We start from the raw sequence: 144,179 nt of genomic DNA, 5'->3' as shown, positions 1-144,179 counted from the left end.
TCTTCAGGGAAAAACAAGTTTAAGCAGATCGCACCCTTAAGATCCCTCCCCCTGTGCAGAAAAATAAAATCAAAAAAACAATTGAGCAATTGTTGTGGGATTATTCATACCAAAATAGAATGGAACAAAGTAGCTAGTCCAATTCCTTCGAGATAACCAAAAAACCAAGTGAGGCATATAAGGTTATCTAGATACTGCATAGCAGGTTGAGGATTGTTGTCCGGGCACTGTGTCAAAACTTGGCAAAAGTAGTAAAAAAGATGGGGTCTTATCTGTAATGTAAAACAGAGCGCAATCTCTAAAAGTGCTAAAACACCAAAATGCCCAGAAGAGACTGCACTAACTGAACAGAAAAGTGACAGAGATGTGTAAGGATCTGAAATATGAAGCCCCTTACCAAATGTAGGACATTAGCCAACACATATCAGGGAACAAAGTAACACACACATTGCAGCCACTAGAAGTCAGGCTACTTGAACACAACAAAGGGAAAAGGGGTGGTAGAACTATACCTCACAAATGCAGTGTATTTATGGGGGAAGCATAATCCCAAGAGTGCAGCTCGTGCCACCACAAACATGATGTTGAGTGAAAAAGTTGGTTAAAAGTGAACCCTGGCAGATCGTCAAAAAATATTAATAATAGAAAGCAGACACAGACAATGCGGTGTGTAAGGCAGTTTTGCATTGACCACCTATGCAGTCAAAGGACAAATCACACAATTACGGGAACACAAGGCATGGTTATAGGTGGACCTTAAGAGATCGTCTGACTGTTGTCAATAATGGAACATGCAAAAACAGACAGTGCTGTATATAGGGCAGTTTTAAATTGCACACTGAAGCAGTCAAACGACAGATCACACAGTTATGGGAACACATTGCATAAATACACAATTATGGCACCTAATTACCACTTAAATGTGGCCGTAATAGGAGCCAGCATGTTGGCCACACAGGGATAGCTCCAACCCAAACTAATAGAGAGGCCCATCCAGGAGTAACACACAGGGACTTGGTGATTTCCAAGAGGACCAATTGGTTATAATGATAAGAGAAAATTAAATAATATCTACCGGAATTTTCTTTTCCTGGCCATCCTCCCCGTCAACATGGAAATTCTATACTTATGGGTATCTCCTGCTGCTTCCCAGCCTGGACAGAAGAAATGGTTAATTTCACCACCCCATAAAGCCCAACCCTTCCTATTCCTCCTCAGTCTGATTATAAAGTCACAATAGGGTGGGCATGTTGACGGGGAGGATGGCCAGGAAAAGAAAATTCCGGTAGGTATTATTTAATTTTCTCTTTTCCTGGCCATCCCCCGTCAACATGGAAATTCTATACTTATGGGATATACCCAAGCAATCAATACAAGGGCGGGATTAATGCTGATCAATTTATTATACAGAAGTAGCTGAAAGAAGGATAGATTGCCTAAACTGGGCCTGAGAAAAAGACATCACATCCAATCTGTAATGCCTAATGAATGTATTGGGCGTGACCCAGGTCGCTGCTCTACAAATGTCTTCAGAGGATACTCCTGCTTCCGCTGCCCAAGAAGCTGCCACACCACGGGCCGAATGTGCTCTAACTCCCTTGGGAAGAGAGTTGCCCTGCTCTTTATATGATCTCGATATAGCCTTGACTATCCAGGAACTTAGAGTAGACTTAGCGGCTTGCTCCCCTTTTCTTTTCCCAGCGGGAATAACAAAGAGCATTCTTGATTTTCTGAAACTTTCTGTTCTTCTGATGTAGATTTCCAAACATCTTTTGACATCCAGCGACAGATCTTTCTCTTGGGAAGCTGTAAGATTCTCAAATGAAGGCAAAACAATCGGCTCATTAATATGAAATTTTGATACCACCTTAGGAAGAAAATTAAGAACTGGCCTAAGGTGCACCTTCTTCTCATGAAAGATTGTATAAGGTGGATCCACAGAAAGAGCTTGGAGCTCAGAGATTCTGCGAGCTGACGTGATAGCTACTAGAAAGAAAGTCTTCAAGGTTAGTAACCAAAGCGATATTTGTTCCAGAGGCTCAAAAGGTTCAGCCGATAAGGCCCTTAAGACAAGCGGAAGATCCCAGGAAGGAAAAAGAGGCCTAGTCGGAGGCCGGATTCTTTTCACTCCCTGAAAGAATCTCTCTATTAGGGGTTCCTTGGACCATCTCTTTCCCAGAACTGCTGACAAAGCTGAAATTTGACCCTTTAAAGTACTAAGGCTCAGCCCCTTTTGAAGACCTTCCTGGAGAAACTCCAATATAACTGCTACCGAAGGTGTCAAAGGATCCAGGAGTTTACTCATAGCCCAAGAACTAAAGGTCCTCCAAACCTTATGGTACTTAGAATTGGTGTTACTCTTCCTAGCCCTAACCAAGGTCTCAATGACTGAGTCAGAACAACCATATTCTCTCAGGATCCTCCTCTCAATCTCCAAGCCGCTAGCTTGAAACTCACTGGATTGGGATGTTTCCGAGAACCCTGAAGTAGGAGGTCCCTGGAGTGTGGGATTGGCAACGGATCCGCAATTGATAGGCGTCTCAAGAGCGGATACCAAGGCCTCCTGGGCCAGTCGGGAAGAATTGCTATCACTTCCATTCTCGTATTCATAATTTTCTGTAATACTCTTAGTATTACCGGTATTGGAGGAAACACATAGGCAAATAGATCCTTCCAATTCTGGGAGAAGGCATCCAGTGCTGCTGCTCCTGGACAAGGGGCTCTGGAAAAGAAGACCGGAAGCTTGGCATTCCGATCTGTTGCCATCAGATCTATCTGCGGGCAGCCCCAAATAGATGTTATCCAGAGAAAAACCTTCTGCTTCAGCTCCCATTCCCCCTTCGGTAAATGGTGACGGCTCAGGCAATCCGCCCATGAATTCTGAACACCCGGAATGTGTTGAGCAGTCAGGTCTTGAAGATGAGTTTGAGCCCACTGCATGATTGGTGTTATCTCTCTGAGAAGGGTCTTGCTCCTCGTTCCTCCCTGGCCCTTGACATATGCCACAGCTGAGACATTGTCTGTCCTGATCTTCACTGAGGAACCGAGGATGACTTTCTCGAATGCCCGAAGTGCTTGTGAGATCGCCCTGATCTCCAGGACATTGGATGGGGTCTCGGATAGATTCTCTTCCCAAGCTCCCTGAGCATAGTGATCTAGTAGGTGAGCTCCCCAACCTACACCAGAAGCGTCCGTAAATATCTCCATCCAAACTGGTTCTTTGAGAGGGAATCCCCTCCGAAGGTTGCTCGGAACCGTCCACCAAACAAGACATTGTCGGCATTCTCTGGTGATCTGGATTAACCGAGACCAATCCTGGACAACTGGATTCCACTGCCTGAGAAACGAAAGTTGAACCGGTCTCATCCTCCATTTGGCCCATCTCACCAGACCTATCGTTGAAGTGAGGAGACCTAAAAGACTCATGAATGTCCTCGCTGAGGTGTAGGACCTCCCCCGCAACTGATCGACCTGAAGTACAATATGACGGATCTTCCGCAATGGAAGAGATACCATGCCCAGGACTGTATCCAACTGAGCGCCCAGGTAGATCATCCTCTGAACTGGTATAAGCTGACTCTTGGCCGTATTTATGATCCACCCAAACTTCTCCAGAGTGTCCCTGGTCGTTTGAAGGTTGGCAGATAAGCTCTCTGGATCTCTGGCTACAAGCAGCAAGTCGTCCAGATAATGGTAGACTTTGATTTTCTCCCGTCTCAACTTGGCTATTATTACCACAAGAATCTTGGTAAAGGTCCTGGGCGAGGTTGCTAGACCAAACGGGAGACAGCGGAATTGGTAGTGCCGACCCTGAAGACAAAACCGCAGAAATTTCTGATGCTCCAAAGCAATGGGCACGTGAAGGTAGGCATCCTTCAGATCCAAGGATGCCAGCCAATCCCCTGGATGAATAACCCTCTTTATGGTCGCCAATGTCTCCATTTTGAAGGGTTGATACTTTAGAAATTTGTTTATTCTTCGGAGATCCAAAATTGGACGAAAGTCCCCTGTTGCCTTGACAACTAGAAAAAGAGGAGAATAGAATCCTGTTCCTTCTTCTTGGAAAGGAACTTCCGTAACTGCTTGTTTCATCAGCAGCTGCTGAACATAATGAAAAAGGACTTTTCTTCTTTCTGGATCTATTGGTATGTTTGAAACCACTAAATGGTCTAACGTAGGCTTTAAAGAAAATTCTAATTGGTAGCCTCTTTGAATTGTAGTGACTACCCATGTGTCTGTAAACTCCTTGGCCCATACTCCTTGAAAGGCCAAAAGTCTTGCCCCTACAGGAGGATGGGTAGAGAGACCGTCATTGAGCCTTTGAAGAGGACTTGGGGGACCTTGGAGGTCTAGCTCTGGCCCTAAAAGATGTTTGGCCTGCACGCCAATTCGAGGTTCTAAAATCTCTTCCGAATCTGAATCCTCTAGTATCATCTCTTCTTCGAAAGGAACTTTCTGGCCGCCTCCTGAAGCTATCAGGAAATCTTCTACTTTGCGGCAAAAAAGTACTCTTGCCCCCAGAAGATTTTGATATAATGTCATCCAAGGCCTTGCCAAATAATTTCTTGCCCTCAAAAGGCATCTTGCAAAGCGAATTTTTGGAAGCGGTATCCGCAAACCAAGATCTTACCCAAAGAGCTCTACGGGCTGCTACAGCAAAGGACATTGAGCGAGCAGACAATTGCACTAAATCCAAGGATGCTTGCAGGCAAAAATTAGAGGCCAACCTGAAATCTTCAAGACCTTCCAGAATCTTCTCTCTGGGCATTCGATCTTTAACGGCCTGCTCTAAGTTTTCTGCCCAAAGCGAAAGTGCCTTGGTAACTGACACCAATGCAATAGAAGGCTTACAGGCTGCTCCTGCTGAAATGTAGCATTTTTTCAGCTCAGTTTCCATGCGGCGATCCATGGGATTTTTTAAAGCAGATATATCATCTATCGGCAACGCCGTCTTCCTCGACAATCTTGCCACTGGAGCATCCACCGAAGGAGGTTTATTCAAAGTATCTTGAATATCATCAGAGAAAGGATATAATTTCTCAATCCTTCTTTCCGCTGGAATTCTCCTGGAAATCTTCTCCCATTCCAAACGGATTAAATCCTGTACTTCCTTATGAATAGGAAAAGCCATCTTCGCTTTTTTAGAAAATAGAAGGGAGGTAGAAGGCTGTCTTGCATCCTCCAGATTCAAGGTGCGCCTAATAGCCCTAATGAGGGGAGTAAGATGTTTCTGATCGAATACTGAAATTTCATCACTAGGCAATTCCTCATCAGATGAAGAGCTGTCATCCGAAGAATCCTCCTGAATAGAAGGATTTCTATTAAATACAGACAAATCTTAGAGAGAACTGTCTCTTTAAGAGATTGAGATACTGCAGTTTTAATCCATGACATCAGAGACTGCTGATCAGGCAAAGTGGCAGATGTTGAAGGAATAGGCAAATCCTGAGGAGAATCCCTGGCCACAGAGGGGTTAATCTGCCTAGACAGATAATCATCAAAGCAGTCCTGGCAAAATTTCTTATCTCTCATAGCCATATTAACACATGCTCGGCATCTCTTCTCAGCATCTTGCTTATCTCTCTTTTTAGTAGGCTCTTCAGCAGAGGCACTATAAAAAATAAGGGCATACATAAGCCACTATATAGGGGAGATTTCTTTTCGTAACATCAGTAGATTGGAGTACTCACACTATCACCTTGGAAGCAGTCCTCTTCGGGGCAGCTGGATCCATTTTGCACAGGCAGAATAAACGCCAACATCCAAGGCAGCGCTGCGACTTAGCGCCAAACTTTTAAATTTTCAGCCGTCGCCGAGTGATGACGTCATCGCGCACACTGGAGCGCACCTTGAACCGCAAATGCGGCAACAACATCCAGCCCCGCCGAAATCCCCCTCCAGACAACGCAGTTGCCACATAGGATAGGGGCTTCGGGCAAAGAGAATCTCCCTAAGAACTGTGCCCGGTAATCTTAAGTGTGAGTATAAATTTCACCTGAAGTACAGAGGGAACAATCTCCTACTGCATCCAGGCTGGGACAGAAGAAAAGACTGAGGAGGAATAGGAAGGGGTGGGCTTTATGGGGTGGTGAAATTAACCATTTCTTCTGTCCAGGCTGGGAAGCAGCAGGAGATACCCATAAGTATAGAATTTCCATGTTGACGGGGGATGGCCAGGAAAGTAGATACAATTAGAGACCCAGAGGGAAAAAATAAAACTTAAGAGAAAGAAGAAAAGAAAGGTGGAGAAAAAAGACTGAACCACCACATGAGAAACCTGGATTGAAGATACAGTTTGTTAGGGGACCCGAAAACATGTAAAATAGATAGAACTACAAGCTGCAAGTAAAATGATCAACATTGGAACCCAGATACCGTATATCATCCGAAGGAAAGAATACAAACACATGAATTGTGGGAGAATAGTCAAAGGCATGACTACCAAACAAAAATCAATGGCCTACTAGAGGACAAATCTGTTTTTTATGCAGTATTAAGTCACATGTTGAAAAAAAAATTTTAATTTCTAAATTTTAAAAAATGAAAGTCTAAAAAACGAATATACATCTATAGTATAGGAGCAAACATGCCAGTTCATAAGCACAACTTTAAAGAAGTCCAAAAAAACAGTACCCTACCATTTGTAGCAGGGCAAAAACTGTTTAATCCCACAACAATTGCTCAATCTAAATGACTTTCCATAGCTTGCCATATCTACAGTTAACACTTGATTTCATTTTATTTTATTACATTTTATTAGGTTTTTCCTTACTTCTGGTTTTTATGATAAATAATGGGATCCCTGTTTTTGGTGACATTTTCTGCACAGAGGGAGGGTTATTAAGGGTTTGCACTGCTTACACTCAAAATGTTGGAATTTCTTTTGTTTGTTTATTAAATTCAGCAACTTTAACTGACCTTGTTGTGTGCTGTACTTTTTTGTTGCTTTGTACACTTTTTCCCTGCACCCGGTCATGCTGTGTTTTTGTTTAGTGAGTGCTCCTTCATGTTCAATTGTTAAAAAGAATCTTTACTTTCCCTTTATTTTGTTGTATGTTTTGCCATTTTTAGATGTACCAAGTCTCATCTTATGTATTTATGGGATTTGTGTCCATTAGAAGTTTATATACTGTATAGCATATATATATATATATATATATATATATATATATATATATATATATATATATATATATATATATATATATATATATATATATATATATATATATATATATATATATATATATATATCTATCAAAAAGGAATGGTGAGCACAACTTTTCCTTGTTTGTTATAGTTTATACAGGAGCAGTGACCAGCTCCATGTTGTAGCTCCCACCCTTCCCAGCTATAGTCAGGTGATCCCACTGGTGTCCAATAAAAGGGCAGTTTTACTGAAAGCAGCTAGTAAGTTGCAGGTAAAACTTAGTCCCTTTGTAAAATGTATAATTAAGCAATAGAATTCTTAATGAATCAGATGAAAATTGAGCGTAGGACTGGCCAGATATGGGATGACTGTATCTGAGTTGATTTTAGTGATCAATCATTATTTTACCATGAATTTAAATAACTACAGATTTGTTTAACCAGTGCAAAAGCTTCTTCTTACAACCCATCATTTCCCTGAATGACACACTGAAAAATGACTGGGGCTTTTTTTAATGATATTTGTACACTTGGTATAAGTAAATAGCTTTTGTGGTCAACTGGTAAATTCTTTAGCCTTTATATATGCACATGTCTATCCCGCAAGACTGGAAAAGTCTTGCCTGGGAATTCTTAAACAACACCATTTTCTTAACTGTTATGGTGACTAAATTGGAAATATATGTGGATAAGGATCTAACTCCACACTGGAGTTCTCCTGGGGGTGCAGGTAAAGAGATTGCAGAGGTCGAAATACACACAATAATACTAATTTCAAAAGAAAAAAGTCGTTGAGAACTTTGAGAACCTAGAAATAAATGTTAACAGATGGCTCCTGATAAAACTGACCATATTGCATGTGACTATTGTAGGGATGTTAGAGTTTAAGCTCCACTGGGGCAGGGACTAATGAAAAAGATGCATAATTTCTGTAAGGTGCTGCAGAATATGTTAGCACTATATAAATAAAGTAGTATTAAAGCAGTGGTTCCCAAACTGTAGGGTAGAAATGTTGTAGATTATGTTTTGGGCTTCTGTACAAGCCAAAGGCAAAGACAACCCATTAGTAGCAAAGATCTGTGTCTCCTAAGATGCCCCAGTAGCTCCCCATCTTCTTTTCTATTGATTCACTGCACATGCTCTGTGCTGCTGTCACTTACTGAGCTTAGGGACCCACTCACAATATACTGTATATCCAAAATAGAAATGTCACAATATAAAGATTAGTAGTACTTAATACAGATAATTACTACATGTCCTCTCAGAAACTAGTGCAACTAGCAGCAGAATTTAATAATCAGCCCTGTAGCATCAGCTTATATTACAGACAAACCTTATTTTCTGCTAATGTAAATTTGCAATAACCCTAAGCTTAGCTTCTCAACAGCTGCTCAAAGCCCACTTAATATGTGAATGTTGCAGACACTTTCGAAGATAGTGACCTCCTGTGACAAGTCCTGGTCCATTGCTGCTATTGAGATGCTGAAACTTTAGACTGGAACAAGTTCTGTATGTAAAATATGGCATTTTTCACCACATTAATATTTAGGGTTTAGTTCTCCTTTAATTGCGGTTGCAATTTTCAATGAACTGGACTAATTGCAGCATAAAATCTAGATCATTAAAACATTTTCATGGTCACAAATTCTTTTGCTGTGATTTATAAAATCATATTAGTACTTTCCACCTAAAACCTGCATAAATGCTACAGAAATAAAAAATAATAACTTATTTTTATTCACAAACATGATTTTTTTTCTCAGCTCTGATGGTAGCTGTTAATAATAAGCCATTTTTTTTCATGATAATATGATAATATGCAATGGAAAAAAACGTAATCACATGACAAAAAAATCTTAATCGTACTTTTTTTTTGTGATCGCACAAATATAAATAAATCTGCCCTCTATGGTGAGATTTAGGTAATTCACTTGTTTGATGCAATTAACAACTTTTCAGATAACAAAGTTTCAGATAACAAAGTGTTTTTGTATATTTGTAACCAAGTCTAGCCTGAGAATCAAAATTGGACCTGACATCCAGGTACACAGAGGCCCAAACAGCAGCCCCTCTGGCATATGATTGCCAATCCCGGTCTGTTTGCAGCCTTTTTTTATCAAGTAAGTCCTTGAAAAATGTGGAGAATAAAAAAACCCTAAAAACTGTATTAGAGAAAATAATCTGGTTCATTTCAGCACTATGATACAGTCATTAGCATTGCTGCATTGCAGTGCTGGTTTGATTCCAACGGGGTACTATTTGTTGGCTTTTTAATGTTCTATCCATGTTCACATGGGTTTTCTTTCGGTGATCTAGAATCCTTGCACAGTAAAAAAGCTTTGACATTTTATTTAGGTGTGACTGCAACAGTGAAATTAGACTGTAAGTAGGCCTAATGTAAGTGTTTGGACACACTTAAGTGCTGCTGAATATGTTGGCTCTATATAAATAAATTGCAATAATAAGTTGGTAGTGGATTTGTTAAATGTGTGATTAATAATGCAATGTACAAGTAGTATGTTTGATAAAAAAAATATGCCAATAGTGTGTGATGTAATTATTTAGGAGTTTACAACTAGGTCAGAATTAGTTTTGGCATCACAGAGCACACTACAGTATGAGATCTCACAGCATTCTTTTCACATCCTTGAATACACCACATTATGCTCTAGTCATGCTCAGTTACACCCTAACCAGGTCCTTGTTCCACCCACTATCAAGCGGGGTGACTCCCACATATTCTAGATGAGTTGACATTTCTGAGAATTCAATCTTCAATTTAATCTTCCATTTTCTTCATTGCACCCTCTGGCATAAAAGAGATTACAGAAGAAACATTTCTCCCATTGCTTCTTCATTCTCATATTGATTTGCTGTACTACAAAAAATAAAACGTATATCAATGTTTTTGCCCTTTAAAACTTTTGTTCCAATATATTGAGATTTCTAGATGAACCATGGGCAAGTTTTACTCTTCCCCTTTTGTAAACGAAGTGCCTTCTTAAAGAATTGCTTTGTACTCTTTTGATCTAAACAGTACTGGTGTATATATATGGCATCTCTCATTATTAGAAAATCTAGGTAGTTCTCTAGCTTTGGATGAAGATGGTATCAGCCTGCTAGGTCACAACTCCTTCAGGGGTCTTGTAATGTAATTATAAACACAACAGGAGCCCTGTAAGAGGCGATAAGGAGCTCGACAGCGGGAAAATTACTGCTTAGGAAAGGCTAAAACTGCAGGCTGAGCCAGCAATACTTTTACAAAAGCTTGGGGAAAGGAATACGCATTCAGCTCTCAATGGCTCCTTAATTAAAAGCATTGTGGAACCAAAAAATGACGGTACAGTAATTCTTCAAAATGGCCCATTGGACGTCATCAGTGACATAATGCACAATTGCAACCTGGTATTAAATGGATTATTGTCTATACACCAGACAATGTATCAGTGCATGTACATTAATTTGTATCAGCAATTGCTGTATAATATTTATCATACTAATTTTGGAAAATTGTGGGGGGTTTCAAAAATGGCTTGAAAATGTAATCTTTAAACTCTTAAAACTTGTATATTACATTATGATCACAAACGATATTACTTGAAGTACAGTTTTACTATTGGTGACCACATGAGCAGTATTTCCAAAGAACAGTCTGCTGTTTGAGCCTTTTCAATGACATGTTCATGACTGTTGTTACTGAATTCATGTAACTTGCTAGTCAGCTCTTCATATATTCCCTTCAATTTTTCCCTACAATAAGACAGTTTTGATATGATCACTTGTGCTTCAAGTGCAAGGCCAGCTTGATCTAGTCAAAGATTCATTTGTGTGTTTTCCTTGCCATGCACGATATTCTCAAGAGTCTTGGTCATCAAACCTTTATAACTATAACTTTGTCTCTATAATGTCAAAGTGTGAAAAACTATTTGTCACTTATGGTTTCCCAAAACCCAGAACAGACACCAAGGTTCTGATCACGGCTGACGCTTCTGCTTATAACAACTGACTTCTGCTTCTGGGGGGAGCCCTCTGATACTCGGATGCCGCTAGCTCTTAAAGTTTGAGAACCAAGGCTAAAGTTCTGGGCAGTCAAGGGAACCGAAATGTGTGACAGAAGGAACAGGGTTAGAGCAAAGCATGGCCGGGGTGAAAACGCAGTCAGTGCAGTACAGAGTCAAGATCTGGAAGTCAGTAACAGGCAAAGGTCAGTTCAGGCAGGGATACAGTGGTGGTCAAGGACAGGCATGGGTCAAGGAACAAAGAACCCAGACTAGAAGCGCACCCAGGAACTATGTACAATAGATCTATGTTGGGCGATGGGAAGTAAGACGTGGCACCTTTAAATATTTGAATCTGCCCCAAGTGTGATTATGTCATGCATGCTGCGAAAAGAAACAATGCATGCTGCGCAAAGAAAAGACGCGTTCGTCAAACCCGAAAATGACACATGCCCAGAAGAACTGTATGCGTCTACTATGAAGATCAATTTTTTCGCCTGATTGCATTCAATCAGGTTTTTTACATTCAGGTTTTTTCATAAACAAACAACAAACATTTGAGTTGTGAGTTTATTGAGGTAGAAAAAACAAACTCGACCTTTGATAAATAATCCCCTAGAAGTTTACAATCCTCTACATATCCCTGTTCTATTCTACGCAGAGCAACTTCAGAAGACTTTCCTTTTCTTCTTCTTCTTCTTCTTCTTGTGAAGTTTTCTCCAAACTGTCAGGCAGATCAACAAATCGGACCAGCAGATTGCACTGTTGTTTCAATTCAATTACATTATTTACCCGTGTAAAAAACTGCTAATATCTTACAAACCAGAAGAATAATGTAAATTACAGTATGTAGAGAGTGATATTCTGAGACAATTTGCAATTGGGTTTCATTCTTTATTATTTGTGGTTTTTGAGTTATTTAGATTTTTTTTTTTCAGCTGTTCTCCAGTTTGCAATTTCAGCAATTCGGTTGTTAGGGTCCAAATTATCCTAGCAACCATACATTGATTTAAAGAGACTGAAATTTCAATAGGAGAGGACCTGAATAGAAAGCTGAGTAATAAGAAGTAGAATAACTATAAGGGGCCCATTCATTAAGTTCGAGTGAAGGAATAGAAGAAAAAAAACTTCGAATTTCGAAGTGTTTTTTTGGCTACTTCGACCATCGAATGGGCTACTTCGACCTTCGACTACGACTTTGATTCGAAGCATTCGAACTAAAAATCGTTCGACTATTCGACCATTCGATAGTCGAAGTACTGTCTCTTTAAGAAAAAACTTCGACCCCCTAGTTGGCCACCTAAAAGCTACCGAGCTCAATGTTAGCCTATGGGGAAGGTCCCCATAGGCTTGCCTAACTTTTTTTGGTCGAAGGATAATCCTTGATCGTTGGATTAAAATCCTTCGAAACGTTCGATTCGAAGGATTTAATCGTTCGATCAAAGTATTTGCGCAAAATCCTTCGACTTCGATATTTGAAGTCGAAGGATTTTCATTCCCCATTCGAATATCGAGGGTTAATTAACCCTCGATATTCGACCCTTGATGAATTTGCCCCTAAATGCCTTACAGAGCATTTGTAATGAAGGCCAAGTGAAGTTGAAGTTGTTTAGAATTAACCATTCTATAACATACTAAAGGTCAACTTAAGGGTGAACCACCCCTTTAATATTGTGCAATGTTTTCTAAAGATTTGCTCATTTCAATAAAACATTACTTACAAAAAAAGCCTTTTATCTGTAGCCCTTTACCAATATCCATGTTCTCCCCAACTCATGTCAAGTGTGTATCTTCCCACATTCCTGCTTTACATTATACACTTCCATTAACCCTATTTTACAAAACCAATTAAATTCCAAATTAAGGTCATCTCTATGGAGTGATACTGGCCGAAGCACTACCCTGGCATAATTATAAAAATGTATCTTTGTAATTTTGTTCTTATATTCAATGCATAAGCACTCTCGTCCAGAATTGGCATGCATTCACCAAGATAATATATGTGTTATTAAAAATGTTTAAAAAAATAAATCAACGGAAAGGTTGTTAAGTAAGCTGCTGGATGCATGCCATTAGTATGAACACTCACCCACAAGAGATAAAAGAGCTTTATTAACCTAATCTTTAAATAAGTTGCTATTATAAATTACAGGGACAGTGATTAACGAATGGTTTCTTTCAACTGTTTTAGAACCTCAGGCTGCATTTATAATCAATTTTGTGCAGTGTGTCTTTTATAATACAGTACAAATTCATGCTGAATTAATTTGATTTTGTTGGTATGACTCGCCATCTTGTGGCAGCCTGAAAAACTCCATAAAGGAGGCTGTTTAGGAATCCAAAATAGTTGGATCTTCTTCGTGCTGCCGTTTTTTCTTGTTAGGAAGTAGAATAGGAGTGGCAGGGTCTATCAAGGATTGGTGAAGAGTCTTTGGCATGATCAGTGATAAACCTCCCATGAGACATGGTTCCATGTAGCAGTGGTACTCTTGCATTCCTTCTCACAAACACTGCAGTTTGCTGCAGTCCCTACTACATCTCAATTTCTATCCTCTTGATTACTTTGGCATGACCTGCTGTCTAGATTCAGATTTCAATGTCTGCCACTTACAGCCTGTATTATGGGTGGTCCTGGTTGATGCCTGCCTAATAATGTCTATGATTAAGGGAGTGCTTCCCGAAACACATAAGGTGATGCTGTTGCAATAAACTTCTTCTAATTTTATCCAGAGTGCCGCCTGATTTGCTCATTGGATCTATCATGTAGACTACTTGTATTTGAAAAAGGATGGCTTTCAAGGCTGATATCCAGGGCATATATTTTTATTGTCAGCAAATCATTTGTTTATGACAAATACATCTAGTGATAATTATTATGCATAATAACATAATACAATTCCATAATAAAATATACTCTAAATAACTATGCAACTAAAGGGTAATAAAGAATTGTAAATGTTATTTTTCAAAGGCCTCACATAAAAATTCCAATCACATATTTTCCTATCCTTGGTATTCTCTACCACACGTTCAAATGCTGGTTGAACGTACTGTATTTCTGTTCTAGCAGTTTTGATAAGGCCCTGTTAACTCTTCCGACACTGTAAAGTTGATACTCTGGTTATATACAGATAACAATAAAAAAAGCATAAGTCCAGGTAATGCTTATATGAAAAGACACGAACCCCTGCTTATTTGGCACTGCAAAATCTAACACTGAAATTGTAGGTATCTATATAACAGACAAATACTCAATAGATTAGATCAACAATCATCTAACTATAAAATACTCCCAAAATAACGATCCTTTAGAATTGTATCTATAAGCTGGAAGAGCTATCACTGCTGCCTCCTATGACTGGGGTCCTGGGTTAGATACCAGCCAAGGCATTATCTGCAAGGTTTTTTTTTATTTTGGCCTCCATGCTTGCGTGGATTTTCTCCATGTACTGCAGTTTCCTCCATACACGCCGGAAACATACTTGCAGGTTCATAAACTCCTGCTGAAATTGGCCCTAGTGATTGTGAAGGAGCCTTACATTGTAAACTCCACTGGGGCAATTTGAATTATTTATAAGCTTTGTGGAATATGCTGGCACTATATAAATAAACATGAGGAAGATGTGACCATTCATACCAACAGACAACATATAGATTAGTGGCCCATTTGACTACATACATACAAACTCAGATCAAGTTTTTTGCAGTTGGCTGAAAGATAATGTGAAAAAACGAGTCGCCCTATTCAGCCATACATACATGAAGATAGGATGCAACAATTATCTCTGTGGCTTGATCCATCCTGAGAAATTTTTATTTCAAAATCTGCCATTTTGCTGCAGACACATGGGCATCTTAATGTATGGTTGGTTAGTATGTTTAAATTTGGGGAGATTTTTCTCATTTTTATTTCACTTTTTTCTATGTATGGGCAATATCCTCATACTTTGTGTTCAAACTTTTTATTTATTATTATTTAATAATGAGGTTAGCACCACATGCATCCCAAAATGACAAGCCATAGAGGACAACAAGTGAAAGAACCAGAAAATGAGATGAGATACAGTAGGGATCCTCAGAAAGTAAAAAAAAAAAAGTGGGTCAATTAGAATCCCACTAACTGCAGCAGGGTAATATTAGATATATTTATATATTTATATATTTATATCGTCTGTTGTGATGGAATATACAAATTGGCAACTCTGATACTCAAACACATTCCAGATATGGTTCTCCTTTAATTACTGTGTCCTACCATATAATGTCTTAGAATCGACTCTCGATGTTCTCAAATACATTGTATTCACATATATAGTTTTGTTGCTTTAGTATCTCAGTGCTAAATTGCTCTCTTGCACTTTATTTGCATTTGTTTTTGTATATTATTTATATTTGTTCTTCTATTTCAACTTTTTCAATTTTTCTTCAATTTGCTGTGTAAATGATATTTACGCTAGATCTCATAGTTGTATGGTTATTATGTTGTGTTTGTGTGTACATACCAGCAGATATTTCAATACTTATTTAATTTGGATTTATGGGTGTATGGTGCATTTCTATTGGTCACAGCCCCTTTAAAAGTAATTGTACAGGGGTATGTGCGCTAGCCAATGAGTAAGTGTCAGGCAATACGTCCTAAGGAAATATATAAAAGAGTTTAGCGGAATATTAGTACTTAACCCAGATTGCTAGTGAATGGGCTAGAAAAAGATCGGTAACGTCAGAGCAGTGGGAAAATGCATACAATAAAAGCGAACAAAGGAAATTTCGGCTACATAGCTACATATTTGGGGGGGAGTGATGGCATGCAGGTGGATGAGAGGAACCAATTGGGCTAGAAATATAACAGTTTTGAAGATATGGAACATTTAGGGCATTTTAATATTTGGGCTCCCCCATTGTAAGCAACCATCTAACCATTGGGACTTGTTAGTAGATACTACTTCTGGTTGTAACTAATGCCCTGCCTGTATCTAAAACTATCAAGGAAAGGAACATGTTGAAACATCTGTGAAGTCATTTTATATTGTAACATTTTGAAGTGTTTGGGGAGTCTGTTTGAGATCCACCAAATAAACAGTTGAAGGGCCACAGGTGCCCAAGATATATCAATGTGGTTAAGCCTTCACCCAAACTACATCAAGGACCTTCAGAGAGGAAACACTCTACTTGCAGTTCAGAGAGTTGTAACTTATCAGGTTCAAAATAGGGTAAGAAAAGGAAATGTCCTTAATACCAAAGAGTGGTACAGCTCTAAAACAGCATTACATGTGGAAGCCCTCCCACAGTTCAACTGAGGAAAAATAAATCTCCCTGTGACAGCACATACTGCAACAGAGACAGCATTGATGATCTTCAGGCTTTAAATGTCACTAGTTTTCAGTTTGCATTTTGTAATCTACTAGTAAGTCAATAAAAGTTACCACTTCCTATATAGATGTATTTGTTGCAAGCAACAGTGAACAGCTAACTGCAGAAGGTAAGGAACAGCATTATTTTAAAGGCACATTTATATAAGGTTACTGCGACCTTGTACAGTGAAAAGTGCGGCAGGGAACGCCGGATTGTTCGTGATCGGCATGAGAGGTGAAGGGAAAGATGTAATTTTGGAGCTGCATTTTATTTGGTCCCATGTCTTCAGAGTGTTTTTAAGTAGTGGGTGTGAGGGGTGCAATATCCTCCGATATATCTTATCAATCCAGGGTAAGTGCAGAAGGTGTGTGCCCGTAGATTGTTGTTCGATTTCAACCCACCCCTTGTTGTCCACATGGTGGGACCAATCTAGTATCCTGTTGAGTATAGACGCCCTAAGATAACGTGTGCAGTCTGGGAGGGCCAGGCCGCCCTCTATTTTTTTCCTGTGTAGGAGAGCAGATTTGATTCTTGGGGGTTTGTTATTCCATACAAATTTAATAATAGAGGATTGAAAGGTCCTCAACCATTTGCCAGGGTAGAGAAGCGGGACACATTGAAACAGATAGAGCAAGCGAGGCATGACATTCATCTTGACGACATTAATTCGGCCCACCCAGGACAGAGGTTGCTTAGACCAAGTTCGGAAATCTTTAGCAAATGTGTTGTGTAGTTTCTTACAATTGATCTCCACCCAATCATCATAATCTTTTGTAATCGTAATGCCTAAATAAGTAAGCTGTTGGTGTGCCCAGCTGTACGGGAAATTCTGAGAAAGTCCCTGAATCGTTTGAGGGTGGATAGAAATATTTAGTGCTACGGACTTGGAGAAGTTTATCTTGAAATTGCTTAACTTACTATACATGTCCAGTAGATCATTTAAATTGGGGATTGATATTATAGGATTTGTTATAAAGAAAAGCAGGTCGTCCGCATAGGCTGCTATTTTATGTTGTTTACCCCTAATCGCAACACCAGAAATGTCTAAGTGAGACCTAACATGTATGAGAAGAGGTTCCAATGCGAGGGCGAATAGAGTGGGCGAAAGAGGGCATCCCTGTCTGGTGCCATTCTTAATGTGTATAAAATCGGAAAGCACTCCATTTACTCTGACTCTGGCTACAGGACCATCATATAGAGACTGTATCCATTTGTTAATGCGTTCACCCAGGCCAAACTTTGTAAGGCACCTAAACATGTATGTCCAGTTGACCCTATCAAAGGCCTTTTCGGCATCGGTGGACAGAAGCATGAGGGGGGTATTGGTATGCTTTGCGTAATGAAGTATATTAATTACTTTGTTGGTGTTGTCTCTGGATTCTCTACCAGGGATAAAGCCAGTTTGGTCAAGACCAATCAGTGGGTTTAGTACTTTTTGTATTCTGAGAGCGACTATTTTTGCTAGGAGCTTGACATCGACATTTATCAGGGAGATGGGCCTGTAGCTGCCAGGGTCTTCCGGATTTTTGTTAGATTTCAATAATAGTGAAATGTGTGCTTCTAGAGAAGTATAGGAAAGATGAGCGTCAGTTTGCAGGGCGTTAAATGCTTTAGTCAGATGGGGGATAAGGAAATCCGAGCAAGTTTTATAATAACTAATAGTGTAACCATCCGGGCCCGGGCTTTTGCCTGACAGGGATGATTTAATCGCTTGGGAAACTTCATCAGCCGTGATATCTGCGTCTAGAGCTGATTGCTGAGCTGAATTTAGGCTGGGGAGAGGAACTGAATCAAGAAATGTATCTATGGCGTCAGTGTGGGGGATTCCATCAACTACTGTTGAGGATTTAAGCTGATATAAATCAGAATAGTACCTATGGAATTCCTGAGCTATAAGAGGGCTATGATGTAAAGCACAACCCGTCTTGGGTTGAATGCTGTGGATATAATTCCTGGAGACTTGCGAACGCAGGAGGCGTGCAAGTAATCTGCCACATTTGTCCCCGTGTTCATAAAAGCGATGCCTCATTCTCGTTATAACTTTTTCTGTAAAAAGGTCATGATGGTTTGTCAATTCTGTGCGTAGCTCTACTAATTTTGTCAGAGTTGCTACATCAGAGGTACTCTTATGGGCAGTTTCCAATTTCCGAATTTCAAGTAACAATTTCTCATGTTTGGCCTTATGTGCCTGTTTCCTCCTAGAGCCTAATTGGATAAGAATGCCCCTGATATAGCATTTATATGCCTCCCAGATCGTGATAGGGTTGACATCGTCTGTCACATTCTCCGTAAAGTAATTTGTAAGAGCTGCCTTAAGTTCGTCTAGGAACGCCTTGTCTTTTAGCCCAGATTCGTTCACCCTCCAAGTGCCATCCCTAGAGAAATCCGTGTTCAAAGAGACCGTCACGGACAGAGGAGCATGGTCAGACCATGTGCGTGTGTAAATTTCAGCATCGCCCAAAGCACCAAGATGGTGATGGGACAGGAGCAAATAATCAATTCTAGTATAAAGGTTGTTTCTGGCAGAATAAAAGGTATAGTCCTTTCCTGTGGGTTTGACAAGACGCCATGAGTCAACTACCTGCAGACGGTGTAACTCTTTAACAATATTACGAGTGATGCTCACAGGTACGCTGGATTTGCCTGAGGAACAATCTACGAGTGGAGCAAGAGGAACATTCAGATCCCCGCCCAAGATTAAAAGGCCTTCCGTGAAGCCCAGTAGGACCTCTGAGATGTTGTGGAATGCCACGTCTTGATGGTAATTAGGCAGGTAAACGTTGGCAAAGGTGATTTTCTGTGTACCTAGGGTACCTTTAACAAAAACAAACCTTCCATTGGGGTCCTTTTTCGTGGATAGGACCTTAAAGTTTAAGTTCCTGCCAAAGAGGATAGCCACCCCCTTAGTTTTATTTTTTTGGGGAACACTACTATATATCTCCGGAAAGTATTTGTTGGACCAACGGGGGGCCGAAGCCAATTTGAAATGGGTTTCTTGTATAAAAGCTACCTGAGTTTTTAACCGTCGTAGTTCTGCACTAAGCAGGATATGTTTTTTGGGAGAATTGAGACCGTTCGCATTTATGCTGACCACTTTTACCTGAGAATTACCTAATTTAGCTACTGGCTGCTGTCGTGTCTGCATTATATTAAGTACTGTTGGTAGACCCAAGAAAAAATGTGGAAAGCAGAAAGGAGGAGGGAGAGAGAGATATAGGAACAGGGGAGGGAAGCAAAGAAACGAGAAGAAAAAAAAAAGGGGGAGGAGGGGAGGAGTAAGAAGGGAGGGTAGAAAAAGGTAAGTGAGAGGTAGGAGAGAAAGTGTTTACAGTAAAGTGGAAGGGTAGATGAAGAGGAGAAGGAAGTATGAAAAAAAAAAAAAAATCAAGAAAAATATATAGATGAGAAGAGGGAAAAAGTTTCCCCCTAAAAGGGTTATACGCTCTTACTAGCAGGGGTACTGCAAACTGTTACCCCCGGGTAGTTATGGAAAACTATGGAGCGTGGAAGGGGGGAGTGTCTAAGAGCAAACCGACCAACGTGTTGCTCCGACACAATGTAACTGCCAACATTTATTCCTTATCCAATTCTAGAGAAGAGGAAAAGACAAAACAGAGAGATGAAAGAATACATAGGTTTACTGGGGCCTTATACGCCATGGTAACCTGGCAAATGAGGAACCTCTAATTCGCCCGTAAAACTGAGCAAAGTGATAGAGAATTAACATTACATAACATTACCTGGCATTTCCTAGCAGGCATAACAAATGATTATACATAGAAAACATAGAATCAGAAAGGCATTGCGTATGACCTCAGAAGCAGGCATAGTGAGACTGCTCAGAGATATTACCTGTGGAATATAACGCAAAAGAGAGCAGAAAGAGCATAAAACTGTTAAGGCAGTCCTTATGATCACATCTATATGTATAACCAGAGTATTCTGCACCTAGTGCGAAAGCTCCAGCCAGGCAAAGAAAACCCTTAGGTATGCGGTAGATATTGCACTATACACATAAAAGGTCCAAATCACTGCTGAGACCGGGTTTAAAGCAACGGCTTGCAAATGGAATGTCGACCGTTAAATTATTTTCTCTCCAGACGTAAGGGAGACACAGGGACTGTGGGATAAAGGGTCCCGCCCATCAGGAGGACACTGATGACATCAGAGCTGACAGCCCTCCCACTCTCCCTTTATCCCCTGTCATGCCCAGAGGGCGTCAGTTTGTAACCAAGAACAAACACAGGAACGTAACTGCAGAACAAACTCTCACAATGGAGAAAACATAAGAACAAGAGTTCAGGGGGGGAAGCCCTGTGTCCCCCTTACGACTGGAGAGAAAAGAATTTAACGGTAAGTACATAAATTTCCTTTTCTCTCACGTCTAGGGGGACACAGGGACCATGACACAGGGACCATGGGGACGTAACAAAGCACACCCAACGTAACAAAGCACACCCACAGTAGGGAGGGAGAACTCTGAAAGTCTAGGAAACTACTGCCTGGAGAACCTTCCTTCCGAAGGCTGCCTCTGCAGACATGTAGGTATTGAATTGATAAAATTTTGTGAATGTATGTAGGGAGGACCATGTAGCTGCCCTACACACTTGCTCAGCTGAAGCCGAATTTCTGAAAGCCCAAGAGGTTCCGAGGGCTCTGGTGGAGTGAGTTCTAAGCTTAATGGGAGGCGTCCTCTTCCACGCCAGGTAGGATCGTCTCACTGTCTCTTTGATCCAACGTGCAATGGTGGTTTTGGAGGCCGGGAGGCCCTTTCGAGGCCCCGAAGGAACAATGAAGAGAGAGTCTGTCTTCCGAATGGCCTTTGTACGGGAGACGTAGGATTTGAGAGCTCTGACCACATCCAAGCGATGCAGGTGTGCTTCCTTGTCGTTGGTTGGTTTGCTACAGTACGAAGGCAGAATGATCTCTGAGTTGATGTGGAAGGCAGAGACTACCTTGGGAAGAAAACTTGGAACAGTGCGAAGAACTGCTTTATCTTCGTGGAAAATTAGGAACAGTTCCACACAGGATAGTGCCCCCAGCTCCAATACTCGCCTGGCTGAAGAGATTGCCACAAGGAATGCTGTCTTCCATGTGAGAATTTCCAAACCCACATCGGTAAGTGGCTCGAAGGGAGGATCAAGAAGAGCCGACAGTACTAAATTCAGGTCCCATGGTGGTATTGGATGTCTGAATGGAGGCGAAACACGGGCTACGCCCTGAAGGAATGTCCGAACATCTTCCTCTAGAGCTATCCTCTGCTGGAAAAGGATGGATAGAGCCGATATTTGAGCTTTTAGGGAGCCGAGGCTGAGGCCTTTTTCTAGCCCTGCTTGAAGAAACTTCAGAATCCAGGGAAGTCTGAAATCCCCAAGGTAACCTCCTCCGAGCTACACTCTGTGGTAAACTTTGGATCGAGGAGAGCGGAGTACCATGACCTCCTGGGCCACAGAGGTGCCACGAGAATCACTGTGACTGGTTCTCTGGCGATTTTTCTTAGCACCCGAGGTAGCATTAGAAGTGGAGGGAATACATACGCCAGTCGAAAGTGCCAGGGCATGGTCATGGCATCTATGCCCGCCGCCAGAGGGTCTCTGCTCCGTGCGAAGAATGTGGGCACCTTCAGATTTCCCCCGGTTGCCATGAGGTCGATCTGTGGCTGTCCCCACTTGGCTACTAGTATCTGAAATGCGTCCTGGTGCAGTTCCCATTCTCCTGGGTCTAGTTGGTGACGGCTGAAAAAGTCGGCTTCCACGTTGTCCACTCCTGGAATGTGGATTGCGGATATCTGGGTGGTCGTTCTTTCTGCCCACTCCAGAATGAGGGCCACCTCTTGATTTGCTAGTGAGCTTCTTGTGCCTCCCTGACGGTTGATATATGCAACAACCGTGGCATTGTCCGATTGTGGTCCCATACGAGAAGTACTTTGAGGATGGCTTGCAGTTTGAGAATGTTTATCGGTAGACTTGTCTCGCTTGGTGACCAGCGGCCTTGGGAGGATAGGCCCTGGGACGTTGCCCCCCAGCCTGTGAGGCTTGCGTCTGTGGTGACTATCTGCCAAGACGGTTCCTGAAAGTTTTTCCCCTGGTTGAGACGGCCTGGGGCTAACCACCAGTTCAAGGATTTCCTCGTTGTTGTCGGGAGGGTTATCCTCTGGTGAAGGGATGTCCTGTTCCATCTCTTCAGTACGGCTGTCTGAAGTGGCAGGAGTCGAAACTGGGCAAAGGGCACCGCCTCCATGGAGGAAACCATCAGTCCTAGGACTCTCATGCACGCCCGGTCTGTCGGAAACGTGGAGGACCGCAGAGACCTGACAGCTTCCTGGATCTTGGTCTGTTAGTCGGGAGGCAGGAATATCTGTTGCCGGGCTGTGTCGAATTGCAGACCCAGGAAGAGCAGGGACTGGCTGGGCGTTGGAGATAACTTTTCGAAGTTGATTGTCCATCCGAACCTCTGCAGACTCCGTATGGTCAATTGAATGTTGTGTTCCGCTATGTCTGTGGATCTGGCCTTGAGAAGAAGGTCGTCCAAGTAGGGCATCATGAACACCCCCCTCACTCGTAGGAAGGCAGCCATGTCAGCCATTATCTTCATGAATATCCTCAGAGCAGAGGACAGCCCAAAGGGCAGGGCCACAAACTGAAAGTGAAGGTTTCTGTAAGCGAACCTCAGGAACTTTTGATGTTGGGGGAATATCGGAACGTGCAGATAGGTGTCTCAGATGTCAAGAGATGCTAGGAAGTCTCCTTGCTCCAGTGCCCTGATGATTCCATCTTGAATTTGTGGTATATTACCCACTTGTTCAGCTGTTTGAGGTTGAGGATGGGTCGAAAGGAGCCATCTTTCTTTGGTACAATAAAGATGTTCGAATAAAACCCTTGAAATCTTTGATGAGGAGGAACAGGGACTATGACCCCGGTTAGAGAGTCTATGATGGATAGGAGGCTCGCCTTTTTGTGTCTTGTACTGGCACTCTGGACATGAAAAAATTACGTGGGGGAAGCTGATGAAACTCCAGTCGGTAACCGGAGGAGACAGTCTGAGTGACCCAGGGGTCGTCTATTAGATGAACCCAGGTATCTGCAAAAAACTGAAGTCTTCCCCCTATTCTTCCTACATCTGGAGGATTCGTGGGGACATAGTCAAGATGAGGAATGCTTGTCTCCTGACGTCTTGGGCTGAGGTTTACGATGTTGCCAAGATGATTTCCCCTTGTTGGGAAAACGACTCTTGAAGGAGGAGTGTGAGTTTGCCGGTGGATTGGCCTTGTTGTGGCGAAAACTTTGGTTCCGAAAGGACTGTCCCTTCCTGAAGGAGAAGGCTGACTTGGCTCTTTGTTTAGGCAGGAGTGTGCTCTTGCCCCCAGTTGCTTGAGATATTATTTTGTCCCCAAACAATTTGAAGCCCTGAAAGGGGATAGAAATTAGCGACTTCTTGGAACTGAGGTCCGCAGACCACAGTTTTAGCCATAGAGCTCTGCGGGCCGCTACTGAGAGAGATGATGCTCTGGCGATGACTCTTGCTGCGTCAAGTGAAGCGTCCGCTAGGAATTGGTTGGCCTCTTGGATGTAGGAGGCTAGATGTACAATCTGGTCCCTTGGACCCCCTTCCTGTGCAATCTGTAGTAAGGAATTGGACCAGGTCTCGAACGATCAGGTCACCCAGACGGAAGCTAGGACAGGTCGAAGTGCCGAATCCACCGAAATGAAGTTGACTTTGAGTATGCCCTCCAGTTTCTTGTCGGTGGGGTCCTTAAAGGCAGAGACATCCAGCACAGGCAGGGTAGTGGCCTTGGAAAGGCACAAGACAGGCGCATCCACCACTGGTGGTGTGCTCCACTTCCCGGTACATTCCTTGGGAAAGGGGTACTGTTTGGTGAAGTGTTTGGTAACTTGGAACTTTCTGTCTGGATTTTGCCACTTTTCCTGGACTATGGCCTGTAGCTGCTTGTGTGCAGGAAAACACACAGATATCTTGTGTTTTCTTTTAAAGAGAGTCGATTTCTGAGCTGTATCCTCTTCTTTCCTTATGAGGCCTTCAACAGCAGGGGCTGCTTCAGCCGCGTTGACTTCTCCGGAGTCAGACGCATCTGAAGAGGAAAGAATTTCCCCCTCACTGGCCTCCTCATTGGAGGAAGGGAGTGTAGGGGACCCCCTAAGTGCATCCTTCAGGTTGTGCGATCGCTTGCGCTTGGTATCGGTCGTTGGTTTGGCCTTCATTTGTGCCAGCATTTTGTCAATAGAAGTGGCTAGTTGGGGAATGCATTGCAGGCTGGAGAGTGACTGAGATAGTGAAACATCCCACCCTGGTGCGTCAGAGGTGCCTAGGGAAGCAGAGTCCCCTCTATGTGAAGGGCCAGGATCTGAGGTCGCTGGGACTGTGAGGTCAGAGGCTGTAAAATTAGAAGCCTGTGCCTGGAGGTTGCTGCAGAGCATAGGGGATCTACTTGGCCCTCCCGGGAACTTTGTGAGGCATTTAGAGCATGCAAAAAACATGACTGACTGGTTAGAGAACGCCCCCCCTAGAAGAAAGTTCCCCCCTGCCTTCTGCCATGTGGAGAGAGTTTTCAGCAAAACACGCGTGATTCCCCAGGTACCTGAAGCCTAAGAGGCTGAGGGAGACAGGAAGGGCTGTGGTCTGAACCTCCTGAGCTGCTTATGCTGCCAAGCGACGCTGAGCACTTGTCAGTGAGGCGGGAATAAAACCGCGCGAAGAGAGCTGCACAGAGGGGAGGTGCGCGCCGTGATGTCACAAGGGAGCAAAGCTTTGACTGAGGCTGCTCCTCCCCCCGCATTGTCGGCTCGCGAGAAAGGGGAGTGCGCCGGGTTTAGTTTGGCAGAAGGCAGTTGGGACTCTATGGGGGGCATCTGGGTGCCTCATCTGTCCGGTAGGGAGAGCGCTGATGCTGCGCATTCGGCTCTCCCTGGGAGCTTGTTGCCCGTGCGCCCGGCCGTCTCCTGTTCCTAGGATCTTGCCGAGCTGTCACCGGTCTGCGTTGGGGGCTAGCACAAGTGAACAGGCTGGGCCTGACACGGCATCACCCCTGGTGCTGATGCTAATCATCAGCCAATGAGTCCTATCGTTGGGCCTTCCTAAGGCCGGTCCAACCTCCTGAGGAGGACACTGAAAAACTGACGCCCTCTGGGCATGACAGGGGATAAAAAGAGAGTGGGAGGGTTGTCAGCTCTGATGTCAACAGTGTCCTCCTCCTCATGGGCGGGACCCTTTACCCCACGGTCCCTGTGTCCCCCTAGACGTGAGAGAAATCTTACCAACTTATTCTTCAGGAGTAATCAATGAGCATGATGTATTCTGCTGAATTTTCAGAGACTTGCATAATGTTTTAAGTTTAGTCTAGACCTGATAAAATAGATTCTTATTGCTTAATTAGCAATACCAAAAACTTATCATCCTATTTTTTCTGATACACCACTGATCCTTATTCTCTCATTAGAAGGGAATGTATTTACTGTATTATCTGTGCATATTTTAGAAAACAGTCACAGTACTAATAAACATTATGTATCGTCCATGCATATTAATAATAAATAGCCAAAATATTCATGTCTTATTTTACTAATGTTCAAAATAGTAAGATACTTTAAAAATAATAGTCTGTAAATGTGAAAATAAAAATTTATAGATTTGCAAATCATGTGAGGAATATAATTACTTGGTATATGAGCAAGAGCTTATGAATAAAACATAATTTAACTTAATTAACTGCACAAAAGAGGGAACGAAGCTGATTTAATTAAATGATTCCCATTAGGTTATATAATGTACAATGAAGTTTCTTTCCAATCATACTATTAAATTATATCTTCAACATATTGTCCAATTAGATTCCAATATATCTTTACAATGATGAAAAAGAGGAGCTATTGAAAAAAAAATTATATTTATATATATATAGTTTTGAATTTGATGGCAGAAACATTTCAAAAACATTGGGACAGGGGAAAGTTTCTCACTGTTTTGCTTCACATGTTCTTTTAACAACTTTGTAACCATTTCAGAACTAATTGTTATGTTATTAAGTAAGAAGTTTCCCCATTCTTGCTTGATATGGGATTTCAGCTGCTCAACAGTTCAGGGTCACCTTGGATGCATTTTTTTATTCATAACCTGCCAAATATTTTCATTGGGTGAAAGGTCAGGACCGCAGGAAGGCCCAGAGCATGTGTTGTCCATGATTTCCGAAGTTTGATTTGTCAGTCCACAGGACAGTTTTCCACTTTTTTTTTTTAATTTTAATCTTTTTTGATTCTTCACCCTTGGTGCTATTTTAATAATATACCAATAAAGGTTAAGTTTTACCTTGTGTTCATGGGATTCTTGGAATAATAAATGGGAAGGTGCAATTTAGGGGTCATTCTTTACTCTCTATTAATTGTTCAGTTTTCCACTTCTCCTCAGTCCATCTTAAATGAGCCAAGCTTGGGATGAGAGAAGGCGGCAGTGTTTCTGGATCATTTTTATATTTGCAGTTCCACTGAAAGGCGCAAAGATCATGGTCATCTAATAATGGCTTTTGGACTGGTCCCTTGCGGACAGAGATTTATTATCTCAAATAATTTGCAAATCCTTGCATTCTGTTTTATTTATATTTTACACAGAGAGCCACTAGAAATGGGCTTTGTCTATCACTGAATAAGGTACTTTCTAAACATAATCAATTAAAAATCCCCCACAGATTGTGAAATAATCAAATTCATCTTTGGTATGCCAATTCAGCTGCAGGGGTTAGCTCCCTTTGTATAAGAGGCATCAGTATTCCAACATAACATCACCAAGTTCTGCAAGTGTTATGTAGTTTATTTGTAGTCTTCTGCTTTGTTCTGGCGGTCAGATGGGGTCACTGACTAAATAAGCCAAATAACTATTATTCTTTGAGGCTACAAAAGTTTATTGCTAACTTTTATTATTTAACTTACTATTCAGGTTCTCTGCTATTCATATTTCAGTCTATCATTTAATCACTGCCCGGATGCTAGAGTTGGACCCGAACAACCAGATAGCTGCTGGAATTCTAATTTGGGCAGTGTGTGAACTCTAATCCTTTTTTCTCATTACTTTAGTACTTCACCCCTGGGGTGCTAACTTCTGACCGTTCCCTAAAAATTATCTGATCCATGGGGAGGCCTTAGGTGAAGGGGACAGAGAATACATTTTGGGATTAAGGTAAAAATCAGTTAGTACTTGAGGAATTATTACAACCCCATTTTTCCCACCATATCATAAAATCTCTTACGGTGAGTTTTCCCCCATTTAAACAAAACATTATATATTTTTATATTTTCATAATCATTACAACTTTTCTTAGTTGTTACTTAGGAATCTAAAAATATTTTTACCTAGCAATAGCAGGACTGCAACCATTGAAAGAGGCACCAAAATGATATACACCAAAGCCTCAAAAGTATACCCTGTCTTACATACCACTACCTGTAGAACTAAAAATTATAGTAATTGTAACATTTAAAAAATTAAAGTGTTTAAAGTAATAAAAATACAATGCAGTGTTGTCCTGCACTGGTAAAACTGCTGAGTTTGCTTCAGAAACACTACTATTGTTTATATAAATATGCTGCTGTGTAGCAATGGGAGTAGCCATTCAAAGGAGAAAAGGCTCAGCTTACACAGCAGATAAACTCTGTAGAACATAATGGTGTTATCTGTTATCCACTATCTATCCTGCGCCATATAGACTTTCTTCAATTTCCACCATGGCTATTCAGCAGCTTGTTTAGATGAAGTAAACAGGTCAGTTTTACCAGTGCAGGGCAACAGTACATGATATTTTCATTACTTTAAAACACTTTCATTTTTTAGTGTTACTGTTACTTTAACCAGTGATGTATTGTGATATAATGTGGCATTGATCCAGGGAAATCACAATGTTGCAGGAAATCGCAATAACCAAAACAATCCTTTCATCATAAAGCAAAAAGATATCAAGGATAACTTTTTATACCACTTTACTCATTACATAAGATTTTCAGCCACATATACATGTTTTTCTTGTGTGCTGAATCCCTTTACTTTAGGTTTGTTTTCTGACAGATGGGTGAAGCAGAAGGATTTAAGTATTAGCATATCTACGAGCTTTGATCTTTTGTGTGTTCATTTTAACACATACCTCACATATGATAAAAGATTATTGCAATCCAGCTGTAGAAATACATATCCAAGATGTTCAGGCAAATTACAGAAGCCATATAAAAATAGGTGGAACAATGCAACGGCTGCGTTCTGCCGCCAATTATGTATACATAAGAAATAATCACACCATATCGGACAGTCGAGGAAAGTTGCATGAAAACATTTTACTCCAAACATTTTTTATCCACAGTTGTTGCTAGTCTGTTGTATTTTCATGCTGCAGATATTCTGTTGGATTCACTGGAGACCATACAAGAAATATATAAAATACAATTATCTATAAAACAATATATAGGGTTGTTTAAAAGACAATTTAAACATGCAAGAGGCTTCCCACATAAGGATCAAAGGATCTACTCATTGGATAGCAACACTCAAGGCATGAGTCACTTTGCTAAAGTATACAAAACCTGATAAGTCAGCATATAGTTGGCAGGCCACAGTCAGGTATGGAGACAGCCTGGAGTGGTCCAGGAGCAAAGATTTTTTTATTCAATGAAGCAAAACAATACCATATAAAACTCCATAAAATTTACAAATTTAACATCCCATCCACTGATATTAACAGTTCTTCAAACACTTATTTTAAAAGCTGCTGTTTGTTTCATGCTTATAGGTGTTTCCTTAGTTACTGGTGTAAATCCCTTCTCATCAGCTATGTTGCGCAGAATATATTCATTACATACTAAAAAGTACAACGTTTGCCTTCAGTGGTTGTGTGTGCAGACTCATTTTGCACTCACATGAATTCAGGAGCAAAGAACCAAGCAAATATATTATTGTGGGAATTTCCAATGCTTCAGTGAGAAAAAAATCTAAATCAGTCCTCAAACCACTTGCTCCTTTTAACTGGGGCAGCACCTACAGGCTTGCCCATGATTTTTCGCTTGTACTGTTCTACCAGTTGGCTGAACCGTGCTTCTTCACGGCTTTTTTGGGCCAGCTTTTTCTTTCCCAGAACCTGCAATAGGAAAGATAAATAAACTGAAAAATTAGATGTCCCCAAAAAATATAACAAACCTAATGCAACAAGGAATATTGAGGATGTATAAACATTATTTGAACTATGCTACTTATAAGAAGTATAGTAATAGTCCTTAAAGGAGAAATAAAGCTTAACTAAACCATTGCATTTTGTTTTGGGTTTCTGTACCAGCCCAAGGCAACCACAGCCGTTTAGCAGCGAAGATCTGTGCCCCCAAAGATGCCCCAGTAGTTCCCCATCTTCTTTTCTGCAATTCACTGCACATGCTCTGTGCTGCGGTAACTTACTGAGCTTAGGGACCCACTCACAATACAGTACACACAGAATATAAATGTCACAATATAAGGCTGATTAGTTAATTAATACAGAAATAATTACTACATGTCAGAGCAGAAACCAGTGCAAATAGCATCAGAATTTAATAATCAGCCTTGTAGCATCAGCTTATATTACAGACAAACCTCATTTTCTGCTTGATAATTTGCAACAACCTAAGTTTAGCTTCTCAACAGCTGCTCAGAGCCACTGAACATGTGAGTGTCACAGACACTTTCCAAGATGGTGACCCCCTGTGACAAATTTGAAGTTCTGGATCATTGCTTCTATTGACAAGCTGAAACTTTAGGATGGCAAAATAAGTTCTGTGTATAATATGGCATTTTTATCCACATTCATTTTTAGGGTTTAGTTCTCCTTTAAGATGAGTGATTAAATAGATGTCTGTTACAAACGGTATGCAGATTCCAAAACAAAGGTATTGAGTTGAGTAATGCAGACTCTAAACTATTAAATTCATATTCAAAATGAACAAATAGGTTATGACTGAATCACTGAAACTTTTAGTGATAACTAGTTTACAAAGTACAAAATATCTGTCACCGATTGTCATTACCTGTTTAGTAATCACATTTTGCTGCTTCTCTTTCTGGATCTTTGTCTGCATTTTGGGTTTCTTTGGGGGAAGCTGCTGAACCTTTCCTTTGTCCCGTGCCCTAAGGTACAGATGGACAGATTATAGCAAAATTAGAACAAAAAGTTGTTGTAAAAGACCTTACAGGAGATTTATGGAAAGGAGAACTCAACAGGTCATATACTGGTACACGTGTATATATAAACAAACAGGAATTAAATAACAACCAACATTAATATGCAACGCAGAATCAAGTCCGCAAAATATTATGCTAATTTTGTCTCTGAATTACCGACTATAAAAGAGTAAGTGCTTTGTGTCACTTCTCAAGTATTGTGACTGACTGAACAAATTTCTTTATGTCATTCAGAATAACTGCTGGATTTATTAAAAAAAAAGAATATATAGCCCTTGACATGAAAGCTAATTTTCATTCCTTTTATTGACCTGGAAAATGGAATATGGTGCAATTTCAGGAGCTTAGCTTCTCTGCAGCCTAGAAAAACAGCTAGACATGACTGTGCTTCTCCGATACATGTTATTGCTTATGTTGTCATTTTTTACCATAATAAAAGTCAAGCTTATCTGAAGCATGCCAAAAAACATAACGTGCACCATTTTATTGCATAAAATGGATCAGTATACAGTACATCATAGAAAACCTGACGGGCAAACATGCCGTGTTTAACAACTAAATAATCTTTAACTGGATTTATATATTTTGTCAAATTCTAAAAAGAATAAATAATTGTATATAATAAAATGCCTCTACAGCAGCCATACAGATCACTTAACACTTGATATATAAAAAGGTGGATATAAAGGGCTCTTATATATCAATGATTGTAGGAAGTTTTTTCATGCTCAAATTCGCAACATCAAATTAAAGCCCCTTATTGCTGTCACTGAATTCTCCGACTGACTTGCACAAGCACATTTTTAAGTAAAAATAATCTGAAAGGTTTAGTGGACTGCTACACATGCTGGGAAACAATCAGGGCAAGTGAAGACAAAATGCAGCAGGGAAAAACAAATGTAGGTGATTTTCGAACTTTGCCCTTCTCTGTTGTAAGTGTCCGTGTGTGCAGGGCCTTATTTTTTGCACCCATCGATGTGATTTTGTGCATCTTAGCATTACTGAACTTCTGTCTGGGGCAGATTTAAATCTATTGTGTCATGACGGGAAGTGAGGTCTCTGAGGAAGTGTTCTATCATGAAACATGTCAGACCTCAGACGCTCTGTTTGATTAATACTATGTTGAAATAATGTGTATGATTTTACTTCTGGTCTGGAGACGAGCGATTTTTTCGGACACCCAGGAGTGCGCTGCCTTCACATTACAGTTTGGCTGTCAGCGTTCCCCCTAGTGACTGACTCGGCCGGCTGCACCCGGGTCACAACGTTTGTAGGGTAAGATACCACTTTTCTTTACCTTGTTTTAATGTGGAGGAATGTTATGGAAGTCCTTTGGTAAAAGCTTAAGAGCAGGGTCCGGGGCAGTGGGTGAGTGAGACATGACTCGTAACAATCAATGATTGGTATCAGAACACGCAAAACTTTTTATTTCTAAAAGAGGCTTAAGTCGGTAAGTGCCGAAGCTCTTTTTTTTTTTTTTTTTTTTGCATTAATAAATGATCCAAATAATCAGTTGTCTGCAAATCAATATTAATGAATTAAACATGGCAAACAATGGACATGTTGATTACCCACTAAGAGCAAAAACATCCTGTCTCTCCTTGTTCCAAACACTGATCTAATCTTGCTGCACAAAGACCAAAATGGAACCCGGAATTGTATAGCCAATGGTATTTTTAAATCGGCACAACAGATTTTACATTTGCTGGGGATTAATGGGACAACAGACAAGATGTTATTGTGAAATCTCAACCGAACCTTAGGATAGCTGAGCATGAAACCAAAAATGTTGTATCTGTTCCTAATTTTATATATATATGTACCACTTCCTACTTCTCCTCACCTGATTTTGGGGCCTTTATGAGAAGGCAAAGGTAGGACCTTCCTCCTCTTTTTTCCATCAGGAAGTTCCTGTTGTTCTACTTCCTCTTTGGTAATGAACCCAGACCATGGAGTAGATGCTGTGGAAGTCTTTCCTTTTGTTGCCGTGTCATTATCAGCAGTACTAGGTTGTGTTCCCTCTGGAGATTTTCGTTTGTTTGTGGTAGTTGGCTTAACAACTGTGGTGCCTTTGGGTTTGAATTCCGCTTTGGTTCCGCCTTTCACACCAAGATTTTGGGGAGTTTTTGACCATGCAGAAGGCTGTGGAGGGACAGAGTGGGCTTCATCTTTTCTTGATTTCTGCTTCTTAGGATTTCCCTGAACTTGCGGTGCCTCACAAAAAGCTTGGGCTTTTGCTTGTTTCTGCCTTAACACCTCCTAGAAAAAAAATGGAGGTTATTATGCAGATTAATCTTAAAATATCAACAGTGATACTGGACAGAAAATCAGTCTCTACAGTGCAAACACATTTGACAAAAACCAAAGCCATTCAGAACCAAGTACTATAAGGAACAATAAAACTTCCATACTTTTATTTGTCATATATGGTCTGTTACTAGAACACAACTTATGTTGTTCTTTGCTTACCAGGCTGCGCTGTGCCCTTCTCTCTTTAAGCTTCAATTTATTCAGATCTTCCAGGGAGAACTCGACAATTGGCCTCTGTGCAAGAAAATAAATACAAGCACAGCTTTATCCGACAGTCAAGAGATATTTTGTAGTCCAGAGTCAGAGTAGAAGACATATTTAAGTGAACCCTATAAAAATCATTGTTATATGAACCAATCTCATGGCAGTAATAGTATGCAAATCCAAAATCCCAAGAAGTGCATTCCCATATAAAGAAATCTCTCACCTTTTTTGGACCAAAGATGTCTGGATTGTTGTTGACATTTCTCAGGGCCGCCAGTGCATGTTCATGCTCTAGAAATTCAACAAAGGCATACCCGAGAGACTGACCTTTATGCTTTCCACCCATACCTTTTAAGTCCCGCATGACACGGCACTGCAATATAGCAAAAAGATAATGGGATATAAAACATTGCATATTTTGATTGACAAAAATAAATCTGTGCAAATATAACAGCCACAAAAATGAAATATGGATAGGCCCACTGAAACTAAAATAAAATTGTAATTACAACCATAACAGAAGATAGACTGTCACTCCAGGTGACCTTATCTCTGTATTTACTCTTGCCCTTGGCTTATATTAAATATTTTGTGTTCACAGAAACAGTCATTTAAGATGTGAATAAAAACACACTCATTCACAATCAATAGTTTAGATAGATAATTGCTTATGTTTTGCGCCTTTCTCAAAACCACATATACAAAACTGTTATTTGTTGGACTTCTGTAGAAAGCAATGTGCATCCTAGGCTCAGAGTTCTTTTATGACAGATGATATAGAAATCGATGTGAGGAAAGGAAAAGAAAGAGGACTCAAAAGGTTGAATCCGCAGCGAATGACAAAAAAACATCTTAGAAGAACAACTTTATTAGTTAAAATTCATACAACTGTGAACAGCAACACCAGTTTGTAAACAGGAATAAGTACCATGAAAACATGAAACTGTTATGTTGCCAATAAATAATGACCAAGGTGTAACTTATGAACATGTAGTTGTGATTACCTCTTTGATCCGGACACTGTGCCCTCCTCCAGATGACGTAAGGAATAGCTGACGCAGTTTCTGGTCATCTACAGATTTAGGGATGTTGTGAACACAGAGACGGGTTTTGGAAACAAAGATATTCTGACTTTTTAACTTCTGGCGCTTAATCTCCTCAAACTGATGGAGCAAGAAATTCAAAATGTCAGATGCCAATTTAAATTAATTAGCTCAGTGATAGCTAGTACAGATATTGGAGTGTCTCTGAGGTAGTCCAGGTGTGCATTTATATATATATCTCTCTATCTCTCTATCTCTCTATCTCTCTATCTATATATATAATTTCCCCCCCCCACAACGAATACACTTCTGTGGAATTATATGTATTACCAACATGAAAAGGACAGATTGTAAATCTCTAAAGCACTAAAGCACCTACCCGAGCTCTTTTTGCCAGATCTTCAGCACTCAGCCCCTCTGCAGCTTTCGTCCCTTCTCGGATAACTAAAAATAAATACATTGGTAAATCAATTAACCTAAAGAACCATGAAAATATTGAATTTCCCGGCTTAATTTTACAGATATCTTTTTAAAGAACGACAAAAATAATTTCTTGTCAAGTACGTTTCCTTTACAAAACAACATAACTATTAATATTTTTATAACAGCTAAAGATAACAGCAGTTGTAAAGTGTGGGTCTTTTCGGTTTTATATGCATAGCTTCATTATGTCTTATTTGAAGCATGATCACACCTCCCAACATTTTGGAAATAAAAAAAAGCAGGACAAAAAAAATTTGCAATGCGAAGAGCAGTGAGATTTTTTTGACCACGTGCATTTCAGTGGCCACACCTTCAAATTACCATGTTAATTTTACAAAACTTGGCAGGTTATGAAAGTCTGAGCATATTTCTGTGTTTTTTTTTCAGTTATTACAGTTTTGCCAATGAAGGTGAATTGGCTTTTAAGCGGTGAGTCTAACTTTTCTCAGGGGAACTCCTTATCTAAATTGATACAATTAATTATTTGCTTACGTGGCGAACAAACACTCTAAACAATGTCAGTCAGTGGCCACAGTATTAAAGAGAAAAAAATACTACCATATATAAAAAGGGCATTAACCTGAGGGATGAACTTGTAACTTTGCCTCTTCAAAGATCCCTGGTAAGGCATCACCTTGAGTATAAAGTGCAGTTTTGGGCTCCAGCACTTCTAAATGTTATTAATTCTTGAAAGTTTGCAGACACTAAACTGGTAATGGGAATGGGACAATTAAACTGAAGAAACACCATCAAGGTTGGGATTGTTTTCTCTGGAAAAAAGCTGTGTGTGTAAGGGGCCACAAGTACTTTAGATGACCTTATAGACAGATAGTGGGGCATCTTTTTTACATATAAAACAACAAAGAACAAGAGGCTACCCCTTTAGATTTGAGGAACTGAACTTTAATTTGAAGCAGTTAAAGGGGACCAGTCACCCAAAAAAAATATTCAAAATCTTATTTTATCACTTTAGTCAAGCAAAATGAACTTTAATTACACTATATAAATTATTTGAATCTTTTTTCCTTCAGTCTGGGAATTCATAATTATAGCGAGCAGGCAGGAGCCATTTTGTGGACACTGTTATTAAGACAAGCCTTGTATCATCTCAGAATGTTGTTTGTGCACCAGAATGGAGGACCCAATGTCCATCCCCATGCCCTGGCTACACATTTAAACAGTGAAGAGAACGAGGGAATGTGTGGAGAGCTGTGACATCTAGGAAGTGCTGAGTGAAAGTAATTGTCTGCCCTGTCTCTATGCCTAAAAACAAGATTTTTGTTACTCAACATTAAATCGGTTTCGCTGTAGTCGAAAGGGGGACACAGGGACTTTAGGGGTTAAGATCCATCCTCCAGGACACTTATAAAATTATTCAAAGAGAGGCGTGTCTGGATCTCCAGCTTAATCCCACACACATCCTTATTCCATCAATTTGTACCAAAGATACTGCTATAACAATAAACAGTGGCAGAAGAATAAAACAGAAGGTATCTTCCCACATAGACCAACGTGGTCAACAATTTCTTAAAGGGGGGGGAAGCCCTGTGTCCCACTATCAACTACAGAGAAACAGATTACCTTAGGCTCAGGGCATAATGTTGGGACTACAATTTCCTGATTGACGTGAAACGGAGATACCACCTTAGGTAGGAAGGATGGTAATGTACGTAGAACAGCTTTGCCCTTGTGAAAGATGAGAAATGGTGCCTCACATGATAGTGCACTCAACTCGGACACTCTTCTGGCCGAGGAAATTGCCATTAAGAATACCACCTTTCTAGTGAGTAGTAACTCTGAAACTGATCCCATGGGTTCAAATGGTGCATAGAGTAAGGCATCGAGTACTAGGTTTAGGTCCCAGCCTAGTAATGGAGAGCGGAAAGGAGGCAGTAAGTGTTGAACTCCCTGCATGAATGTCCGTATGGAATCATATAAGGCCAGTCTGAAATAATTCGGATAGAGCTGAAATTTGCACTTTTAGCGAGCTAAGTTTAAGATTCAACTGTAAAGATATTTAAACTGTCTAATTTGATATTTTACTAAGATACATGCATTTGCACAAGGTGTTTGAATTATGGACATTTTTTGGACAATGGTTCATGGATAAATTGGAGCGCATTAGATCGTGTGATCTACAAATGTTTTACAAATGTGGATATATTTTAACCAATTCTTATTGGATGTTTTTCCTAATCTCTCCCACTGTTTTACCACACCACTCCCCTTAGTCTATTTAACACAACACTTTGAATGTAAGTTCAGGCTTGAGAAAGGGCCCGAAACGTTGCCATGTTTTGAAGTCTGCAATGAGCCAATATGTGTCACTTTTTTCATTACTAAAACGGATCTGTGTGCTACAGCTATTTTGGACTTTGTTTTAACTGTGCTGGCTCTTCGTATGCTGTTTAGCACCAGACACCTGAAAAGGTCTATGGAGTAAAAGGTGAGTGCTCTAACTTTTGTGTAAGATTCAACTGTAGTCCCCTCTGGAGAAAAGATAGAATCCTAGGGATGTTGAGGTCTATGAAGGATAACCCATCTTCATCACACTAGTTGTAATAGGCATTCCATATTCTGTGGTATGATCTAGAAGATGACTGTTTTTGGGCTTTCAGCATGGTGGTAATGACCTCTTCTGATAGACCCTGTTTTCACCAGATGGCGGTTTCAATAGCCACCCCGTCAAAAGGAATAGGCCTGGGTTGTGCTGAACAATTGGCCCTTGGATTATAAGGTCTGGCCTGGGAGTTAGACGTATAGGATGATCTATGGACATGTCCTGTAGATCTGAGAACCATATTCTCTGTGGACATTATGGTGCCACCACAATTACTATGAGTTGCGATTGTCTGATCTTCTTTAGTACCCGTGGTAACATTGGAAGATGTGGGAAGACATAAGCTAGGTTAAAGCACCAATTCTGCGTCATTGCATCTGTTCCCGATGCTGTCGTGTCCCGTGTGAAATAATTTTGCGACCTTTTTGGTTCGAGACGCCATCAGATCTATCTGTGGTTGTCCCCAGTGATGCACTAGTTCCGCAAACACTTCCGGGTGTAATTCCCATACTCCTGCAACTTCGACTGAGGTAATCCGCCTTTGAGTTGGATACCCCTGGGATGTGAATGGCTGATACTCATTTTGTTGTCTTCCGCCCAGGCTAGAATTTGTTGTGCCTCTGTAAGGGCAGCTTTGCTGCATGTTACTCCCTGCCAATTTATGTACGCTACCGTGGTGGCGTTGTCCCTTTGCACACATACTGTTTTTTTCCGGAGCAGTTGTGAACACTGTTTGAGAGCCAGTTTACGGCTCTTAGTTATAGTATGTTTATTGGGAGCTTTGCCTCCTCTAATGACCATGGCCCTTGTCCTGATAGGTTGTTCCATGTCGCTATCCATCCCCGAAGGCTGGCATCCATGGCTATGACATTCCAAATTGGTGTCGCCCATGACTGGCCCTTGTTCAGGTTGTCGGGTTTCAACAACTAGAAGAGAGAGTTCCTTGTCGGTTGTGAAAGGGAAAAGGATCGGGATAGGGGTCCCCCTTTCCAAACCGCTAATATATTCGCCTGTAGGGGGCGTTGATGCATCTTTGCAAATGGTATCACCTCTACGGCTGCCACCATCGTCCCTAGTACGCTCATTGCCATGTGGATCGTGATCTTCTAATTGCAAAGAAGTTGTCTGACCTGTTCCCTGATTCTCCTCGGTTTGTCTTTGAGGGAGACAGACTAGCTGCAAGATTGTGTTGAAGTCCATTCCCAGAAAGGTCATCTGGGGTTTAAGTTGGACTTGGACCAGTTTATGGTCCATCCGAAATCCTGCAGCATTTTAATTAACTTAAAATTAACTACCATCAGTATGAATTTATTGAAAAGCACTTACGTCCTTCCCTGGCCAGGTAGAGATTCCTAGTTCCTGTGGGTTTTTTGACCTTGTTTTCCCGTAGTTTTACAGCTTCCTCCCTGCTCACTGCTGGATTTATCAGCAGCTTCCTGCCATCAAGTTTCAGACCACCATTCTAAGAGAAGCAAAATCGCTTTCAATTATATTATTTATTAGAAAGGGGATGTCTAATAGGCACTGCAAGATCACACATGATGTGTCATATGCAATTTAAATGTATAATTAAAGCTGGAGCATGCACTTTAAAAGAAAACTAAATTTTTATTGGTTTCTTTAACATTATAACAAAAAAACCAAAAGCTTCCCTTCTCCCACTCGGGCCTAAGCAAAATAACAGTGGGTGAAAAATCAAAAGAGCATTTCATGCTACAAAACAAGTGCATCAATGATAAATATTGGTAGTAATCAAGGGAAGGACCAAGGCATTTACCTTTTAGTTAAGTCGTCAAGCCTCTGGCCATGTGTTTCATATTGTAATTTTGCAAAGTGGCCCCTTGCTACATACATCAACTTAATCAGTGGTATGGCCTTATCTATAACGGTTAACCAAGACTGAATAGTTGGTACATTTGGGCTCAGTAGAAAGAATTATTTTCATATTGCATTCATATGCAGTGTGAAAACAATTTTCTGTTGTGCTCACAGGTTATCAGCTTATCTGCACAAGCTGTAAATTCCTTAACCAAGCTTCTTGTATTGAAGACTGAGAACAGAGCCTTATTACGGTTAACTTTGAAGTGAGAACTGAGAAGTGTATAAGAAAAATAACAGTACCTCAGATTCGTCATTAGCAGCTGCCAGACACTTCTCGGCTGCTTCTTTTTCCACAAACTGAACAAATGCACAACCTAAATTACAAGGATGCATGAAAGAGAAAAGGGCATAACAAATCCTTGCCTGGAAGAAAGAGTATAAGTCATGGAGATTTATTTTAAGCGCATATGATTTTAATTTCTTCCCTGTCCCAAAGTTAATCAGGACCATCGTAGTAATACATCTTAAATATTTGCATTCCATTTAGTGGATTCTTTTTAAGCACTAAAACTAGACTAATTTACATAGAGGAACAGCCTACGTTATATATTAGAATGTATAGTTAAATATGGATTGCTGAGAATTCGCAATATAGATGGTTCAAGGTCCAAGCCTTAAAAAATTCTTGAATTTATAATGGAGAGGAGAGATACAGAATCAGCAGGGGGAGCTTTAAAAGAGGAAAAGTAAGTAAGATGCATCTGTCAATTGGTAAAATATTAGACAGACACTTTAGTAAAAGAAAAAGGCAGCTTGGAGAGTTCAAATAGACACTAAGGACTAATCACAGGGACCCTCAAAAAAGCAAGTAATTCTTTTTTATTCAGCATTCTAGAAACTGACCTTTGGAATGTTCCGTGACTGGGTGCAACACTATCCGGACATATTTAATGTTACCAAATCTTAACAACATCTCCTCTAGGTCTTCTTCTTCAGAGTTAAATGACAGGTTCCTTGAGTGTAGAATACAAAAAGTTTAGAACGTGCCTAAAAGGTTTCTATCAGAGAGAGGCAGTATTAAAATGCTTTATGCAAAATGCTCTTTTACCAGCCAGTAGTCACTACTGCAAGAGCCAAATCAGAAAACTGCAGCAGTCATTAGAACAGGTGTGGGACCTTTTATCCAGAAGGCTCGGAACCTGGAGTTTCCGGATAACGGACCTCTCCATAATTTTAATCTTAAGTCTACCAGAAAATCATATAAATATTAAATAAACCCAACGAGCTGGCTTTACTTACAATAAGGATTAATTATATCTTAGTTTGGATCAAGTACAATGTACTTTTTTATTATTAGAGAAAACTTTATTAAATTTTAATTATTTGGATAAAATGGAGTCTATGGAAAACAGCTTTCCGTGATTTTCTGGATAATGGGTTTCCGGGTAACCGATCCCATACCTGTAACACTATTGCTCAATTGCTAGGTAAATGCTACACTCCATAATAATTGCAACCAGTTACCAATGCAGCAAAAGCAACGCGTCATTTCACTACGTTGCAGGGCTATCAATCTCTCATGTGAAAAGCATCAGACTACAGAACAGCTTAGTGGCATGGCCTAGCTAACAGGAAAATTGTCTGATGTAATTGGTGTCATGTTTAAAAATGTAAAACACGTGAAAAATGTCATATCAATATTACATAGAAAATCAGATCTGCATAAAAAGCATGTTATTTGTTGAAAGCTTTGCAGATGTGCAGGAAATGTGCAGGCATTTGACAAATGTTTAGTGAAATATCTGCAAATATTTATACAAATATAACCCACCTGATGAACAAAGTTCTACCCTCATTAACATCAGATGGCAGCTGAATGTTGTTCTTTTTTTCTTTACTTTTACCTGCAATAAAATACCACATTGAAGAATGTAGGAGAACTTATGTGCAGCCTGCCTAACTCTTAGACCCCCCCAAATTTGGTGGAATAACCATGACAAATAGACATTGAGGTGATCTAAGCTTCTATCAAGTATTACTCATATATGAATATATAAATTAGTGGCATTAAATATTCATTATACCTTTCTTCTGCGTTCCTGTTTCAGAGTCTTCGGAATCCATATCATCTTCCATGTCACTACCCTCTTGAGAGTCTGTAGACATATCCTCCTCGTCATTATCATCATCGTCATCATCATCATCATCATCTGTTTCATTTCGATCATCCTCCTCTTCCTCATCATCATCTTCCTCACTGCTGGACACCTTAGATGTCTTCACAGGCCTAAAATTTTAGAAAGTTTGTAATGTTTACAGCACCAATGATAGTTTTAAGTTGTCATGGACAAGGCAAAATACTAACAACTTTTCATGTGAGCCTACCAACACCAGTATACAGTCACATCATATCTGTATTATTGGTTTAAATACAACCAGTTTGTCTTTGAAAAAGTCAAACAACATATATGGGGTATATTTATCCCCTAAAACAGAGATTTTCAAACATATTTTACCCAGGCCACAATAATGTACTATAGTCAACAGCTGGGCAACATCTATTTGAAACATTATTACGGAAACGTGTTTAATATACACACGCTTTTAATGCACAGCACTACAGAATTTGTTGGTGCCTTTAAAAATTTTAACAAATATAACTTGAAAGCAAATGTAGAAGAAAGTGACATACTTGTAAGCAAGTAACGGAGGCCTCTAAATACTGTTCTACTAAAATTGACTTCTTAACACTTATTTACTCACATACCTGGGTAGTCAACCAGAAAAAAACGTTTAGCAACATTTTTTTCTGTCCCAAAAACATATATATATACTGCTCAGGCAACACTTTCTCATGGACAGTCATTAAAACATTTGTACACAAATATATTTCAATTACTGTTCAAAACAATATTTGTACAGAATGCTATACATAACACAACTTCTCCATAGCTTCTTCCACATCAGAGCATTTTGAAGGAAATAACACTGAGAAATTTACATAACTACATATTCAACAGAAATTGCTAATTTATAAAAACTCTAACCTTCAAGCCTAAAGAAAAATATTCAATATGGATTCTTCCCAATAACAGAGAAAGATTAGGGGGCAGATTTACAAAGCTCGAGTGAAGGATTCGAATTAAAAAAAACTTTGAATTTCGAAGTGTTTTTTGGGCTACTTCGACCTTCGACTACTACTTCGAATCGAACGATTCGAACTAAAAATCGTTCGACTATTCGACCATTCGATAGTCGAAGTACTGTCTCTTTAAGAAAAACTTCGACCCCCTACTTCGGCAGCTAAAAGCTACCGAAGTCAATGTTAGCCTATGGGGAAGGTCCCCATAGGCTTGCCTGTGATTTTTTGATCGAAGGATATTCCTTCGATCGTTGTATTAAAATCCTTCGAATCGTTCGATCGAACGAATAATCCTTCGATCGTAGGATTTGCGCTAAATCGTTCGACTTCGATATTCGAAGTCGAACGATTTTAGTTCCTGGTCGAATATCGAGGGTTAATTAACCCTCGATATTCGACCCTTCTTAAATCTGCCCCTAGTAGTCTTCCAAAAGACACTCACATTTTTTGGTTTTTAGGTTGCTTCCGCTCTGATTTCTGCTCTGATTCCTCATCAGTTTCCATGTCATCCTCTTGCTCCTTGTCCTCTTCATCTTCTTTATGTTCAGCCTCTAGTACCTTGCTATTTTCATTTGTAACTGACGAATAACATGAGCAGTAATTACACACAAAGGTATGTCAATTTAAGATAAAACCAGAATCTTTTGGAGTTTTGCAATAATAGGAGCATGTGTCCCAGCCCATAAACGGACAGTAACTTTCTGTGAGTCACTTTGATTCTAGAACTATACACACGTATGTGTTTCCATATTTTGTGTATTTCTTTACCAGTTTATGCACATAGCCCTAGGATGGGTAATTTAAAAAGGACAGTGCATTTGCACCAGATTTTAAATATTAAAATACTTATTAAATGCATAATAAATAGAGAGAAAAGCATTTTACCTGCTGAAGCTGCCTCCTGTGTTGCTGTATATTTATCCTTGGCAACTGCCCAATCCACGGCAACTGTCCGACCTAAATAAAAAAAAAAAAACGTATTCACTAACTCAAAAAAGGTGATTTTGTGTTATTAGCTTGCGTATAAAAATATATGTAATAAAACAGCAATGTAAGTAGTAAAGTGTAACATTTTTAGCCTCTCACTCTAAACTTGCACTCTATTATAACATTTATTAATGGTGTAAAGTTACAACAAACCCTTATGTTTACACCCACATAAATGTCAAGCAGTCAAACATCATAAATGTGTGTATATATATATATATATATATATATATATATATATATATATATATATATATATATATATATATATATATATATATCTCTATCTATCTATCTATCTATCTATATCTATCTATCTAGATAAATGGTAATGATATCTTGGGAATGTAGTTATGGCAACTATCTTCCTTAAAACCTTGCATTTTGTTCACCTTTAATACTCTTCATGTTTGTGCCTTTCAGAGCTTTACTGGCTTCCAACATGTTCTTCAACTGTACAAAAGCAAAACCGCGCATCTTGCCATCTGCAACAAGAGAAGAAGAGGATAAACTCAGTGTCTTGTAAAAAAATTGAATAAGTAATGTCTGAGTTGTTTAATATAAATAAAAATGTTTCTCAGTTACCTCTGTACGGATGCACTGTTTATACTAGTTATTCAATAACAGTTACATTGTTGCACTTCCAATTACATCTAGCTGCATACAACTGGAGAACACTATATTTTATGTGGGGTTCAAGGCAAGACAGCTGTACCTGGTTTTTTAGGTATGTTGACCTCCAACACAGATCCAAAATTAGAAAAATGTTTTTTAAGATCGTCTTCTGAGCACTGGTGAATAAAAAAAATAGCAGGAAAATGTAATATTTTATAGGACACATTGACAAAATATATATCAAGTCTTTAGTTTAACAATTCGTTTAGCACCTGAAAGCTTAGGTTTCTGATAATAAGCCTGGCCTTTTTGTATGCACCTCTTGCATCTTTGGGCTTCTTAACTTCTTTAGTAGTTTCACTGGACTCTAACAAAAAAAAAAAAAGAAATAAAGACAAATGTTCTGATGCCACAGTTATTAAACACAAGGATCATAGGACCCAAAATATAAGCTAAAAACTAAAACAGAGATCAGAAAAAGCCACCAGCCACAGTGGAAAATCAGCCAAATTAAATGAAATGCTCTTGTTAAAAACACCTAAAACATACGTTTTTATAAATTAACAGAACAGTGCATTGTATTGTCACTAGCAGATTTTGAGTATAATTACTGATATAACTGGTAACCTGAGATATATAACTTCAATATCTCACCTTCACATTTTGTCTTTTTGTTCTTCTCCACTTGCTTTTTTTTAGCCACTTGTACCTCAATTTTTCTCCCCTCATACTCCTTTATTTCCTTCATTGCTCGCTGTGCGTCCTCCACCATGGAGAAAGTGACATAGCCAAAGCCACGGCATTTTTCTGCACCTGTAAAAAAAAAACAGAAAAGATTCAGACGTAATATGATCTCCGTTGCTTATAAAAGCAAAAGCCTATGAGTTTTCTGAACATGATTTGGTCAGGCTAAGCAGTAGAAGGAAAATGTGCATAAATTAGCATGCATTAACACAGTATAAAGAAGGCAGCTGAACCTTGTCACTGTAGGGTCTAGCATTTGTTTATTATACTTGTAAATCAGGAACAAGGACCCCTGTACTTTATACCTGCTGTTGAGTATGTTACGCAGACAAAAACGCAACTTTAGTCCATATCATCGAACTGATTAAATTTAGCGGCACATAAAAAGTCACTGGTGCATGAAAATTGCTGTATATTGGCAAATACCTGGTGGCTTGGATGGATTTTTTTTATGCTCATGCCACATTGCCTATTGTTAATAAATGAGGCAAATATTTTTAGGAATAGTACTTTGAAAATTTTGGCTGATAGCATAGAGGTGTTTCTATGAGCTTGCACCCCAAAGAAATTCCATTTTTACTATCTGTTTTCACTTTGTACCCTATAGATTCGAGTTAGAGACTATAGATTAGAGACTTACAGTACAAGATCATAATAATAATAATAGAAACAAGATCAAATTATTGAGTAGATGAAGCAGATGATCATTCTTGGTGCATAATTGTCCTGTGGGCCATGATTATAGTTGGCACAATTTCTTTAAAAAGATATATATCAGCCTTCCTATATTTTTCACTTTGCTCCCTATTAATAAAATTGGCATCAAGCATCATTTTCACCAGGCAAGCAGCAAAGCTTGCCACGATCTAAACTTAAGGTAGGGTTGCCACATGGCTGCTAAAAAAGCTATATAGGCCAATGTTATCAATACATAAGTATATACCGTGGCAGAAAAGGTGGCACTGAAAATGATTTGTACACTTCCCAGAATCCTCTGCCAGCCTGTGCAGAAGGCGACAGAAGTAAAACAGCAGTAACTAGAGAGAAAATGGTAGCAAAATCCATGGCCATGCATGCTCACCTTTCTCGCGTACTACAAAGCTTTGTCTGACCGGGCCGCTCTCACTAAAAATCTGTTCCAAGCGCTCATTGCTGGCGTTCTCTGGAAGTCCGCGGACGAACAGCGTGAGCCCAGCCATGATTAAGAAGCGTTATAGATCGAACTCTCTACACTAGTCACCACGCCGCTCTCTGGCCGCCGCCATATTGGTCTACCCGGAAGTTCTCCCTCAAGCGCCTCTGACAACAAACTTACACCGGAAAAACTTAAAGGAATAAAAACAAAAGGCAAAATTGCAGCAAACGGGAAGATATTTGCGACTGAATATTTACATTAAATGTGTTTGCTTTCCAGTCCAGAACATATGCAGCGCTGTATGCTCGAACACAATGGATACAAAAATATAACATTAATAACAAGAAACTAAATATATTATCATGTTCGTAGTTTGCAGAAAGCTTGTGTAATAAAAATAGGGGTGCATTATATCTATACAATATATTTTTAGTTGTGGAGTGTTTTTAATTAACAGTGTTTTTAATTTGCTGCCTCTTTCACATCTCCAAATAACAGTGGCGAATAGCTGCTGGTGCACAAGGACCAAAAGGCAAATGGGGCACAGGGTTAATAACTAACAGGACTTCATAGATCATCTAATAAGTATGAAGTGTATTGATACAATTATTTCTCCCTGATACAGGGACACCTTCACAATTATCAATGAGCTTACAGTGTGTTTTTGGCAAAGCTACCATGCAACTAATTCCTTGATGCAACAAAGTGGATTGTTTTCCCACAGGTTAAAGAATACATTGTACTGGAAGTCAGCTCCATTTCACAGTGGGTTTGCGGATAATTACTCATGTATAGTGATGGGCGGATGTAACCCAATTTGCTTCTCCGAAAATTTGCAAAACTGAGAAAATTCGCCAAAATGCATTGAAGTCAATAGGCAATCATTTTTTCAACCACTGGATTCTATGGGTGTCATTTTTGCTGCGAAACGCTACGAAAAATATTCGCTCATCAATACACATGTACTTACTTTGTTAAGGGTTACTTGATCATAAAAACATCTGTAACAAATGTAAAAACTCTGTATAATGAAGGGCTCAAGTGCTCTGCCCTGAGCCCACAGCAAAGGATTCATGTGCTATTATTTTCTAAATAAATACTTGCTGTATCAGACTTTAGAGTGATATTTTGAGATCCTGTCATGTTTTCTACCTTCCATCCATGGTGAATTCCCAAAATTTTAAATCGCAAATGCTCATTGGTATCAGAAGACAAAGACATGCAGGGGTTATTTCACCAAGAAACAGGAACAGAGAACATACAAAATTATTCATTAAGGACTTTAAGATTAAAGTTGTAGGTGTGGGCCTTCTTTCTCCTACATGCAACTTCAATTTTGATACTTGGTAAAGTTGGTGGGGTGATTCAGTTTGTGAAAAAAAAATGTAAAAAGAGTAAAAATTAAGAAATTTGCTGCTATGAAGAATCTAATAGATAGAAGACTCCAAGAAAAAAGAAAATAATACAGCAAGTCCAGTTGATTTGACTTATTACTATAGATATACAAGACTCCACTGATACAAAAACTCTTGTGCATTAAAGACAACTGGTTCATCCGTTTTAAAAACAAGTTGACAAGAGATAGGGGGCTTCCAGAGGGAGGCAGAAATTAAAATATTGAAGCCCTACAGATAACCTTTCAAGGAAGAAAGAACACTTAAGTCAATCGTAAATTCTGGTACATACTGTATTAATAAGGCACAGATATGTTCTTAAATACTGAGATACTGAGACCAGAAATGTAACCTTTTTTTACATCTGATCTACCATAAAATTGACTTTGTATGGTTCTTATAACTTTGCTATAAAGTACTTGCCCAATGCTTTTACATTACCAATCTGACTCCCTGTGATCGCCTATGAGGGGGCTGCCATATTTATGCAGCAGGAGTTCATTAGCATTAGAAACTTTAACTGACAGGCTGAGATGGGACAATCAGGTTGGCAAAATAGTCAGGTTTAGGAACTTCAAATAACCATTACTTACATAAACCTCTCAGCAAAAAATCAGCATGACCTATAAGTAACTTTTTTTTACTCAGAATTTTTTTTATTAGTTTTACAAAAAGAAAAGAAAACAAAATAAAATAATGCACAAATACATAGTGGACATTGCTGCACATAAAGCCACGTGAACATTGTATGCAATAAACCTATAAGTAACTTTTAATGCACATTCCAATTTTAAAAAAGTAGTTTTTCAGCGTCAGTATCAGTATCACTTCAGTATCGAAGTCGAAGTATTTAGCGCTTATCCATCGATCAAAGGATTTTCCTTCGATCAGAAAATGTTTGGAAGCCTATGGGGACCTTCCCCATAGGCTAACATTGGCCTCGGTAGGTTTTAGGTGGTGAACTAGGGGGTCGAAGTATTTTTTAAAGAGACAGTACTTTGACTATCGAATGGTCGAATAGTCGAACGATTTGTAGTTCGAATGATTCGAAGTCGTAGTCGAAGGTCGAAGTAGCCCATTCGATGGTTGAAGTAGCCATATTCGACCATTCGAAATTCAAAGTATTTTTTCTTCTATTCCTTCACTCGAGCTAAGTAAATGGGCCCCTCAGTTATGCCGATGAAAAATTTAATGTATTAATTGAAGAATTAATGGAAAAAAGAATTTCAGGAATATTAAAGGTGCAGCTTTAGCTATTGGAGTCCTGTCTTATTGTAATGAATTTAAATGATTTATCCTTTGTTTGTATCGCAACTAAAATCATATTTATGGATAAGATACTGAACACTCAACCTACAAGGTTGTGGCCACTTTATGTACTAGAAGCAATGTAGTAGTAATCAGAGGCATCCTCGAGGGACCGTTCTTTTATGAAGTTCCAGCCAAGGTGATACCTCACACTAGCCTTTTGAAAAATAGATTTCTTGAGAGGATTAACCCCTGGTGATATTAACATAGCATCTTTAGGAAAATAATCTGTATTGAATCCTAAATAGAGACATCAGACAAAAACCTGTTTAGAGAAAACCTTTGTTTATTAACTCATAGTTCACAGTTTCAAATGAGAATTAAAGGCTATTCCTTGAAGTGCAGCCAACAATATATTGGCTGCACATCAAGATTCAGCGAGCATCTTATCATGGATCATTTAGTACAAATTAAAAACATTAGGTTAAGAATAAAAAAAAATCGACTAGCAATGTTGCCAAGTGCAATAATAATGATGATTACTTTTCACTGTAAGTTAAACATGCTGCAGCTCTCCGATCTTTTGAAAAAGTGTTTTTTGTGCCAATAAACCAGGCCTCATTTGTTGACACAAAACTAGGGATGCACCGAATCCAGGATTCGGTTCGGGATTCGGCCAGGATTCTGCCTTTTTCAGCAGGATTCGGATTCGGCCGAATCCTTCTGCCCGGCCGAACCGAATCCGAATCCTAATTTGCATATGCAAATTAGGGGCAGGGACGGAAATTGCGTGACTTTTTGTCAGAAAACAAGGAAGTAAAAAATGTTTTCCCCTTCCCACCCCTAATTTGCATATGCAAATTAGGGTTTGGATTCGGTTCGGTATTCGGCCGAATCCTTCGTGAAGGATTCGGGGGTTCGGCCAAATCCAAAAAAGTGGATTCGGTGCATCCCTACACAAAACACTTTCACCAAATTTAAAGTGCTGCAGCAGTTATACCTCCCAACTGGTGATGGACGAATAAATTTGCGAATTTGCGAATTTGCTGTGAATCATTACTCCCAACTGTCCTGTTTTCTGCTGGACAGTCCCAATTTTGACAGCTTAGCCCACAGTACCAGATTGTTACTGAAATGTCACAAGTTTCTCTTTGATCTCCTGCACTGAACAGCCAGAAAAAGATGCAAAATTTCAAAAACTTAATTGACAGAAAGCCCAGAATACGTGGCAGGTGCATTTAGATACTTTTGTAACAATTTAAGATAAGCAAAGAAACAATTGTAACTATTTAAGATAAACAGTTCTCTTGGGGAATTTGTAATTTGCAGCTGAAAGGGCAATTCACCTTCATTTGCAAAACTGACTAATATAAAAACCACAGACATTTCTGTAAATTTTGTAAAATGAACATGGTAATTAGGAGGTGTGGTCAAACATTTTCGCCACACAGTCTTTTTGTCCCTTTTTCTATTTCCAAAATGGTGTGAGGTATGTTGTATTGTCCCACAAAGCCAGATAATATTATATATATCTGTGAACTTTAAGTTCCGACATGTCTTGCAAACTGTAGCTATATGCTTGAGAAAACTGGCTCATTGCTCCATTCTTATCAATGGGAATCATAATCAGTCTGCATGGCATTGTTCCCCATTTGTTCTATTGTGAGATTATGCAGTACTGTGAATACCAGCAGCACTATATCAATACATACACATAGTCATACATAGAGAAAAAGTACTGTGAATACCAGCAGCACTATATCAATACATACACATAGTCATACATAGAGAAAAAGGGTCAGCTTGGCCCTCAGAGCAGACACTAAAGTCACCAGGCTCTCTTGAATGGCAAAATTCTGATTTGTCATTGAAGATTGTAGAAGAAAAATAACAATCAATATCTCATTATAGTACCTTTTGTTGAAGCATAAGTAACATCAAATTTTTTTTAAAAAAATTTTTTTTTAGTATACTTTAAAATCGCAAAGTGTTTGTTTAGAAATAACTTATCGAAACTCCGCTTGCGCTCCTCTTCTTTTTTCAATTTCTGCCATTGCTACACAGCAGCTTGTGAAGCAAACAGATCAGTTTTACCAGTGCAGGGCAACAGTACATGATATTTTCATTACTTTAAAACACTTTAATTTTTTGGTGTTACTGTTCCTTTAACTTTTAACCCAGATTTCAAAGCTCTAAATTTGTTGTCTATTGCTAAGAGATCTTGTTTACTTTAGTTAATGCATACATCACAATCCCACCACATCATTTCATTCAGTTTTCAAAGCTCTTACAATTTTTTTATGTTTTCTGCAGGGAAAGATTCCAATTCCATGCCTCTATAAACAATCTAAATCTCCTTCTTTGAGAATGATTCTGACACAGTAAGGCTAGGGACACACCATACAGATCTTGGCCTGCGAAGAAACTTAGGCAGAGAATCGGCTCCCCCGCTGCTCCTCTTCTGCTGCACTGGCTGCAACTGGAAACATTACCTCTGCTTGGGTGCAGGCAGACATGGCGGATTTCGGCACTAAATGCAAAATCCGAGCTGAAATCTACCTGTACTTTACTTGCTGTTCATGAACCTGGCCAGTCTGAGAGACGGTATCAATAGTGAAAAGTATGCCTGTATATATCACTCTGACAAATACAAGCATATGCATATTTAAATAAATGATACATTTATTTAGATATGGATATGCTTGTATTTGTCACAGTGATATATACAGGCATATTTTTCACTTGCTTTGACGCTGCTCTCCGGTGGATATTTCTGTTGTGCTATTCATCACGAAATAAATGTAAACTCACTTGCACTGATGCAGGATTTTTTTGCTTTTATGATAATTATTTTGGGGGTGGCTACTCCCAAACACTGTTCAGAAGAGCCAACTACACTATAATTTTCAGCAGTCCCCGAGGATTCTTGTGAACTAACACTGCAAGGAATTTGTATGTTCTCCTTGTGCCTGTGTGGGTATTATAATTGATGTAGTATGCTTGTGCAAGTACAGCTAAAGAAACATATGAGAAAACATTTAATTAAAACCTCCACTAGGGGGAGCCTATAAGCAAGGCAACTCAACTTTTGAAGTAATACAGTAATACTGAAAGAATAATGAAGACAGAATAAAGCAGTTAGTGAGATGCCCAAAAGCTATAGGGGTCTGCAAAGTCTGAAGTTGGGTTGGTTATTAGGAAGGGGTGGGGGGGTCAAACCATCATGTCTAAATTCTTTACTGATATCAGTAAAAAGACCACTGTAGTGTTGGATATGAACACAAAACCTTAGGATTTTAGAGGGCAAGGGGGGGGGGGGGAATCAGGGACAGTGCTACACAGACATAGACATTTATAGTGCCATAAAGCTACATGTGCTGGTATTTGAATTGGAAAATTATTTGAACCACTGTACCACTGCACTGTAGTGGTTTCACACTTATTGTTAGAAGTATCTTCTAGAGCAGTGGTGTCTGTGTAGCAGGGAATATGAGTTGAGATTGACTAAACAGAAGGCATGCAAGCTGATGGAATTTATCACCCCCATAGGCTAGTATTCATATTTTTGGTATATTAGTCCTTCCTGACAGGACTTTTTCTGTTTCTTGTGGATTATTTTAACTAGGTATGTGCATTAGGGACCTGGAATCAAACTTGTTCCGCACATCTAACTGCAGCTAGCCACAAACCAGAAACAGGCAGCGCTGACACTTTGGACCTGGTCACTTTTGGGCTCTGTTGCTCTCCAAGTCAAAAAATGTGAAAGCTGGCCTATTCAAGCCGATTATAGTTCTGCTCTGTGTATCTGCACTCAGGCTGAAGCAGTGCCTGTCAATGCAGCTACATGGAGCCATGGAAGAGAGAGGATCCACTTCCCTCTGCTTGCCTAAAAAACACCAGTGCAAAGTCAATGCTCTGTATAACCAGGCCCTTATAGCTAATGCCTACTACTAAATGACAACCATTAAAAGGAAAAACAGAAAACTAATGTAAAATGGGTAGGGAGGCCTTGATCATTGCTGCAACTTCTGTTTACAAAAGATAATGTTAAAAAATGTTTTAATATACACAGGTTTTGGATTATATTATCCAGATACCCATTACCAGAACAAATTCTCTTTAATAATAAGACAATAGCTTGTACTATGGGACTTCTTTATGCAAAACACAAAAAAAGAAGTGCCAACTTTAGACATATGTCAGACCAGGCACTCCCACCTAAAACTGCCCCACAGGACTGATATCCACCTGCAGTCACCAGGTGGTTACAGGTATGGGACCTGTCATCCAGAATGCTCAGGACCTGGGTTTTTCTGGATAACGGATCTTAGATCTTCATACGTTGTCTACTAGAAAATCATGTAAATATTTAATAAACCCAATAGGCGGGTTTTGCTTCCAATAAGGATTAATTATATCTTAGTTTGGATCAAGTACAAGGAACTGTTTTATTATTACAGAGAAAAAGGAAATTAGTTGGATAAAATGGAGTCTATGGGAGATGGCCTTAATTTGGAGCTTTCTGGATAACGGGTTTCAGGATAACTGATCCAATACCTGAACCAAGGTCCCAAGAGATCTGAGAGGGTGATCTGATTAAGTTACCTATGAAACTACCTGTATCAGGGGGGCCCAGGACGTAAAGGGGCCCCAAGAGGCACTAATTCATATACAATTTCAATAAAGTAACATCTAGTTACACCACTGACTATAGCCATTTCTTATATATAATCTTTATTGTGCTCGCCCAAAGATCTTCACAATTCTTAGGTTCAGGACCCTCTTTTGAGCAAAACATTTAGTTGGGCCTGCCTTAGGTTACAGATATGTAAATGCATGGCCATCATAGACGTTCTCCTACAGTTGCAGGGAAATCCAACATAGCAAATAAAAATTCCATGGCAGGAAATATGCATATTGTATCTGTGGCTTTAACAAAAAACTTTCGTACCAAGTAGGCATATAACAGTTTAATTTACTCCAGGTTTATTTATGCCAATGAATTAGGTTACTGAAATTATTAACAATGTTATCAGAATGAAACACATTGAAAACATGTAGCTTTTCTGTTGTCTGACTAATTCTCTGAGGGGGAGGTGAATACTGGGAGAAAATAAGCAAGTGGTGGGAGACCAAGAATGCGGAATGGCTGCATAATTAGAAAGGGAAGAAAATCCTCAGAATAGAGCTTTGTATTATAGGAAATCTGTCACTTGCCAAATATTTAAAGGAACAGTAACATCAATAAATAAAAGTGTTTTAAAGTAATAAAAATATAATGCAGTGTTGCCCTGCACTGGTAAAACTGCTGTGTTTGCTTCACAAACACTACTATTGTTTATATAAATAAGCTGCTGTGTAGAAATGGGGGCAGCCATTCAAAGGAGAAAAGGCTCAGGTTACAAAGCAGATAGCAAATAAGCTCTGTCTGTCTAATGGTGTTATCTGTTATCCATTAGTTAACCTGTGCCACATAGCCAATTTCTGCCATTGCTCCACAGCAGCTTGTTTATATGAACTATAGTAGTGTTTCTGAAGCAAACAGATCAGTTTTACAAGTGCAGGGCAACACTACATGATATTTTCATTACTTTAAAACACTTACATTTTTTGTTGTTGCTGTTCCTTTAAGCAACTCATCATGAAAAAACAAAATTAATCATTGTAAAGAGAGCAGATATGTAAACCGTAGCCCTGCAGCTGTTAGTGTACTACAACTCCCAGACATGAGTTTTAAGGGATGCTGGAAGCTGTGATTAAGCAACTATAGTGCCTGAAGATGGATCCAGTTTTATAATCTGGATTATATTCCCATTCTAAGATTAAGCAATTGAGGCACAAAATATGTGTCCTGGTGTAGGCCCAAAGGAACAGAATAGGAAGGTGGCCACTTGTAGGGTATCAATATGTTCGACCTGCGGGCTGATCAGTTGGATACTGACCAATTTAACACTTTTCTTGTGTATGAGTTTTGCAACTTTGCCACCTAGGTACCCATCTTAATTTGCTGAAACTAATGAAGGCTCATGCAGTGTTACCCCTTTCCCTGTTGGAATAGGGGATGCAAGCTCATTGATAAAAGCATCCAATAGATTCAAGTGAACAGTTCTCTTCCTTTCCTTTATGAAAAGTTCTTGTAATTTTGAACACGACTTAGTGCTGTTCCTTTGGATTGCATATTAGTCCTATTGTTTGATGCAGTCATACATAGCTATAGCCAAATACTTCTTTCAGACCAACAGCCTAAGCGATCCGATATATTGGTAGATCAACTGCTATCTAATCACAGGATCTGTGAAAGTTGTATAATCTGCCCAATGATATCTTACTAAGTATGGTGAGCTAGCATCATTTTTTTCCAATGATATTTTGAATAAGCCAACCTATGGGGTTTTATAATTACCAGGTTTTACCTGTATGGTGCAATTATTATTCTTAGCACTTAGTAAACCAGAGACTAAAACATAAACAATACATCTAAGTCAGACATACACAGTTTAAAAAGCGTGCTTATGCCAGTTTTGGTCGGCTTAATGCAAAGCATGCAGAGCTGTTGCCACATTTAGTGCATGTGCCCCAAGGACACATTCCTCCCACCCCTCCTAGCACTTACACACAAGGCCACACTTCTCTGAAGTCTCAGGACACAGACATCAAGCGCACATACCTCTCATCACCTCAGGCAAGGAGATCAGATTCAACTTCCTAGTACTTACCAGACGTCTCAGCTACTGGGACAGAAAACTAAAGCTTGGAGTGACCGGCATTTCTTCTATGCTTTATTGGGCCAAGATATATTGTAATGCCTGTATTTATGTCACATTTACCTATTAAGGTGCTCATAGATATGCAGTATCTATATTTCAGATAATACAGAGTTCCAGGGAGCTCTGGAACTCTGTTTACAGATGTATTGTTGTTGCTAACAGGTATTATAGTCCAAGTTTCAACAGCTCTCCAGTTTGGAATTTCAGCAGTGATTGTGTTGCTGAGGTCCAAATTACTCTAGCAACCAAGCAGTGGTGTGAGTGAGAGATCAGAATGGGCCTGAATAGAAAGATACAACTAGTAGCTAAATCTAACAATAATAATAAATAGCAATAGAGAGTGATATTGTGAGACAATTTGCAACTGGTCTTACATTTTCATTCAAGTTTGTATTTTAATTATTTAGCATTTTTTTCAGCAGCTATTGTGTTGCTAAGGTCCAAATTACCCTAGCAGCCAAGCAGTGGTGTGAGTGAGAGATCGGAATGGGCCTCAATAGAAAGATACAGTAAGTAGCTAAATCTAACAATAATAATAAATAATAATAGATTTTTGGCTTCAGTGACCCCCATTGGAAAAAAGTCACAAGAAAAATGCAAGTTATTTTAAAAACTATAAATTAAAATGAAGACGAATGTAAAAGTTGCTTAGAAATGCTAATTTTATAAAATACTAAAAGTAAACTTAAAGGTGAACTACCCCTTTAAAACTGTTGTGGGATTGCCTTGCTGATTTGTCCCAAGTCAATCCTTCAGTCACGTTAAAGGCTATGGCACATACAGCATTTTGATAATCTCTCTTTATGCCAGTGATAATAATGTGGCTACCTACTCTGTGCTTCCTATTCACAGTGCCTGGCATTGGCTGCCCTTAGAATTCCTCCATCCTGTATATATGATGTTCCTGGGGGTATTAACCCAGCACAACTGATAAAGTATAGCTGAACTTGAACTTGACATGACAAACATTGTGAATAGATAGTGTCTAACTGGTTCTAATGAAATGAAACCCTCCCTGTGTGTTTTCACACTCTTATCCCCCTACTAATACATCTTTTCACTCAGCCATATGACCTCATCCCAGTAGTATCTCTAAAAAAGAGGATGTGATGATTTTGCAAAATGGGTGTGCATTTTAGGCAGGGTAAGCAGGGAGGGGGAGAGGTGATGTCATTCCCCTCCCTTGTCATATTTGCTCACTGGTTTCTCAGGGCCTGTAACCCAGCCTTATTTTAATTTATGAATAAAATGTTCATTGAGGTGTGACCGCAGCCTTATTGTTATCCAGCAGGGAGCAGAGATCTGTGTGAAATTTAGGAGGGGCTGAAAAGGGTGGAGGAGGTGGTAGGGGGGTTGGAAAATGAGGCTTGGACAATTGTCTTTATGTTAACCCTTTCAGGAGAGCCCTCACTCTGAATTATAGTTGCCCTATAAATTAGCTCATGAAGCACAACTATCGACCTTCAGAAAATTACATTTTCTTCTTAAGTGGCACATAATGTCCCATAATCATTATGTTTTGTAAAGAGACTTGACAGGAAACATACTTGAATTTGCAGGAAAAGGAAAACCAGTTCAAATGAGGCCATTTTTGTACTGCGTCCCAATTATTTTCATGCATCTGTAAGAACCTGGCAGATGCAACACTAACATACTGCAGCTACTACTTGACAAGATTGTGTAAGCAGTGCACCACCCATATGCTTAACTTCGTCCAGTTCTTATTTTGTCCAGCCTTTATGGGGGCCACACACAAAGGCTAATACAATCCTGTCAGAATGAAAATTCATAATTCTGTGAATTGTGCCAGATTTTAGGATAAATAAAGCGTACATTGCAGATAATGTAGCATCCTGACAGTAACATACAGGACACTGTCTTATAACACAATAAATCAAACATTTTGTAACTTAGTTATTTAAACTAGACAAAGGTACAAGGGCTGAAACATAGTGTATTTTGTTGTTCAGCTCTTCAATAAATCATGGAAACCACTCCCCACTGGTGAATTGCATCCTGGCACTACATTTGATTTATTGCAAATATAGATATTGTAGATACAACTGGAGTATTCTCTTATAAATTTAACAGCAGCTGTACAGAGAGGGATATAGACAACAAAACTATGCCTATCTGTGGGTTCTGGCAAATGTCAGAGGCGCTGCTGAAACTTGCCACATACAATCACTATTTATTGTGCTGGTGGGGGCTGTTTGGGCCTCTGTGTACCTTTAATGCCAGGACCAATTTTTGAATCTCAGTCCAGACTTTTCTTAAGCTAGCCATACATTAGAAGATCTGCAGATATGCCAGATCTTGGGTCACCAATATGCGCATCTTGAGGTGAATATAGGAGTGACATAATTGTTTGGCTCTTGGGGCAATGATTGGACCATAATTGCTGCTATGGCAGCAGTCGGATCAAGGACTGAATCAATACGCAGAAAATCAAACCTGCCCAATGACATCTGCCTGATTTTCGGTTAGATATCAGTTTGGTAGGCCCATCAGAAAATCTGAAATCTGCACCCAGGCTGATGCACTACCTCTGCGTGCACAAACAGGAGAGCTTGGATGCAAACGGAGGGGCTTTCTCTCAGCCTGCACTTATACACAGGGTGACAAAACAGTCCAGCGTGGCACTAGCTAAAAGTAACACATATACAGGCTGATATAAGCTGACAAGTTGACCCATGTATTGGGCCTTTTTTTTTTGTTTGTTAGATAAGAACCACATCCAATTGCTGGCCGATTTGGTCCAGCATGTGGGTGGCCACATCAATTAAACAGATTTTGCCAAACAAGTGTATGCCCAGTGTAAGGCCCCCTTGCTGATTGGTACAGAATATTCTATACATGCACCAATCAAGAAGACAGGGGTGCACCCTACCGCCTTGGTTTCATTTTCCCGGTTTAGTTGAAAGTACCCAGACATGGGTGACTATATAGAAATACAGTTTGGCGTTTTCTATACTTTAGTAAGGGCAGCAGTGAGATTTGATTTTTGTTCAATTACTGCTTTTTCTGCTTGAGCACTGTGGTTGTCAAAAAACTCTTTGTATCGCAGGACATTCGTTAGTTTCTACATATATCCCAAGACAAAGACAACGATAGCCAGTGACAAAATAGAGAGAAAAAGTACAATACACTATAGACAAATCAGCGAGGGAGAGACTGCCTTTTAGCTCTTTTCATATCTCTGTTCCTTTAGATGGGGGGAAAAGAACCAATCCCCATAGAATACTTTAATGGCTTTTGCTGCCTACAGGCAATACAGATGTTGTACAACAAAGCCGCATTCAGTAACTGCAGGGAGTTATTGCAAATGAAAAAATGTATTTGAAAGGATAAGAGCCTCCAAGGTTTTCACTTTACAATAATTACAGTATAGAATTAAATTTTAAACATTTATAATCTGGTTATAATATTTTCAGTTATTTAACCCCTCCTCTGTTTACTAAAGCCAAAGCACTTGTGCATTGAAGGGGCAGGAAATTAACAAAGCAGTGGTTTAAGGGAAAGCCTGGAGGAATAGGCAGACATAGAAACTTATACCTGTATGATAAAAATTCAATTCAATGTCAGTTTCATAATGCCAATTACCCAGGAAACCAGAAAGCATTTAAAACTACACACAAATGTGCCTGATCAGCACAAATAAATCTATTGTGTGCCTTTGCCTACTTTAACTTCATTAATACACATTCAGATACTCTTATATACAGATGAAACCACCATCTTATACATATCCAAATGAGTAACATAGTACTATATATATATATATTTTTTTTTTTTCTTTTAGCGAAAATCATAGATAGCAGGTATCTGAGTACCATATACACAAGGGCATGAGGGCAGCATTGTATATATGACTTTCTGCACAGCTGCTCACTGTTTAATCTGTACTACATGGAATTTCTATATTTATAAACATTTTATAAACCGGTATCATTTGGTGCCCTGTTTGTTTTATTGCAGTTACACCTTTTCTCAGGAAAAGAGACCTTTATTTACTAATTCAACTACAGTTGAAGCATTGGGACCCATTTTAGTTTACTAGCCCATGGTGCAGTAAAAACAACACAGGACATGATATTTAGTGACAGGATAACATCAAAACATTAGTGTTCAGAAAGCAGAGAAATGTAAGAGTACAGGGTGCTATAAAAAAAAACTAGACAGACAGATGTGAGAAGTTAACACATTGTTTATACAATAATGATATAATGATATATATACAGTATTGAGTGAGTCCTAACAGACACTCTGGGCCTAGTGTAGCAGGCAGATAATGTATTTGGGATCTTCTTGGCCATACAACTTATTTCTTATATTCAGATATGGGCATGAGTGCACAATTAATATATATAAAATGAATTGGGAATATAAGGAATCCAAATGAGAATAGAATAAAGATTGTAATTTGTTTGTTTTACATGAAAAAAATAATGGAGATTGGGAAAAAATGTGCACAAAGTACACAATAAAAGATCCCTATACTATGTTTCAGGCTAGATATTTAAAAACTGCTAATTAACAACAAAATATGCAGGCAGTCAAGACAGTGAAGGACTTAATCATTCCAAATTACAAATGGAACAGAAGCAGGCACTTCAGATCTAAGCAAAATTGCATTCCTTAGGGCCCATGTGCACTGGATTAAAAGTCCACTGCAGGTAACAGATTCCAGCATAACCAGGCACAAGGTAGCCATGTAAAAGTTTATGTATATGGTATACAAGCTTAAGTAGGTGGGCCTTTTTGCATTTTGATTAATGATGCAAGGGAGCCCTGCATTTACACCTGCTCAGAGCAAACAAAAAGGGGTGCTTCCAGGCCCGGCTTTGTGGAAAGGCCACCTAGGCCCGGGCCTAGGGCGGCAGGATTTTAGGGGGGCGGCATGCTGCCCAACCACACCCACATTTGTTCAAAAACACTGGGGATGCGCTGGAGAGACAATCATTTTTTTAATTTCCCGTGGGCCAATCCCCATTGCTCCTGTCACCCTGGAGGCGACAAGGGTGACAAACGGTAGTGGGCCTAGGGGCGCCCACTATGTATATCCGGCCCTGGGTGCTTCACCTTTAAGATAACTTTTAGTATGTTAAAGAATGGCTAATTCTAAGCAACGTTTCAATTGACCTTCATTTTTTCATTTTTATAGTTTTCAAATGATTTGCCTTTTTCTTCTGACTCTTTACAGCATTCAAATGGGGGTCACTGACACCATCTAAAAACAATTGCTGTAAGGCTACAAATGTATTGTTATTGCTACTTTTTATTAATCATCTTTCTGCTTAGGCCCTCTCCTATTCATAACTAGAGAGCTGCTGAATAAAAAGCTAAAAAGCTTAGTGCATGAGATTCTATATTTTTTCAAATCCCTCAGCAGTTTTTGCACCCCTACACATCTTCTCTCTGCCTTGCGCTATAAGTAAACCTGGGCTTCGGTGTGACTTAGGGTATCAATCAGTAATTTTATCCATGTGAGAGTGACATATTTATATTATTTATTAAGAATGTGGCAGTATCACTTTAAGTTAAAATCTAACTGTACAAGAACCACACACCTTAGGTTTCACTCTACTGTAGTATAATTCTTGACTAATTTTATTGCTGAGTGAAAAGCTTCTTTTCCATTATCTGGCTGAGTAACCGTGGGCAGATATGGTCCTCAGCTGAGTTTTCTACCTGGTAATATAGGATTAATAATAGCAAACAGCAAAGAAGGAAAGGAAATTCAGTCATCCAAGTCCCATTTATTGGATGACCGACTGACAAATGAAGAAAGATCTAATCAGCAGCATCTATGTTTTCAGGTATGACTCCTTGATTCAGATACTCCTGTATAGTTGGTCAGTTTTAAAACCTTTGCAAGGTCCTGGAAGCAGAAATTGAAGTGAGTGATTTTCTTGGAAATGAAAGACAGTTACAAAGACAAGAAGCATTACAAATAAATCGAAAGAATAACACAGTGGTAACCAAAGGTAAGTGAAATTTATGCTTGCTGCAGCCCACAACATACAGCCCATATAGACTGCACTTGTATACTAGAAAAATTATTCTTGGTGTGCAGCCTGCTACCACTGTACAGCAATTATTAAAGGAACAGTAACATCAAAAAATGAAAATGTGTTTTTAAGTAATAAAAATATAATGCAGTGTTGCCCTGCATTGGCAAAACTGCTGTGTTTGCTTCAGAAACACTACTATTGTTTATATAAATAAGCTGCTGTGTAGCAATGGGGGCAGCCATTCAAGGGATAAAAGGCTCAGGTTGTACAGTAGATAGCAAATAAGCTCTGTAGAACATAATGTTATCTGTTTAATACTATTAACCTGTGCCATACAGCCTTTTTTCAATTTCCGCCATTGCTCCACAGCAGCTTGTTTATATGAGCTATAGTAGTGTTTCTGAAGCAAACAGATCAGTTTTATCAGTGCAGGGCAACAGTTCATGCTACTTTAATTACTTTAAAACATTCATTTTTTTGGTGTTACTGTTGCTTTAAATACGAGTGCACTGCATATACAGTATATATAGAGTATACAAAATACATCATTCACACATGGTACTTGGCACAGACTAAATAGTAATAGGGGGTTTGTTATACTGGTTTTATGGTATGGAAATCGAACATTTCCATAGCATGAGCATGAAGCCAGCATAACAACCCCCTTTAGCTCACATGATACATAGATACTTGATCCCCTTTCCTTTTCATCCAGCAACATCTGTAGCCAGATGGGAAAGGCGGAGAAAGTCTCACATATGCTGCACAGACACTACCACATCAAAAGAGGTAGAGTATAGCAGCAGCTATTCTGTATTGCGCCATTATTGCAGCAGCACATCCACCATAAGCCCAAGCCCATAGACGCGCCATCACAATCATCAACAGCAGCAGCCTCTGTCTTCCTGCAGCACAAGCGCCTCACACAAGCCAGACACACAGAGAGTACTGCAAGGGGACAGGCCGGGAGAGAGCCAGGCACAGGGAGGGAGGCGGAGGGCAGACAGTGACAGACAGGAGGAGGAGGGGATTCAGGGTTACTATGGGGGGAGGGAGATGCACTGTGCTCGCTCTGCTTTAGTAATAGAAATCATCTCTCTGGAGCGTAGAGGATATCGAGCTGAGTAGGCTGCGAACACCATGGATCTGGAAGGGTGAGCTGTACGCTTTTCATTCATATTTTAGTGTAACGCATCCTGCATGTTTGTATTTGGTATCTTCTGCACTGTTCTGCTTGTGACCCACCGCTCTCTCACACACACAAACCCTCTGCAGCATATTCCACATACACTGACTGCTGTACATGCTAGTCACCCTGCTATACATGCTAGCCACCCTGCTGTACATGCTAGCCACCCTGCTGTACATGCTAGCCACCCTGCTGTACATGCTAGCCACCCTGCTGTACATGCTAGTCGCCCTGCTGTACATGCTAGTCGCCCTGCTGTACATGCTAGTCACCCTGCTGCACATGCCGGTTAACCCACTGTACATGCTAGTCACCCTGCTGCACATGTTAGTCAACCTGTTGTACATGCTAGTGACAGATTCCTCACTCAGGGTTCGCGCTACTCACTGCTCTGCATTTTGCAGTTTATGTTACTGCTCTGCATCTTATTGATGCTCTCAGCTCAGAATGATAGCATTGCTCAACAACTTACAATCAATGTCGCGTTCATAAAACACAGCTCTGAAAAAGACTTACTGTGCTCTTTGTATTAGCATCTAATGTGCAGGATGTCAATTATGTATTTGTGGTTACAGTTGCAGCACAAAAACCTCTGCATTATATAGTGCTCCATATGTTCCATTTAGATTGTACAGACAGGTAGCTCAGCCTCAATCTGTGAATTTCACTTAGGGGCTCATTTACTTAGCTCTAGTGAAGAATTAGAATAAAAAATACTTCGAATTTCGAAGTTTTTTTGGCTACTTCGACCTTCGACTCGACGATTCAAACTAAAAATCGTTTGACCATTCGATAGTCTACCTACTTCGCCACCTAAAACCCGTAGGCTTTCTAGGCAATTTCTGATCGAAGGAAAATCGTTCGATGTATTAAAATCCTTCGAATTGCGGTAAATCCTTCGACTTCGAATATCGAAGTCGAAGGATTTAACTAAGATGGTCGAATATCGAGGGTTAATATTCGACCCTTAGTAAATGTGCCCCTTAATATACATACTACAGAATCATTCTGCACTGCTTCCTTGCCTCACTGCACTGAATAACACCAAAGGTACTACATGGCACATCATTGTATAATCTGCTTCGAACCATTTGTACATTCTACTGCACGGAAAGGAAAGTTTCAGTACCAGTCATATAGGCAACTCTAAACTCCTTCATGTGAAAAACATCAAGCTGGTCTGTTCTGATCATACTTCTCTGCACAATACACACTGAAAATGCTCAGCAAGTTATAAATGCAGACTGGTTTAATAAATATATAGTGCACTCTGCTGTATATATAGTCCAAGCTGCTTCATGCTGTTTATCTCTTCACTGCTACTTGTATTAGCATTTAAACCTTAATACACCTTAACACTATGCAAGAGTAAGGATTTAGATTTAGGAATATATTTTTGGAGATGTAAAGTACCCCCATGGCAAAGTTTGCGTCATTGCAAGTGTACTGGACTGAAAAAGCATTGCACAGAATTTCATCAGTGTATTGTTCAATTGGCTAAAATGATCACAGACACAGGAAAATAGCGTTGTATCAGGAATGAGCTCACTAGTGATGTGTGGGTCGGCTATTTACCGATCTGCGTCCAACACTAACCCGCCTGCTCCCAGCCTGAACCCTTCCCAACCTGCTGCACCGTCATTATTTATTTGCCCACTTCTGACCTGCCCACCCCTGATATCACCAGAGGGGGTGGGGCAGGCAGACACAAATGGCTGGTGGCCAGCAGGTCATTTTGTAGGGCAGAAACATTATGGGCAGTTTGGCCGTGGGTAGAGTTTGGCCCACAACATGGCAAAGATGTGTTGAGCCAAACTGAACCTGCCCGGGCATATATAGGCAATGACACATTGATGAGCACCAAAAGCTCTCTTCAGAGCTAATTTTGACATCTCTACCTACAACTCGCCTTTGCCCTACAGTTTTATCTTGTGTCATTTTTTCCTTATACTTCAAGGTTTCATGAATTTATTGAGATATTTTTCTGCCTTAGAAATTCACATGCTGCCTGTATAAATCACACTGCACTGGGGACATCATTGTGTACAACGCATAGGGCTGTCACATTACACTGCAGAAATATGCATATGCAGTACAGTTGTCACATGGAACAAAAATATTATATTGGTGTTAGATATAAAAAATGAATGAATACAAGCACAGAGGCAAGAAAACGTTGTTGTGGGAGCACTCCAAAGCTAAATTTAAAAAAAGTAAAGTACAACAGAAGTGTGACTGCTCTGGTTGTTTTTTCTACAAAAATACTAAAGAGGGGATTAATCATTGTACAGGGGTTTCCTAAAATTGCCAACTAACTTCAAATGGCCAAGATACCATGAGACCAGAGGACAGATAAGGAAAGTCAAGCATAGAATATCAGTGTTAAGACAATGCAGAAAAGATCTTTTTTTGTCAACATGGACTAAGGTTGCAATATTTGTACATTAAACAAAGTCTGGCTGCCAACTGGACCTAGGTAGTCTGTAGGACTGTTTATGGGCCCAGATTGTTTGTCTTTCAAATAAATGGGAATAGATAAAGAGAGAAGTAGTCTGGCCTAACTCTGATAGGAAATTTGAATCAAAATATCCCATTTGCCAGTTACCTGTTGTTTTCCTGAAAATGCTAATTTATAAAAAATGCTAGCAGTTAGGGATGTACGATTGGATAGATATAGCTATCTGAACCTGCTTCTGTATATATCAAACAATGTTTGCATAGATAAGGATCTGTGAATACGTTATAGTATTTATCTGCATGTCTACGAATTTGCAAGGCAGATAAAATATCTATCTATATAATTTCTGTAATACCAGTGAAAAGACTGGAGTTGTATTAGCCTCACATAATAGTATCTTTAATACCAAACAAAAACAATGCAGATTGAAGAAAATCAAAATGATTGTTTTACAGTATCAGTCATTTACATTAAGTTTGATAGTGAGCAAGGATTGTTGTATATTTCAGTACTCAAATAACTAATTAGTCAAAAATGTATAAAACCAGAATATGTGTGGGTTAGAGTATACACATTCTATATTGATCAATATGGAATAGTAGTTTTTCAAGGTTTTCCTGTAGCAAAATGTCTGGGGTTTCAGTAGGGAAAACTCTATGGACCATTTGTCATGTTTATCCCTTATGCTGACCAATACAAACACAGATTTTTTTATTTTATTTCTGATCAAACAGCAAATATCTATAGCATGTGCATGTGTGACTTCTATAATTGATTTTTGACAGTTGACCTCTAGGGCATTTCTTTTTTGGTTGATTTTAAGGATTTTAATACAAAATATTTATTGCAGGTGGCAGTCTCAGAGCAGTTAACAAGTGAGATGGTGGAAAACAACTCACAGCATGGGTTGCAAGTAGGACTGGTCGCATGATTTTCAGTAAATATCCTCTGTTTTGATGAATGTGTGTTCTGCTCACAATAGTGGTCTATGCGTTTGCATATGAATAGAAAAGGTGTAAAGAAATTGACACGGGCTTGTGAATAAAAACTCACACATACACAGAGAAAAGCACTGAATTGTAGATAATTCCCATCACTCCCAGCCCTGAGGGGATTCAGTGTTTGTTCAGACAGGTATCCATCCCCACCTCCTGTAACACATTGACCTGGTCAATCTCCCTTTTAGGGCTAGTCCACACGGGGAGATAGCGACGCGTTTGCGGTCGCGGCGACAAAGCGCCGCGACAGTCGCCGCGACCGGCGCAGGCGACAGTTTTGTATGGGCGCCTATGTAAAAACGCCTGTGCTAACCACACGAGGCGATGCGCTTTTCAACAGTCGCCTGAAAAAGCCTGGCGAGGCATTTTCAGGCGACTGTTGAAAAAGCGCATCGCCTCGTGTGGTTAGCACAGGCGTTTTTACATAGGCGCCCATACAAAACTGTCGCCTGCGCCGGTCGCGGCGACTGTCGCGGCGCTTTGTCGCCGCGACCGCAAACGCGTCGCTATCTCCCCGTGTGGAATAGCCCTTAAGATAAGACTGGAATGCTTCTTAACTCAGTGAGGGCCATTGACTGAAACTACATCTTGCTGTCTTACAAATTCAAACAGTGTAAGATTATAAAATATGCAGTCCCACACAACTGATACAAAGCTGGCCACACATAGTAACTATCACCTTGCAAGCACTGGCACAAGTACCTTTGTGGAGCTATCACCTCAGTTCATTTATTTGTGATAGATGCTCACATGTGTGCTGAAAGCCCAGCACTGTCCATTATCTAATATTAGAAATCGTTTTCAACATCTGATAATTTGTTTCCAATTTTTCCCAGATACAATATATCAACAGATATCAGGCCTTTGCATACATTTTGCAACTTATAGTAGACTGATCAAAGCTAATCATACATTGTAGCTATTGGGTCATTGTAAAAAAGCCTCATGTGCGCATTTGTCATAAGTATTTTGTATCTTAGTATGGACAGCCCAGTTTCAACTTATTCTTAGCTTTAAACTTTCTGTGTACTTTGTTTCATAGATTATGCAGTACTTATGGTTTTTCTCATTTCAGTTTTTCCTGGCAGAGAATGATCATGCAATGACAGACCTTTAAGTGATACACATTATTCAAAGAAGACTGATCATGGGCTCATCTCACTGGACACTGACAGAGATCCTCTTGCTAGTAGTTCTACACCTAAACTGCCACGAGGCAGCCCAGGACAAATACCTCACAGGACAAAATCCAAATGCTGTTTTGCACACGCCTTCTGTGGACTTTTTCAGTGTAGAGGGCACCTCCACACTGGCACCTTTGTGGCTGCAGAGCAGTGCTCCAACCTTTGCTGAATACCAGAAAGATGGACATGTATCACAAAGTCCAGCTGCAGGTGAGAATATTACGGACTCCAAACAGCTGTTAAAAGAAAGCACCAAAGCAGATGATGTCTCTTTGCAGACCCCATATAGTATCCTTACACCAGCAACTCAAACAACACATTCAGCTGGAAGTTCTGATGTAGGGGTTCAAACTGTGCCTCAGTTACCAACTTCTCAATCGTCAACACCAGAGTTGGTTCAAACAGCATCTCAGTTTTCATATACTGTTTCCCTGTACACCTTAGCAACAGACGAGGAATCAGAGTTGAACTCAAACACACCTTCTTCTACCATTCCAGTTAAGGGGAGTAACCCTTCTATGGTCACTGATGGATTAAACAATGTATCTCCATCAGATGTTGTTACATTTCCTCTTCCAGTATTTTGGGCCTCAACAAGACAGACAGAAAATGATACCGAACTGCTTGAGGAAAAAAACGAACTGATATCGTTTGCATTGCCAACACCAGCAGAAAACTTAGAAGAAATGTTTGTAACTGAACCTCTATATGTAACATCGGCCACTACTCAGTCAAATAGTATGGAATCCTTGGAAGCTTCCACAGAGGCAGACAGGAAGCCATTGGATCCACTGAGTGAGGAACCACCCAAGTTTCCATTTCCAACGAAAGGAAACACTGACCCACCCGGTAAGACCAAATGCATGAGAAACAGATGTGATTTTGCAATATCATTTTCCTTTGCTGCTATGAAAGTTCTCTGACACCACTAGCAGCAGTTTTAGATGCGTTTAAGGTGTCACAGTTGTCAGATCAGACAGTGGGGCTCATTTAATAACAGTTGAGAAAATGGCACCTGATAGTAACCTATGGTAACTAAATTTTTGCTTTCATTGTTCTACCTACATCTGCAAAGCAGCTAATTAATGATTGGTTGCTGTAAATGAGTGATTGCAAATACAGAACAGAAGAGGGCCTAACCAATAATTAGTTAATAACATATTTAATTAGTATATCCAGCCTATAGCCACTGACTTTGGCAACCAGGAAACATGCAAAATTCTTTATTTCCGTAAGATTACTTTTATATAGAAACAGAATAAGCAGGTTATGCTGATAAAGGGGAAATAATTATTCTGGCATTTCCAGTATGCTGCTAAACAAAGGTAAATTCTGAAATGCTTGCTACTGTTCTGTTTCAAGCAGTCTTATTAGGGGGGTGTCTTACAAACCCACTGATTTTTATGCAACCGCTTACTATAATATATTATTTTACTAGTTATGATTTTTAAAATTCCAGATAGGTATATCTAAAGCGACCAGACATGCCACAATTTCATTGGGCAGTTTGGCCAATTTGAACCATAATACCCATACAAGTTTGTATCCAATTTCATATGAGAAAAGCTTTCATTCTATTGTTTCATACAAAGACATGAATAAAATATGACACCAATTTGTCTTCCTGTAGCCCAGTTTCAATGGTTGCCCTCATAGTTACACAGAAGCTTATGTATATAAATTCTGTAGCATTGCTTTATAGACATACACCATTTTAGCATATATGCCATATAGGCATGTATTTCACTCAGAGGTCAGACCATCCTGCAATCCTTATGGGATCACAGTGTTCTGTACAAACTGAAATGTTCATCTTCTAATGCACCTTGAAGTTGAGTGAATGGGGAGAGATGAGTGAACCGCAGGGAACATAAAGTTTGGCCATTGCTGTATATGGCCAATTGAACAGTATCTAGTTCACAATTTGGCCAATCTGTTGGATAGCTTGATATGTTCTACAATTTATTCTATAGTAAGATATTTTTGTATTATAATCTGTTCTAGCCACTTTGAAGTTTGCTATTGTTGACAATATTTACAAGCAATGTTGAGGGTCATTTTGTTGGTACTGAGACAGTGTTTGACATGCGACTTGCTTAAAGGAAACTAAATTATAATAACTCTAATAAGAAAACCCCTACTTACTACCCTATATAGCCCCCCCCTCCCTGCTTCCCCCAGCATAGTTGATTACCCCTGAAAGTGCCCCTAACACAGTACTCACGTATCAGTGCAGAGTAAGCGCAGCAAAACTCATGGGCTCCATCTTCCGGCTCTATGTATTCTTCCTTAAAGGAGAATTCAACCTGTAATAAAAAAAAAACTCCCTACTCCACCAGCCTACCTGCCCCCCTGGGCAAATGTCCCTAATTTTTTACTCACCCCTCCATGCAGATTCTGGCCTTGGAGTTCACAGGCGCCATCTTCTTTCTTCGGTCATTTTCAGAAGTTTCGGCACATGTGCAGTTGGAGTAAATTTCCAGTCCCGAACCACTGCGCATGTGCCGAAAGTCACAAAAATTTCCAAAAAACTTTTGTGACTTTCAGTGCATGCACAGTTGTTCAAGACACGAAGATTACGGGATAAGAAGAAGGTGGCTGCCGTGAACTCCTGCCATTTACCCAGGGGACAGGTAGGCTGAGGGAAGAAGGGAGGGGGCTCTACTCAGTGTAGGGGGAGGGTTTTTTTTATTATAGGTTGAATTCTCCTTTAAGTGAACGCTGTATTGGCTCATGTGCAGTTGGAGCTGTCTTCCGTGCAACTGCACATGTGCCAAAAGTCCCGTAAATTGCCTAAGGGAAGGAAAAGGACCTGAAGAATATGAAGAGCCGGAAGATGGCGCCTATGAGCTCCGCTGCACTTACGCTGCATCAATATGTGAGTACTGTGTAAGTGGCACTTTGAGGGGTAATCAACTATGCGGGGGGGGGGGAAGCAGGGAAGTAGGTAGAGGTTTTTCTTATTGGGGGGGTTTAGTTCTCCTTTAAGAGCCAGAGTGCACTTACTGTGCTCTCAAACCATAGGCATATGGACTTGATGTTTACTATGCTATGGATCTTTGTTAAAGACCCATAGCATAGAAATATTAAAATAAGCACATATATATATATATATATATACTTAGAGCAGATTAACTGAAAATATTTTTCTGGTAATTTATTATTTTGGGTGACATTTTTCCAACACAAAATTGAGAGAAAAAATATTGTCTGGTAAGGAAGACTGTCCTATAAACATCCATTATAAGAATATTTCTCCATAGCGAAACAACCTTGGACTAGTTTTGAATCAATATTTTCACAGAATGCTGGGAAACGTGCTACCATTTTACCACAGGCTATGTTGGATTATCCCACTGAAAATTTATTCTAAACTCAACTTTTCATAAATAAGAAAAATATTCAAGTCATTTTTACATAGATACTGTGGGGAAAAAAGATTACAAAAATTCGAGTCTGCCCCATAGTCAGATTTTAAAAAAAAATGGGAAACCTAGACCAAATATTCTGTGGGATAGAAAAAATGGATATCCTTAAAGGAAACTTTTATTATGTTATAGAATCGCCAATTCTAAGCAAATTTTCAATTGGTTTTCATTATTTATTTTTTATAGTTGTTTGCCCTTTTCTTCTAACTCAGCTTTCAAATGGGCGTTGCTGACTCCCTTGTAAAAAAAAACAAATGCTCTCTAAGGTTACAAATGTATTGTTATTGTTACTTTTTATTACTGATCCTTCTATTCAGGCCCTCTCCTATTCATATCCCAGTCTTTTATTCAAATCAATGCATGGTTGCTAGGGTAATTTGGACCCTAGTTACCAGATTTCTTAAGATGCAAATTGAAGAGCTGCTGAATAAAAAGCTAAATAACTCAAAAACCTTCAATAATAAAAAATCAAAACAAATTGCAAATTGTCTCAGAATATCACTCTCTACAATCATACTAAAAGTTATCTCAAAGGTGAACAAACCCTTTAAAAATTCTGTCCAGATTGCAGCTACACTCTCCTACTTCATTAACTCCATAAATAAACATAGAAAATAGGAAGTTTTCCACACATAATTACAGTTTTGTCTGCGTACTACAAAAAAAATCTGTTCTGTTCATATGCATATGGTCTTATCAACAGTGTGTGAAAGTGTGGGGGAGGTTGATAGTGTTGTGTGCCAGTGAGAGAGGCAAACACTGATAATTAGAATGTGCTTGGCACCTATAAACATAGAAATCATATTATGTGTATGCGGGAAGTCGCCGTACATTCTGTGTAAGTGGGAGCGCCTGTCATTGCTTTAGAAATATATCTGTGCTGTAAATACAATGAGGGTCTTATAGCACATTATGTGAATGTGGGAGGCTACAACATCTATTGTATTACTTCAGTTCCTAGTGCAGGGGTCCCCAACCTTTTTTTACTCGTGAGCCACATTTGAATGTAAAAAAGAGTTGGAGAGCAACACAAGCATGAAAAATTCCATGGGGATGTCAATTAAGGGTTGTTGTTGGCTGTTTGGTAGTCCCTTCATGGACTGGTAGCCTACAGGAGGCTCTATTTGGCAGAACACCTGGTTTCTATGCAACCAAAACTTGCCTTGAAGCTGGGAATTCAAAAATAAGCACCTGCTTTGAGGCCACTGGGAGCAACATCCAAGGGATCGGTGAGCAACATGTTGCTCGCGAGCTACTGGTTGGGGACCACTGTCCTAGTGTATGTGCAGTCTTCTCTAAACCAGCAGGTTTTAAGTGCAAATGTAGATTTTTTTTTTAAAAGGAATGTTTAGAATGGATATAAGATGAGAACCATATGGAGATGTATTTATCAAACAGAGAAAGATTTAGTGCACGTGCTAAGGAGGACGTTTTATTTTATTTTCATCAACTGTATAAGTGTAAAATAAATGCATGTCTTTTTTTTTGTAACGCCTTTCAAATACAGGTATAGGATCTATTATCTGGAATGCTCCGGATAAGGGCTCTTTCTATAATTTAAGTTTCCAAAATTGTCTGCTAAAAATTATTTAAACATTAAACAAACCCAATAGAATTGTTTTGCCACCAGTATAGATTTATGCAGTTAAGATTGAATAAAGTACAGGTATTGGATCCATTGTTTGGAAACCCGTTATCCATAAAGCTCCGAATTACAGAAAGGCCATCTCCCACAGACTCAATTTTATAATAATTAAATTTAATAAAATGTAATAATAAAACAGTACCTTGTACTTGTTTCCAAGATCTAATTAATCCTTATTGGAAGCAAAACCAGCCTATTGGGTCTATTTAATGTTTAAAATAAAGATCCAAATGACAGAAATATCCAATATACGGAAAACCCAGAGTCCCAAGCATTCAGGATAACAGGTCCCATTCATGTAAAATGTACTATTTTATTATTACAGAAAAAAATGAATTATTTGATTAAAATGGAGTCTATGGGAGACGGCCCTCCTTTAATTCAGAGCTTTCTAGATAACAGGTTTACAGATAAGGATGCCTATACCTGTATTTTATTTTATGCACAAATGTTGCTTATTTTTGTAAAGATGGTGACTTTGCCCTCGCATAAGAATAAAGCCTATTAACTCTTTGGGTAGGAAGCTCAATTACATGACTATATGGGGCAACAGATTCTTTTCTTTTATTTTCCTGTAGGAGGTTTGTCACACAAAGCTGCCAGTGCTATTCTTGTGCTATAAACAAACAGCTGGCATGGGTTACAAGTAATGCAAATACAGTATCACTGTAGCAGACAGAGCTGTGTGTCAATATTACGGTTTCACTGTGCATCTGATACTTCTCTTACTCTTTTGTATAACCATGGAGTCTTTAGTAGTGCAGCATTTGATTCTTTCACTAATGCTCTGCATACTTAGCAGGTCTAAGCTACTAAATGAAATGGGTCCTCCACTGAATGCTTCATTCATTGCATAATAAGAGAAAAAGTAGGTTCTAAGCAACTTGCCAATATACCTCAATTAAATGTGCTGGGCCAGTTAGGGCTGATTGCATTATTTGACCCACAGGCTTATCTTCCATGATTTACTGATGCCTTCCATGCTTGATAGGATTTTGAAACCTGTCCGATTTTTGTCCACATATCTGCTGGGAAGAAAGTCGAGGAGGGCCCATATGTGAGCAGATAATCTGCCAATTCGGCCCCTTTAAACCAAGCTGGCAGCAACTCTGCTGTGTATGGAAAGCTTTCAAGTATTACATACGGGAGCCTATAAAAGCTGCCAACAGACAATGTTGTCAGGTTATCGACCCATGTAGGGGCCGCTCCGACCTTCTGCATTCCTGTTATTGAGATCTGATCATTGGGCCCTAGGGCCCACAATTAGATCAGCCTGATATCACCCTTCTCAAAGTGGGCATATCATGGGAATGAGATCTTTGCATGTATGGCCAGCTTAATTATCATGTGAATCAGTTAAACTGCCTTCCATTTTATGTCAATTGCAGATATAAATGTGCAGCCATTCTGTCAGATGTTAAAGAAGCTGCTGCCATGCTGTGCCTTTGATTAAATATACAACTCACGTAGACACAGTGATGATCTGCTGTATACTCATCTGTATTCTGCCTTGGTAGCAGCAAATACATTACCCAGCATTCTTCATGTTTCCAGCTGTCACCTCACTGAGAATTCTGCAGACACTTATCCTGCTCTTAGCCCACCTTATGCCTTGCCGATCTTTGCGACACTTCAATGATATATTTGGGATTGTTTACTTATTTTATTCCAAAGTGTAGCTCATAGTAAACTGTAATAATTATATTAATACATTAAGCAATATTAAAGCATTCATTATGGCATTTTCTCTGTAACTAATTATTATTATTAACAAGCATTTATCAGGTGACAAAATAATTCTGAAGTTTAATAATTACAACGTAGCACGATAAACAAGTTCCTTACATCTGTTAAGCTTTAACAGGAGGGAAAAAATAGAATCCAAGATGTCTGGGACAACATTTTATAATAAGCTAAGCCCAGTTAACTTCAGACTAAGCAACAGTCTGCTTTTGGTTATACGTTTACATTTACATTGTTTATGTTCTGTTGTCAAGGCAATGGTTTAGGTTCTGAAATTGTTCATGGATGAACACAGGAATATTTTCTGAACTGTATAGCATTAATTTAGGGCAACTGAGACTAATCTTTTTAAGGGCAGGAGCAAAATTCTTTTTGAGGTTGATAATTACATTACCAGTATATAACCAGTAGAAGTCCATTATGCAAGTGGATAACCAGTGCACAATTATATAAGCGTCATTTTTACTGTTTGCCCTCTTTAGCTTGTAGAAAAAAGTAAAAGACCTGAAAACATTTGATTTCCACTGATAATTTTTTATATTTCTGATAAAATGGCTCATTTTTGCATCTGAAGTATATACTTGCCTCATGGGTAATGAAACTAATAATACTATCTAATATACAATGGTAATGCAACATAAAAGGTATCAAAGATGTGTTAGTTCATAGCATGCAATTCTGCCATCTACAGGTAGCAGAGGATATGCACACATTTTATTATATAAACTTGGTACATTCTAAATATCTTTGCACATTATAACATAATAGCATTACATAGATTGTTTTTATATATATATATATATATATATATATATATATATATATATATATATATATATATATATATATATATATATATATATGGACAATACAGCAAGCTTTCTCTTTTGTGTAAATATTAGAAATACATAATCTATTTTAGATAGGGTGGTAAGAATTTGTTTGCACTGGCCCGTCAAACCTGCACTATATATAAGGTGCAAAGAAAGAAAAATGACCATTTTATAAACATACATTTTAATTGTAAATATGTCTGCAGAATATGTAAGTAAGGCCAGCATGTAAGACATGTAAGTAGGTAACAATATGTTGAGCAATCGCATTGCTTAGAGATATTACACTGTATTGCACCTTTCATCTTTTGCCCATAAAAACACAGTCACAAAATGAACAAACTACGCAGAGAGCCACAATAATTAGATTTTTGCATCTGTAAAGGAAAAGCAGGGTAATCATTCCAATGAACAGACCTTTCCTGTCATAGGTAACGTAATTAGTTTGTTAGCAGAGAATCTAGAATTTGCTTACTGTAATTTGATTGAGTAGAGAGTACAGTTTTGATTTAGTGATTCAGAAAGTGAAGGTGTTAGTTATCTGTCAGTCTGTCGGCACAATTGTAGCGGTGTAGGATTTTACTTCGACCGCAAAACGGTCAAATTCGGTAAAAAAAACTTCGATATTCGAATAATAGCCATTTCGATAGTCGAATTTCGCAGTATATTTTACTTCAAAATTCAACCTTTGATAAATCTGCCCCTTGAGGTTGAATTGCTTGGCAAATATTTTAAGTAACTTCTTAGGTTTAGTTCACACGAGGAGATTGGGGGGGTTTTGTCTCTTGGCGACTAATCGTCTCTTCTTCTAGGCTACAATCTCCCTGAACTGCATCCGCGTGTCTTCCGATCCGCTATAATGAAAAGTTGCCTGCGCTAAAGCTGCATTTTCCAAAGTCGCAAGAAGTTTCCTCGTGAGGCAACTTGGGGCGACTTCGGAAAACGCAGCACCGCGTGTGCTTTAGCGCACGAATCTCCTTGTTTGAACTAACCCTTAGACTAAATAGGCATCTATAACCTTCTTTCAATCTAGGCATAGTGATACTACACACTCCAGCAACAAAGTGCAAACCAAACCATACATCCGTGATTCAAATAATTCAGATTCCTCACAGATCCCTGTGATGATGTTCTACTCATTGGTAACTGATCGCCTGCGTACATCATTTTTATATTTCTTTAAATTATACTATAGACTACAAAATTTTAATGGTGAATATTTGTTATATTACATCAGACTTATCTATCAATATTGCTAAAATGAAGATCAAATAACACTATGATGAAAAAGTAAAAAAATTGGGGGAAAAATTTCACATTACTGTAAAGTTTTCATTTTGAACATGTATTTATTAATATTTACATTTATTATTTGAAATTGAAATTATTGTTTAGCTGTCTTATGATTATTATTGAAGTGTATTCATTTAATGCCAGGAAACGTATCCAGATACCATCTCCCCTTCCTCTTGCTCTCCAGAGTAATTATATCATTGTCCGTTACAATTACAGTAGGAAGTATATTAGTGCAGCAGTGCCAAAGCTGATTCTATACAAGTCTTTCAAACAATAACAGAGCAGTCAGTAATGTTATGGTCAGATGGGGTACCAGGAATAAAATGGTTCACTACTGTAAAACTAATAAAAAAATACCTTCTTCAACAAGGGCAATTGACACACCTCCTCTTGTGCACCAAACGTGTTATGCAACGAAAAACCTTTAAAAGTATTCTGCTGTGATTTTATGTTATCGTTTTTATTACTAAATAACACTGTTTACATTGTAAATAATTCAACCTATAATTTATAATTTTATTTTTAAATCACTAAATGTTTGATTCAGTTGTAATATTGTTGTGTAGGCAGCCATCTTAGGTCCTTGTGCCTAATCCTGAGCTTTCAGAAAGAGCAAGCACTTCAAAATGGAACTGCTTTCAGATAAGCTATTGTTTCTGAAGAAGTGCAGTCTGGCTTACGTATTTTACTATTAAGTGGCATTCTCACATCTACCACTAGGTGGGAGCATTTTTAGCAATGCAGGTGGCAAGGAGCTGTTATCTGGTTACTTTTCCATTGTTCTGTTTATAGGCTGCTGCGGGGAAAGGAGGGGTGATATCACTCCAACTTGCAGTGCAGCAGTAAAGAGTGGCTGGAATTTATCAGAGCACAAGTCAGATGGCTGAGGGTGCCTGGAAAATTAACAATGTGACTAGCCCAGTGTTAAAATTTCAAACTTAAATATGAAAAATACTACTCTGTCTGTTGGCAGCTTTTATCGGCCCGTGTATGGCCACCTTTACTCTGGCAAGGCTGACAGGTGCGTGACCTGCTATACAGTTGCTAACTATAAGACCCATGGCAGATACTGTAGAAATATGTTTTTAACAGTAGGGTTCCCCTGAAATATCAGCATGGAGCAACACATTTTGTTGAGTGCAGTGCCATATTTTTATTTTTGCATTGTACATATTTGCCAGTATTTGAATATCATTTGGACAAATTTATCACATAGCACTTGCTAAGGAACTGGCCATTTATGAATGGTGGCAACTGGCAACCCATACATGACCTGCCATGTTCCCTCTAAGTTGTGTTAGCATGAGACTATAGAAGAGCTATGAGACCAACGCACTAATGTGCAATATTTCCCACTAAAACATTTTGAGACTTTTAGAGAATGCCATAAATAGGGGCTGTTCCTTGGAATTATAAATAGTTAACAAGTATGGCTGCTTGAACTGACAATATCTAAACCATTAATCTTTATAATGATTTATGCATAAACAGGCTTGTTAATGTGTGTTAAATGTATAAGGATCAATAAAATGAAGTGTTTGAAGGCGGGGGATCAATAACATGTAGTAATATATGCTGGAACAGTGGATAATTGCATGGCTAATCTGGGAAAGGGAAAGTCTGTAATATGTAAGGAAGAGGCTGAAGGCCGGGAGGTTTAGTAAAGTAGATTATCTTGTCAGGAATTCTACAGGAAGAAACATTTCTGCTTTTAATTAATGTTGAGGTCATGTAAGGCTGTAATACTGGTTAAAAAAACACCCCTGAACATAATGTATATCACATAAAACAGCCCACATGTAGCGGGGCAGAGTGAAGTACCATGTTGTGAGGCTGCATCCTTTGGTAGCTCTCCATCTGGAATTAGACTTAATCCATATAATAATAATAAATCATTGGAATGCTTTACCAAAGGGGACTTGGACTCCAGTCTTATATTATAAGCCGACTACATCTTTTTAAGCAGATCGGAAGTTCTTGCAATGCTTGCAATCAGGACCACCATCAGAAATCGCAGGACCCCATACGACAAAATTTCCTTTGCCGCGGCCACCGCAAGCCCCGCCTACAGGTCTTCCCTCCCTAACCCAAAGGTCCGCCCCCTACCACACAGTAAAAAAACATTGGTTTCTAGTGTTCCCACATGTTAATAAAAAGATATTGGTGGTCAGGGCCCCCCATAAAAAACATTTGTGGCCAGGGCCCACCCATTAAAAAATATTGGTGGCTAGAACCCCACATGAGAAAAAAAAATTGGTGGACAGGCCCCCCCCACATTATAAGAAAATTGGTGGCCCGGGCCCCTTAAACGTCCATGCCTTCCCGAAGTCAGCAGCTCTCAGAAAGATGGGGGGCCCGGCTAATCAAGTAAGTGTGGTGTGGCGGGCCCCCCTTACCCTCGGGCCCCCTACAACCTGATGGCTGCCCTGCTTGCAATATCAACCTACCTGAGACTAATGTTAATTGGGCATTGCATTTTTTGTTTCTTTTTTTTGTTTTATTTTTTCATGGAAATGTTTTTTTATGTTATCTGTTGGTAGCAGCAGACACTCTGGTAACCCAATAGGCACACCATATATCTTGCTCAGTATGAAGTGTTATCTCATCCTAATACTTTTACTGGGGATGTGTGCAGGCAGGAAGTAAGGGGGTGCTTCAAATTAAAAAACAATTTAAAATTTATGTATATTGCAGAATAGGTGCATATGCCATACAGTAGGCAAATTTATAGAAATATTTTGCTTTCAGGACCCCTTTAAATGCATTTTTATGATTTACGCTAGACGTCAGGAGTATTAGATATCCAGCTTCAAGTAACATCTAGTAGCTGCAGGGCATTCGACATGTGTGCTGATGCAACAGCTGCTTGGAGACAAACGCACATCTTACTCCAGCTGCCTAGTAAACAGATACCTTCTCTGATTTGCCATTGTCAGAAAAGTACTAACTTGCTAAGAAAGCAGTCTTGAGCGTCATCATCACTGTTCAAGTGGATTTATCACTCAGCTGCACCTCACTGTTTAGCCTCAGCCTATAGAGAAGCAATCACCCTTTTTAATGCAGTTATTTCTGGGTGTGGATTCAATTGCCATATTGTATTTATTTATGTGTTTCATCAGTAGAACAACTAAATATGTGCTACAGTAAACAAATTAAAAACCTAGGCAGACCACCATGACTATCACTTACAAAGGTACGTGGTGAAGTAGTGTGGTGGTAAGGGAAGGGTTCACAATGGGGGCCCTCTGCATTTCACATTAAGCGTTCTTAAAGTGTTGGCCCCCTAGTTGGTCCTGCTAGTTTCTGAAAAAAAAATACAACATAATTTAGGACAGATGTTAAGTATACGACTTTCTTGTTCCATGGTTTACAAATAAAGGCCATCATTTTCTTCCCCTTAGGACTCCAGCCCTTGCACTTCTAAGGTTGGTAAATGTTTGTCTTGTCTAGTTGAGGAAAACAGTTAATGTAGTAAAAGCCTACAAGTAAATACCAGAATAGTTTAAAAAATATTATATTTTCAGGAAATAATGACAGATTATGATTTACAGACTTGCAGACGTTGGGGAATACTTTTCCGAGTAGGAAGGGAAAGTTCTCCAGAAGATCTGCTATTTCCCGTAAGCAGGATAATTATTTAAAATAAAAAGATCAGTCATGTACAAAATGAGTAATAAAAATTCAATGTATATTCATGAGTTCATATTCTTGCCTATGACACAAAGACACACCTGCGGTAACATGATTGTTGTTACTCTGTGCAGGTGGTGCCAGATGGAGAACATATTTAAGGAGGCTGTTTTTGCTGGTTGATAAAATTCAGTCCCCCACCTCTAACTCTTCTTAGTTAAACTGGAAAAAAAAAAGGTTTTGCAACTTTCCAGCAGAGATTAAGTAACAACCCCAAACCATCCCAAATATGACAAAATAGATGAAAAGTGAGCCAAGGCATATGAGCAAATTTCCTGGGAGAATTTCTATTTAAACTAACAAGTGATATCACAGCAGCCAGCTGGTATGGTGGGTGTTGGGTTGACCCCTTGGTCAAGCCTTATAGGAAGCTGTTTGCCCCCTTTTTTGTATTTATTAAAGGGCCAATATACCGTAATTTTTTATTATTTAAGTTTAAAGTATATTTTATGATATATATATATATATATATATATATATATATATATATATATATATATATATATATATATATATATATAACTTCATATAATAAATATATATATATATTATATGAGTTTAAATTATATTTATTTTCCATTTGCTTTATTTTGCTTTATTTTCTCAAACATCTGTTGCAGTCGTATTTGTCAGAGCTAGGATTGTGTAATTACTGGTTTATGCCATTAAAACAGCATTAGCATGTGACTGGGAGTTAGGAGGAAGCAGTATACATAAAGTTCAACATTCGGTATCCAAAGAGTTAAGAAAGTTTGTAGTCATATCCAGACAAAAGATCAGGGCAGGCAGTGAATAGTGAAGTCAAGAGTCAAAGCAAGAAGGTCAGGATCCAGGAATCAGTCAATAAAGAATTACAGCACACCCAGGAACACGAGTTGAACCTATTTTCTGGCATTGAACTCACAAACTTCAGTGTCTTTTATTTTGAATTTAGCGCAGCATTTATTTTGCTTGACTAATATCATAAAATAGGATTTGGAATAAGGGGTTGTTCATGTTTGAGAACTTTTAGTATGATGTAGACTGGCCAAATTGGGGATGTTCACGCTGGAGAAGAGGCGCTTAAGGGGTGATATGATGACTATGTATAAATATATAAAGGGATCATATAACAATCTCTCTAATGCTTTATTTACCAGTAGGTCTTTCCAGCTGACACGAGGTCACCCATTCCGATTAGAAGAAAAGAGGTTCCGCCTAAATATTCGGAAGGGGTTTTTTACAGTGAGAGCTGTGAAGATGTGGAATTCTCTCCCTGAATCAGTTGTACAGGCTGATACATTAGATAGCTTTAAGAAGGGGTTGGATGGCTTTTTAGCAAGTAAGGGAATACAGGGTTATGGGAAATAGCTCATAGTCCAAGTTGATCCAGGGACTAATCCGATTGCCATTTTGGAGTCAGGAAGGAATTTTTCCCCCTCTAAGGCAAATTGGAGAGGCTTCAGATGGGTTTTTTGCCTTCCTCTGGATCAACTGGCAGATAGGTAGTTAATAAACAAAAAAAAAAAAAGGTTGAACTCGATGGACATGTGTCTTTTTTCAACCTTACTTACTATGTTACTATGTTACTATGTTACTATGTAGAGAGTGATATTCTGAGACAATTTGCAATGTTTTAATTATTTATTATTTAAAGTTTTTGAGTAATTTAGCCTTTTATTCAGCAGCTCTTCAATTTGCATTTTAAACAATCTGGTAGTTAGGATCCAAGTTACCCTAGCTACCATGCATTGATTTGAATAAGAGACTAGAATATCAATAGGAGTGGGCCTGAATAGAAATATGAATGATAAAAATTAGCAATAACAATACATTTGTCGCCTTAGGGCTCTTACAGACGAGCGTTTGAAGCTGCGCTCCCCTGCGTTCCATTTTTATGCGTTCAGCCGCAGGGGAGCGCAGGAGTAGATGCCTGTACTCACACAGGCGCAAGTAGGCGCTGAACGCAGGAAAAATGCAGCATTTTGCGTCTCAACCTGTGTTCGGCGCCTACAGCCCCATTGAAAAAAAGTGAATGCATCTACTCCTGCGCTCCCCTGCGGCTGAACGCGAACGGAGTGCAGCTTCAAACGCTCGCCTGTAAGAGCCCTTACAAAGCATTTGTTTTTTAGAAGGGGTCAGTGACGCCTATTTGAAAGCTGCAAAGAGTCAGAAGAAAAAGGCAAATAACTATAAAAAATAATGAAAACCAATTGAAAAGTTGCTAACATTAACACACTAAAATTTACCTAAAAGGTGAACCACCCCTTAAAGAGAAACCATAAACCAACACCGGCATATGTATTCCCCTGTACTAATAACAATTTTGCTGGGATACTGCCACGCTGTTTTGCTGCTGAGATAAAATGAGATATCCTTTAAATTAGCATGAAAAAATAGCTCTCTAGACTCACATACCACTGTCTTACTCAGGAAATCCAGAAATCTAATACTGTATCTAAAGCTGAACGATGATGGGTATGTAAATGTTGGGCATACATGAATTTGTCTGGAGGGCTGACTCACTATCTTGGTACAGCACAATATATATATATAATTGACATTATATTTTTATGCGTTTATTATTCAAACAGACAATGGACATAGAGGCAGAAATACTAGAGAGCCCCAAAATTCCAAAACCATTCTTTGCACTAGAGTTACATGAATGCATGAATACATTCTCAAAGCATAGAGTGGAAGGTCTATTCCCTGTAGGTTTTTCTGTAATATGAAATACAAATTGTACAGTGTCAATGTGTTTCCCTTAAGTATTCATTATCTAAAGCGTTTGCCTGACAGAAATGGGAGTTTTAGCCTGAAGTGTCTTGAGATGTGACGATCCACAGTTGCCTGTGTTAACCATTTCACACATTCTGAAAGAGCACACACGTTGCACAACTGTTAGTGCTCTAGCCCATGCACCAGAGCATTGATAAATGAGGCACAATTATATTCTTCTTACAAAGAAGCCAAAATTTGCCAGTTTTGGTTTACCCTGAATAAGGGATCTCTTGAGAGTTATTTTTGCCCTGTTTTTTAATGTTAGGAGATATAATCCAACAATATCTGGGGACCCAAGGTTAAGAAACAGGGCAGAGTGGCACAAGAAATTCTCAAGGAAAGACTTGGAAATTATTTCTGAGTGATACAGCATCTGTTTGAAACATTAAAAGAAGGAACAAGTCCTTTGTTTCCTGAATAAAATGAGAACAGTAAAAGGGAAGTTAGACTTAAAAATAACAAACAAATAAAAGCTATTTTGTACTCCCTCAGGATACTACATGCGATTATCACCCCTGATGGCTGCCCAGATAGTTGGAACATCACCCTGCAAAACCAGTTAGGAAAATTAGGGAGAGTAAAGCATGCTTTACAAACCTCTCTTTTGTTTGCTCGTAGCTAATTTGGCCAGATCAATCTCACTTCCATTGTATTCATATATTATTACTTGGCCTTTTTGTATCTAAATTGTGTTAATATTGCTGTGTAAAGAATAATGAATGATGTTTAATCTGTTTCATTTAAAGGCCAATGCACTCCAAGGCCAATTAATAATATATAAATACAATGGAAGCTAGACTGATCTGTCATTCAACAAAATACCTGTACCTAATATTGCTACATGCATTCATACATAATCGGGCAAATTAAACAAAGTAAGAAGAGAATATTTGTGATAATTCTCCAGAACCATTATTTCATTAGACGGTAATTTATAAATACATTGTCTATACAACAAACTGTAGTTTACCATAAATCTGGTGTCCTACTGTCCTTACTGAGTTCCATATCATGTACAGTATAAACACATTGGCAATGTTTCTGTCACCACTATATTATTTCTTTGAGCTGACTCAGTAAATATGTTAGGGGGTATCAAAACCCACAGATATGCATGTACTACTGGAAAAACTTTAAGAGGATTAGGAATACCAAAGAATGAACGAGTTTGGCATCCATTTAAATATAATGTATTGTTGCCATTCACTGCTAAAATGGTGTATGTCTGTAAAGCAATGCTACAGTATTTATATACATAAGCTTCTGTGTAACGATAAGGGCAACTATTGAAACTGTGCTAGGGCAAATTGTCATATTTCTTTCGTCTTTGTATGAAACAACATAATGAAAGCTTTTCTCATATGAAATTGGATACAAACTTAGGAACAAATACAAACTTGTAAATGTAAATCTGATTATTTTAATTGTATGGTCCTTTTATCAAGCTTTGGTTTGGTTCCCCTGTTAAACTTCCTGGAGTTTACACATAACAAGAAAATCTTCCACCTCCGCGTTCCAAACCAAAATTTGATAAAGAGGCCCACATAACACAGAAACCCCTAATATACCCATCACAGTTACCTGTTTCTTCAAAAAGTATGAATAAATGCCATTTTCTATGCTGAAACTCAGCTTTTTAATTAGTTCTTCTCTTTCTGCATCCCTTGAAATCCTGGCAGGGAAGGAGGGACTAAACACTGATGTTAGCAATTGTAACAACTTCTCCACAGTTTACAGACAACATGCAAGAACTACATAACCCACAATGCATTGCACTGTAATGTTCCATTCCTTATTGAAATCATGTGTGCATGGAATTGTGGGGTTTGGAGGATGCAGGCTGAGGACAGATGGCTGCTGATACAAAGTAACAGTAGTCTGGCAGCTCAGCAAAGTAGTCAGACAGATCAGTAGGAGAGCAGGGACCTAGGCTTAGGGAATTGTTCCAAACCATTAAAAACCTGCATATTTTTTTTTTAAATCTTTATTGATTTATTGATTTTTTCTCTTTTCTTTAAAGTGGGTACAAAAGGGAAAAAGGGAATAAATACAAAGGTTTACAGCAAATACATCAGTCGCAAAACAGAGTAATAACTTTCTGTAATTCAATTCATCATATCTAGACACCTTTATCTGATTTGTTAGCAGACCCATTAAGACTAACCCCTTTTATCTTGTCCTATTTTTTCAACCATGGTCTCCATATTTGGAGATATTGTGATGTGTTATTATGCCATAAAATCGTAATCTCCTCTAATTTTCTAGTTTCATCCACTAAATTCATCCATTCCGTTTCTAATCTGCATATTTTTTAATTGATGTATATTGCAAAGTTGTTTCAAATTAAAATTTCTTTTCAAAAAGATTATTTTTTTTGTGGAGTTCCCCTTTAAATATTATAGTATGTAATCAACCCCACCATCCAATGTATATGGATAGTATAAAACACACAGATTTTTGATGTTTCAACATTGAGCCCTTTGTATTAAATGAACCATGTTAAAAGAATTTGACTACTGTGGCTCCCAGTGTTCTAGTTTCTTTCACGCTTCCAAATTATTTTTTTGAGGTGACAAGTCACTTATTCATTCAAAACTTAAATATTCAAAAATAATAATAAAATAATCCATTAGCCCAAGTTTGCTCAGATAAAGTCTACATTTATTTACATTGCTGTAAAATTATTTAATTGGTCTAATAAACTTTTTTTTTTTTCAGGTCCTCAGCCTGGTTCACAGGGCTCCTTAGTGGATTCATCCTTCTTGGATTGTCTTCAGTCTGAAGATTGTGATTTTTCTGCAACACTAAGCACCACCCCCTCTAAAATGGAAAATAGTCTTTATGGACATTCTTCACTCCTGCCATCTCAACCAATCTTCATTACATTGCATTCTGACTGGAACACATCTGTTGCAGACTGGGGTGTAGCCTGGGAGGCCTTGGTATATGGCTCTGTGGGTCTTTTTGGATCAGTCGCTCTTCTCTCTCTTCTCTCCCTATTTTGCCTGGTGTTCCGATGTCCTTCAGGAGGCTCTTATTTAGCTGTTTTACATCTATTTTTGATGTTTGTAGGGAGCAGCCGGGCTTTTTCTCTCTTTTATGATGCATATGGGCATCAAGAAAGACTACCAGTTTTTACTGCTATTCTTTTGCATGAACTGGCCTTTCCTTGTATGACAACAAGTTTCAGCATTATCTTCCTACTTCTGTCCTCAAGATGTCAGATGAAGCGTTCCACTCCAAGCTTACTCCATCTCTGCATATTATCTGCTATAGCAGTTCTCCACTTTGTTGTCTCAGCAGGAACAGTGGTATTAGTTGATTTCTTACAGAAGTTTGCCTTCCTTCTACTTGTGTCCCATGGAGTCTACATACTTTTGACTGTTCTTCTTTCTCTCTCCTTCTTTATCTTTTGTTGTATTGCGCGAGTGCAGACCACTCAGATTTATGACATTAAGAATTCAGCTCCTCCTGTAGAATATCGTAGTGGGTGTCCTTTTGCAAACTCAAAAGACTGGAGTCGGGCAACTCACACTGTTCTGATTGCTTCCTTTTTTGGTCTTTTAAATGCCGTCCTTCAGCTGTATGCAATGCTTTATGTCATGGGCTATGGTGGATCAATTGTGTTTGGACCTTGGACTTGGTGGGCCTTTCAGCTCAGTTCAAGCCTATGTGAAGTAGGCGCTTGTCTACCCCTTGCTGTAGTTGGTACCTACCCCCTCTTTAGTTCTAACGATATCGGGAGGAACAATTGCTGGACAAAGTTATTTTGTCTTTCTCCGGGCCATGTCACAATGAAAGGCAACATTCTTCAGGCCAATTCTCAGTGGTCCTCATCCCAGCACGAGAAACTGCTGATCTGTGACACCATCATCAGAAGTGACTCAGAGTTCTTTCCCCTTTATACTCTTGTGGAGAAACGAATGAGCCTTGGAGAAGACATAAGTTTAATCTACAACAGCACTAAGAGCCTAGAGGTGCAAGGCTTGAGTCTTCACAATAGCTCTAAGACACCATCTTTTATTAGTGTACAGGTGGACAGTGACTCAACTGTTGATTTTCAGCCCCCATCACCTATCAACTTGCGTCGTAGTATAGATGAGGCTTTATTTAGTGAAGCTCTAATACCCAAGAGTCTGTTTCATGGCACAACATTGCCCAGCAGCTTGTCTCTAACTGTCAAGAGCACCACACAGCTGGAAGAAAACATTTTCAAAGAGAAGGCCTCTGACAGGGGACTTTACCGAACCTCTTCCTGCATGGAGATGGACACTGGTTTTTCAGCTGCAAGACCTGCTTCCACCACTTGCAAACAGGGCAACTTATCCTCTCCTTCTTCACAGATATGGAGAGATAGAGAAAGCACCACTAGCTCTCTGTACAAGATATCCCAAGATGGATCATCCTTGGTTCTGTGTTCAAGTTCTAACAATGCAGACTCCTCTGCCTACAACTATGAGAAGAAAGTAGGATGTAGCCAGCAGTCAAAGGGAGCGTATCATACTTTGCTTCCTCCATCTCAGGAGTCACTGGATATAGCTACTAAACAAGAAAACACCCTGTGCGATAACTTCAAAGATGTATTTGGGCCCATTGATGCACTGAGTGTTAACAGTGACACTATAGACCTTTGAAGAGGCTCACAAACTGTATTACTGGAAAGATACAATAGAAAAACTTAAGGAATGCTTAACGATGCACCTTATAAATGTACACGGATCCATGAGACAAAAAGGCATACATGGCTTTTTTTTCTGGGATTAGATAACTAATTAGTTTGCAAGAGGAGATGGGAAATATGGATTCTAAAACTTGTTTCTGAGCTTTCTAGTGCTTGAATGTTAAATATAAAAAAATTACAGGATATTTACAAATCTTTATATTCTTTTTTTATTTTATAATGATATCATATATACACCTTAAAAACAATATTGGACTTGATTGGCTATATTTTCTTGCTCACAAGTGTACAGTTAAAGTTAATGCTATTTAAATCACTGTGGATACTGCATTCATACCCTTGTCAAGAATGGTGTGAATTCCTCATATATAAGACAGGGGTACAGACAACATATTGATGTGTATCTTTATTTGGCCATTTTAAAATATCTAAAAAGATGACTTGTTAATTGAGTATTAGAGAGTTAATATATTCTTATGTGTAATAGAAATTTGTATTTATTGAAAAATAATGTGGTGTTACCATTTTCAACATCCATAGCATACATATCAATACACAAATATGTTCCAAAATGTAACAAAGTACAACAGAAAAAATATGTTGGGGGGCAGATTTGCCAGAGAATATTATAATCAAGTATATTGACAAATGCCTTTCCATTGTATGGCTTGTGAAAGGTGACTGGGTAAAGGTTTTGGCAAATACCAAATTGTGCATTTGATTCAAGTCAAGGTATGGCCTGATTTAAACTTGATTTATGTATCTCTATATCTGAAAGCTAATATGTACTATATTTTTGAATTTTAAACTCAGAGGGTTGTATATTATCCAGTTACTTACCGATAAGGGCCTATACATGTATATACTCATGGGGGAATGTTACAAGACCATATTTGTAACTTGCAAACAAACATTCCACACATTTCAAAATGTACTTGCAGTTTTACCTTCTGTGTCTATTGTTCTTGACACCTTTACTTTACTACGTTGAGGTGGTCCCATAGCGGTTCCTTTATTTATAGCTCAGAAAACCCTACTCATCTATTCTTGATTAAATGAAGGCTAATTGGCAAGATGCTTTTTTTTTTTTTTTTTGCAAGAATTGCTGAGCTATAAATTAAAGGAACAGTAACACCGACAAATGAAAATAAAATATCATGTAGTATTGTCCTGCACTGCTAAAACTGATCTGTTTGCTTCAGAAACACTACTATAGTTCATATAAACAAGCTGGCAAGTAGCAATGGCGGAAATTGGCACAGGATAAATAGTGGATAACAGATAACATTATGTACTACATAGCTTATCTGCTGTGTAACCTGAGCCTTTTCTCCTTTGAATGGCTGCCCCCATTTCTACACAGCAGCTTATTTATATAAACAATAGTAGTGTTTCTGAAGCAAACACAGCAGTTTTACCAGAACAGGGCAACACTGCATTATATTTGTATTACCACTTCAATTTTTGCATTTACTAGTCCTTTAAGGGAGCTGTGATACTGTACCTACACAACACTCTTGCCCCATATGTAATTTAAGGCACTAAGTTGGCCCAGGAGCTGTAACCATTGTATCATTTGCCTCCACCATGCAGTCCTCCTGTTAACTAGTTCAGGTGCTTAAATAATTAAACCATTAAAACTCAACTTTTATTTGCCTTACTTAAAAGAGCAACCACACTGCCTAATGCATATAACTCAACACTGACAATACATTCAGTGAAGCTGGACCGTGTCCATAAAAATACAAACAGTTAAAAACATAGGATGGACGAGTGGGGATATAATACAATGGTGACTAATCAGCCACTCTCCACAGTAGTGTTCAAAGTCAATTATTAGTCAGCAAACTTGCCTCAAAGTTCAAATTCTCCTGTTTGTAGCCATTCTTGTGGCACAGTATCAACCATGTGGGAGATGTACGTAATAAAAGGAATACATCAGTCGCCAATCATATTAATAGTTATCACAATGGAGACAGCGGAGTAATGAAGTTCACAGCTGTGGAACCTATTAAATTTACCACAAGAATCGGGGGCATTGACAATAAGTTGCTTCAACGTGAAGCCGAATGGATCTACTGGTTAAATACCAAAGCACCTGTAGGCCTTAATGAAGGCTTTACGTTTAGCCCCTTCCTATAGTACAGTATTATATATTACTTTATTTTGATCTATTTTCTTTCACTTGTCTATAATTTTAATATAATTTAGTAAATTCAACATGGGTTTGAGAATAGGAGGTTCATTCGACTTATGCCTACAAATAATATAAAAAAAATGTTTCTCTTTGACCAGCTATATCAAATATTTTACAACTAATAACTCATTAAGATAAATGAGCAATAATAAACAAACATCACATACTGATATTTAGAAATGTATATTAATGGCAAATGTGGATTATGTACCCACATATCAATAAATAAGAGAAGCTGGGGTTCAGACACTCTATATATTTATATTTGTGAAGGGATTTCCCCAACCACTATAAGGTAGGAGTCACAATACTGGCTGATATGCATGCAGGGAAACGCATGCGACAGCTGAACCGGTCGTTTGGGAGTAACCTAGCGTCACGTGACAGCAGTGACGTATGCGGAAGTGAATGCGCATCCACACGTGCGATGAAACCGGAACCCTATTTAAACCCTTACTGAACTCGCACAACTCACTTATGCCCCTGAAGAAGCCGGTTTTACGGTGAAACGCGTCAGGTGGCATAGGTGGACCAGCTCCCACATGCTCCCAACGTAGCCAGGCAGTTGATTCTGGGAAAAACACGGAAGGGAGGTTTGGGTGGGCTGGTTGATACTATGCCACAAGAATGGCTAAAAACAGGATAATTTGAACTTTGAGGCAAGTTTGCTGACTAATAATTGACTTCAAACAGTACTGTGGAGTGTGGCTGATTAGTCACCATTGTATTATATCCCCACTCGTCCATCCTATGTTTTTAACTGTTTGTATTTTTATGGACATGGTCCAGCTTCACTGAATGTATTCTCAGTGTTGAGTTATATGCATTAGGCAGCATGGTTGCTCTTTTAAGTAAGACAAATAAAAGTTGAGTTTTAATGGTTTAATTATTTAAGCACCTGAAATAGTTAACTGGAGGACTGCATGGTGGAGGCAAAAGATTCAATGGTTTCCATTGTGTAATTCCTCAATTGCTACACGTATTGATACATTTATAGTGTGTCGATACTTAGTTATACTCTTCTGTTACTCTTTAAGCAACTTTTAAACAAGTGACCAGTAAATGCTTCCTGCTGATTGGTTGCTATGGGTTACTGCCCCATGGCAAGCGTAGTGCCCTTTATTACATAACCCCCTTAGAATCAGATCCAGAAGGCAAAACTACCTACAACTATTAAAATAGTTAAGCACTTGTTATTAAGAGTGACAACAGATATGCTTTTAACATTATTCATGGTATAAACAGTATATTTTGATACTTGCCCTTTACTTAGTTGATATCAAACAGGGTTTCTTAAATACGGAAATGTTGGCAAAGATTTCAGGTCATTGCACAGTTGCAAGTTTTTTAAAGCTATAATGAAATGTACAAAAATACTTCCATCTCCCACCTCACATTGTATTCCTTAAATACTGATAAGAAAAGAATGTGAACTGATTTATTAATAAAGTATTTTCAGACTTTAGAGTTAGATTCCTTTAACATATCTGCTGCATTAGAAATAAGTGTGCCTGCGTATGCTACGAAAACAGGATGATGTTTTTAAAAAGGTCCCTGGAAAATGCTACCTGGTGATTGGTTTGTACAGGTGATAAGAATTGTAGCAAATTTTGTACCTGATATTACATAACCTCTAAGAATCTAATATGATGTGCAAAACTATAACTTTAGGGACAAAAGGAATCATTAAAGGAGAACGCCACAAAAACATAATGTACGCTTTTTGAAAAGTAAACATGATTTCAAGCAACTTTGCAATATACATCAATTAAAAAATATGCAGACTTTTCATAAATTTTGAATGGCTTCTGACAGTTTCCTAAGCCTAGCTCCCTGCTGATGTGTCTGACTACTGTTACTTTGTATCAACAGCCAGCTGGCCTTAGCCTGCATCCTCCAACCACACAATTCCCTGCACACTGGATTTCAATAAGGAAAAGAACATCACAGAGCAATGCATTGTGGGTTATGTAGCTCCTGCATGCTGTCTGTAAGTTGTGGAGAAGTTGTTACATTTTATAATATCAGTGTTAAGTCCCTCCTTCCCTGCAAATGATGCAGAAAGGGAAGAACTGTTAAAACAGCTGGATTTCAGCATAGAAAATGGCATTTATTTATACTTTTTTGAAGAAACAGGTAACTGTGATGGGTATATAAGGGGTTATGTGGGAGTCTTTATCAAATTTTGGTTTGAAAGCCGGAGTTCCCCTTAAATGTATATATAGCGGACACATTTATGAAGTGCCATACAGATATTCACAAAGAAATTGCCAGCACTTGGCCTTACCAACACTGTAGCATTGAGCAGCTGCTACAAATGCCCATATGCCATCACTTGGTCTACCCTATATTTTCTAGTTCACAAGATAGAAACAATAAAAAGCTATTAAGAAGCGAAAGAGGGTTTTCGGTGCGCTTACTAATCCGGGTTTACAAAAACCTTTTTTTTCGTTCAGTTAGCACTTAAATTATGTATAAAGAGAGTCCTGTGCTTGACTCCAGATAGATTCACCGGGGATCGTTGAGAAATAACTGCTACAGGCTTCAGTTGATTTGATCGGCGTGGTAACCTGTCAGGAAAGAAACTAACATAGCGCAAAAGAGCCGACCGGTTGAATGCGGGAAAGCGGTTGGTATATATCCTTTGGGGACAGGTGAGGATTATGCGCATGCGCTGACTGGAGCGCTGGAGAAGACTGCAGAACAGATCGGGAAAGTATCCCCAGGAAGAAGGCGCGACAGGACCGCTACCTGCAGAAAGTTTACAGTGCCATTAAAAATCAGCATCCGGTAAGCATATACCCACCGCTTTCCCTGCATCCACAAGCCGGCTCTTCTGCGCTATGTGAGCTTTTTTTCCGACAGGTACTATAACGACCAGACCGACTAGGCGAACCCTCACCGCATAACGGATCCGGTAAAAAACTCAGGAGGAAGGCGCTACAGGACCGCTTCCAACACAGGTTCAGAGCGTCATTAAACATCCACGTCCGGTAAGCATATACCAACCGCTTTCCCGCATTCAACCGGTCGGCTCTTCTGCGCTATGTTAGTTTCTTTCCTGACAGGTTACCACGCCGATCAAATCAACTGAAGCCTGTAGCAGTTATTTCTCAACGATCCCCGGTGAATCTATCTGGAGTCAAGCACAGGACTCTCTTTATACATAATTTAAGTGCTAACAGAACGAAAAAAAAGGTTTTTGTAATCCCTGATTAGTAAGCACACCGAAAATCCTCTTTCGCTTTTTAAACTTATACAAGGATTGGTGGATCCATTTATTGAGGTGCTGCTATCTTTACTATTTGAAAAATAGAGCGCGTCTTCTCTCCCTCTTTCTAATAAAAAGCTATTATTTGCACACAAATAGAAGGGAAATGATCTCCAGCAAACAATTCCAGCCCAGCATTCAGCATACAGTATTTGTTACAAAAAAAAAACTGAAATACTCCATGTGGGCAATAAGGTTACCAGTGAATGGACAATCCCCCTGCATAATGGACACCTGCTAATCTAATTATTTAACTTACAAGGAAAATATATGGAGTAGCTTTAGTTTCCAAACAAAAAAGGGCATTCAGCACAAATCCTATTCATTGAACTCATGTTAAACAAGGGGGTACACTGACCCTTAAAAGAAAAAAAGAATTAGGGGGTGATAATTGTGCACAGGTGCCATAAACACATTAATTTTCATTTAGTATTAAGGAATGTACACCTCCCCCCAAACACATTTGAATAATTATTACAGCCATAACTACACTTCCCCCCAACACATCTGAATAATTCTTACAGCCCTGACTTACTTGCTTATTAATAAGCACCAAAAGGCATGATTGTAATATTTAATATTGTACAACAGCAAAATAAATCACTTGAAATAAGTACTGTTAATAAAGATTAACCTACATTGTTCTTACAAAACATGTTAAGCATGAGCAGTACACACTATCCATGTAGTAAAGAAAAAATCTCCATGTTATAAGAAAAAATATTTTATTAATGAAGATAACAAAAATATATCTTTTGAACTTCATCCAGCTCTGACGTTAATTACATTACTGTATTGCAGTATTGTATCAAGAGTCCTCTTTTTCCTGGAAACTGAGAGAAAAAACAAAATATCTAATAAGAAGGCATAAGCAACAGATCACAGAAAGCTGAAAAACAGTGAGAATAAGCATATTACCTTATATAATGCCAGGGTTTCCCAAATTTCCCAAAACGTCAGTGTAACTGCAGACGCTGACAAATTATTGTGCCCTGCAATTTGCTATGAGGCAGCCATCTCAGTGCATTGTGCCTGATTCTGAGCTTTGAGAAGGAGCCAGCACTTCAGGATGGAACTGCTTTGAGAAAGCTATTGTTTCTCCCTTTCTCATTATGGTTCACCACGACCCAAGATGTGTTCCCTACCCACTTAGTGGTAGACATGAGAAGAGCTGCCAATTGTTCCGTTGATAGGCTGCTGGGGGGGGGGGAGGGACTGGGGTAATATAATTCCATCTTGCAGTACAGCAGTAAAGAGTGACTGATGCACAAGTCACATGGTTTGGGGGCACTTGGGAATGGACATCATGTCTAGCCCCATGCTAAATTTCAAAATTAAATATAAAAAAATCAGTTTGCTCTTTTCAAAAAACAGATTCCAGTGCAGAATTCTGCTGAAGCATAACTATTAACAGTGGCGGAACTACCGGGGGAGCAAGCCGGCCAGGGCCCGCACCCCCTCAGGGCCCCCCGGCAGTCCGTTCGCCGCTGAGAATGCCGGCATATGCAGCCGTACAGAGGGGGGCGGGGCCCGGCTGCGCGTCACGCACCAGGGCCCGCCTCTAGGATCGCCACTGACTATTAACTGATGCATTTTGAAAAAAACATGTTTTCCCATGACAGTATCCCTTTAAAGGGGAAGGAAACCTAGTCGGCGCAAACCCCCCACCCCCCACCCGTTTGTTGCCCACCCTCCCTCCTCCCCCCTGGCCCACCCGTCCCGCTGGGCAAATGCCCCTAACTTGTTACTTACCCTTCTGCGCAGGTCCAGTCCAGGGAGTTCACAGACAACATCTTCTTCCACGCGATCTTCTTCCTGCTTTGAACGGCGCATGCGCAGTAGGATCATTTCGCCGGTACGATCTACTGCGCATGCGCGTGACTTTTTTGGCGCATGAGCAGTAGATCCGTACCGGCGAAATGATCCTACTGCGCATGCGCCAAAACGCCGTTCACAGCAGGAAGAAGATCGCATGGAAGAAGATGTCGTCGGTGAACTCCCTGGACTGGACCTGCGCAGAAGGGTAAGTAACAAGTTAGGGGCATTTGCCCAGCGGGACGGGTAGGCCAGGGGGAGGAGGGAGGGTGGGCAACAAACGGGTGGGGGGGTGGTGGGTTTGCGCCGATTAGGTTTCCTTTCCCTTTAAATACAGGTATGGGACCTATTATCCAGAATGCTCGGGACCTGGAGATTTCCAGATAAGGGGTCTTTCTGTAATTTGGATCTCCTTAGCTTCTACTAAAAAATAATTTATATATTAAATAAACCCAATAGGATTATTTTGCCTCCAATAAGGATGCATTGTCTCTCAGTTGGGTTCAAATATATGGTACTGTTTTATTATTACAGAGAAAAGGGAAATTACGTTTCAAAATTCGAGTTTTTCGATTATAATGAAGTCTTTGGAAGACCTTCCCATAATTCTGAGCTTTCTGCATAACAGGTTTCCAGATAGCGGATAGTTACATAGTTAAGTTGGGTTGAAAAAGGTTGAAATTAAGGCATGTTAGAGGCAACTAAGCATACCCCCTCAGACCTGTTCCTATGAACGATACACTTTTAATTAAAGCAGGCAGAGATCAATGATAAAACATAGCAATAAGAGAAGTTTAAGCATTTTTACTCTCTTACCGGCACTTTACACAAGTGTAGAAAACGGTCTGACCCTCATCGGCAGATCGCATCTGTCTTGTGTGGTAAGCCATCCTTTCAAACCCGCAACGAGAGCAGCGCCTGTCAATCTGAGACAAATGAAACCAAATGTGTTGATACAATGTAATGAAAAATGAATAAATACAATGAACAGCTGCAGGTTAAATCGGTTTAGAAATACTTTCTCTGGGTTATTACCAGGGGTCCTTTTAGCTCTCCGGCCTCTTCTGTTTCATTTGAGAGTATTATGGTATCAAGCTTATTGAACACAACCGACGTCTGGACAAACTTTCCCAAAAACTCTACAAGAGAAGAAATATAAGAATGACTATTAGAAAAGGCTGAAGCATAATAATAGTCTACCTTAAAACAGACTGAGCATTTGTCTGTACTACCCTTTATGGTAAGCTACAAATCGGTGCAGAAAGTTCTAAAAAAAACAAAAAAAAACAGCATGGGCAATGTTTTCTTAATTCTTTTCTTAATTCTTTTATAATTGTCCCAGCATCAAATGATATAATCAAAATGGGAACAAAACAGACAAACATGTCCAATTAATCCACCGAATTGGTGTGTGGTTACTGGACCACCTTCTTCCTTAATTCCTGAATCATCTTCAAATATAATAGTTCACATTACAGAGGAATGGAGAACCTTCAGAAACATTGTAAGTCATCGATGTTTTATTTTTAACAAAAGAGTCCCTGTACTATAACACATCCCTGCAGGGTAGTGCTTTCTACAGCAGAACTACTATATTGGCATAGTTTTCGGGATCTCTCTGTACAACATGAGATATGTTGCATGGATTTTTTAACATTAGCCATGTTCGACTGACATACATTTTCCAACTGAAATACACAGGCAGTTGCTCAGACTCTGATACAGTATTTGATATTTTATAATGAATGACTGAAAGATTTCCTGACCAGTAACATGTGTACGATGTGAGCAGCGAAGACAGGTGACTGTATCTTGAATCCCAGGGGGAGGCAACACCGAGCCACAGTCTGAGCAGAAATCCGATACTGATGAAAAACAGGTAGTAGAAACATCCATCTTACGGCTGTAGAATGGCACCAGATTACTGTAGTAGTAGAAAAGGCAATTTTAGGTTTTCTTACTCCATACAGCAATGGTTACTGCAACTTGCATATTTTTAAGCTGTGCCTTTCCTATTACAGGTATTGGACCTGTTATCCAGAATGCTCGGGACCTGGGGTTTAAAGGATAAGGGATCTTTCCGTAATTTTTGCCTCTAATAAGGGTTAATTATAATTGGAGACAAGTAGAAGGCACAGTTTATTACAGAAAATAAAGGAAATAGTTTTTAAAAATGTATTTGATTAAAATAATCAGAAGTTGCCAATATAAACCAATCAGCAATTGAACAGTATATTACAAGAAAGAAAGAATGTTGAATACAAGAAAGAAAATGAATAAAATGCCTTATTAGTTATTATGGGAAACCAGAATTTAGCACCTATATTCATAAATCAGACCCTATGAAGTATAAATAAGTAATGTGGCCTCTCTTTAATTCTTTTGGCTTTGTGTGAACCAATCTGAACTACAGCTGAAAAGGTGGAAGGTACCATTATCGAATTGTTTCCAAAGAGCTTAATGATCAAAGGTAGGACCTCTCCCTACTGCATGGAGAACAAATGTATTGCCTTAGCACCCATTCCAGGTGTTTGTTGGCACTTTCTGTAACTTTACCTGCCACATTTATTTATTTTTCTAAGCAAACCATTGGTCACAGGAAAGATTGTTTATTTTTTCTACACGTAGAAACAATAGAATGAATGAAATAGCCTTTGAGTCAATGGTCCAATTACTTTTGAGCCCCTGAAATGGTGATTGTGTTAAAAAAAAAAAGCTTTAGTTCCTCACATTTTTATGCAATCTTTTTGTTCAACAACTGAATTAAAGCTGAAAGTCTGCAGTTCAACTGCATCTGTGTTGTTTCATTATCAAAATACCAAAATAAGCAAAAAAGTTGTCTTTGCCCAAATATGTATGGGCCTAACTGTATATAACACTTCTCTTCGCATTCGGTTTTTATCAGATCAGATTCAGATTAACTCTCGGATCAGCAGCTTCCTGTAGCTACACTGCCAGGCAGAGCTTTGAACTGAGTGCGGCTACAGTGGAGATCAGCCTGAAAGTGCCTGCTTTTGGGTTTTTCAGGCTGATCTCCTCTCTGCGTAGCTGCACTCAGGCCAAAGCTGTGCCAGGGACAACCTTGACACTCCACTTCTACTACTTTTGTATAACATGCGTTCTTACTAAAAGTAGGTAACCAAGGTAACCAGTGAAAACAATATGTCACCAGAGATCTCTCCTACAAAACCTGCATTTTAGCTTGATTTTCTGCTTGATTGTGGCAATGCATTAAGTCTGGCTCACAGCATTAATTATCATTAATATAGTAAAATTTGATATTGTGCTGTCAAAAAGACCATTCCACAAGCTGTGGAAATCTATGTATGTCTTTTTTCAACTGTTAACAGATATATTTATGAAAAAATATTAGGATGTTTTAGTATAGTACTGATCAACTAAAAACATTCAATTAACATGCAGTATTATACTGTCCTTTGTCTTCTGTATGCGTTTCATTTGGCAAAAAAGCAAAGCTCATTAGCCACTTCCGATGTTCCCTTTATATATGATAGAGTGAAACCTAAAGCGATTGATTTTTGCAGAATAATTTTATCTTGAATGGGTTATACTGCAAGGATTTCATAGATCTCTTCATCATCTTTCAGGCCAAAATGCCTGAAATCCCTCAATGACTTGCATGAAAAATGCCTGCAATTGCTTGTCAGGCCACAGTACACTGAAAAAGTGTACTGCATATGAGTCAATTATAGCAAGCACTTGCAGTCGATTTGATGCAAGTCAAGCAGGCAGTATCAGGCACTTTGGCACTATGGGGTATATTTATCAAAGAGTGAAGTTAAGAGATCTCCACAGTCCGCAGAGTGAAATACCGCCTCTCTCCATTCATTTCTATGCGATTTTTAAAGACGTAATTACCAAACGGTGATGGTGAAAGTTCACCATTTGATAAATACGCCTTTAAAAATCCCATAGAAATGAATGGAGAGAGGCGGTATTTCACTCTGCTGACTGTGGAGATCTCTAACTCCACCCTTTGATAAATATAACCCATGTGTTTGGACTACAAAACCCTGAATTCAAAGTGCCCAACAGAGCACTGTGTACCATCACCCTTAAAGGAAAACTATACCCCCCAAACAATGTAGGTCTCTATTAAAAGATACTGAGTAAAACAGCTCATGTGTAAAACTCTGCTTCATGTAAATGAACCATTATCATAATAATATACTTTTTTAGTAGTATGTGCCATTGGGTAATCATAAATAGAAAATTGCCATTTTAAAAAATAAGGGCCGCCCCCTGAGATCGTAAGATTCACTGTGCACACATACAAACCACATGTAAGGTCACATGAGCCAATTAACAGACAGAGTTCTGCCTTTTGTTTCCTCACTTCTTCCTGTTACAGTTAGTGTTGTAGTATTTCTGGTCAGGTGATCTCTGAGGCAGCACAGATAGAGTCACAAAATGGTGGTTCAAGGCAAGAGATGTAAAAGGGCAATATTTATGTAAATATATATTCCAGTTTGGTAAGATTCTTTAATATGTCATTCAATTTGATATAAACTATGTGTTGCTTAATTATTCATTTTGGGGGTATAGTTTTCCTTTAAAGGAGTTGTTCACCTTCCAAACACCTTTTGGAAGGTGTTCAGTTGTTTTCAGATTGTTCCCCAGAAATAAAGACTTTTTTTCAATTACTTCCCATTATTTATTTTTCACTGTTTTTCCAATATCTAAGTTTAATGTCAATGTTCCTGGTGTTTGAGTCTGGCCACTCAGTAATTCAGGTGCAGACTCTAAACTGTTAGTTTTGCAACATTGAGTTGATACATTTCTGAGAAGCATCATTGGAGTATTAGCAACTATTGTATCAATACTAACAGCTGCCTGTAATGAAACCCAGAGATTCTGCTCAGTAGGGACAAAGATAAGAAATGTATCAATTTAGAACAGTTTACAGGGTTACCGACCCCCCTCCCAGAGCAGAAGGTGAAAAATTACACTTTACCTTTTAATATCAGAAAAACAGTGACACATAGAAAATAGAAAGTAATTGGAAAAAGTCATTATTTCTGGTGATCTATCTGAAAAACAACTAGTTGTTTGAAGGTGAACAACCCCTTTAAAGGAAAACTAAAGTCTAGCTAAAGAAGGCTAGAAATGTTGTACATTATGATTTGGGCTTCTGCAACAGCCCAAGGCAACCACAGCTAACAGGGAAGATCTGTGCCTCCAAAAATGCACCAGTAGCTCCCCATCTTCTTTTCTGCTGATTCACTGCATATGCTCTGTGATGCTGTCAATTACACTGCATATACAGAAAAGAAAAGTCACAACATAAGGCTGACCCCCTGTTTCAAGTTTGACGTTCTGGATCATTGCTGCTATTGAGAAGCCTAAACTTTAGGCTGGTAATAAGTTCAGTATTTAAAATATGGCATTTAAAACCATATTAATTTTTAGGGGTTTAGTTCTCCTTTAACAGCAGGAAATGAAAGTGTTTGGAAGAATGGCAACACGCGCACACAGGGTGCGTTTTTGTCAACTAAGAAGCACCCAAAATTGCCCTGTGATAGTTTTTCTTTACTTGAGCACTAGTTTATGTAATGAAAAACTCGGACAGAATATTCATGGGCATGTTTTCTGTGAAAAAACACACATGCTGAAAATCTTGAATGTTTAAAAGGGGTGGTTCACCTTCAAACAACTAGTTGTTTTCAGACAGTTCAACAGAAATAACGACTTTTTCCAATTACTTTCTATTCTCTATGTGTGACTGTTTTTCAAATTTTTTCACATTCTAAAGCAGCTCTGGGAGGGGGGGTCGCCGACCCTGTAAACTGTTCTAAAGTGATGCATTTAGTTGATACATTTCTTAGCTTTTTCCCTGATGAGCAGAATCCCTAAGTTTTATTAAAGGCAACTGTTAGAATTAATACAATTCCAGAGATGCTGCTAAGAAATGTATCAACTAAATGTTGCAAAATTGTAACAATTCAGAACCTGTGACTGAATTAATGAGCTGCCAGACTGAAACACCAGAGACACGAACATTCCACTTTAAACTTAGATTTTGGAAAAACAGTAAAAAATAAATAATGGAAAGTAATTGAAAAAAGTCTTTATTTCTGGTGAACAAACTGAAAACAACCCCTTTAATAAAAATGAATGTGAACTTAAAGGAAAACTATACCCCCAAAATGAACACTTAAGCAACAGATAGTTTATATCAAATTGAATGACATATTAAAGAATCTTACCAAACTGGAATATATATTTACATAAATATTGCCCTTTTACATCTCTTGCCTTGAACCACCATTTCGTGACTCTATCTGTGCTGCCTCAGAGATCACCTGACCAGAAATACTACAACATTAACTGTAACAGGAAGAAGTGAGGAAGCAAAAGGCAGAACTCTGTCTGTTAATTGGCTCATGTGACCTAACATGTGATTTGTATGTGTGCACAGTGAATCTTACGATCTCAGGGGGCGGCCCTTATTTTTTAAAATGGCAATTTTCTATTTATGATTACCCAATGGCACATACTACTAAAAAAGTATATTATTATGATAATGGTTCATTTACATGAAGCAGGATTTTACATATGAGCTGTTTTACTCAGTATCTTTTAATAGAGACCTACATTGTTTGGGGGGTATAGTTTTCCTTTAATAAAGGTGTGAGATGATTCCCATTGCCTTCTATAGACATTTCCCAGCTTTTACTTTGAGTTTTTTCCTTGATAAATCACAACTATTTAGTTCTGAAGAATATTCTTGCATACATACAATATTGCACATGGACTAACATATTATAAAACTGTTCTTCCTTTAAATTCCTATATTTTACCTCCACATTTAGGCTAATACACCATGTCAGGGCAAAGATATTCCTGTCCACCTGCTAAATTCAGAAAAAATTGGAAAAAAAATCTGAATCATTTTCAGTTTGCCTCAGAGGGGGAAAATGTCCTTATTACTCCAAATGGGCAATCCGCTAATCCATGAATAGATTTTAAATGTATAGGTTAGTGCCCCTATCCTTCTGCCAAGTGAATTGGTAAATCTACCAAACTAGAAAACAACAGAAAAACATGACTTATAATAACATTTTTTTTAAACTAAAGAGGTATTTTCAACACAGTTATTCTGTAACTACTAAGCCTGTTCCCTAGAATGGACAATGCATTTATCACCTCCCTATGGGGCAAATTCACTAAAGGGTGTAGTGGCCGTCTCTAGCGAAAATTCGGCAGAAATCCAATCCACAGGGACATCAGCAATTTATGAACAGGCGTAGAGGACAATTCGCTAGCAAAAGAGTTCATCGGTAACAAGTTTTGCACCCTTTCGCCAGGCGAACTATCGTTACTCCTCAAATTCGCTAAAGTGAGAATTTTCCATTACTTTACCCCTTTTGTCAGAGTTTCCTTAGCCAGGTTACACCTGGCGAACTGATAAGATGAAGCTATATTCTCCTCAATCTTATGTCAGTGATTTCATATACTGTATACCGAAAAGCCATAAATATCTTTGTTTTAAATATTTTTTAAACTATTTGAGGGGCATGCCACATTTGTTTTAGGGTGGGCTCATGTCTAGGACATTAGATCTCATTTGTCTTTATTTTGTTTCCTTGGACATTTTTAATAACAAGTGGCGACTTCAAGCTATTTCACCAACATCTCTAATAAAGACATATATATTTGACCTACGTATATGTACCCACACTATACAAATTGACCTAAGAGTAAGTGTACTAAACAGTTTTGCTAGGCAAAAATGAATGTTTGAAATGCTCGCGCTAATGAATTAAAACTACGGAAACTTCAGACCTTCTGAATTCTGTACTCATGGCCAATTTGTATATCCAAAAATGTTTTTATTATGGTGAACTTTCTCTTTAAATTGTGATCTCTATGCGTAGTTAAATTGTTGCTGCTGGTACTTGCTCAATCATACCTCCTAGCATCCCCAGCCTGCTAACAGGTAAGCAAATTTGAACTAAGGGCAATGCAACACCAGTGACTTTTAGCAGACTACTTGTAGAATGAATTGGCTTTATTGCTCTCTCTGGGGTATGACACACAAGAGTACAAATCTTCCTTTTGGTGTATAAACAATCAGAAAGAAGTCAATGTTCCTATTACCAGTCTAAAGACAGTATATGATGCAGCTACTCTACTAACTTGGGAAAATATGACCATCCTTGGCTCTAGGGTGCTCCTTATTAGAGCACATTATAATATTGAGGCAATGGAGTAAGTTGCGTTACATGGACTTTACTCAATAGTTCTGACTGAACACAATTTATAGCTAGACCTCACTTTTTCTTTGATACAAAAAGAATGTGTTGTGCCCATAAATAGTGATAAAACAATGCTACCAATCCCATTTAAAGCATCTTCCATAAGAACAATCCCATGTAAACTCATCCAGACTGGGGATACATAGGGGAGACTGGGGTCTGCCATCTGTGTTTACATGGGCTATAGGGAAAGCTAGAAATCCAAATTCAGGTAAAATAATACCTGTGTTTGCACTGGACTACAAACACACCAAACTATGTGGGGCCCTGTTCAGTGAAATAAATAGCTGTTACTGAACACCACAGAAAATTCCAATTAGGTTCCCAAAACACTGGTAAGTTTAACCGGTTTTACTAAGATATATTTAAATTAATTAATTCTAATTAACTAGGGGCTTTACTTCCCTGGGCCCCTCTGCAAACGCAGGATTTGCTTCCTCTGTACTTTACCCCTGGCCCTAGAATTTTGGGTGCAAAACCAGTAGAATGTTGCTGCAGAACAGGAACTCAATTATGGAGTCCTCCAGCAATGAGTTTATCCTACATACAGCTTTCACTGTGTAAAGTTTTACTTATCAGAACATATGTTCTTAAACCCCATCTATACACTGATCTGTTCTGCTCTATTCCAATGATCTGCCCCAGTTTTTAACTGCCGTGCAGGCATTCTCAGCCCTCCTCATTCTAATCAGGGTTGCCAGGTCTAATTTTCAAAACCAGCCAAAATCAGCTACAAAATCATCCCAAAACTAGCCAAGAGGCACTTCAAAAATAGCCTAAAAATTGCACAATATATGGAGTAAAAAAAGTCTAAAAAAAATATATAAATGAATATATGTGAAAATATGGATTTTCAAATGTTCACTGTTTTCCATATTTTTTTTACAGAGGGGGGCCCAAGAGGTATAGGGGCCCTATAATAAATAAATATTAGTAAAAAGCAGGTAAACCTCTAGACATTTTGGTGGCCAGCAGATTTTTACCCCCAAATTGAAATTGTGGAAAGTATGGAAAATGCGAGAATGCTTAAGAGTCACAGGATACTGCGGTACAGGGTCCAAAATCTGGTAACTTCTACACAACTTAGCCCTATAGCATGCTGGTTATTGTAGTCTTGCATTCAACTTGGCAAACTGTTAAACAAGAACTACATTACCCAACATGCACTGGGAGAAGCAGGCTTGGCATATTAGCGCAAGAAAAAAAACTTTGGCCGGTTTCCAAAGTGCAAACCAGCCAAAGGCCCAAAAAGTAGCCCAAATGCGCACCTTGGCTAGTTTGTATTTTCAAAACCCGCCTGGGTTTTAAACTAGTAGCCCAATTTGGCTGGAAAAAATCTTAGTTCTCAAAATTGTAATCATAGGCTAAAACGAATTACCAGCGGTTGTCCTCTGATACTGAGGGCCGACCGGTCCATAAAAAGTATGAACAAATCTTGGCGTTTTCTTGCCCTGTCTACGGACGGCCCTCTAGGATGAGCGATTGCAGCTCCAGCAACGCACGATGGATTAGAAAATGAGTCATTTAGAAGCGGCAAATTAGGGAAATAATCCGTTTATAATTCTTAACAATCGAAAAAATCGCATTCATACAAAGACATTCTTGTTTTGCTTTAGTAATAGCAAAGTAAAAGCGCTCCACATCACTACACGTTACACAGCAACTTACATGTTTCGCTTTTCCTCTCACTGGGGGAAGGGACAGAGAAACCCGGACGGACCAGCAGGAAGTTCCATGTGACGTACAACGTGCCGAGGAAGCAGCTCCTTTCCCTCAGGGGACTGTAGAGGCGGGGTGGCTGCGTCTGACAAGAATAGAGTGCAAAGTGCTAATCAGCTTGTTTTCCTGTGTCCTTTCCCTGCGGCGCTTAGAGGAGAGGAAGCGGAACAATCCTACTCGGGTCTGTTGTTCCCGGCGGACCCTGTTTGTTGGTGCACAAGGTCTGTTGCGGCCGAGAAGGGAGGATGAAGCCTGGGCAGAGGGTTTTCTGAAACCCCATTTGAGCAAGAAGCGAAATATGGAGGGGAAGCCCGGCCTGCAGACGGTATATCAGGCAGTGCAGGCCCTGTACCACGACCCGGACCCAAGTGGCAAAGAGAGGGCCTCGCTATGGCTGGGGGAGCTGCAGAGATCGGTAAGAGGCGTGGGACCGACCCAAATAGGGAAATCCCACAATTTGGATAGAACTATTTCCGACGCGGTGTTGCGAATCCCCAGGGGCGCGCGGTGATTTTACACAATCACATAGAAATATTGAAATATTCTCCGTGCAATGCTGCGCCCTTCTATAGACTCGCTGAGCCCGTTCCCGAGATAGATCATACGTACTATAGCTTTATTTTTCACCTTCTCAGATCTTCCAGCGGAATTTTGTGGTTGTTCTGTACAAATCGAACACGTTTTGCGGTGTGAGGGGGTCATTTATAAAAGTTGATGACCTACCCCCCCCCCAACCATGCAGATGAAGCGAATGGGTGTGGGAACTGCAGTTTTTTAGCTCCATCTCTCGGTTTAGCTGTTTTAATATCTTTGAAGAAAACTCCCAAATAGACACGAGGGACTTGTTCCTCAATGTAATGGGCAGGACCCTTAGAGTAGGGGATTACTCCATTCTGAGTGTTCATGCCAGGAGGGGGAGGAGCTGTTATTGCTGCCAACAATATTTTTTTTTATTAGTTCTTATTAATAAGTCATCAGGGAAATTAGTTAAAAAAAAATCTAGGTAATTGACCTACATGGGTCTTCCACCCAAGAACAGTTTTTTTTACACATTATAAGAGCATGTCATTGTAACTTCCCAAATATATATTCATTTGAATTTTACTTTGGTTTTAAATTTGTAAATTCAACTGAAAACAGCATTTCTTTATCCCTTTCTCCTTCTGCAGCATTGTTTCAATCAGAGCCAGTAACACGAACAGCTAGATACTGCTTTTAATAGCAAATACCTTTACAAAGAACTGTAAAAACCATTGGAAGTTTGTAACCAATGTAAATTGGAAATCTGACTAGAACTGAATATTCTTTCATTATGTAAAAAAACTGATGTTGGGTGGGAAAAAAACCACCCACTTTACTTTGGTGGATTTGCAGTATGATTATTTAGATAATCGTTGCTTCTACTAAATCTTTGAAATGTATTTGGTCTCTTTGGAAAGAATTGCATTGATAGTCTGACCTGAGCAGACCGACATATGATAAAACATGGGCTGAAGGATTCTTATGAGAGCCCATTGAGCCATTTCAAAGGCAAATGCACAGAGCATATTTAAATATAAATGTCATGTAAGGAAGTAGGTGGATCCCTTGAGCAGACCAGCCATTATAATACCTTGCAGTGCCAAATGCAGGGTATAATTTGTTCAGAAGCTGTGCTCAAAACATTTTTCATGTCATCAGAAACACTATATACTTGGGGTTACAGTATGTCTGTACTACACATCACAATTTGTGATCTCTCAAAATATTAGGTCAAACCCCCCATATATAATTGTACTGGGGCTAGAGTGCCAAAAGGTATCCCCTAAAACTGCAGTCCAGAATTGTTTGGTAATTAAAGCAGTAAAATGTCATTTGTATTTCAATATTTCAATAATCAAGCTATTTCCATCTAATCTAATTCCATCCATTTAGTAATTGTTTTTCAAACTGGGAATAATATTTACCAAAGTTAGAGGACTTCAGAACAAGTCAGTGATTGAGAGAACAAATATCCAGAGTATATTTAGTTGGCAAGGAATTTTGGTACCTCCATCTTAAACGTCATCATTAACTTCCTACAGTCCAGACTCTACTTTGCTTTCGATTTGCCCTGCATTTGTTTTGTTTGCAAATTCTTTGCTCTCTGCTATTTAGTAGTGCAAACAGAAGGAAAGTGTTTGATATGACGTGGCACTATTGGCAAAATAACACATATTATTGATAGAATAGCACATTTTAGCACCACTTTAAGGGGCACATTTACTTAGATCGAGTGAAGGAATAGAAGAAAAAATACTTCGAATTTCGAAGGTTTTTTGGGCCATCCAATTGGCTATTTCGACCTTCGAATCGAATGATTCGAACTAAAAATCGTTAGACTATTCGACCATTCGATAGTCAAGTACTGTCTCTTTAAAAAAAAACTTCGACCCCCTACTTCGCCAAGTAAAACCTACCGAGGTGCAATGTTAGCCTATGGGGGATGTTCCCATAGGCTTCCTAACAATTTTCTGATCGAAGGAAAATCGTTTGATCGATGGATTAAAATCCTTCGAATTGTTCGATTCGAAGGATTTAATCGTTCAATCAAACTAATTTTCCTTCGATCGAACGAATTGCGGTAAATCCTTCGACTTCGATATTCGAAGTCGAAGGATTTAACTTTGACAGTCGACTATCGAGGGTTAGTTAACCCTCAATATTGGACCCTAAGTAAATCTGTCCCTAAATGTCACTTTTTCATATATACAATCAACAATACACTTCATATAAGGGATGCACCGAATCCAGGATTCGGTTCGGGATTCGGCCAGGATTATGCATTTTTTAGCAGGATTCGGATTTGGCCAAATCTTTCTGCCTGGTCGAACTAATCCTAATTTGCATATGCAAATTAGGAGAGGGAAAGCGTGTGACTTTTTGTCACAAAACAAGGAAGTAAAAAAATGTTTTCCCCTTCCCACCCCTAATTTGCATATGCAAATTAGGATTCTGTTCGCTATTCGGCCGAAAGATTCGGGGGTTCGGCCGAATCCAAAATAGTGGATTAGGTGCATCCCTACTTCATATTCATGCTAAAGGCATGCTTTTGTATACATTAGTAGAATAAAGGCATTAGAAAGAAGATTCATTTATGTTTTGAAAAAGTTAGTAACCTTTGTTTAGTAGAGGAGTGTATTTCCTGCTAATCTTGCTCATGAGTCATCTTATTGTCTCTTAACTTTATGACATTCATTTAACCACATAGTTTCAGAACACCAAGTATAATATTATCCTAAGACACATTCGCACTCCCATCAGGTACAAATTTTTTTTAACTCCTCTGTGATTTGGACACACATCTGTATGCCCCAATTACAACTAATTGGTTGGACAAGACCATATACGTGACCCAATGGCAAACACAAACACTCTGCATTCTGATGAGATAAATTGATGGCCAATCCAAATACCCATTTTTAGTGGTGCCAGCAAATGACATTGGAGGGTCATACACACAGGGGATTAGTTAGCCATTGCTTTCTAAAATGGCAGTATTGATGGATTATGTTACTCTATGTGTAGCTTGCTTTAAAGTGCATTCTGTCACAGAAATACTTGCTGTTGTCTGAAACCCTTTGAGCAAAACTGTAAGGCTTGGTACAATTTAACCTCCCTTTTTTAATCTTTAAGGGTTGGAGCAGATTTGGGGATATTTAGTCACCTGGCGATTAATCTCCTCTTCTGCGGGGCGACAATCTCCCCAAACTGCCTTCCGCCTGCCTGAATAAAGAAGTGGCGACTTCGGAAATTGAAGCGCAGCGAGTGCATTAGCATAGTCAATTCTTAGTCGCCAGGAGACTAAATCTCCCCGAATCTGCCCCAACCCTAAAACCACAGATCTAAAATGCCAGAATCACCACTTCACTTAGTTATCGCCGGGACTTTACAGACAATTCTTGCCTGAAAACTCGTTCTCACGCATGAGCCTGTACTCGCTTGGCTATGATCCCACTGGGCTTGGCACTTTTTGTTGCCCTGCAAATAAATGTAATTTGGTAAGGGAACCATGCCCGGCTGCCTGCAATAGACTGGATACCATCCAGTAAGACTGAGCACTGTGAAAAAATATGTTGAGGGAACAGTGCCCTGTCAACAGTGAAAGGCTGCCAGCGGTCAAAGACCAGGTTGGTGAGCAAATTTAAATTATACTGCCAACATATTTATTTTCCAGCAGCAGGAAAGGAGGAAATGCTTAAGTCAAGACAGTTCAGAAATCTCTAGTCTTTTAGTATACTTCGACCATAGTGACCCTACTATTCCAAATGTGTATGTTTACACTGTGTACCTTTTTCTCAAACTCATATTCAACACAGTCAATAAGAACACACATTCACCCAAACACATGACAACACATAGCACTAAACCAGTCATGTCCACACACTGTAAATAAGCTGCTGACCTCAAGCCAGAGAAGACATCCCTGATGCTTTCCATAAACTGACACAACAGCCCAAGCTGGTAGTACAAACTGAAAAAACTTTGGTAACCCATACAATGCTGTTACAACCCCACTACAGAAAAACATGCGTGCAAAAAAAAAGCAGGTTCAAGTATCCACTATCCATAAAGTCCCTGCCACTGATCTCTGCTTTGAGGTTTTTTCAGACTGCAGGACAAATATTTCATTACAAGATTAAATTACAAAGTATGTTTTAAATAATTTTGTGTGCAGGGGATACTTTGGTAACTGGATCTGGCTTCTGTTAATCTCTAAGAAAGTAGCCCAGACCAATGCGATCGTGCACCGGCCTGGGTCCAAAAGTTAGCATATTAACTCACTGGTGCGGGCTGTGTCCAACATATTAACACAAGCTTTTAGCCTTTAGTTCTTATTTAAAAGGAGACAAAAGCCTGCACACACCTTGCCAAACTGCATTGGTTTGTAACACCTACATTTGCCTAGTAGAACTGCCATAAATATTTATAGATATAATTACTTGAGAGGTAAATGGTTAGAAGAAAAATGAAAATGCTCATAAAAAGCTAGTTCACTCTTGAATCGGTAATGACCTGTGGCAGTTGTGGTGTTCAAACCTCATCTAACACTTAGGTAGTTTAGTTATTTTAGTAGCTTAGTTATTTATCAAAGGTCGATTTTTAGAGTTTGGGGATTCTTAAATCCTAGCAATCATCAAATATTGCTTATCAAAATATTATTTTTCTGCTGATTTACTGTAATGCTTCTAACTATCCCGATTGTTTTCTTACTATCCAGACCTACTGTGTTCTGGTGTGTGGTGGGTAAAAATAAAAATGTTTCTTAAAGGAAAACTAAAGCTTAACTAAAGAAATGTTGTACATTATGTTTTGGGTTTCTGTACCAGCCCAAGGCAACAAAAGCCCCTTAGCAAGGAAAGTCCATGTTTCCAAAGATGCCCCAGTAGCTCCCCATCTTCTTTTCTGCTGATATGCTGCACATGCTCTGTGCTGCTGTCACTTACTGAGCTTAGAGTCTGACTCAAAATATATAGTGCACAGAATATAAATGTCTCAATATAAGGCTAATTAGTAATTAATACATATAATTATTACATGGCAGCACAGAAACCAGTGCAACTAGCATCAGAATTTAATAATCAGCCCTGTAGCATCAGTTTATATTACAGGCCAACCTAATTTTCTGCTTGATGATTTGCAACAACTCATAAACAACAGCTGCTCAGAGCCCACTGAGCATGTGAGTGTCGCAGACACTTTCCAAGATGGTGGCCCCCTGTGACAAGTTTGAAGTTCTGTATCATTGCTGCTATTGTGAAGCTGAAACTTCAGGCTGGTGCAGTAAGTTCATTGTAAAAAATATGGCATTTTTACCATATTAATTTTAAGGGTTTAGTTCTCCTTTAAATTTCATTTAGATTCCCTGACACCGTTGTACAGCCCAGCTCTTAAATGTGTAATCTTGCCACTTCTGGTGCTGAAGGAACGTTGGTACAATAGCTGAACAAGTACATGTAACAGAAAAATTAACTAAGTTTATGATTAAAGGGAACCTGTCACCCTAAGAAATAATTTAAAATTCTACTACCATGTTAGTTGAGCAAAATAAATTTTATTTGCCTATATACACACACACACACACACACACACACACACACACACACACACACACACACACACACACTTACTTTGTTTCATTTAGTCTTGGAATTACACACTCACTGTTTAATTCCAAGACGGACAGCTGCCATTTTGTGGAAACTGTTATTATGGTGAGTGTATATTGTGTATTACCACAAAATCTTGTTAATTTGCCAGAATGGGGGACCTAAGGATGCACACTGCCCTGCAAAATTATAGAGTCTGAGGAGGGAATGTGAGGACATCAGTGACATCTAGGAAGTGCTGAATGGAAAGTGAAAGTAATCGATTGCCTCTCCTCTATGCCTTAGGCATAAAGGTGTGGCAGGCAATATATGGTTGACAGCTCAGATGTTTAATCATCTTCAACTGCTAGTAGGTTTGTAAATATGCTGAATGACAACTTTTTATTCCAGCTCATTCAAGAACCTACTAGGAATAACTCACTTTTGGACCTTGTAATAACTAATAATACTGAACTCATCTCTAGCATTTGTGTGGATGAGCATTTAGGGAATAGTGATCATAACATGGTCTCCTTTGAGATTCTGTTGCAGAAGCAATTCTATAAGGGAGTAACTAAAACACTAAATTTCAGACAAGCAACTTTGACAGTATAAGGGCATCTCTGCAACATATTAAGTGGGAAATGCTTTTCACAGGGTTAAACACGGAACAAAAATGGGAAGGCTTTAAAATGCTGCTTAATAAATATGCATGTCCGTATAGTCCCCTTGTAAGCAAGGAACGTCGTTGCAAAGCAAAACCTTTTTGGTTCAATAGAAGTGTTGAGGTGGGTAAGGAAAGACGTGCTTTTAATGCTTTAAAGTATCATTTATAAGGTACAAAGAAGCCAATAAATCACGCAAAGAAACTATAAGGCAAGCTAAAATTTATATGGAAAAGGATATTGCAGCAAGCAGTAAAAAAAAATCCCAAATTATTTTTTAAATGTTAATAGTAAAAAAAATTAAGCAGGAAGGGGAGGGACCTTTAGTATCAGAGGGAGGTCATCTGGTTGATGAAAACAAAATTAAAAGCGACTAGAACATGCAGGGCCGGAACTAGGGGTAGGCAGAGTAGGCACGTGCCTAGGGCGCAAAGCTGGGGGGCCCCAGGCATGTACCTGCTCTGCCGCCTACCCCGTGTCCAGTCCCGTCTCTCCCAGACTGCCTAGTGTAACTTTAACGGAGATGCGCCTCTGCGCATGCGCGAACACCATGCGCGCTGGATCGTAATTTTGCGTATGCGCCGTGCCCGCCAGGTTGCCTAGGGCGCCTGGCCGGGTTGGCCCGGCTCTGAGAACATGTTAAGATAAACAAAGGTCCGGGACCAGATGGTATTCATCTCAGGGTACTTAGCGAACTTGCCAAACCTCTTTTTCAGGATTCATTGAGGTCTAGCATTGTGCCTAGAGACTGGCAAATTGCTAATGTGGTGTCTCTACTCAAAAAAAGGATCCCGTTCTCAGCCTCAAAACTATAGGCCAGTTAGTCCGACGTCAGTGGTAGGAAAGCTTTTTGAAGGTTTGATAAATGATAAGATACTGGACTTTATAGCAAATTATAATACTATGAGTGTGTGCCAGCATGGTTTCATGCATAATAGATCTTGCCAGACTAACTTAATTTATTTTTATGAGACGTTAAGCAGGGACCTCGATTCTGGGATGGCAGTGGATGTGATTTACTTAGACTTTGCTAAAGCATTTGATACAGTGCCACACAAAAGGTTAAATTAAGGAATGTGGGCCTGGAACATAGTATTTGTACCTGGATAGAGAACTGGCTAAAAGATAGATTACAAAGAGTGGTGGTAAATGGAACATTTTCTAATTGGACCAGTGTTGTTAGTGGAGTACCGCAGGGCTCTGTACTAGGTCCCTTGCTTTTCAACTTGTTTATTAATGACCTGGAGGTGGGCATTGAAAGTACTGTTTCTATTTTTGCAGATGATACTAAATTGTGCAGAACTATAGGTTCCATGCAAGATGCTGCTACTTTGCAGAGTGATTTGTCTAAATTGTGAAACTGGGCAGCAAACTGAAAAATGAGGTTCAGTGTTGATAAATGCAAGTTTATGCACTTTGGCAAAAATAATATAAATGCAAGTTAAACACTAAATGGCAGTGTCATATAGCCGTTTTTCAATTTCCACCATTGCTCCATAGCAGCTTGTTTTATATGAACTATAGTAGTGTTTCTGAAGCAAACAGATCACTTTTACCAGTGCAGGGCAACAGTACATGATATTTTCACTACTTTAAAACACTTTCATTTTTTGGTGTTACTGTTCCTTTAACAACTTGGCTTGGATGATTTTTTGGACAGGCAGAATATCAAAGGCTATTGTGATACTAAACTCTGTAGTTAGTATAGGTATGGGTATATATAATTTATGTGAAAGTATGGAGGGGTGTGTGTATGGATACTGGGTTTTCATTTGGAGGGGTTGAACTTGATGGACTTTGTCTTTTTTCAACCTGATTTAACTATGTAACTAATTATGTAACTATATATGGATGCTTTAATGAAAAAAAAACACTTTAACTCACACTGCATATGTTCTTGGCATTCTCACCTTGTTCAGGGCTGTCACCAGGGGAAGTACAAGGGGTGCAGTAGTTAGGGGCCCTGTGTCGGAAGGGGGTCCTTACATTATTTACTAGCTGAGCAGGGTATGGGCATAATTGGGCTGTGGTTTCTGGGTGTATAAGTGTGAGACCATACCTGTAAAGATTTTATCCATTAGGGCGTCATTCTAAGTGTTAGTAGGGGCCACCACTCGGAGAGTGCACAATTCCAGTGGACTAATAATTGGGGTCTCCTGGATGCAGAGCCTTACTTAGTAGTAGTATAGGGCCCTCATGATTGCTGGTGGCCCAGTCCACACTTGGGGACAGGGAAATAGATAGTTGGATGAGAACTCTTAAAACCATTTGAAAACTGCCCTTTTCTGCCGTCTTCGTGGCATTAGTGAGTTAGAATTGGGTAATACATTAAAAAAAGATTCATGCCTTCCTTGCATCTTTAATTTTTATGCAACTGCAGCCAAAATTACACTACACAGGTATAACAGAGCAATGTGGCTATTGGTGTATTGCATGTAGATCAATAAATAGATTAGTAGGTTTATGATGTTATCAGCTGACCGATCGTTTTAACAATCAATTCATCCATAAATGGTAAACAATATGTGAGGAGACTTTTGTAGTATCTATGTTGTTGTTTGGGCTGCAAACAGTGAAACAAATAAAATGCAAAATTCACTAAACACAAGACTTAACCCACTTTTGTCAAATTTTTTGTTGAAAATGAGGAAATAATTTTTAAAAAATTACCTGCTACATTCTACACTTTATTTTGTATGTGTTGTGTAACATTTTTGATTCACCTTGAAGAAGAGAGATCTACAATAACTTTTGTAACCCATCCCTTGTTAGTTTTTAAGTTCACTGAATATTGAATTTGTTCTGTGTTCAGGTCTATGCTTGGGAGATTGCAGATCAGCTTCTACAGATACACCAGGATGTGGAATCGTGCTATTTTGCAGCACAGACGATGAAAGTAAAGATCCAGACCTCTTTCTATGAGTTACCTTCAGACTCTCATGTCTCCCTGAGGGACTCTCTCTTGTCGCATATCCAGAGATTGAAAGACATGTCTCCAGTCATTTTAACTCAGGTACAGAGTCTTTATGACATACTATTCGCATTACAACTCCTAGAGAGCTTAGCAGAATTGCAGGAAACACATTGGTGAGATATTGTAACCTCTCATGGACCATGGTCCTCCATTAATGCAAAGTTTGTATTGCTCATTGTTATCTTAGAGTATCTCACTACTTTATCCTTTTTTAAAACATAGTCTGATATTAAAAATTAAAAAGAAAATTTCTTTCTAGCATGTTCTTGAAACTTTTTCATTAATATGTTTGTAACTGATTCCAAAGATTGACATATGACTTGAGGTTCTTTTAAATTCCTTCTTAAAGAGTTTTTTTTCACATTTAAATTAATTTTTAATATGTTGTAGAGAATACTGTTCTGAGGCAATTTGGTCTTCATTTTTTTTGTATTGTTTTTGAATTATTTAGCTTTTTGTTCAACTGCTCTCCAGTTTGGAATTTCAGCAGCTATCTGATTGCTAGGGTCCAATTTGACCACTAAGGCAGTGGTCTGAAAGAGAGAGACCGGAATAATAATAGAGGAAGGTATAAATAAAAAAAAACCAGTAACAAAAAGTAAGAATAAAATTATAGCCTCACAGAGCAATTGTTTTTGGCTGCTGAGGTTGGTGACCCCCATTTGAAAGTTGGAATTTAACCTGAAATTGGATCACCCCTTTAATCAGCTATGCAGCCCTACATTTTTATTTTATTGTTCATTTGTTTCACCATGCAGTAAAGCTTAAGTTGTTCAATATAAGTGCAATGCTCAGTTTCCCCCTTTTTCATTTACAGCTAGCTTTGGCAATTGCAGATTTGGCGCTGCTGATGTCTTCTTGGAAAGGCTGTGTGCAGACACTAATAGAATCGTAAGTACAAGTTGATAACTTAAAGATACCTTGTTTTCAAGCATTGAATCATAAGTACATGTTGATTACATAAGAATACCTTAGTGCTGCCATATCTGTATAAATGTTCTCATATGGGCACTGAGGAGAAACACTTGGCAATGATTTGTAGCAAGGAGACCTGTCACGCTAAAAAGAATTGTTTTGTTGTCTTTGTCAAGCAAAATTTACTTTTCTTGCACATTCTTGGAATTCACAATCACTGCAAGCAGGCAGGCATATTTTGTAAAACTATACCCCCAAAATGATTACTTAAGCAACAATAGTTTAAGTGTTGAAGCAAAAGACACAACTCTGTCTGTTTATTGGCTCATGTGACCTAAGAAGTATAGTTTGCTTGGTTTGTTTGTGTGCACAGTGAATCATACGATCCCAGGGGGTGGTCCTTATTTTTTCAAATGAAAATTTTCTATTTATGACTACCCAACGGCACTAGAAAAGTGTATTCTTATGAAAACGGTTTATTTACCTGAAGCAGGGTTTTACATATGAGCTGTTTTATGCAATATCTTTTTATAGAGACCTACATTGTTTGGGGGGGTTATAGTTTTCCTTTAAAGGGGAACTCCGGTTTCCAAACCAAAATTTGATTAAGAGGCCCACATAAAAGAAACCCCCTAATATACCCACCACAATTACCCGTTTCTTTAAAAAGTATGAATAAATGCCATTTTCTATGCTGAAATCCAGCTGTTTAACAACTTCTTCACAGCTTACAGACAGCATGCAGGAACTACATAACCCACAATGCATTGCACTATGATGTTCCTTTCCTTATTAAAATCATCCTCCAAACCCCACAGGGAATTGTGGGGTTTGGAGGATGCAGGTTGAGGACAGCTGGCTGTTGATACAAAGTAACAGTAGTCAGCCAGCTCAGCAAAGTAATCCGAGAGATCAGCAGGAGAGCAAGGGGCTAGGCTTAGGGAACTGAGAGAAACCATTAAAAATCATGAAAAGTCATATTTTTTAAATGATGTATATTGTAAAGATGCTTGAAATTATGTTTACTTTTCAAAAAGCATAAGATATGTTTTTGTGGAGTTCCCATTTAAGGCAAGCTTTGCATCATCCCAAAATCTTGTTTATCTGCCAAAATGGGGGACTTGATGCACGGGCTACAAATTTAGTGGAGGGAGGGTGAATGTGGAGAGTGCAGTGACATCTAGGAAGCATAGAATGGAAAGTTAAAGTAATTGCCCGCCCCTATGCCTAAGGCATAGCATGTATGGATGTTTTAATAAAAAAATTAATTGGGTTTCGTGTGTCATCTGTAAAGGACTTTTATTATACAACTTCTTATGTCTGGGTGACGGGTTCCCATTAATTGCAAGTAATAGTAAATTGCATAAAAAGTTTTTTCCCAGTCTGTTGGTGGGAGGGGATATACTAAATGATTGCAGAAGCTGTTTAGGCTTTGCATGGTAGCTGCAACAAAAGAAGCATATAGTGCTTTTTTGCATGTTTTGTACAAGCCTGAACACAACCTTTCCTTGCCTGCAGATACAGTAATGATGCTGCATCATTGCCCTTCCTACTGGAAATTCTAACAGTACTCCCAGAAGAAGTTCACAGCAGATCACTACGCATTGGGGCCAATCGTCGCGCAGAGATTATACAGGACTTGTCTTACTATTCCAGCACTGTTGTGTCTCTTTTGGTGAGTGTAAGGTATTTGTTACACAACGCAATAATGCTGAGGCAAGCATTGTTGCAGTAAGTAACCATACATGTATATTCTTCCTAAGCACTTATTTAAGTTGGTTCTAACTGTACTTTATACTCCTGTCTTTTGTAAGAACTCTCACAACAAATGTACACCAGATGATATTGATTCCATGAAATGTTCACTGTATACCAGCTGATAAGTACTGTGGAATAATCGGAATCACAATATTTTTTTATTAACTCGGTGTGTTAAAGGAAAAGGGTTTCCTTCTCCTTTAACACACCGGGTTAAAAAAAAATATATATATATTGTGATTCCGATTCTTGAAGGAAAACCATGAATTTTTAGAGATTTGTGGAAAAACTAAATTTGATTTGTTCGTAAATGGGCCCCTTAGTTGCACTATTTTCTAAATCCATTTCAAATAGCACTTGTTTATATTAATGCTAAAAACATTTTGGTTTTCTACTAATGTTGTCTTTCTCGAATCTAGCTGTCATGTGCGGAGAAAGCTGGAGATAATGAGAAGATGCTGATAAAGATTTTCAAATGCCTGGGCAGTTGGTTTAATTTAGGAGTCCTGGACAGTAACTTTCTGGCTAATAATCGCCTGTTACTACTGCTTTTTCAGGTTCTGGTGAGTAGCGTCTTTCTGCCTAATTTAGAATTTTTTGTGTGTTTATTTGAAGCATTGCAAGCTTCTGTTTCTGTCACACTAGAAATGAAAGTTGACTGTTACAAATCACAAGATAAATATATTGTTTCGAAATATGGCACTTGCTTACAGAATATAGTACAGGTCATGACTTCAGTGTTCTCCCACGCCCCTTTTAACCAGGTCCATTCCCTGACATTTTTGTGAGCCACCTTGCTCTGCTCCCGCAACAAGGCCTGCCCCATCCCCACCTTAATCGAACACTATTTACAGAGACTGATGATTTTGTGAGTTTGTTCAAATATATTGCACAAGCAAACAGTCCTATTGGCTTTGAAAAAAGTGCTACGCTATTATAGTAGGTCCGGTGGGGGCATCTCATTGTCTACATGTGGGTGTGCATTTAGCAGTAACTGCTGTTGTATGCTTTATACGATAAAGGATGTCAACACGTGCTTATAATAGTATGAATTGGTCAATTCAACCCTGTATTGTGTATTGGGGCAGTAATATAAAGTAGCAGTTAAGACTGAGACATTCAGAGCCTATGCCCTAGTTGCTCTCTATTCATGACTCTCTAGATTGCCAAATACTACCAAGTTTCAGTGATTAAGGCTGTCCATAAATTATTTTAGCACCTACATGCATGTAAAGCAAACAAAGACAGTTGGGCTATTGGGTCACATTAACATGAACAGCTCAGTTGCAATTCCATCTATGTAAATGTCTCCCACTTTTATTTATTTTCTTTATTAAAGGGGTTGTTCACCTTCCAAACACTTTTGTAAATTCAGTTGTTTTCAGATTGTTCCCCAGAAATAAAGACTTTATTCAATTACTTTCCATTATTTATTTTTTACTGTTTTTTTCCAAAATCTAAGTTTAAGGTTGAATGTTCGTGTCTCTGGTATTTGAGTCTGGCAGATCAGTAATTCAGGTGCAGACTCTGAACTGTTGCAATTTTGGAACATTGAGTTGATAAATTTCTCAGCAGCGTCTTTGGAGTATTAGCAACTATTGTATCAATCAACGGCTGCCTGTAATGAAACCTAGAGATTCTGCTCATCAGGGAGAAAGATAAGAAATGTATCAACTAAATGTATCCATTTAGAACAGTTTACAGGGTCGGTGACCCCCCTCCCAGAGCTGCTTCAGAAGGTGATAAATTATACTTAACACTTCAATATTAGAAAAACGTTTACACATAGAAAAGAAAGTCATTGAAAAAAGTCGTTATTTATGGTGATCTATCTGACAACAACTAGTTGTTTGAAGGTGAACCACCCCTTTAAGGACAGGGCAGGCAAATTGTGTTATTTTTCAGATGACCGGCAGTTGTTTTTTTAAACTTGAGATACAGAACAATATTACTTATATGAAATATTTTGTTTTCGTTAGATGTATGGCAAATTAGGTAATTTAACCTCCACTGTGAGCGCTGAGCGCTATGCCAATCAAAGCATGTTTGCCTGTCTGAACTCCAGTTATATTCTGATGAACTGGAAATGCTTTACCTGTGACCAGAGCTGATATTGTCAGAAGGGAACTACTTGGGAAGGCTCACTTTACATTCCCGAGCTATATCCACCTGACATTACCAGTGTCTGCTATGAGCAGAGCATTTCTTATTAATTTGAATGTTAAGTAGGTGAAATTTGATTGTACCCTTTAAACCTACCAGGGAGCCCTGTGACTGTTAAAACTCCATTATGTGCCTTTGGCCTTAGGTTATTAGGCTCAGGAAAGCTACTCTGTGGGGCTCATTTATCAACACCGAGCAAATTTTCCATGGGCAGTTACCTGTAGCAACCAATGGGTGATTAGCTTTTTAAAGCCAGCTGCAAGTAGAACAATGAAAGCAGCAACTTGGTTGCCATGGGTTACTGCCCATGGGCAAATTTGAACAGTGTTGATAAATGACCCCCCGTGAGTGGTATATATTGTGAAAATAATCTGTGAAGTTGGTGATGCACATTAAAGGAAAATTACTGATGTTGGTGGTTCCTTTACATAATTATAACATTGTTTTAAGGTAACAGCTTGTAAGCTGCTTTGGTTTATTTTTCTGGGTAAAGAGTGTGAGTTAAAGAACTACTTTTTTTTTCTGCAGCAACAAGATCAGACACCAACCAACCTTCATGAAGCTGCATCTGATTGTGTCTGTTCTGCCCTCTATGCCATTGAAAATGTAGAGAGTAATCTACCCCTTGCAACCCAACTCTTTCAGGGTGTTCTTACCCTTGAGACAGCATATCACATGGCTGTGGCTCGCGAAGACATCGACAAGTAAGTTATAGGGAAAGGCTCAGTGGAGATCACTTGAGTATCTGCATATTTACTGGAAACTGGAAACAATTGCTTTACTGGAAATATTTACTGTTAAAACTGGAGACAATTGCTTCAAAGGAGAACTTAAGTTAAAATCACTGGGCGCTGCCAAAATATTATTTACCTCCCTGTAATTATAGTTGCTCACCTGATACCCGTTTGCTAAAAACCGCACCGGCCCAGGCTATTTCTGTTGATGATCCACAATACCATCTTCTTTGTCTTCTCCGTCGTCTTTTCTTTGTGGTCCTAAAATTTGGCAGCCCCCCCATTGATTGAAACTTTAGTTCTCCTCTAAACTCAGCATGGACGATTAGGCTGAAGTGAACAATTGTGACATTAAAAGAGAGAAAGACACAAACAATGTTTGTCAGGGTTGCACTGTGGCAGCAGGACCCTAGCTAGAGTAGGTGTAGCAAATCATATGACTTCTACTTTATATTATTTAATTTTAGTTTAGATCTACAGATTGCAGAGTACTTCTGCCAGGCATGATCTCCTTGTATTATTTTACTACTGCAATTATATTTATTCTTACTGTACTCCACATTTATATTTAAAGGGCATCTGTTAGCCAAAAATATTTTCCCCAACCAAAAGGTGTTGGGGGGTAACAGTAGTAAAAAAAAACAAAACAAAACAAAAAAAACTGGCCCTGCCAGCGCTAGGACACTTGCACCAGGAGGGAGTTCCCAATGCAAGCGGCAATGTTCTGCACAGCGAATAATGAGCTGCTTGACATCACACACATGCATATAATAAGCAAGTTGCAGCATTCGCTCATTATGCGCATGTGTGTGCTCTAACATGGCTGCTCAAACTGGGAGCTCCTTCCCAGTGCGAGTGTCCTAGCTCTGGCAGGGGGATTTTATTTTTTTACGGTTACCCCAACCATAGTGTGGGCTCTATTAGCTCGCACCTTTGGTTGGGTAAAATATTTTTGCCCAACAGGGGCCCTTTAATAAACAGGCAAATTGCCAAGTTGTGTATGCACATAAAAGTGGTTGGCTGCAGCACATCCCTACTGTCGTTGGTTCTAACGCTTCTTGAAAATTGCCACATATTTATTTAGAAGAGTATTCGTTCTTTTCATGACAGCTGACTAGGATCTATTGCACGCTGCATGTACTATGTTAGTTAGTGTTGTTCGGTGAATGTTGGGTTTATCTAAAATCAAAACAGTTGATACTATAGGATTTACATAACTAATGCTCTACCTGGAAATAATCAACTAATATCTGCTTATTAAAACAATCAATTTGATATGCGCTTCCTTTTAGAAATAAATACACCAACTTTTAGTGTCCCCCAAATGTCCCAAAGATTCCCTGTATTCCACCGGGGTCCGGAGCCGGAGGAAATATCCCAAATATCGCTTCCACAAGCGATATTTGGGATATTTCCTCCGGCTCCGGACCCCGGTGGAATACAGGGAATCTTTGGGACATTTGGGGGACACTAAAAGTTGGTGTAGTTATTTCTAAACGGAAGCGCATATAAAATTGATTGTTTTAATATTATTTTGGGGTGGAATCCCTTTGTATCTTGCGCATCCGGAGTTTACTGTATTTTTGCGCAAGATTTATACCATTGTCTAATATCTGCTTATATCTAATGACAATATTTGTATGGCCTTCTTTATAGGTCACGTGCAGTGAGCCAGCCTAGACTTTCGTACACAAGTTCTAGTCCAAACTAATAAACTCGTAACCATTAAATTCCTATGCATTGCAACCTGAACTTGTTACCTTCTTTGAAATTGTGTATAGTTCCTGTTTGCAGCAGAGCAGGCTTATTACTTTGGTTCATCCTTCCATCAAGAATGTGTCTCTGCCTCAAACTCTCTGTGTTTTTTTACAATTTGTGGCTAATTGCTCTTTCGTTTCCGTCAGGGTGCTGAATTATTGTCGGATTTTTACTGAACTATGTGAAACCTTCTTAGAGAAGATTGTGACAACTCCATGCCGTGATCTGGGGGACTTGAGGACTCTAGAGTTTCTCCTGATCTGTGCTGGACACCCTCAGTATGAGGTGCATTGTTTTTTTACTCATAATAAAGTATTCTGTTAAGATAAAGTTGGTCACCAGACCTTTTTAAAATGATGTGGATCACAAATAACTAGTGGGTGCCAATTTGTAAGGCACTTCCCAGTTCTAATAGCATACGTGGGACCCCCTGTTTGCATATTTGTTTATTTTTCTTTTAAAATACACTGGCCTATGAAAAATTCTGAAGACAGTGCCGTCACTATTTTAATCTTTTGATCCTGCTCACATGCACAGTACAGAAAACACCAAAGAGTTCTGTACTAAGTATGCCCTCACCCAGGGCAGGACAAGAGATCATGTGGCAGAACAATTTTAATGACAGTGGTGCTCTCTGCAGGATGTGCCCTGTAGTGATTTAAGGAAAGATTTGGAGTTCAGGAGTGGCAGATTAGTGTTTAAATTGCCATCATTTACTTAAAAAAGTAGGATACAATTGCTTTAGGCATTCCCACGTAGGTGGAACACAAATGAAGGACCAAGATTCTTCCCCAGTCTGGTATAAGGGCTCTTACTGAAGAGCGGTTGAAGCTGCGCTCCCCTGCGTTCAGCTGCAGGGGAGTGCAGGAATAGACGCATTTAGCTTTTTTCAATGGGGCTGTACCCACACAGGCGCGTGTAGGCACCGAACGCAGGTTGAGATGCAACATGCCCCATTGAAAAAAGCTAAATGCGTCTATTCCTGCGCTCCCCTGCGGCTGAACGCAGAAAAACGGAACACAGGGGAGCGCAGCTTCATCCGCTCGTCAGTAAGAGCCCATAGACAAGTGGTCTGACAGCTGTAACTAGAGATAAGTTTGTCTCTTGTCGAGAACAACCCATCAGGCTACCTTCTGTGTTTTATAAGTGGCAGGAGGCAAGATTACCCCATCGTCTTGTGTCCCCTGAAAATACATTGGTTACATTATTACCTGCCCACTTACTCAATTGTTCATTCCACCAGCACAGTGACCTATTCGCTCTGATATAAATCACATATAACGTCATTTTCTAGCATAAAATGGTTGTATGTTCAAACAGAATTTACATTTCTACTTCACTATCTCTTCACAGGTAGTTGAAATCTCATTTAACTTTTGGTATAGACTGGGAGAGCACTTGTACAAAACGACTGATACTGTCACACACAGTATCTTCAAACCTTTTATCCAGAGGCTTCTCCATGCTTTGGCAAGGCACTGCCAGCTTGATCCTGACCACGTAAGTTCCAAGCTTTTCCTTCTACTCTGAAATAATGCTTCGTAGAATGAGTTTCTCCATGAATCCGTGGAAAACAAATTCCTTTTATGTTTTAACTATGCAAAAAAAATGAGCTGCTTTTATATATTACATTTTCCAGGGGCAGTGTAAGCTTCCCCTTTACTTTTAAGAAGTCAACACTTCCATGTCTCCTCTCTCCTTGCTTCTCTTCCTTTTTTTCCATTTCCTTTTGTTTCACACTTCCAGTCTTTGGTTCCTACCTTTTCCCCTGATTGCTTAAGGTCCCCCTGATTGCTGAAGGTATATTTTAACGTGTACCTAAATTGTTTGAGTTTAACTTTTTAAAATGTCTTTTTAAACACAGGAGGGTGTCCCTGAGGAAACCGATGACTTTGGAGAATTTCGTTTGCGAGTATCTGACTTGGTTAAAGATTTGATCTATCTGGTGGGCTCTATGGAATGTTTCTCCCAGGTTTGTGTGATTTAAATAACTCATGCCTCCTTTTTCTTGCGTTATCCCTTACCAATTATCACTTTACATGCTTTATTATGACCTAGCTAGTTTCCTTTGACTTAAACCTGACTTTATCTCTCAGTTGACAGGAATCCGGTAATGTCCTACTAAAACCAGGAAATTATCCATAAAATGAGCTGTGGAAAATATGAATTTTGAATTAGTATATTGAGTGACTAGATATAAGAAGTGTCTCTGAACTCTTTTACTGAGCCTCCTTTAAAACTATCACTCCACCCCCCCTTCTCTGGATCGTTTGAAACAGGTTCTATAAAATAGTTTCTGACCCAGGGAGGCAACACCTGTGCCAGCTTTGAAGAAAATAAGATCTGTACCGATTTGCATATTAGCTCATATGTGGGATTTAGAAATTGCACAATGTCACTTCTGGCAAACACACATTTGTATAAAATATATGCATTTCGACGAGCTGTAATCCGTATTCTTTTGACTGCTGCTATGCATTACAGTTCCTATGATATTGCTCCTTTATTGGTCAACTAATTTGTTAATGCAACCTTTGCTTTATTTGATTTGTGTTAGAATGATGGCTTCTCATGGACAGCTGCACCAGAATATAACAGAAAGGTTATCAGGGAGTGTTCACTTATGTTTCAGAATACTGTTGTTGTCTGGAAAGCATAATACAAATCAAATGAAGAAAAGTTTGGGAGATTTTAATTGGCCCTTAAATGATTCATTATAGTCATAAATAGTCATTATGCCAGTTACTGATATGACTGAAGTTTTTTAAAGTACACTGCTGAGCAGTGTATCAGATCTGTGCTTGTGGCTTTTGCCTGATTATTCCCTGACTCTCCTCACAGCTGTATTCTACTCTAAAAGATGGAAATCCACCTTGGGAAGTGACAGAAGCTGTACTGTTTATTATGGCAGCCATTGCTAAGAGTATTGATCCGTAAGTGTCCTTCCTATCCTTACATGGGCTATGTTGCTGGAAATTTCAGTTGAAGAAAATAAACCATTTTACCTGTATGCATATCAGTCTGTTCTGCAATTACAGTTGTCTGTTTTGTGTTGATACATGCATGGACTTTAAAGCCAATATTATTGAGCTTGATGCTTTCTGAGCCTCTCGTCAAATTAGGAAACTTCCATTACCCTTTTATATCAGCTGTAAATGCGCTTTATAGCAAAATGTATGTAGATGCTTGCTTGCAAATTGCACTAGATATATGTGGTTATTGCTTCCATTCAACCACAGCACTCATAAGCTTGGGTCACAATTCATCCCCCATGTGTTCAGTTGGGTTCAGGCCAGAGCACTTTGGAAGTTAATCCATTACCATCTCAGAAAATCCTCTTCTTTATTCATTTGTCATTGTAGTCTTTAAGATTTGCTTTCACTGTAACCAAGGGCCTAGAACAGCTTTTCAGCCAATGAAAAACCCAATAATTTTTTGGCTAAAAAAAGGAAAACCTAATTCTAAGTGACTTTGCAATATACATTCATTACACATTTTCTATGGTTTTTAATACATGTATTGCTATTGAAAACAGTGTTTGTCCCTTTCTATTCTCTGTCCTGGTGCCCCAGACTGATGATACAATGTAAGACAAGGCAGCTGATTAACTGATTTGTCTTTGCTGGAGAACTAAGACTTTTGCAACAATGTCTAAAAAGCATCAGCCAGGAGTTAAGCAAATGCTGCTTTCAATAACATTTTCAATAAATGTGTATTGACAAGTATCTTAGTATTTTGATTTCGTTTGTTAGACAAATGTATATTTTGGGGGTGCCTTGCCCTTTTAGTTCTCGTGCTGATTTTATTTCCGCAGACGGTTTAGATCTCAGCAATAAGCGTTGCAACTGAGAACATGCAATTTTATGCACCATGCAATTCATTTCTGTGACTTTGTGTGACCTGTCATGTTGCAGCTAAACAAAACCCTACAAAACCACCTTATTTACAGTTGACCAGAGAAGCTCTATCTATAGAAATTTGTCAAACTGTGTTAAAAGGGTGGCATCCTATGATGGTGTCATGTTGAAAGTCACTTCAGTACTACTTACCCTATTGCCAATATTTTTGCTGGAGATTACATGACTGTGTTTTTAAGTATACACCTGTATATGTAGCCAGCTCCTCTAATGGGGTGTTGGAATGCTATTAGTCAATTAGTCATAAAGTTAAAATGCTGTGAGTGGTTTAGTATACTTATTTTCTTTTTATGTGTCATTTCCATGTGTCACAAATCCCCCCCTCCCCCATTGGTGTTGTCCCTGCGTGTCTTTATATGGTAAAATAACCTTAAAAAAAACATTAAAAGCTCAGGGTGCTTTTCTTAGCACTTTTGAATTTACATTAATAATTTCTTTCTGTTTTAGAGTTAAGTTTTATCAACTGCCAATATAATACATTTTGTAACAACAGCAACATCAGAACACTTCTGTTTTCCTCCTGCAGGTATATCTCTTACACTGTGCAGTTATAGCAACTGACCAGCAGGCAGATCCCTATGTTACAAAATTCATTATACATCAGTAAATAAAAGCTTAAAGGAATTGCTCAGTATAAAAATAAAAACTGGGTAAATAGATAGGCAAAATAAAAAAATGTTTCTAATAAAGTTAGTTAGGCAAAAATCTAATGTATAAAGGCTGGAGTGGCTGGATGTCTAACATAATAGCCAGAACACTACTTCCTGCTTTTCAGCTCTCTTGGTTTACACTGACTGGTTACCCTGGTTACCAGGCAGTAACCAATTAGAGACTTGAGGGGTGGCCACATGGGTCATATCTGTTGCTTTTGAAACTGAGCTGAATGCTGAGGATCAATTACAAACTCACCCTTATAGCCACTGACTAACTCAGAGTTATAAAGCTGAAAAGCAGGAAGTAGTGTTCCGGTTATTATGTTACACATTCAGTCACTCCAGCCTTTATACATTACATTTTGGCTAACTAACTATATTCGAACCATTTTTTATTTACACAGTTTTTATTTTCACACTGAACTGTTCCTTTAAAGGGGTTGTTCACCTTTGAGATAACTTTTAGTATGATGTAGAGAGTGATATTCGGAGACAATTTGCAATTGGTTTTCATTTTTTATTATTGATGGTTTTTGAGTTATTTAGCTTTTTATTCAGTAGCTCTTCAATGTGCATCTTAAAAGAGAATTCAACCCGTAACTAAAAAAATCCTAACCTACGTAGACCCCCTCCCCCCCAGCCTAGCTGCCCACCTGGTAGCCAAAAGACGATTGCTCTGTAAGCTTAAAATTTTAATATTATTCTTACTTTTTATTCCTTATTTTTCTATTCAGTCTCTCTCCTGTTCATATTCCAGTGTCTTATTTAAACCACTATCTGGTTGCTAAGGTAAAAAAGACCCTAGCAACCAGCTGCTGAAATTCCAAACTAAAGAGCTGCTTAATAAAAAGCTAAATAACACAAATAAAAACTGAAAACCAACTGCAATTTGGATATCAATCTATATGTTACACTAAAATTTAATTGGAAGGTGACAAGCTTTAAATAGCTCTGAAACAGGCCCGGATTTGTGGAGAGGCCACCAAAGCCCGGGCCTAGGGTGGCAGGATTTTAGGGGGCAGCTGCCCATCCACACCCACATTGGTTCAAAAACACTGGGGATGAACAGGAGAGACAATAGTTTTTTAAATTTTCTGTGCGCAAATCCATATTGCTCCAGTCCCATTAAAGAAAATTTGCACAAATAAAAGGGAGGGAACGGCAGCGGGCCTAGGGGAGCCCACTATGTAAATCCGGCCTTGTCTGAAACTGTGAAAGTGCTTAGAAAAGCACCCTGAGTAATTTTAATTTATTTCTTTAAGGTTTACTTATCCTTTATTGCCTCTGTCCACCTTACAACCTGGACTCTTTCATTCCCCCCAAAGTGTCAGCCTTTATCGTAATTTGGTTTAGCTTTAGTTTTAATTCTGTTTTGTAGTTTATACTTTTTCATTTTAAGAAATCTTTTTTTAAAATATTAAAAAATGGGTGCTGATCTGTGCCTCTGGAACTTTATTTGGACAGTCTTAACCAGAAATTGTAGGACCAGGGCACACGTAGTGTTGGCACTGCTGCTTAGAGAAATGGATTTGCCCCTGCTCCGTTAATCTTCACTGACAAGTACAGCTTCCACTTGCTTGCAGACACTTAATGGTGGGCAGCCCGAAAACACAAAAGCAGGCATCTGTGAATAAATCAACAGATATGTGGCACTGAGTAGATTCGCTTCACTCAGCTGCCTGCAAAAAATAAAAACCGCAGGCTGAGAGTAGCGGAGCCAACACTCCATCTCCCCTCAGCCTTAAAGGGGTGGTTCACCTTAATTGGTTTTCATTATTTATTTTTTTCATAGTTTTATAGTTATTTGGCTTTTTCTTCTGACTCTTTGCAGCTTTCAAATGGCTGTTGCTGACTGCCGTCTAAAAATCAAATGCTCTGTAAGGCTACAAATTGGTATTGTTACTTTTTATTAATGATCCTTCTATTCAGGCCCTCAACTGTTCATATTCCAGTCTCTTATTCAAATCAATGCATGTTTGCTAGGGTCATTTGGACCCTAGATACCAGATTGCTTAAAATGCAAATTGAAGACCTGCTGAATAAAAAGCTAAATAAATCAAAAACCTTCAATAATAAAAAATGAAAGCCAACTGCAAATTGTCTCAGAATATCACTCTCTGCATCATACTAAAAGTTATCTCAAAGGTGAACAACCCATTTAAGCCTAACTCCGTATGTTCTTTGCCATTTTGACTCTTATGAACTGCAGGAGGTAACTATCCACTACCCGTCTGAAACCTTTGTTTTGTGTTTTAGTGAAGCTTCAAGTTTCAGATCATAGCTAATACTGTTATTTCTGTTATTGCTACCTCTGTAAAGCACCAGGGGAAATGTTGGTGCTGTATTACTATAGCATAATAATATTGTCATGCTTTTCTCTGATCCACAGGGAGAATAATCCTACACTGGTGGAAGTGCTGGAGGCAGTAGTGAGGCTGCCTGAATCTGTGCATATTGCTGTACGTTACACCAGCATTGAGCTTGTAGGGGAGATGAGCGAGGTGGTGGACCGAAACCCTCAGTTTCTTGGTGAGTAAGCAGAAAGTACTGAAATATAGGAGATACATGCTGAAACTATACAGAAATCGAGATGTGAGAGAGTCAATGGTTTCTGTACCTTACCTTACCTTACATTTCTCCTTGCAGACCCTGTACTCGCCTACTTAATGAAAGGCCTGTGTCAGCCATCACTGGCTTCTCCCTCTGCCAAAGCCATTCAGAATATATGCTCTGTGTGCCGGGATCACATGGCACTGCACTTTAATGGACTTCTTGAGATTGCTCGGTCTTTGGATTCATTTACTCTCCAACCCGATGCTGCTGTGGGACTTCTAAAAGGTATTGTTGATCTTTCATTCGCTGAGCTGAGTACCTGAACTATGAAAACTGCAGTCGTTTTTTTCCCTTGACTGAAACATTCTTGTTTTTCTTCTGTCTATTCTCAACATTAGGTACTGCACTTGTCCTGGCCCGTCTGCCCCTGGAGAAGATTTCTGAGTGTCTAAGTGAGCTGTGTTCTGTTCAGGTGAATTCGCTTAAGAAGGTAAATAAGTAGTTCTACTGTGTATGCATATGTTTTTTTAGATCTCCAAACCCAGGATTCAGTCTGGGATTTGGCCAAATCAGAGCATTTTTTAAGATGTACTCGGCCTAATCCAAGTTCCTGGCCAAACCGTATCCGTACCCCTAGGCCTGTATAAAATTTTAATTCAGACAAAGAATAGTGTGTGTAGTTAATTACATTGCATCCCAAATTTCTGCACAGGTGTAATCATCTGATCCAAGCTGACAGCTAGAGAAATAACTAATTAAATTTATGATCTGGCAGCCTGCAGTGACTTTGCCACAATGGAATAAGGATTCAGTGCATCTCTGCTTTTAATTGCAGAACTACTGTTCTAAAATATTGTGTGCACGCTGTAACTTGCTCTCATTATATGTATTAATGATGCTTGTATTAACAGCATCACTTTCTATCTAGCACAACAGAATTATTGTTACATACTATAGAACATTAAGGCTAATGCCACTTGCATCCAAGCCTACACAATGGTTCTGCAGGCAGGAGAGGAGGCTAATGCCCACGCAGGGGTTGATTTTTGGCCTGCATATTTCAGCAGGCCGATTTCAGCCCCCACATGGGCATTCGCCTCCTCTCCTGCCTGCACCTGGAATTATTGTTTTGGCTCGGGTGCAAGAACGCAGGGAGAACGTGAGACTTTGTATGCTTGCACCTAAATCAGCCACGCGTGTCTGGTATAATTTGTGTGTCCAGGTAGGCAGGCAAGGTTGTGACTTGGAAGCAAGATTATTTTCAGTATTAATTGTAATAGCTTAGTACAGACTCCTAATAGGGGAGAGATTGTTTCACAAAAACATAGACAAACAATAGAAGAATATTGTTTAAAACATGAATTGACTTATGTTACAAAGCATTACAATTAGCTACCAGTTATGTGGAGAACCCAATTTTGCTTTATAATCTTGCACACACATCTCATAAACATATACTCATAAGTAGGTCATGTTTTTATGGTGTCTTCTTTTGTGCCTTCATAACAGATACACACCATGCATTGTTTTTAATCTAAATGTATGTCATGTCCCACGCATTAACTATTTACAATCTCAAATTCCAGCTTCTGTCCCAAGACCCAAACAATGGCCTTTCTTCTGATCCTACATTGTTTTTGGACAGGCTTGCAGTCATTTTCAGGTGAGAGCATATTTTTATACGGCTTTACAGACCATTCAGTCAAAACATAGCAGAACATTATAACTTTCAAATCTTTATCTGTTAAAAACAAACTGCAAAAGCTGCATTTTATTTCAGTGCTGGCCTTACGAAGGCAGTAGCCTAGTTGTCACAGATGCTGCTCTTTCATGTCATGTCATGTGATGTTGTATTCTCAAGGCTTATGGCAAATGTGGCAGTTTCTCCACTTGCAGAAGAAACTTGAACCTGGCTGTGCTGTCTTTCAAGGGCTTTAATGATCTGCTTGGTCTAGCTGAAACCAAGGGCAGAAAAAGCACATTTATTGTTACAGTCTAGAACAGGCCAGGCAACTGGCCAGGGTCAGGATTTTTTTTTTTATAGTGGAGGAGAAATTGTAACTTGCACCATGAGTCTAAGGCTCATGCTATATGGGGCATTTGCCCCATAAACACAGGCTGAGAATCAGCTGATCCACTGGCATTTACCCACTCCTGTGTCTGCACCCAGAAGCACTGTGTTGGCTTGGGACAGATTTCAGCGAGAAAATGCACTGCTTTAAAGGGTAGATTTTGCTGCAGAACCATGAAACTTTGCAGCTTTGCAATAAAATCTTCTCTGTGTGCTCGCTGATGGGCCAACGCTATGCCTGTCAGTGGCAAACAACAAGTTTAAGTAGTCAACAGGGTCAGAGTAATAGTCTGCCTTAAATGGGTTTTTATTTTAGTTAGGGTAGTATTTGAAGTGTTCTTCCTGACTAAAATAAATTATGCAGGTTTCTACAGAGTTTTCTCTGAATATGCACAAAAGTAATTGTACAAGCAATAGCAAGGCTGCTCTGCATTTCATTGTAACTAGAATGTTGCTTTAGCTTTTATTTGTCAAGCAATGTTATTGCATAGGAGCTGCTAGGGATGCATCACACTGATGATATATAATGTTATATTATGCAGTTGTGGCCAAAATATTGGCACCTTAGCACTTTTTTCAAATAAATTACTTAATTTATCTACTTCAAGAAAAGTTTAAAACCCAGGTTTTCACAAATTCTTGTTTTGCTATTATGATGATGGAACATTATTCCATTTAGAACTTAAGTCCTTTCAGATCTAAAAAAAAAAAAAAAAAATGACACTGACAAGATTGACACCCTAGACTTAAAGGAACCGTAATGTCAAAAAATAAGTGTTTTAAAGTAATGAAAATATAATGCAGTGTTGCCCTGCACTGATAAAACTGCTGTGTTTGCTTCAGAAACACTACTATAGTTCATATAAATAAGCTGCTGTGTAGCAATGGGGGCAGCCAGTCAAAGGAGAAAAGGCTCAGGTTACACAGCAGATAGCAAATAAGCTCTGTCTGTCTAATGGTGTTATCTGTTATCCATTAGTTAACCTGTGCCATATAGCTGTTTTTCAATTTCCATAGTTGCTCCACAGCAGCTTGTTTATATGATCTATAGTAGTGTTTCTGAAGCAAACACATCAGTTTTATCAGTGCAGGGCAACACTACATGATATTTTCACTACTTTAAAGCACTTTAATTTTTTTGGTTTTACTGTTCCTTTAATATTCAGTAGTATGCCCTTTGAAGGATTTAAGGAAAGTGCTTCATATTGCAACAAATTAGCTTTATGCATGTTTCTACTGACAGTTTGAATCACACTTTGCAAACTGCTCCAGTTCTCCCAAGTTTGAAGTGTGCCTTCTCCCAGATGCATTGTTCAGATCTCAAGTGTACAGTAGGACTTAGATCCAGACTTTAACCATTCTTGAGTACTTTATGAAATGTGTTTCAGTTCTTTGTCCTGCTGATCTGTGTTGGCGACCCAGCTTTCTTACACTAGGTTTAATATTCAGATTAAAAATGCCTTGGTAATCTTCTTATCAGTGAACATCCTGCATGTTTTGACTGTAGGGATGGTGTTCTTTTCTTTGAAGGCTTCATTTGTTTTCCTTTAACAAAGAGATGTTGTAATTTACCAAAAAGCTCTAATTCAGTCTCATCTGTCCACAGGACATTCTCCCAGAAGGATATTGGCTTGTTCAGGTGTGTTTTGGCGAACTCCAGCCGGGCTTTCTTTTGTTTCTGTTCAGCAGTGGGGACTTCCTGGGTCTCCAGCCGTAGAACCCCCTTTTATTGAATTGGCGATGGATGGTGCGAGTTGAAACCTATATATTGTGTCTGATGGTCATCTTCAAGCTGTCTGGCAGTTGATAATTTCTTTCACCACAATTCGAACAATCCTTTTCTGCAAAATTTGATCAATTTTTCTCGCGTCTTCATCCAGGGAAATTGTCTACAGTGCCATGGGCCTCAAATTTCTTAACATTGCATATGGTGGAGACAGTAAAATTAAGGTTTCTGTTGATGGACTTGTAGCCTTGAGATTGTCCATGCTTTCTAATGGATTTGTGTAACTGACCTCCTCATTTACATATTGTATATGCATAGGCAAATCTGCACATTAAAAAATGGCTGTAATGAAATCTGTCATCAGGGCTTTCCACAGCTTAAAATCCTCGCTCTGAAGAGCCATTTGCATTACTTCAAGTAAAAGTTCTGTTCCTTAAGTTTAAAGGAGTGGCCACTTGTCCTTTGTTTTTTTTCCTATGGAAAAAGAACCCCCCCCCACACACACACATACACACATTTGCTCCATTTGTTTTAGTTTAGTTGCCTATTTCTGCTCTCTTTCCAGCTCAATATTCTTCTGCCTGTTTTGAGTGCTCAAATTGGGGTCACTGACCCTGGCAACTAAAAACTACTGCTCTATTAGGCTACAGTTTTATATTTATTGTTAATTTTTATTACTTATCTTTCTCTTCAGGCAGTCTCTCTCTTCCAGCATCTCATTCAAACCACTGCCTGGTTACTAAGGCAAATTAGATCCTAGCAATTGAAATTTGCAGGGCTGCTGAACAAAAACTAAATATGTTTTTTAAAAACACAACAAAAGTTCAATATAAAGGCGAGCTACCCCTTTAAGGCCCTAGGGCCAAAACTGCACTGCATACTCAAGATGAGGCTTTACCAGGGATCTGTAAAGAGACAAAATTATGGTTTCATCCCTTGAGTAAGGGCTCTTACTCATGAGAGTTTTTACCTGCGCTCCCCTGCGTTCTGTTTTTCGGCGTTCAGCCGCAGGGGAGCGCAGGAATAGACGCATTTCATTATTTCAAATGGGGCTGTACTCACACAGGCGCATGTAGGCGCCGAACGTAGGAAAAATGCAGCATGTTGCGTCTCAACCTGCGTTCGGCGCCTACATGCGCCTGTGTGAGTACAGCCCCATTTGAAATAATGAAATGCGTCTATTCCTGCGCTCCCCTGCGGCTGAACGCTGAAAAACGGAACGCAGGGGAGCGCAGGTAAAAACGCTCATGAGTAAGAGCCCTTAACTTAATGCCCTTTTTTATGCAAGGGAGTAGTACATGATTTGATATAGTAGCCCCTGAGTGAAACTGTCTAGAGTTACATAGCTGTTTATCCACAAAAATGCCCAAATCAGCCCCCTACATAATTCCATTAAATTTATAATGATCCTTCATGTTATTTTTGCCCAAGTGTGTAACATTGCATTTAATAGAGTTGAACCTCATTTGTCAATCTGCTGCCCAGTTCTCCAATTTAGTCAAATCTCTCTTCAAAACCCAATATCCTGTGTGGAACTTATAGGTTTGCACAATTTAGAAAAGCAGTACTTTCAATTCCACCTCTGAAAGTAATTTATGAACAAATTAAAAAGACCAAAGACAGACCCCTTACAGTATTCCACTAATATGGGAAATGTTCCATTTCCTGCCACTCTTTGTAACCTATCCTTCAGCCGATTCTCAATACCAGTACAAATATGTTTTGGGATAATATTCCTTAATTTAACCATTCACTTGCCATCAAATGCATTAGCAAAGTCTAAGTAGATCACATCCTCTGCCACCCATTGTCCAGGCTTCTGCTCACCACCTCACTGAAGGCAATTAAATATGTCTGGCAAGATCTATGTAAGACTATTTTGGCTCAACCCATAGTATTGTGATGTGATTAAAATGTATTCTGTATCTTATCCCTTATTATTCTCTATAAAATGCTTTCCTGATGTCAAACTAACAGGCCTATAGCTTTCAGGCTGAGAATGAGACTCCTAATGTCTTATTAGCATTTAGGCAATCTTCCAATGCACCATGCCAGACATTAAAGAATTCTGGAATATTAAAGGAAAACTATACCCCCAAAATGAATACTTAATCAACAGATAGTTTATATCAAATTGAATGACATATTAAAGAATCTTACTAAACTGGAATATATATTTACATAAATATTGCCCTTTTACATCTCTTGCCTTGAACCACCATTTCGTGACTCTATCTGTGCTGCCTCAGAGATCACCTGACCAGAAATACTACAACACTAACTGTAACAGGAAGAAGTGAGGAAGCAAAAGGCAGAACTCTGTCTGTTAATTGGCTCATGTGACCTTACATGTGGTTTGTATGTGAGCACAGTGAATCGTACGATCTCAGGGGGCGGCCCTTATTTTTTAAAATGGCAATTTTCTATTTATGATTACCCAATGGCACATACTACTAAAAAAGTATATTATTATGATAATGGTTCATTTACATGAAGCAGGGTTTTACACATGAGCTGTTTTACTCAGTATCTTTTAATAGAGACCTACATTGTTTGGGGGGTATAGTTTTCCTTTAAGTAAAATGGTTTACTTAATAACTAAGCTCTCTTAGTACTGGGGAATGAATACAATTATCTCTATTTGCTTTTACATGTTCAACTCTGTTTTGAATGTCCTTCAGCCAGCTGTCATCAGTATTTAAATTAATCACACTGGGTCTGTTGATAAGGAATTACTCTGTTTTTTTACCCCCTCCTTGTTAATATAGTCATGCATACAAACACATGCAGCAGAATGAGACACACCTTTTCTAAGTTCAGACTGGCTGAATGTGTGTATATTGCAGACACCTACATCACAGTGCATCAGGGTTCACTTCTAAATCATCTGCTTGAATATTTCACAGAACCTCTGAAAGGTGCTGCTAATTTTGTCCAGACCATGTTGTTTGGAATTAGAGTAACATTTTTTCTATCTTTTTTTTCTGCTGTTTTACTGCAAAACACATGAATTACATATGTGAATACCATAGCATTATTATAATTAAAATGTTATAGCAGAACAGGTGCATTATTGAAAAAAGTGCAAAGGTGTCTATATGTTTGGGCACAACTCTATATCTAGCTGTAAGCATTTAAGACTCTCGTTAGAATGCAGCAAATCCTCAGACTCGTTTTTAACAGTCACTTTGTATAACTATCTTTTGTCATTTCTAGGCATACCAACCCTACAGTGGAAAACGGACAGACCCACCCGTGCCAAAAAGTCATCCAGGAAGTAAGGAACCACATGGTCGTTCATAGTCCTTAGTTGGACTTACAGCCTAAATTACCTGCCACACATGCACACATGTTAATTACATTAGAATGCTTTTTGTAAGTTTTTGTTAAAATGATAATTTAGGTCAGGGGAGCACAGGGAATGTGATGCAACTAGCTACTCTCTTATTTTTAGGTGATTGTTGTTGCCAGTCAAGCCACTTGAAGGGGGAGGGGAAACACATGGGACTATAGCTGCTGAGTACAGGCAATATAATTTAATTATAAAGAAGATTGTAACCTTTTTAACAGCTCAACCCTCCCCCGCAGTACTGGGGACCCCCTAAACTTTCCTGTTTTACCTGGTTTTAGATAGAAGGGTTGCATAGCAGAGCTGGCAAGTGCCATCTTGCTTTTCTGAATAAACTTGCACTTCACTTAGTCCTGTTGAGATCACAAAGAAGAGGACCTGAAGTAGCTGCCAACTCAGTTTTTCTACTGTGCTTTGAGACCAGGTACAGCAAGTAAAGTTTAGGGGGTCCACAGTAGTGTGGCAGGGTGTTGCCATTGGAGGGTGCAATCTGTTAAAATTGTTTTATTCCCTTTAATATATGGTCGGATGTACATCAACCCTATTCCTGCTCACATGAAAACAATGTTTTGCTTCCAGTTGATGAACATAGATCACAGTTTGTTTTTTCTTTTTTTTAAAGATATGGCCTGTGTTGTCAGAAACCATGAACAAGCACCGTGCTGACAATCGAATTGTTGAGCGCTGTTGTCGATGCCTTCGCTTTGCTGTGCGTTGTGTGGGGAAAGGATCTGCTGCGCTCCTCCAGCCATTAGTCACACAGGTACTGTGACACATTTAGTGCGATCAAATGACGGAATCTGATCTTCCACTGTTGAGTATTATCGGCTGCATTACTACTTCTCAGCAGTTTTGGCACAAGCCAGTTTTTTATAGGAGTTTGAATTGAATTGAGCTTCTTAACAAACTGTCTCCCAAATATGGCAGACTTGGATATTTTATAGAAAAGGTGCTGATACAAGACTTTTAATAGATGGAAGATTATCTAGATAAAACACATATTAGGAGTCATTTACAGCTGTACAGAGCACAAACCCAAATTTCCTCCCTAGGCACTTGTGCCATTACCACTGCCATGTGTAAGCTGTAGTTTGTGCCGAAAATCTTCTATAGCTCCTGCCTTCAAGATGTGCAAGGTAGGAGTACGCCAGGGGACACCCTTGTATTGTCTTTATAGCATGCAGTGCTGGTAGTGCTCCATTCTGCAGTGCATTGTGCCTGTAGGTAGCACATCCAGCGGGCAAAGTGTAACGTGCAAGATACATTGGGTTTGTGCCTGTTTTGTAAATGAAACCGCATATATGCTGCAGGTAAAATTTTATGTGCACATAGGTTCTTTGTTCTCACTGGCACATGGCCACAGTGCTTTTGGCATTGTGTTCTGCAATCAAATGAAAATGAAAATGAAATGTTTGGTAGGAACCATGCCAGCAATAAGAGTGTAAAACAAATTTAAAGTGACTAAATCATTTATGACTTATGAACACTTGGAACTAGTCAACTGTTTAGATATATTTGTTTTTCTTCATTTTTTTCAGATGGTAGAGGTGTACCATATTCACCAGCATTCATGCTTCCTGTACCTTGGCAGTATCCTAGTGGATGAATATGGAATGGAGGAAGGCTGCCAGCAGGGACTGCTGGATATGCTACAGGTCAGTTTTATTAACACAGCTTTGTTCTAACTAACTGGGAGCAAAGCAAAATGTAGTCCTGTGCAGTGTTCTCTGCCTTCCTCATTAATTTTTTTGCAGCATTTTGCTGTACTGTCACTGGTTTGCAAATCAAAAGTGCCAACAAATGTTAAGAAAATTAGAATATTTCAAAGAAATATATTTAAAGTGTTTGTAATTTTAGGCTCTATGTATCCCAACGTTTCAACTCCTGGAGCGGCAAAATGGTCTCCGAAATCACCCAGATACTGTAGATGACCTGTTCAGATTGCTTACCAGGTAACCTTGCCAATGTCTGTGGATTGTTTTAAGAAAATGGTAAAAGATGATAATGCTGACATGGAGTGAGTAGTATTTCTAAAGAGACATACTGTCATCTGGTAAAAATATTTTTTTTAACACCTAAAACCTATTTCATATGGTCGGTTAATAAGATTAGTGTTGAAAAATGATTGTGACTCTTTGAGTGTTTTTTTTCTTTGAGTCATGGGATTTTATCTGTCTGTATAGACATGATCAGTCCATAGCTAAATCAGTATTAATTGGTAACAGGCCGGAAGATGAGAAAAGGTGACCCTTCGTATTATGAACCTCTCCTTTTAGTTGCCCTCTTACTCACAAGTCAGGGTTGTGATTTAAATAAAAAATCAGGTTTTCAGACCACACATACATCTACTTTTTTAGCACCTTTGCCAGACGAGGATTTTCGCATTTAATGATCTGAAATCCTTTTAGTAGTGTTCCAAATCAGGCTGATCCAGTTGTATGGCAGGAAAACAATGTGGATCACATTTGGAGCCTGTCTAAAACCATCATGAGAAGTCTGCATCCACAGCCCAATGCAGCCCTCGCATGACAGGTATTTAGAGCAACCCCAGACGACACAAAGAAGGCCATTGTTTTGGCCTCTACTCCCACATCAATAAGCTGGAAAAACAGGATGGCTCAGGTACGCCAGGCAATATGCAAGTAAAAAAGTCGCTATAACTAGAACGTAAGTAGGTCTCTTGTTATAGTTCCTCTCATTCACTGAACCAGACATTTGTTTGGTTAAAAAAAAATTAAAATAGATGGTGCTAACTTTATGAATGTAGCATTCAGCAACACACACACGTATTCCTATTTATAGAGAACAAGTTTTATTTATGATCTGAAGTAGCTACAGTTGCTTGGTTAGGCAAGTAAACATGTTTAGTGGACTTTGAAAAGATAGTTCACCTTATAGTAACTGAGAATTTGGAGAAAATATGAAATTGATCTTAATTTATTTACATTATTGTTCAGCACTCCGGCTTGGAAATTAAGTTGTTTGATCGCTAAGGCTTTTCCCTAGCTACCAGGCAGTAGTTTGGCCATTAGAAGGGCTGATGGCTAGTAGATGGCCTGAATGGAAAGCTAAGCAACATATTCAACAAAGGTGTTCAACATATATAACATACTCTCTGTCCGGGATCAACTGCAGTCACTCACACTTTGTATTAAAACGTCATCTATTTATTTCATCCATTAAAAGCTGTTAATATGATTATTGGCTACAATTCAGTGTCTACATATGCAAAGCTGCTGACGCGTTCGTGACCACGTGGGTCACTTCCTCAGAGCACTGGTTACGAAACGCGTTAGCATCTTTGAAAATGTAGACACTGAATTGTAGCCAATAATCAAATTAACATCGTTATGCAAATAAAACCCAATTTTGGGCTTTCAGGGTTTTTACACTAATGAAGCACAGTGCATTTTGTCAGTAATTGCTGTTGGGTGGAAATAGAGCAGCAGACAAAACACTGAACACTTGTATGTGTCCACCATGGTTCTTTTTATTACTATAAAGATCAATGACAGGCACACAGGGGTGTTTTGTCTGCTGCTCTCTTTCATAATTTTTTTTTTTTTAATTATTTGTTAGTCATATTAAAACACTTGAAGCACAAGATATTAGGTGTTTGTATCAAGACATTCAGGACAGTGCACTAACAGCTAACACTCCCTCCCAGGTTTGTACAGCGCTGTCCCGTCGTCCTTCTGCGCAGTCAGATTGTGATCCACGTGTTGCAGTGGGCTATAGCTGCCACTGCTCTAGACCATCGGGATGCCAACTGTAGTGTCATGAAGTTCCTGCGTGATCTTCTACACACCGGGGTGTCCAATGATGTGAGTGCCTTATCAATTTGAATCTTTTTTCCTCCCTTTTCATAAGAAGAATGCAGCCTTTACTGAAGGCTTGGTGTTCTACTGTCTTTCTTTTTCTCTTTTGCTGCCTTGCTGCTTAAAATAAGATCAGTTCAGTGGGAAGCTTGATTCATAAACATTGTTTATAGTATGTATATAATATGACCACCGTGCAGAGAGGCATCTAAGATTGAGGAGACATGGTGGGCAGTGCACAGGTTTTCTAAAAAACAGAGAAGTCCCAGAATCTATCACTTCATCATGGAACATACTAAAGAAAGTTTTGAAAGACAGTCTGGGGCAGAGAGTCTGGGGCAGAGAGTCTGGGGCAGAGAGTCTGGGGCAGAGAGTCTGGGGCAGAGAGTCTGGGGCAGAGAGTCTGGGGCAGAGAGTCTGGGGCAGAGAGTCTGGGGCAGAGAGTCAACAAAGTATTTATGCACCTTTTTTACTTAAGTCCAGCAGAATGAGCTTGTGTCAAAAAAAGGGGGTATTTTTGCACTTTATGTTGCCGGCCTGTTTATATATTTTGCTCTCACCCACAGAGGTAATATTTTGGCCACCATGCAACTGCATAAAGTCCAGGTTAAAATCTGTCACAGCTAAAATGCTTCTTGATTAACTGCATATACAGTGAAAACCTATATTATTAGAATTCTGTTTGGGGCCCATTATCCAGAAACTATGAATTACGGAAAAGCCATCTCCCATAGAATAATAAAACAGTACCCTGAACTTGATCCACACTGATATAACCAATCCTTATTGGGAGCAAACCCCGCCTATTGGGTTTTATTTAATGTTTACATGATTTTCTAGTAGACTTAAGGTATGAAGATCCAAATTACGGAAAGATCGAGAAAACCCCAGGTCCTGAGCATTCTGGATAACAGCTTCCAAGTATTCTGGATAACAGGTCCCATACTGTCCAAAAGTGTTTTAGCTGCACCACTTGTAACTGCTTACTGTACTCTTACTCGGCCATGCAAACTTAAAAAAAAACTGGATAGGGACCCAGCCCTTGGTACTTAGAGTGCTGTTTTACAGTAACCACTTTTTACAATAACTTTTTAATGTTTCTATACAGCATGAAGAAAACTTTGAGATTCGTAAAGACTTAATCCATCAAGTTCTGGCTCAAGTAGGGCAGCAGTTGGTAAGCCAGCTAATCCATGCTTGCTGCTTCTGCCTTCCACCCTACACACTCCCTGATGTAGCCGAGGTTTTCTGGGAGGCTATGATCTTTGATAGGCCGGTAAGTATGAGCACCTATAACTTCAACAAGCACAAAATACTTTGATTTTGCAGCATGTATTGGAGGCATTCATTTGCACTTTTTCTAATGTAGAGAATTCCATGGTCAAAGTAGATGTCGCTCTTTCTTGTTTTTTAGGACCACTCCTTCCAAGTGAACAAGCTTTTAAAGCCAATTTCTTCTATGACCATGTTAATATAAATCATTTTTATTTCTGCACATATAAATTGGGTTATAAACCCATGGCTATAGCATAGCAATGTGTTAACTAGGGAATTACTACATTTAAGAGAACTTTCATGTTTTCAGACATTTTGCCGTTGGTTGGAATCCTCTCTGAAGAGTTTACCAAAGGAGATGTCAGGGGGAGCAGCAACGGTCACAAACAAACAATTAACAGATTTCCACAAACAAGTCACAAGGTAGGTGAATAATTGCTTAAATACTAATGAATAGGGCTCATAGAAGTGCTGGGTGTGAAGAGAGTCTGTGGGTCTCTTCGGATATCCCATGATCCTGTTGCATGGTACATCTCCAGTTTGAACAGATCATCTGTAATGTGACTTACATGGCCAGATATTGGACAGTATGGTCAAAAGAAGCCAAACAGCCCAACCATATCTGCTCATGTATGTACAACTTTAAACACATAAATGCCTCAACTATGTGTGTATAACCAGCTTTATTTCAACATTTTGCTTTTTCCCTTACAGCAGCACATTGAGTCATTGGCAAACACAGGCCCACCCTTTTAAAGGGGAACATTTGCCATCTGAATACAGTGATTTTTTTAATGTTTGTGTTCTAAAGATGTAACAAATATACTGGTTTTAGTTCAAATATGGCATCTTTCACAAAAGACCTGTGATTACCTGCAACCAATTGCAAACAAACAGGATTTGATACTACTTGTTTATCGTATAGTAACTTTATTGTGCTGTATTTTTGTTTTTCTTTCAGTGCTGAGGAATGTAAACAGGTATGTTGGGCTCTGAGAGATTTCACCAGGTTATTCCGATAGCTGTGCTCCCTCGTAAGGCCTGTCTTCTTAGGTACGTATCAAGATAGAGCATGTTTCTTAAGTGCTGACCATATATCAGTCTCTCTTCAGCTAAACTACACGGAAACTAAATTCCAGCTGGTCACAACACCACTTGCACTTTTTCATCCAGGTTAGAAAAAGAAAACCAAAGGCACTTGTGACTGATGAAGCATAATCTGGAGCATGGGAATGCAGATTAGGTCTAAAATGGGACAATAGTGTGAAATACAAGAGTAATTTTATAGTGGTATGGGATCCATTATCTAGAAAGTCCCGAATTACAGTAAAGGTTGTCTCCCATAGACTCCATTTTATCCAAATAATCCAAATTTTTAAAAATGATTTCCTTTTTCTCTGTAATAAAACAGTACCTTGTACTTGATCCAAACGAAGATGTAATTAATCCTTATTGAAAGCAAAACCAGCCTATTGGGTTTATTTAATGTTTATATGATTTTCTGGTAGACTTAAGGTATGAAGATCCAAATTACAGAAAGATCCGCTATCTGGAAAACCACAGGTCACGATCATTCTGTATAACAGACCCGATACCTGTACCAGGTTATTGCCTGGTATTTGGTTGTCAGTGTTTGTCTTCATTCTCTGGTGATAGTTACACGAGTGCACCTTTCAACAGTTTCTGCTCTGGGGATTGGTCTGTGATAGTTTGCAGTAGGGATGCACTGAATCCAGGATTTGGTTTGAGATTTGTCCAGGATTCAGCCGAATCCTTCTGCCCGGCTGAACCGAATATGATTCCTAATGTGCATATGCAAATTAGGATTAGGGAGGGAAATCGTGTCACTTTTTGTCACAAAACAAGGAAATAAAAAATGTTTTCCCTTTCCCACCCATTATTTGCATATGCAAATTAGGATCCGGGTTTGGTATTATGCCAAATCTTTCGCAAAGGATTCAGGGCATTGTCTTTAATACTAAAATTCCAGGTCATTTTCTATTGGGAAATAGACCAAATAGAAGATCAATGTATGAAAGAAATGTTAATTTGAGTTTGCATTTTATTTTAGTTGGGAAGTTACTGTGCTGCATATGAGAAAAACTATATATGGTTCATTTTACCTGCTGGGGTAAACTTCACTCATCATTGTGCTCTTTTTCTCCTTCAGAGACGGCAGGTTACCCAGTCTACTCAGATGGCACCTTCTGAACAGAGAACCATTGTGGAACGGCTTCTATAACCCCCTAGTGTGTGTCATGCCAAAAGGGGGACGCAGAGCAATAGTCAGCGAAAAGAATACCAGGCGAGCTTTGAGGAAAGCGTCCCTGTGTTACGTGTGCTGAAGAATCTAAAATGAAAACTGGGGAAAAAAAGAGCTTTAAAGTTTAAACCCTTCACTTCTGAACAGGGTCAATGTTCCGTACAGAGCTGTGGTGAATTGTGATGGCCATAAAATGAAGCCACTCTCTCCACAGCAATAAGGCAATCTGTGAGCAGCCAGCCAGCCCGCTGTACACTGGCAAGTGATTCCCCAGTAGTGCCAGGTATTCCTAGACCTCGGGGATGAAGGGGTACTCTCAAAGCAAGTGTGGGGTCCCTGGGCACCACACTTGAATTTTGAGATGGGATGAATCAGGTAAAGGAGGTGGGGGATAAAGGGGTTAGAGCTTTCCTTGATGGACTCGTTTTAAAATAATAAAAATGAACAAAATAAACAGAAAAAAAGAAAAAGTAATAAAATTGAAAAAAAAAGAAAATATAGCCGTTTAAATATCAATGGCCGACGGAGTTGGGATTTGCGTGGAAGCAAACAGAAAAACTGAAATAATGGAGCTAAACTTTCTGTGAAATGAAACAAGACAAACATGCAAAATAAAATTTAAAAAATGAGCTGAAGTTATCCTTTTATGACTCACCTTTCTGTGCATCATTAAAGGCATGCTGATACAATCAAAATGCCTACGTTCTGGCAGGAAAAAAATATAAAATGGGTGGTGTTTTGTTTTAGAGAAAACTATTGTTTTTGAAACTTTTCCGGCATGAAATATATTTCCTTTGTAACTCAGGGTCGCTGTCGACTTTCTGGCAGTAAAACGGCATTCCTGTCTTGCTTTGTGGGTGGTGAAATCTCTAGATGCAGACTCTCACACTTCCATTATTTGTCAAGCTTAATTATGGCACTGCCACCTGCACAATTTGGTTATATAGTAAACGAAAGGAGTTTTGCACAATGAAAGAATTCAGTTAAAATATACATTAATTAAAACATTCTGTAATATTATTTGTGAATGGGTTTGCCATCAAAAGCAGCGTGACTTTTACTGTTCTCAGTTTGCCAGTCTACAGAAAGTGTATGAAACATCTGATGCCAAGACTACACTCCCCACAAT

At 39.0% G+C, this 144,179-nt stretch overlaps 4 protein-coding genes across 10 annotated transcripts; 2 read left to right on the top strand and 2 right to left on the bottom strand.

The window, feature by feature from the left end:
• Positions 1 to 28,809: 28,809 nt before the first annotated feature.
• rbm28.L (RNA binding motif protein 28 L homeolog) lies at positions 28,810 to 45,910 on the bottom strand. Its single transcript, XM_018252814.2, has 19 exons — positions 45,686 to 45,910; positions 44,515 to 44,673; positions 44,133 to 44,227; positions 43,961 to 44,036; positions 43,638 to 43,730; positions 43,144 to 43,215; positions 42,701 to 42,836; positions 41,201 to 41,403; positions 40,948 to 41,020; positions 40,020 to 40,129; positions 39,417 to 39,490; positions 38,622 to 38,757; positions 34,632 to 34,696; positions 34,214 to 34,372; positions 33,433 to 33,582; positions 33,165 to 33,239; positions 32,539 to 32,954; positions 30,542 to 30,641; positions 28,810 to 29,625 (listed from the first exon to the last, which is right to left on the bottom strand). The coding sequence occupies exons 1-19, from the start codon at positions 45,801 to 45,803 to the stop codon at positions 29,485 to 29,487; spliced, it is 2,451 nt and encodes an 816-aa protein (XP_018108303.1). The 5' UTR covers positions 45,804 to 45,910; the 3' UTR covers positions 28,810 to 29,484.
• Positions 45,911 to 62,163: 16,253 nt separating this feature from the next.
• On the top strand, positions 62,164 to 87,318 carry LOC108711252 (proline-rich transmembrane protein 4). Of its 6 annotated transcripts, none has more exons than XM_018252812.2 (4): positions 62,164 to 62,316; positions 65,660 to 65,722; positions 66,883 to 67,840; positions 85,108 to 87,318. In XM_018252812.2, exons 3-4 carry the CDS (start codon positions 66,955 to 66,957, stop codon positions 87,021 to 87,023), a joined length of 2,802 nt encoding a protein of 933 aa, XP_018108301.1. In that variant the 5' UTR covers positions 62,164 to 62,316; positions 65,660 to 65,722; positions 66,883 to 66,954; the 3' UTR covers positions 87,024 to 87,318. The 6 variants fall into 6 exon arrangements, with proteins under 6 accessions (XP_018108301.1, XP_018108298.1, XP_041442549.1 ...); XM_018252809.2 differs by having other exon boundaries at positions 65,660 to 65,746; XM_041586615.1 differs by having other exon boundaries at positions 65,660 to 65,771.
• A 5,928-nt stretch (positions 87,319 to 93,246) lies between these two features.
• Positions 93,247 to 104,436, bottom strand: polr1h.L (RNA polymerase I subunit H L homeolog). The gene is made up of 5 exons (XM_018252808.2): positions 104,301 to 104,436; positions 96,120 to 96,277; positions 95,389 to 95,492; positions 95,170 to 95,279; positions 93,247 to 93,371 (listed from the first exon to the last, which is right to left on the bottom strand). The coding sequence occupies exons 2-5, from the start codon at positions 96,247 to 96,249 to the stop codon at positions 93,347 to 93,349; spliced, it is 369 nt and encodes a 122-aa protein (XP_018108297.1). The 5' UTR covers positions 96,250 to 96,277; positions 104,301 to 104,436; the 3' UTR covers positions 93,247 to 93,346.
• Positions 104,437 to 104,634: 198 nt separating this feature from the next.
• tnpo3.L (transportin 3 L homeolog) lies at positions 104,635 to 143,679 on the top strand. Of its 2 annotated transcripts, XM_018252806.2 has the most exons (24): positions 104,635 to 104,766; positions 113,936 to 114,136; positions 114,915 to 114,988; positions 116,531 to 116,687; positions 117,190 to 117,333; positions 119,462 to 119,637; positions 121,572 to 121,710; positions 122,779 to 122,925; positions 123,290 to 123,397; positions 124,267 to 124,358; positions 128,385 to 128,524; positions 128,642 to 128,833; positions 128,947 to 129,038; positions 130,135 to 130,211; positions 132,226 to 132,258; positions 135,562 to 135,622; positions 136,317 to 136,457; positions 137,233 to 137,349; positions 137,552 to 137,646; positions 139,362 to 139,518; positions 140,621 to 140,788; positions 141,098 to 141,210; positions 141,749 to 141,840; positions 142,958 to 143,679. In XM_018252806.2, exons 1-23 carry the CDS (start codon positions 104,650 to 104,652, stop codon positions 141,807 to 141,809), a joined length of 2,802 nt encoding a protein of 933 aa, XP_018108295.1. In that variant the 5' UTR covers positions 104,635 to 104,649; the 3' UTR covers positions 141,810 to 141,840; positions 142,958 to 143,679. The 2 variants fall into 2 exon arrangements, with proteins under 2 accessions (XP_018108295.1, XP_018108296.1); XM_018252807.2 differs by lacking the exon at positions 132,226 to 132,258.
• Positions 143,680 to 144,179: the final 500 nt, after the last annotated feature.

The sequence above is a fragment of the Xenopus laevis genome, chromosome 3L (assembly GCF_017654675.1).
Source record: "Xenopus laevis strain J_2021 chromosome 3L, Xenopus_laevis_v10.1, whole genome shotgun sequence".
In the NCBI taxonomy this organism is placed as follows: Eukaryota; Metazoa; Chordata; class Amphibia; order Anura; family Pipidae; genus Xenopus; species Xenopus laevis.
Note: the sequence above shows the minus strand (reverse complement) of the source record. Positions and strands in the feature narration are given on the sequence as shown.

What these genes read in the sequence shown, in the direction of transcription:
- LOC108711252 (XM_018252812.2), top strand. Translation starts at nt 66,955, where the DNA reads ATGGGCTCATCTCACTGGACACTGACAGAGATCCTCTTGCTAGTAGTT. An exon ending in AGGAAACACTGACCCACCCG is followed by an intron (nt 67,841 to 85,107) that starts GTAAGACCAAAT and finishes TTTTTTTTTCAG; the next exon opens with GTCCTCAGCCTGGTTCACAG.
- polr1h.L (XM_018252808.2), bottom strand. Translation starts at nt 96,249, where the DNA reads ATGGATGTTTCTACTACCTGTTTTTCATCAGTATCGGATTTCTGCTCA. An exon ending in ACATCGTACACATGTTACTG is followed by an intron (nt 95,493 to 96,119) that starts GTCAGGAAATCT and finishes CTTCTCTTGTAG; the next exon opens with AGTTTTTGGGAAAGTTTGTC. An exon ending in GAGAGCTAAAAGGACCCCTG is followed by an intron (nt 95,280 to 95,388) that starts GTAATAACCCAG and finishes CATTTGTCTCAG; the next exon opens with ATTGACAGGCGCTGCTCTCG.
- tnpo3.L (XM_018252806.2), top strand. Translation starts at nt 104,650, where the DNA reads ATGGAGGGGAAGCCCGGCCTGCAGACGGTATATCAGGCAGTGCAGGCC. An exon ending in CTGTTCAGATTGCTTACCAG is followed by an intron (nt 137,647 to 139,361) that starts GTAACCTTGCCA and finishes ACTCCCTCCCAG; the next exon opens with GTTTGTACAGCGCTGTCCCG. An exon ending in CTATGATCTTTGATAGGCCG is followed by an intron (nt 140,789 to 141,097) that starts GTAAGTATGAGC and finishes TCATGTTTTCAG; the next exon opens with ACATTTTGCCGTTGGTTGGA.
- rbm28.L (XM_018252814.2), bottom strand. Translation starts at nt 45,803, where the DNA reads ATGGCTGGGCTCACGCTGTTCGTCCGCGGACTTCCAGAGAACGCCAGC. An exon ending in CAAAAAGACAAAATGTGAAG is followed by an intron (nt 44,228 to 44,514) that starts GTGAGATATTGA and finishes TTTTTTTGTTAG; the next exon opens with AGTCCAGTGAAACTACTAAA. An exon ending in CAACATACCTAAAAAACCAG is followed by an intron (nt 43,731 to 43,960) that starts GTACAGCTGTCT and finishes CTCTTGTTGCAG; the next exon opens with ATGGCAAGATGCGCGGTTTT.